This window comes from Dysidea avara, chromosome 5 (assembly GCF_963678975.1).
Source record: "Dysidea avara chromosome 5, odDysAvar1.4, whole genome shotgun sequence".
NCBI classification, from domain to species: Eukaryota; Metazoa; Porifera; class Demospongiae; order Dictyoceratida; family Dysideidae; genus Dysidea; species Dysidea avara.
In genome coordinates this window covers 40,649,741-40,791,992 of record NC_089276.1, presented here as the reverse complement: position 1 = coordinate 40,791,992, position 142,252 = coordinate 40,649,741, and the positions used below count along the sequence as shown (strand labels likewise).

Sequence of the window (142,252 nt, the reverse complement as noted above, 5' to 3'; positions counted from 1 at the left end):
AACACGAATGCGTGCTTGGATTGGGCTGAAATTTGGCACACTTAAAGGGCTCATTAAGGCGAATCTCAGTACCAAGTTTGGTAGGAATCCGATGAACCTTCACGGAGTTATGATCGATTATTTGTGGAAAATAAGGTCGAAGGTCTGTCACGCCTACAGGGTAAACCGCTTGAAGGAATGAGCTCAAAATTGCTATATAGATGGAGTAACTATCGTAGGAGTGCCTTTTTGTGGTTTGAAAGGAATCCAGTTAAAGGCCATCGAGATATGACACAAAACCCAACCTATGTCACAATTATGCAATCAATTTTTTATGAATAAAAAACTATTAGTTTTCACACCTACCAGGCAAACCGCTTAGAACAGTGAGCTGAAAATCGGTGTGTAGCTGGAATAATTATCATAGAAAGTCCTTGCAGTAGTACAGAAGAATCGGATTACAAACCACTGAGTTATGATTCCAAAGCCAACTACGTGTAGCATATGCGAGATCGAGATACTCTAATAGAACAGTCACCCTAATAAAGCATTCAGCTACGTTTATAACTTACTCCATTATAGAATTATATGGCATTGCAAGTTATTCTGTAGGGAGTTCAGCTACAAACAGTTAATCTTATAGACAATTCAGCTACAAGCAAGTCATCCTGTAGAGAGTACAGCTACAAATATGTTGCTGTAGAAATTCAGAACATTCAGGGGTGGATCCAGGAGTTGTCAAAGGGAGGGGCACAAACAGGCCAAGTTGTATATGGTTGGGGAGAGCCAGATTTCTTGTTAGTTGCTGCATTTTTGAAGCAGTAAATAATCACCTCTTAGTAGTGTCTCACTGTTGATTTTTTTCCATTTTGATCTTTTCAGGTGGTTGTGAAGTCTTAAAAGCTGTTTAAAGGCTCTGAATGTCTTAAACAACAGCAACACGATAATTATTTTTAGTGGCACTTAGTACGCACGAAGGTGCTGGGTGACAATTTCAGAGCTATTTTGAGTTTGGTTCGCTTTGGTTTCAAGTGGATTTGTAATAAATGCTATTAAAATGTGCATATTTTCATGAGTTTATAAACTGATCTTGGACTGACATAAAGTTTAGTAGCTAGCTATTTTAATCAGAAGTATGGCTGGCTCCACCACAAGGTGAGGGGAGGGGGAGGGGGGGGGAATTTTCCCCAAATGCCCCATCCTGGATCCGCCATTGACATTATAAGTCACACTGAAGAGAATTCAACTATAAACAAGTCACCTTGTAGAGAGTTCAGCTACAACAAGTCACTCTGTAGAGAATTCAGCTACAAACAAGTCACTGTGTAAAGGATTCAGCTACAAAAAAGCTACCTAGTAGAGAGTTCATCTAAATCAGCTACAAGCAAGTTACTTTATGCAATGTTCAGCTACAAGTAAGTCACTCTGTAGAGTTCAGCTACAAACAAGTTACTCTGTAGTACAAACAAGTCACCATGGAGAGAGAGTTCAGCAACCAATCAAAAAACCACTATGTAAAAGAGTTCAGCTATACAAACAAGATATAATTTTATAGAGAGATCAGGTAGAAACTTAACAGATCACACTGTAGAGAGTTCAGCTAGAAACAAGTCATCCAGACTGAGTAGAGAGATCAACTAGAAAACATCACCTTGTAGAGAGTTCAAATCACCCTGCAGATAGTTCAGCTACCAACAAATCACCCTATAGAGAGATCAGCTAGAAGAAGTCACCTTGTAAAGAGTTTAGCTACAAAGAAACTACCATGTAGAGAATTCAGCTATGAACAGATCATCTTGTCAAGAGTTCAGGTAGAAACAAGTCATCCTGTAGTGAGATCAACTAGAAGAAGTTACCTTGTAGAGAGTTCAGCTACAAAGAAACAACCATGTAGAAAGTTCAGCTGCTAACAAATCAAACTGTACAGAGTTCAGCTACAAACAAATCACCCTGTAGAGAGATCAGCTAGAAACAAGTTACCCTGTAGAGAAATCAACTAGAAGAAGTTACCTTGTAGAGAGTTCAACTACAAACAAACCATCACGTAGAGAGTTTGGCTGCAAACAAATCACCCTGTAGTGAGTTCAGCTACGAAAGGATCACCCTGTAGAGAGTTCAGCTAGAAACAAGTCATCCTGTAGAGAGATCAGCTAGAAGAAGCTACCTTGTAGGGAGTTCAGCTACAAAGAAACCACCGTGTAGAAAGTTCAGCTGAAAACAAATCACCTGTAGCGAGTTCAGCTACAAACAAATCACCCTCTAGAAAGATTGATTAGCTAGAAGAAGTCACCTTGTACAGAGTTCAGCTACAAAGAACTATCATGTAGAGAGTTCAGCTGCAAACAAATTACCTGTAGAGAGTTCAGCTACAAACAAATCTCCCTGTAGAGAGATCAGCTCGAAGAAGTTACCTTGTGGAGAGTTCAGCTACAAAGAAGCCATCATGTAGAGAGTTCAGCTGCAAACAAATTACCTGTAGTGAGTTCAGCTACAAACAAATCTCCCTGTAGAGAGATCAGCTAGAAGAAGTCACCTTGTAGAGAGTTCAGTTACAAATAAACCACCATGTAGAGAGTTCAGCTACAAACTAGTGACCTTGTAGAGACATCAGTTACCTTGTAGAGAGTTCAGCTACAAAGAAACCATCATGTAGAGAGTTCAGCTACAAACAAATCTCCCTGTAGAGAGATCAGCTAGAAAAGTTTCTTTGTAGAGAGTTCAGCTACAAACAAATCATCCTGTAGAAAGATCAGCTAGAAGAAGTTACCTTGTGGAGAGTTCAGCTACAAAGAAACCATCATGTAGAGAGTTCAGCTGCAAACAAATTACCTGTAGAGTGTTTAGCTACCAACAAATCACCTGTATAGAGTTCAGCTACAAACAAATCTCCCTGTAGAGAGATCAGCTAGAAGAAATTTCTTTGTAGAGAGTTCAGCTACAAACAAATCACCCTGTAGAAAGATCAGCTAGAAGAAATTACCTTGTGGAGAGTTCAGCTACAAAGAAACCATCATGTAGAGAGTTCAGCTACAAGCAAATCTCCCTGTAGAGAGATCAGTTAGAAGAAGTTACCTTGTAGAGAGTTCAGCTACAAAGAAACAACCATGTAGAAAGTTCAGCTGCTAACAAATCAAACTGTACAGAGTTCAGCTACAAACAAATCACCCTGTAGAGAGATCAGCTAGAAACAAGTTACCCTGTAGAGAAATCAACTAGAAGAAGTTACCTTGTAGAGAGTTCAACTACAAACAAACCATCACGTAGAGAGTTTGGCTGCAAACAAATCACCCTGTAGTGAGTTCAGCTACGAAAGGATCACCCTGTAGAGAGTTCAGCTAGAAACAAGTCATCCTGTAGAGAGATCAGCTAGAAGAAGCTACCTTGTAGGGAGTTCAGCTACAAAGAAACCACCGTGTAGAAAGTTCAGCTGCAAACAAATCACCTGTAGCGAGTTCAGCTACAAACAAATCACCCTCTAGAAAGATTGATTAGCTAGAAGAAGTCACCTTGTACAGAGTTCAGCTACAAAGAACTATCATGTAGAGAGTTCAGCTGCAAACAAATTACCTGTAGAGAGTTCAGCTACAAACAAATCTCCCTGTAGAGAGATCAGCTCGAAGAAGTTACCTTGTGGAGAGTTCAGCTACAAAGAAGCCATCATGTAGAGAGTTCAGCTGCAAACAAATTACCTGTAGTGAGTTCAGCTACAAACAAATCTCCCTGTAGAGAGATCAGCTAGAAGAAGTCACCTTGTAGAGAGTTCAGTTACAAATAAACCACCATGTAGAGAGTTCAGCTACAAACTAGTGACCTTGTAGAGACATCAGTTACCTTGTAGAGAGTTCAGCTACAAAGAAACCATCATGTAGAGAGTTCAGCTACAAACAAATCTCCCTGTAGAGAGATCAGCTAGAAAAGTTTCTTTGTAGAGAGTTCAGCTACAAACAAATCATCCTGTAGAAAGATCAGCTAGAAGAAGTTACCTTGTGGAGAGTTCAGCTACAAAGAAACCATCATGTAGAGAGTTCAGCTGCAAACAAATTACCTGTAGAGTGTTTAGCTACCAACAAATCACCTGTATAGAGTTCAGCTACAAACAAATCTCCCTGTAGAGAGATCAGCTAGAAGAAATTTCTTTGTAGAGAGTTCAGCTACAAACAAATCACCCTGTAGAAAGATCAGCTAGAAGAAATTACCTTGTGGAGAGTTCAGCTACAAAGAAACCATCATGTAGAGAGTTCAGCTACAAGCAAATCTCCCTGTAGAGAGATCAGTTAGAAGAAGTTACCTTGTAGAGAGTTCAGCTACAAAGAAACCATCATCTAGATAATTCAGCTGCAAACAAATTACCTGTAGAGAGTTTAGCTACAAACAAATCTCCCTGTAGAGAGATCAGCTAGAAGAAATTACCTTGTAGAGAGTTCAGTTACAAAGAAACCATCATGTAGAGAGTTCAGCTGTAAACAAATCACCCTGTAGAAAATTCAGCCACAAACAAATTGCCCTGTAGAAAGATCAGTTAGAAGAAGTTACCTTGTAGATTGTTCAGCTACAAACAATTCACCCTGTAGAGAGAGCAGCAAGAAGAAGTCACTTTGTAGAGTGTTCAGTTACAAAGAAACCACCATGGAGAGTTCTGTAATAAACATATGTATTATATATATAATTTGTACATTTACTGATAAAATCAGAAATATTTAAAATACATCTGCTTCATCTTTTCTTCTTCCTGTGGTAAAGAAAAAAAGATAGGTTAGAAAAGCCGGCCATAGGCCGGCTTTGGGGTATACAAATACAAAAAGAAGTGAAATCTAATCCAAAACAGCCAAGCTGTAAAAAAAGTGTGCGGCCCTCAAAAAGGCTATGGTGAAAAAAGATGTGAAATCCAAGGTGGCGGCCAAGAAATGGCTGTGATGGTAGGTTAATGGTAAAAATTTTAATAACGGCAATTTAGGCGAATTTTTTGCCAAGACCAAGCGGCACAAAAATTCACCTGAATTGTCATTATTAAAATTTTTACCATTAACCTACCATCACAGCCATTTCTTGGCCGCCACCTTGGATTTCACATCTTTTTTCACCATAGCCTTTTTGAGGGCCGCACACTTTTTTACAGCTTGGCTGTTTTGGATTAGATTGTAATCAACTATCAAAATTAATTTCATAATCAAAATTAGGTAAAATTGTGTGTTCTACTTTAGCTGGCTGCTTTTCCCAAGCACAGTGGTAATCCATAAGAGCAGTCTGGTTCCCTAATGGAACTCTGGCCAGCCTGCATGGGGATGGTTGTATAGCTCTTTGGTGTTGAATAAAGCCCTGTGCTGTAATTTCTTTCCAGTTTTGAGACCTGAATGGCCCATAACTGGCCTAATTCATCCCTACACCTTCCTCTTTATTTTTTAAATTGCCTCTTGCCCTTCTCTGGTTCCAGCATCCACTTTTTGAAGCTTTCCTTGTGCAGTTAACATCACATTAAAAACTCTTTATAATGGCAAAAAACTTCGTTATTGGCTACTTGTACAGTGGATGCTGTTGAAGGTAAGAAATTGTTGTAAAATGTGCAAAACTTTTGTGTATGTAACTTCAACCATTGGCAAAGCTACCATAAACTAAATACTTAAAACTCGGTACTTTAAATAGGTGAGAAGACCAGTTTTCCCAGACTAGGTCACGATTTTGTTTGCATAATTTGAGTGTAATAAAATTATGTGCCTGAAATACCAAGCATAACACTACCATAGTTAATAGAATAAACTCTTGTCTGTAAAAATGCTAGTCAGAGAAAAGGGATTGATATTATTTAATAAAACAGTCAGTAATTTTATTAGTGGGGTCAGATTAAAGTTTTGAAGTGACTGTTTAGTAGAGCATGATAAGGGTCATTCCATACCTAATCAACAAAAATAATAATAATCCAGACCCTTTTCAATTTTTATGAAATTTGGCACAAATGTGGACCCTATCAAGAGACTTTCTTGCACCAAAATTTGACTCATTTCATTAGTGTCCCTTTAAGTTATGACCACTCAAAGTTTCTGTTGAAAATTTTATTTTGCTTACATGTCTTCAATAAAATGGACATAACTTTGCATGTGATTAACATGGACACTCCTAGTTTAGAGTTTGAAATCCTTATTAAATTCTATTTCAGGTGATATATAATGTTTTATAATTGCTCAAAGGAAAAAGTCAACCACAAAAATGTAATTTTTCTTTTGTTCTTAACTTTCAAAAATATTCTAAATATATTTTTGGTTTACATGTTGCTCTAATTCCCATCATTGACCACTGTGAGTTTAAAGTTGGGACCAATAGTAGATCATGAGTTATAAGTGTTAATGTGTAGCCTTGTAATCACTGCTGTTTGTATGGTATATTCATTGGGGTGAGCCTGAGCGAGCCGCACACCATCTGGAAAGACAGTACATACGAGCGTCACATATACGGGCATCATGAACAATTAAATGTGGTGATGATGGTATGTACGAGTGTCACGTTTACGATAATGAACAAGAATGTAGCGTTGCAAGGTAAACATAAGTGTCACATATACCGATGGCGAATGAGAATGTAGCAATCCAAGGTACATACAAGTGTCATGTACCACAGTAATCAATGCATCATGGCGTTGGATATGCAATGGGTCTTGTGAGCAACCAAGGAGGTGGTCACCATATTGATCAATCACAGACGAGCATGTACAAAGCAGTGGCAAGAGAAAAAACAGAACACCCAACCATAAGCAAAGAGCATTAACAAAGTCATGTGAAGACAAAACCAAACCCAAAGAAGGCTGTGGGATTGCCTTCAGCAAGCCACTACTGGTCCAGAAGGATGAGAGCATGCAGGCATGCTTGATCACGTATGTTTGAGGTATTCAAAATCTGTGAAAAGATTGATCATCAAGAGAAGCCTGCAGTTCACTTTGGGAGGATACACTGGATGTAGATATTGATAAATTTCAAAATAAGAGAGAGCACTATCTTCTCCAGGAATGGAAAAAGTAGCATCAAAATTTTCTATTAAGTGAGACACCAAAACTCGGGCTGAATTCAATGAACCGGATGAGAAAAACGCTGTGAGTCACGTAACCCCAAACCTCCCATTTGAAAGGGTAAAGTAGCTTGAAACCAAGCACTATCAGAAATGCTGCAGCACATAATCCTACTAAGGCAATTACTAAGGTTAGAGTCAAACAAAGACGGAAAACAACCTAAGGATAAAGAAGGCACACAACGTAAAATGTGGGTGATATTGTTAGGGCAGAACATTGCCTTGTAACGGTTGTCGGTGATTCTGCGGTTAAAGGCACATCTGTAGCAATTGTGCTCGTATTTACATTGGGAATGGGGCAATCTGGATTAGGGTCGTCATTCCAGTCCAGACATATGCGCTGTTGTGTGGGGAGAATGCGTCTGGGTTGATTGCTCAAACTCCTTTGTGTGCTGTGCCAGTGTCTTTGCTGTGATTGTGATGGAGGTAGACCCTGGGGTCAAGGCTTTCTCAGGAAGGCATCGTGCCATATGTTGAGATCAATTGTCAACCAATCAGTTGAACCAGTGAGAGAAGCCTTCAGGCAGCACTGGTAATCATAGACTGCCCAGCGGCCTGGCTGGCGATTGTATGAAGCTTGGATAATCTGCCATTGTTAGCCCAGAAGATCTGGAATGTGCTGTGGTGCTGTGTGGGACAGAACTGCCATGTACACTGCGAAGGACTGAACCCATTTCATTATGCTTAGCTCTCCGCTGTGCTTTGGTTTTCGGTTGTCGCTGCGGTCTTCACTAACATTGTAATCAGCCAATGTCAACATATCTGGCAAGAGCTCTGGAATTTTCACGAAAAGTCCACTTTGAATCCTGTTTACCAACTTGGTAGGAATGGGTGGGAACCCACAGCTAACCATGTAATGCAGAAAAATGCAACTGGATGCATTTGTGAACATTATTTGGTGCACATGACCTTGTATTTCTAAATACATACATATATCTGTATCTGCTGCTATTTTCATTGCGGTCCTGATCCAATACCAATATACAAAAACATGGCCAATATATGGTTTATTAGATAACTGATCCAATTATTGGTGCAATACTACCCTACCCCCACCTAATTTCTACCACCTATGGCTCAACGTATAGACTGGGTTCAAAGTCAAATGTGAGAAAACAAAAATTACAGTACAGTACATCACAAACAAACATCTGCGTTTGTACTTGGTAATAGTATGCATGACTCTAATTCAGATGAAATGAATCACCAGACAAAACTGACCATCACTGGCTACTGCATCTTCAATGCTATCCTCACGGTGACTGTAAGGACACTTCACTTCCAGTACATGCTTGACACAACAGCCACACTGCACAATACTGTCATGCGAAGCTCCAACGTGTGGCCATCTCGGATTAATAAAGTCCATTTTCTGAACCTGCAGGCTCTGATGATCTTTCTTGGCAGCCTTTACATACTCCTCTAGTGTAAGCTTCTCATAATTCCTCACCCAATCTGTTTGCTTGCTGTTGAATACAAACAACTCGGGGTAACAAACTCTTTTAGTAAGGCTCTTTGATGGATTTGTACTATCTGTGTGGCACACTGCTTTCATATTGGAAACAGTAACTCTTCCAGCTCGGTACTTAAATCAAAGCTTGTAGCCTTTTTTGGGCCTCAACCTGCTCAGCCATTTCAAGAGTACAGTAACAGTAAGTGAAACATTTTTACATACATCATGCAAACAGTGGTATTCAAATGTAACATACTCTAGCTTATGAAGTGAAGCAATAGGCTGTGGGAAAGTTGACAATGATGTATTTGGCACATGTATATCAGAATGTTCTGCTGCATGGATATTGCCATCCTCATTGAAATTGGCACAGTATCTACCAATTAAGGACATTGATTTTACTTCTGCACGAGGTAAAAAAAAAGTGAAAACTAGATGACATAATCGTCACACTCACAGGGTAAAACCCTTGGAGGAATGAGTTGAAAATTGCTATGTAGATGAAGTAACCATTATAGGAGTGCCTTTTTGTGGTTTGAAAGGAATCAATATAAAGACCATAGAGATCGTAGACCGTGTAGACATGATAGACAGTGTACACATGGTAGACAGGTTAGTCACCATAGACTATAGCTATAGACAGGTTAGTCACTAGCTATAGACTATAATATAGATAGGTTAGTCACTATAGACTGTATAGATAGGTTAGTCACTATAGACTGTATAGACGGGTTAGTCAACCTAGACGATATAGACAGGTTTGTCATGATTGACTGGTTAGCTCCCCCGTGTGTTGGTTACTATAGCAAATTAATAAGAATTCCCATTTCTAATAGTATATTAGTTCTGTGTTATGGATAACATCCTGTCTGTAATGCCATTTGTTTTATACTCATAAAAATTGATCGCATAATTGTGACACAGGTTGGGTTTTGTGTCATATCTCAATGGCCTTTTTCTGGATTCATTTGAAACCACAAAAAGCACTCCTACAATAGTTACTCCATCTACATAGCAGTTTTCAGCTCATTCCTTCAAGGGGTTTACCCTGTGGGCGTCACAGACCTTCAACCTTATTTTACATGAATAATCGGCCGTTACTCCATGAATGTTCATCTGATTCCTACCAAACGTGGTACTGAGATCCACTGTAATGAACCCTTTAAGTGTGCCAAATGTCAGCTCGATTGGAGTGTGCATTCGTGTTTTATTGCGGATTTTGCAGAGTTTGCAAAATGAAGAAGAAAGAATAAGAAAAAAGAAGAGATTAAAACAAAATTTTGGTCGCTCGTATCTCGGAAATGTCTGGAGCAATTTTCTTCAAATTTGGTATGTATACTCTCCTACCTGGCCAGCACTTCTGTAGCAAATTTAGTTGTAATCGGAGAAGGGATCACAGAGTTAGAAAGATGTGAAATCACGTTTTCTTCCTGTTAATATACTCACGGTGTGGCGCGCTGGCTTCTTGGGACGCATGACACACCACTGTGTGTCTTTATAGAGCATTCTGCTGCCTAATAAAACTGTCATCATGCTACTACAAATAAATCGCTCTAGCGATTCAGACCATTACAAGTCACCATGTAGGGATTTGAGCTTGAAACCAATTCACCCTGTACAGAGTTCAGCCACAAACAAACCACCTTGTATAGAGTTCAGGTATACAAGCAATTAAGTCACCCTGTTAAGAGCTCAGCTAGAAACCAGTCACCCTGTAGAGAGATAAGCTAAAAGCAAATCACCCTGTAGAAAGTTCAGCTAGAGAAAACTCACCCTGTAAAGAGACCAGCTACAAACAAGTCACCCTGTAAAGAGTTCAGCTACAAACAAATCACCCTAGTGATATCAGATAGAAACAACTCACCCTGTAGAAAGATCAGCTACAAACTAATCACCCCGTAGAGAGTTCAACTACAAACAAATTACCCTGTAGAAAATTCAGCTAAAACAAATCACCCTGTAGATAGATCAGCTAGACACAAATCACCCTGTAGAGAAATTAACTAAAAATGATTTACTCTGCATGCAATGAGATCAGAAAGAATCAAGTCACCATGTGGACAGTTCAGCTACAAACAAATCACCCTTTTAGATCAGCTAGAAACAGGTCACCCTGTAGAGAGATCAGCTAGAAATAATTTACTCTTTCTATAGATCAGATAGAAACAAGTCAGTGAAGTCACCCTGTAGAGAGATCAGCTAGATATAATTTACCCTTTCTAGAGATCAGATAGAAACAAGTCAGTGAAGTCACCCTGTAGAGAGGTCAGCTAGAAACAAATTACCCTGTAGAATTCAGCTACCACCCTATAGTACAAACAAGTCACACTGTAGAGAGATCAACTAGAAAAAGTCATTCTGTAGAGACATTAGCTAGAAATAAGTCACCCTGTTGAAAGATCAAGTCACCATGTAGAAATTTCAGCTGCAAACAAATCACTCTGTAAAGAGATCAGTTAGAATAAAGTCACCCTGTAGAGAGATCAGCTAGAAGAAGTCACCTTGTAGAGAGTTCAGCTATAAAGAAACCACCCTGTAGAGAGTTCAGCTGCAAACAAATTACCCTGTAGAGAGTTCAACTATGAACATATCACCCTGTAGAGATCAGCTACAAACAAGTAACCCTGTAGACTACACCCTGTAGATATCTACAAACAAATCACCCTGCAGAGAGTTCAGCTACAAACAAATCACCCCGTAGTGAGTTTAACTAGAAACAAGTTACTCTATAGAGAAATCAGTTAGAAACAAATCACCTTGTAGAGAGTCCAGCTACAAAAATATCACTGTGTAACAGACCACCCTGTAGAGAGTTCAGGTACAAAGAAACCAGAGTTCAGCTACAAACAAGTTACCCTATAGAGAGATCAACTAGAAACAAATCATCTTGTAGAGAGTTCAGTTACAAACAAATCACCCTGCAGAGAGTTCAGCTACAAAAAAAATCACCCTGTAGTGAGTTTAACTAGAAACAAGTTACTCTATAGAGAAGTCAGCTAGAAACAAGTCACCTTGTAGAGAGTCCAGCTACAAACAAAATCACTCTGTAACAGTCCACCCTGTAGAGTTCAGCTACAAAGAAACCATCCTGTAGAGAGTTCAGCTACAAACAAGTTACCCTATAGAGAAATTAGCTAGAAAACAAGTCATCCTGTGGAGAGCTAAGTTACAAACAGATCACCCTGTAGAGAGTTCAGCTAGAAACGAGTGAGACAGCCTTATAATGTTGGCCAGACGTTTTCTCTGTTGAGTTTGCTACACATCAGCCACTAAGGAGCCAGCACTGCCCTGTAATCTCGTGTCTGGACTCCAATCGTGGCCTGCCTCCATTTTGAGGTCTATCTCTTGTCCTCCCCGCCACCCCCCACCCCTTAGTGAGCACTTGTGATACTACTTCGCTCGTCCAACTGCTCAGATTTTCTATCTTATTTGGTGGGAAACTCTACAAGCAGCTACAAGTACTGGAAGTCGCCTGAAAGGTAACAGATTGATGCATCTTTTGTGTAAATTTCATACACGTGCTTGCTATCCTTGGAGACTTATACTGGCTTCAATTCTTTAAAACCGTATATCTCAAAACTTCTAATGTGTGATTTGGATCGTTTTCCAAAATCCAGTCACAAATGATATCAATAATAACATCCAGAGCCAGATCCGTCTCTTTGCTGATGATTTCCTAGTTTATAGAGTGATACACACACCACAGGACCATGATATTCTTCAGCAAGATCTCAGTAATCTAACAGTTTGGGCTAGAGACTGGCATATGGAATTCAACATCTCCAAGTGTAGCATTGTTTGAGTAACTACAACACAACACATAAGTACTTATGAATACACCATGAATGGAACCAAACTAAATGTTGTTTCTCAACATCCATATTTAGGTATAACACTAGATTACAGACTATCCTAGCATTCTCATATTTAAACACTCTTCCACAAAGTAATCGCACACTGCATGGGATTCCTTAAACATTATATGTACGATCTTCCTAGACATCTTCGTGAGCGTAGCTATAAACAACTGGTTTTACCAATGCTTGATTACTGTCCCTCCATCTGGGACACTTACCATCACAATGCAATCAACCAACTTGAAATGATCCAACACAGAGCTGCATGGTTTGTCACAAACAACCCATGGTGAAGATACATCACAACAGTATTATCGCAATCCTATATCAGTTAAATTGGCAAACTCTACAAGATCGACGCAAAAATAATAGACTAATCCTTTTATTCAAATTGGTAAATAGTCTACTCATTGTTCTGCACCACTACTTGCTGTCTCCATCCTTTCTAAACACTAGAGCTAACCATCAATTAAAAGTTTCTCACGACCAATCAAGAACAGAAATCTATTGAAACTTCTTTTTCCCAAAGACAACCATTGAATGGAATTCTTTACCCTGTCCTGATCTTCATGTGATTGACACAGACATATTTAGGGCATACTTATTTACTTAATAATGTAATTGTACATTAGCGTGTTACCCCTAAGGGTTTTGCTAATCAATAAATAAATAAATAAACAAGTCACCCTGTGGAGAGTTCAGCTACAAACAATTCACCCTGTAGAGAGTTCAGTTACAAACAAATCACCATGTAGAGAGAATTCAGCTATGAACAGATCACCCTGTAGATGGTTCAGCGAGAAACAAGTCACGTGGTAGAGAGATCAGAGAGAAATAAGTCACCCTGTAGAGAGATCAGCTAGAAGAAATCACTTTGTAGAGAGTTCAGCTACAAACAAGTTACCCTATAGAGAGATCAGCTAGAAAACTAATTGCCCAGTAGAGAGCTCAGCTACAAACAGATCATCCTGTAGAAAGTTCAGCTAGAAACAAGTTATTCTTTAGAGAGATCAGTTAGGAGAAGCTGCTTTGTAGAGAATTCAGCTACAAAAAAAACCACCCCATATAGAGATATCAGCTAGAAGAAGTCACCTTGTAGATAGTTCAGCCCACCCTGTAGAGAGTTCAGCTACAGACAAATCACCCTGCAGAGAGTTTCAGCTACAAACAAATCATCCTTTTGAGAGTTCAGTTACAAACAAATCACCCTGTAGAGAGTTCAGCTAGAAACAGGTCACGCTGTGGAGAGATCAGAGAGAAACAAGTCACCCTGTAGAGAGATCAGCTAGAAGAAGTTACTTTGTAGAGAGTTCAGCTACAAAGAATCCACCCTGTAGAGTATTCAGCCACAAACAAGTTACCCTATAGAGAGATCAGTTAGAAACAAGTCACCCTGTAGAGAGATCAGCTAGAAGAAGTCACCTTGTAGAGAGTTCAGCTACAAAGAATCCACTCTGTAGAGCCACAAACAAGTTACTCTATATAGAGATCAGCTGGAAACAAGTCACCCTGTAGAGAATTCAGCTACAAACAAATCACCCTGTAGATATTTCAGCTACAAACAGATCACCCTGTAGAGAGATCAGCTAGAAACCAGTGACCTGTAGAGTGTTCAACTACCAAAACAAATCACCCTTTAAAGCAATCAGTATGACAACGTAACTCTGCACAGAGATCAGCAAGAAAGAAATCGCCTTGTAGAGTGTTCAACTACAAAGAAACCACCCTGTATCTAGTTTCTAGATCATCTCTTTATAAGGTCACTTGTTTATAGCCGATTTCTTCTCTTTACAGGGTAACTTGTTTATACAGTAGCTGAACTCTCTATACAATGTAGAGAGTGCAGCTATAAGCAAATCACCCTATAGAGAGCTCAGCTACAAACAAGTTACCCTGTAGAGAGATCAGCTAGAAACAATTCACCCTGTAGAGAGATCAGCTACAAACAAAATCACCCTCAATTGCAAATAAATCATCCACCCTGTAGAGACCTGATCTAAAAACAAATTTCCCTGTAGAGAATTCACTTACAAACAGATAACCCTGTAGAGAGTTCTGCTACATTTCAAGTCACCCATGCAGTAGAGAGATCAGCTGCAAACAAGTGAATAATTGGCACATAATAAATATAATTATGTATTATAAAATTTATATATTTAATAAAATCAGGAATAGTTAAAATATTAAAAGTCTGCTTTATTATTTTCTTCTTCCTGTGGTAAAGGAAAAAAGTAGGTTAAAAAAGATCCCAAAAGCCAGCCATATAAGCCGGCTTTGAGGATGATATCTAATCCAAAACAACCAAGTTGTAAAAAAGAGTGCAGCCCTCAAAAAGGCTATGGTGAAAAAAGATGTGAAGTCCAAGGTGGCGACCAAGAAATGGCTGTGATGGTAAGTTAATGGTAAAAAAATCAATTCAGGTGAATTTGGTGCCGAATCCTAATGAAACTTGGAGGAGGCAACACAAAATCACCTGAATTGTTGTTATTAAAATTTTAATCATTAACCTACCATCACAGCCATTTCTTGGCCTCCCCCATTGGAGCTTGACTGTTTTTTGATTAGATATCACTTCTTTTTGTATTTGTATACCCCAAAGCCGGCCATAGGCTGCCTTTGTGGATTTTTTAACCTATCTTTTTTCTTTACCACAGGAAGAAGAAACAGACTTAAAACAAATTTTTAATACTTCAACTATTTTTGATTTTATCAGTAATAATACAAATGTAACCGGATCTGCGAAAACTCAACATAATGGTGCAAACCTAAACTTTCAATATAGGCTATTGATTGCAATGTGTAAACTATTTGCGTAAATGAAATAAAATTGTAAAATTTTAAACGCTTTGTTCTTTATGAAGAAAGGATGCAATGATAAAAATATTGGTACCATCTTGTTCGCCTACTAAAGAGGGGTTAGAAATTCTTTGTTTGATAGCAGTAGCCTAACGTATACATGAGTTATGGGCGTTTGTTTATGTCATGTCGAAGCAGTCGTACACAATCGATTTTCTTCACTGATTTGTTTCATAGCAGTAGCCTAAAGGATACGTGAGTTATGGGCATTCGTTTACATCATGTCGAAGCAGTCATACGCAATCGATTTTTCTTCACTGATTTTGTCTCTGTATGTAGTGGTAGGAGAGAAAAACTCACCATGTAATGGGCTACCCTATTCATGGCGAACACGATGGTGCAAGTTGTAACTCTGTACTGCATTGCATTTGTAAGTTACAGTCATTTTTGTAAACACCTGTAATTTATTTTCCCAATACCTGCTGTACAAATCAATCTTTCTGTTGCTGCTACTTTGTATGGCTGTAACTCCAAAAGTTGTTGGCATACAAGGCTGACACTTGGCCAGATCATGCACTCAGCTAAGTAGATTATAAATACTCAATAATAAAGAATTTGAAAAATGTGCCACTATGTTGGGTTTTCACAGATCCGGTCACAAATTATATAATGCATATATTTATTACATGTCTACTGGATAACTTGTTCACAGCTGATCTCTCTACTAAGTGACTTAAAATGTAGCAGAGCTTTCTACATGGTGATTTGCTTGTAGCTGAACTCTATACAGGATTCTCTTTAGATGGTGACTTGTTTATAGCTGAACTCTCTACAGGGTTATTTCTTTGTAGTTGAAGTCTCTACCAGGTGATTTCTTTGTAGGTGAAGTCTCTACAGGATGGGTGATTTGTTTGTAACTGAACTCTCTACAAGGTGATTTGTTTGTATCTAAACTCTCTACAAGGTGTTTGTTTGTTGCTGATCTCTCCACAGGGTGATTTGTTTGTAGCTGAACTATCTACTGGGTGATTTGTTTGTAGCTGAATTCTCTACAGGATAATTTGTTTGCAGCTGAACTCTCTGCAGGGTGATTTGTTTGTAGCTGAACTCTTAACAAGATGGTTTCTTTGTAGTTGAACTCTTTACAAGTTGACTTGCTTCTAGCTGATCTCTCTACAGGGTGACTTGTATCTAGCTGAACTCTCTATAGGTTGATCTGTTCATTGCTGAACTCTCTACATGGTGATTTGTTTGTAGCTGAAATCTCTTGTTTCAAACTGATATCTCTGTAGGATAACTTGTTTATAGCTGAACTCTCTACAGGATGGTTTCTTTGTAACTGAACTCTCTACAGGATTATATTTGTTTTGTGGCTGAACTGTCTACAGGGTGATTTGTTTGTAGCTGAACTTTCTATAGGGTAATTTGTTCGTAGCTGGACGCTCTGCATGGTGATTTGTTTGTAGTTGATCTCTCTACAGGGTTTCTTTGTAGCTGAATCTCTATAGTGTGACTTCTTCTAGTAAGCTCTCTCTTGTTTCTAACTGATCTCTCTACAGAATAATTTGTTTGTATAGCTGAACTCTTTACAGGGTGGTTTTTTGGTTGCTGAACTCTCTACACAGTGACTTGTTTGTAGCAGAATTCTCTACAGAGTGGCTGAACGCTCTACAGAGTGACTTACTTGTAGCTGAGCATTGTATACAGTGACTTGTCTGTAGCTGAACTCTATAAAGGGTTGCTTGTTTGCAGTGATCTCTATGTATAGGTTAGGAACCTAGACTGAGGCTGTTCGTGGTTTAAAAACTGAGCAAAGCAAGGTTTCAAAACTCGAAGAGCCGAGGGCGTGGTTCCTAACCGACTTAGAAAATGCGGACGTTATATATATCGCTATGTAGGTGGTACCATTGTGGGATTGAATTATATGTCGTTTTGAAATCATCACAGTGTTAAAACAAGTCATGTGATCAGTAGAGAAGATTGAATGTGTTTTCGAATTAAAGCTTGTAGCTAGCTACATTATTGCTGCTTCTGTTAGCTGGTAGATCAAACAAAGAGTGATAACTACTGTGACAATAAAGTTAAAGCCTTCACTACCAAGAGTTTAAATTAAGTGGTATCAGTAGCAGGTTTCTTCATGGTTTTTAAAGACCTCATTATTAGCCAAAGATCAAAGCATACTATGCATAGCATTTTCTAAAACTTGTTTGTATAGATGAATTCTCTACCAGGTAGATTCTTAGCAGCTGAACTCTCTCTTCAGTGACTTGTTTGTAGCTGAATTCTCTAGAGAGTGACTTGTTTGTAGTTGAACTCTCTACAGGGTGCATGATTTGTTTATAGCTGGACTCTCTTCAGTATAACTTGTAATGTTCTGAATCTCTACAGCGATATATTTGTAGCTGAACTCTCTACAGGGTTACTTGCTTCTAGCTGAACACTCTATAAGACCAACTGTTTGCAGCTGAACTCCCTACAGAATAACTTGCAGAATTCTATAATGATAAACTAGCTGAATGCTGTATTAGGGTGACTGTTCTATTAGAGTTTCTCGATCTTGCATTTGCTACACGGAGTTGGCTTTCGAATAATAACTCAGTGGTTTGTAACCCGATTCATCTGCAAGGACGTTCTATGATGAGTATTCCAGCAACATACCGATTTTCAGCTCACTGCTCTAAGTGGTTTGCCTGGTAGATATGAAAATTATTGGTATTTTTATTGATGAATCTCGATCGTGTAATTGTTACACACCTTCGATTTCATGTCATATCTCCATGATCTTTATTTCGATTGCTTTCATACCACCAAAAGGCACTCCTATAATGGTTGATCTATCCACAAACTGATTTTCAACTCATTCCATGAAGCGGTTTACCCTTTAGGCGTGACAACAAATCGATCTTGTTTTACATGAATAATCGGTCATAAATCCTGAACCATTCATCAGAGTTGTACCACATTTGATACTAGGATTTGCCTTTGGACTCCTTTATGTGTGCCAAATTTCAAGGCGATTGGATTACGAGTTTGGTTTTATAGCAATTTTTGCAAAAAGATGAAGAAGAAAAAAACTTAAAAAATCAAAACATTGGCAGCTTGTATCTTGCAAATGGCTGGAGTGATTTCCTTCAAACTGGGAATGTGGACTCCCCTAGCTGGCAGACAACTATTCAGCAAATTTGGTTCCAATCGGATAAGGGATCACCAAGATACAAAGGTGACATTTTCTTTCATCTTGTTTTAATGCCAAGATGATTCTCCAGCAGTACTCCCTCTCTTCTGAGGATGACTTGGATTTTGGTTAAGTAATGTAGTGTAGCTGTACCATAGTTAGTTAGTTACTATAGTTTAGTTAGTGTAGCTAGTTGTATCTTTTTATTGCTAATATTTGAAGAAATAATTTATTATTATCCCTGTCAATGTACCCACGGTGTGGTGCGCTGGCTTCTTGGGCCGCATGACACACTATCGTGTGTTTTGATTTGGATTATCATCTTAATTATTTGTATCCTAGTATTTTGTGTATGCAACATTTTTACATGCACATAAGTGATAAGTGATAATTATTGTATTATGTATGTTTCAGTCTCCAATGTGCATTCCTTTGAAGCTATCTCTAAATTGCTAATGTTACATGTGTTAGATGCTCCATCAATTATTCAACAAGTAATGGATCATATAGGAAATGAGCAAGACATAGCTTTCTTCTCTTGTCAAGCTACTGGTGAACCAGTTCCTACCATCAGTTGGTACTTTAATGATGTTCCAGTGGATGTGACTAATACAATGAAGTATACTGTCTTTTCATTATCACCTGGTCGAAGTGATATAAGAATCAGTAATGTACAGTCATCTGATGTGGGTACCTACACATGTAATGCTACTAATGTAGTATCTAGTGACACTAGTTCTGGAGTACTGACTGTTAATGGTGAGATTGCACTTATTTGTATCCAATTTGCCTATACTTCTTATGTTTACAGTTATACAGTACAGTGGAACCTCGGTTATCTGAACCCCAATGTGTCTCGACCATTGGTAAAAGTGTTCAGATAAGTGAATTGTTTGGATAACTGAAGCCTATACATTTATATGCAGAGCTCTGTTAAAATACTCTAATAGAACATACACTCGTATTAAAATACTATAATATGACAGCACTACATAATAGTTCAGGGGCATACGCAGGAATTTTGAAAAGGGGTTTCCACTACTGCTAAGTGACTGTTATATTAGAGTAGTTTACATGTGACCCTATTTTGGAAAACCATACATCTGGGCACATGCAAAATTTGTAGGAATTCTCAATTGAAAATTTCAGTGATTTTTAAAAAAAAATTTTTTTCATATTCTAATAAAGCAACTATTAAGCCTTCTTGCTGTGAAATTTCACACCCTGTTGAGAAGATAGACAGAGATTTATATTATTATTTATTATTTAACGAAGCTGGACTTCAATTATTATTTCAACGATTATTAATTATCAATTATTGTATAAATACTGTGTGCTCTTTAATATGAATAGTCTCGACAATATCACAGTACGAGTGGCAGCTAAAACCTCGCTCTATCTTCATGACAAATGGTGCTGTGACCAGGATCTAGAGTTTGGCTTGGCTTTATCCGCGAGGTTTTGCAATGTCGGGACCCATAAGAAGATTGCTTGGACCAACAAAAGCGCGACTGCAGAGTTACATTAAGAAAGCAAAGACGATACTGGAACGTCCAGTGGATGAGACTGACTTGGACCAGGAGGAGACTGAGGTGGACGATCTTATTCACCGATTTTCAACGAATATAGCGCTCCTTGAACGATGCAACCAGGAATGGACGACCTTGGTAAACGTAATGGAGGCTGGTGACGAAAAGGAAACGGAAGAAAAGGAGTATCTGTGGGCTACGGATGGAGATGGAGGTCTAATCGAACTATTATTAGACTCCAAAGAGACTACAGCGCGTCTGGAAGCGTGCCTAGCAATGGTGTTGAGGAAAGCTGAAAGGGGAGCTATGCGACCTTTGACATTACCTTCGACCTCACCCTTGTTGACAACGTCTGGAAACCTTACAGAATCACAAACAGACAACAATGTGAAAATGAAGCTACCCAAATTAAGTCTTCCAACCTTTGATAGTGATATTCTCAAATGGCAAGAGTTTTGGGATGTGTACAGCACAGCTGTGCATGAACAGGATATACCAGATGTCACCAAGTTCAACTACCTAAAAGGTTAAATTCGCAGTGCAGCTGCTACTGCGATAAGTGGAATTTCTGTCACTAACGATAACTATTCATCAGCCGTGAAGATATTACAAGATAAGTTTGGTAAGAAAGAGAACATAATAGAGGCCTTGTATTCCAAATTACAGCATCTCTCAATGGCTACAAATCGATTTAGCGATATTAAACATAATTACGAAACCTTGGAGAAGATGTTGCGACAGTTGTAATCTCAGGGAGAGAAGGTTAATGAGCAACGTATGCTTATACAACAGATACTATCAAAATTTCCAGTTGAGGTAATCATAAGGTTAGAAGAGTCAAAGGACATTGAGCAAACATGGACAGTAAAGTTATTAAGAGAGTCACTTAACCAATATGTTTCAATTCATGAAAATGCACAAAGGCATGACTCTAATTCTAGGGGGAGTCAAATTAGAAGTCAGAGAAGAAGTGAAAGCTCTTACAAGCCACTTGCTGAAAAACAAGGTTATCATTCAGTTGAGAGTTTTCTAGTTGACAGTAAAAGGAACTTTGAAAAACAACAGAGTCAATCACGTAAGCCATCATACCCATGTATTTTCTGCAAAGGTAGTCACTTTAACGACAATTGTGATAAGGTTAAAACTGTTGCAGATTGTAAACGTCTACTTACTTCTCAAGGTCGTTGTTTTATATGTCTCAAGATTGGTCATCTTTTTAGGGAATGTGTTAACGGTCACTCGAGATCTTGCTGCTACTGTGGAGCAAGTGGTCACCACAACCGGTGTATATGTCCCAAGAAGTTTGCTTCATCACCTGACACAACGGCTGTTAATCAACTACCTGCTGGTTCTTCCAGGATACGTCCAAGAATTACTTCTTTGTCAGAAACACCAGGACTTGCTTCCTCATCGGAAACAACATCTGTTACAGTCATCTACTGATAACCAGTTGGTTGTTAGCACTGAAACCACTTCCAGCACAAACACTGTTACACCTGCAGTAAGTACAGATCATATGTTATTAACGCATGGGGAAAGAGTAATTCTCCAAACAGCACTAGTTCCAATTTTTTGCTCCAATGGATCTATTATATCAGCTCGCCTACTGTTAGATAGTGCTAGCCAGAGAACTTTCATGACAGAAAGACTTGCTAAAAAATTGAGTTTGCCTTCTCAAAGAAAAGAAACATTATCTATTTCTACATTTAGTTCACAGTGTCCTCAGACCATTGATACATATGTTGTCCATTTTACCATCATTACAAAAGAGAATTCAAATATGGACCTCAATGCTAATGTTTTGACTCAGATCACTAGTCCCATTCGAAGAGGACCACTTCAACCATCAGATTTAAAGTTTCTTCAATCGATTTCACCTGAGAAACTGGCTGATATTATTCCGGACCCATCAGATACAGCTCCCATTGATATCTTAGTTGGATCTGATTATTTTTGGAGCATTGTTGATAATGGGAGGATTGTGCTGCCGTCAGGTTTATTATTGTTGTCATCTAAGTTGGGATATTTACTTACAGGGAAGTTTGTGGACCCTAACAGTAATGTTAATGTTAATCAGCAGTTAGCCGCCTGTTTTGTTATGACACAGATGAACCAAAGTGTTTCCGAACTGAATTTGTTTTCAGCTGCAGATAGTGTTGTGGTAAGGAACCCTAACTTGACTGATATGTGGAGTTTAGACATAATCGGTATTAGTGACCCTGTACAGATGGATGGTGATGACAAGGCCCTAGAACAGTTCAATCAGGGAATTTATCATGATGGAGAACGATATCAGATTAAATGGCCATGGAAGAGGCCTGAACCTCACTTACCTGATAATTCTGATGTGGCTTACGGGAGAATGAAATCATTGTCACGACGATTTCAAGCTGATAGAACTCTTTTACAACAGTATGATGATATTTTACAGAGTCAACTAAAGCAAGGAATTATTGAAAAGGTTATAGAAAAAGAAATTGATCACAAGACGCATTATTTACCACACCATCCAGTACTGACACCTTCTAAAAACACCACTAAGGTCCGAATTGTTTATGACGCCTCAGCTAAGGCAAGTAAGAGTGCTAATTGTTTAAATGATTGTTTATATCGAGGACCTATAACCCTACCTGATATGTGTGGAGTGTTATTAAGACAACGAACATACCCAATTGTTATTTTGGCTGATGTAGAAAAGGCCTTTCTGCAAATTGGGATCCAGCAGGAAGAAAGGGATGTGACGCGTTTTTTATGGTTTCGTGATCCTGAACATCCAGATAAACTAGAAGGTAATATAGACATTTATCGATTTTGTCGTGTCCCATTCGGAATAGTATGTAGCCCATTTCTGCTGTAGGGAACTTTGAAATTTCACCTGAAAAATGAGAACAGTTTAGTGGCAAAGAAAATTCTTGAGAATTTGTATGTGGATAATGTTACTATGGGATCTGAATCAGTTAATGAAGCCTACCAAATATTTGTTGAATCTAGAAATATCTTCAGAAAGGCATCAATGAATTTACATGAATGGGTTTCAAATTCTCAGGAATTTCTTGATTGCTTACCTGATGATCAGAAGGTAATGGGATGTGTCGTTGGATTGTTTGGAATGTTGTGGAATCGAATTGAGGATTATATCCAGATTGCTGATGTTAATATCCCTTCATCAAACGTGACCATTACTAAAAGAGAAGTACTAAGTTTTGTTGCCAAGATATATGACCCATTGGGTCTGATCACACCAGTTTCATTTCATGGAAGAGTGTTCTTGCAGAGTCTATGGAAACATAAATTATCATGGGATGAACATTTGCCACAATCACTTTGTCAGGAATTCCGAAAATTAACAAGAACACTTCAACATCTATCATTGATAAAAATCCCACGTTTCATTGCAACATGTGAACATGACGTGGTCTTTGAGGTACTTGTATTCTGTGATGCCTCAATTAGGTCATATGCTACTACAGTTTACTTACGAGTCATTACAGGTTGTGGGACTTTTGTAAACCTAGTTTTTTCTAAGATGCGTTTGGCACCAAGCAGCACTGGAAAGAAGAAGAATGCCAACAATTCTGGTGAGATCACATTGCCACGGCTTGAATTATTAGGTGTCTGAATTGGAGTACGTGCTGCAAATTTTATTGTTCAGGAGCTTAAACTACCAATATATAAGAGATATCTCTGGACTGACTCTGAATGCGTTTTACATTGGATGAAGAGTTCAAAATTGTTACCTTTGTTTGTTGAAAATCGAATTAAGGAGATACAAATGGAAAAGGACATTACATTTTGTTATATTCCATCAAAACAAAACCCTGCAGACTATGCAACATGGGGGCTCACTGTTCAAGAAATTATCGATTGTAAATTATGGTGGCATGGACCGGAATGGTTGAAATCTGAAGAAACAACATGGCCTAGTTGGAACATGCCAGACATTACACCAGATAAGCTGGATAACTTGTTGGAAATTGGTAAGAAAGGTTCACATGTCATATACGAAGTTACTAATGTTGTTAACGATGGTTCTCAAGTCAACAATGATTATCCATCTCCACTAACAATAGATGAATTCAAATATTCCTCTTTACGAAAGTTACTTCGCATAACTGTTTACTGTATCAAGTTCATTTACATTATGGTGTTAAACAAATGTTCTAAGGAATTGAAAGAAAGAGTTCTGAGGAAACACAAGATTTTGGAGAAAGTGTTTAATAATATGAGGGAAGGTTCCATTTATTCAGATGAAATTAGAAATGCTACACTACTTTGGCTTTATGTGATACAACATAGAAAATATCATGAGGTGCTCAACGATATTGAGAAACATCGAAAGAATTGTATTCAACAACAACTTGGTGTTAAAATTGATGATATTGGGCTGCTTAGATGTTATGGAAGGTTGGGTAATGCTGATTTGAATGAGGATACTAAGAATCCCAAGCTACTTCCAAGGTATGAACATTTTACTGCTCTTTTAATCAGCGAAGTACATTGATTCATGCTGGAGTTTCACATACTTTATCTCAAATACGAGAGGAGTTTTGGATTCCCCAAGGCAGGACACAAGTAAGGCATGTAATCTCTAAATGTTTGATTTGTAATAGACATGAAGGACCTTCATTCCAGTTACCCAACATGCCACCCTGGCCCAGGGAGAGAGTTTCAAGGAGTGACCCATTTCAGTTTATTGGGCTTGACTACTTGGGACCATTATATGTGAAACAAGGAACTGGACTTAAGAAGGTCTGGATATGCTTGTTCACTTGTCTGTCGATTAGAGCTATCCATATGGAGTGGGTTCTAGACCTGACTGCAACTCAGTTTCTAAATTGTATCAGACGATTTGTATCACGTCGGGGTAGACCAGACCTAATTATCTCCGATAATGCCCCACAGTTTCGATTAACAAATACAGTTTTGGATAAACAGTGGAGGCAAGTGTTCAAAAATAAGGATGTACTTAATTATATTTCTATGGAGGGAATTAAATGGAACTTCACAACTGCTCTTGCCCCATGGCAAGGGGTTTTTTATGAAAGACTTGTCGGTATGGTTAAACGATCATTAAGGAAGGCTACTGGAAGGAAACATTTCACTTTAGAACAGTTAATAACCCTGATAGCTGAGATAGAAGCAGTACTTAATTCTAGACCATTAACGTATGTTTATGGAGATTTAAAGTCAGGATTTGTACTAACGCCTTCACATTTTTTGGCATCCAACAGAAAACTGGGTATCAGTCCCTTTGGTGATGGCAATGATCATAGTGATCCTGAATTCCAAGTTGTTAAGAATTCAGCAACTAAATTGATTGAACACTGGAAGAAAGGACAAAAACATCTAGACATATTCTGGAAATCCTGGAGAGATGAATATCTCTTGAGTTTAAGGGAAAGAAATCCACTTGTACATAGACAACCTAGGTCACATAGTGAGAAGGAACCCACTGAGGGCAGTATCGTAATCGTAAAGGATGATAATTTGCCAAGAAGCAATTGGAGAATTGGCAAAATATTAAGACTAATAGTTAGTAGAGACTCCAAAATTCGATCAGCCGAAATACAATTATCAGGAAACATTATTATGACAAGACCAGTGAACCACTTGTATCCACTAGAAGTACCAGAAAACCCTGATAACTCTATTACTGAATCAGATGTAAACAAAAACGATAAACCAAAGGATCTTGATAATTAAAGAGCTCAGCTGCTAACAAATCACCTGTACAGAATTCAGCTACAAACAAATCACCCTGTGGAGAGATCAGCTAGAAGAAGTTACCTTGTAGATAGTTCAGCTACAAACAAATCCCCCTGTAGAGAGATCAGCTACAAGAAGTTACCTTGTAGATTGTTCAGCTACTAACAATTCACCCTGTAGAGAGGGCAGCAAGAAGAAGTCACCTTGTAGAGTGTTCAGTTACAAAGAAACCACCATGGAGAGTTCTGTAATAAATATATGTATTATATATATAATTTGTACATTTACTGATAAAATCAGATATTTAAAGTACATCTGCTTCATCTTTTCTTCTTCCTGTGGTAAAGAAAAAAAGACAGGTCAAAAAAGTCCCAAAGCCGGCCAATACAAAAAGAAATGAAATCTAATCCAAAACAACCAAGCTGTAAAAAAACAGTGCGGCCCTCAAAAAGGCTATGGTGAAAAAGATGTGAAATCCAAGGTGGCGGCCAAGAAATGGCTGTGATGGTAGGTTAATGGTAAAAATTTTAATAACGGCAATTTAGGTGATTTTTTTGCCAAGACCAAGCGGCACAAAAATTCACCTGAATTGTCGTTATTAAAATTTTTACCGTTAACCTACCATCACAGCCATTTCTTGGCCGCCACCTTGGATTTCACATCTTTTTTCACCATAGCCTTTTTGAGAGCCGCACTGTTTTTTTACAGCTTGGCTGTTTTGGATTAGATATATATATACAGATACACACATAAACATATACCCCCTACAAACATATACCCATATATATATATATATATATATACTCGTACATTCTATCCCTTTAAGGGAGGGGGTGTGGGGGCAATACCTTTTGTGCACAAATGAAAACTCTGTTACCAGTCAACACTGATTGCCACTTAAATTCAATTATCACTGTTGCAAGTTACCCTCTGCCAATTATTGCAGTTTGTATGCTAATAAGGAGGCACTACAAAGGCGCACACATTCACCCAGCGGTCTGCGCTGGGGCACTGCAGACCCTGAGACCTTTTCTGCACAAATGAAAACTTTGTCACCAGTCAACACCGATTGCCATTTAAATTCAATTATCACTGTTGCAAGTTACCCTCTGCCAATTATTTCAGATTGCATGCTAGGAGGCGCACACATCCACCCAGCGGTCCATGCTAGGGCACTGCGGACCATGAGACCAAGGAGTGTTCATTATATTAAGGTCCCAACGGCATCTATGGAGGAGAGGAGGTGGTCGCATATTGTCTGTACTATTACTTTAGACACACTTATTAGTTGTAAATATACTACTTGTACCAGAATTGCTACTAATGAAAATACTAACATCTAACAAACACTATATATATATACACATACACACACACCCATATTATTATGTATCAGTGTTCTATTCTTTTGGGGGTGGGGGGGGGGGGGTGTGGGGGCAGTACCTTAATTTGCCCAGGTAAACGCTCTTTGTTACCAGTCAACACCGATTGCTTGTTGCAAATTACCCTTTGCCAAATTACTGTATTGCAGTTTGTTTGCTAAGGAGGCATGTGGTAAGGAAGTACGGAGACGCACACATTCACCCGGTGGTCCTCACTGGGGCACTGCGAACTCTGAGACCAAGGAGTGTCCCTAATAGTAAGGTCCCAATGGCATCTATGGAAGGGGAGTCGCCTATGAACAACGAAGACAGTTATATTGTAGCTAATTAGAACTTGCTTGGTATCATTGATACATAGGTTTAGTTGTTAAGTACGGAGCAATCTCGTAATCTCCTGGACGATTGTGGGGAAGTTATTCCGCATTAGGGGAGCTGTTTAATAGCCTCCATCGGTTCCTGTATTAGCAGTAGCTCTGTTAAGTTCCCTGACTTTTCCATTATCTTCGGCTGTAACGCCTTACTGCATCTCTTCTCAGCAGCTTTTAGGTGGAATATTGACAAATGTACTGGTAGTAACGTCCGGTCTAGTTCCATGACTCTTCTGTGACGCCCCTCCTGTGTGTCCTTCTGGAGGCATATCGATGAAACGATGAATGTCTCACTGAGTTGGCCGCATTGAACTTCCAGTATAGTTCCAAGACTGTTTCATTTTTTTTCCCATAAAGGCGGTATGTTAACAAAATGACAAGATTCACTATGCCACATAGCACCATGTGTTCTAACACCTCTCCATGTGCCTTTTTCTTGCAACGCATGTGCAATGTTATTCTCCAATTATTGCCAACCCTTCTCATGTGTGTGCCTTCCCAATCTTCCCTCCAGTCATCGTGGAGCTTCGGGTTAGTCACTATCATAATACACTCATGCATGCTCGACTGCAACATTAACCTAGTTTAACTACATCTAATCATTAAAATGCCTGACACATTATTTATAGCCAAAGTTCTCACCATACATTATAGGAAGCCATAAAAGTATATAGTCTATTAACCCTTCCTGAACTGTTGGTGGAAGCACTTGTTTGCTCTTGACATCTTTGTTGTCATCACCAACCATCTTGGTTGGTTGAAACGTTGAGAAAATATCCTTTTTCATTTTTAGCTGTTTTCTCAGGGTTCAGCTCAACTTGTTTGCGGTTTGACCCACACAGCTAGAACAAGCCATCACACTATTCTCCCAGCAAACTGCCAGGTAAGTCCGTGTATAGCTAAGTCATTGTAAATGGCTATATAACTACCGTCGTAATTTTAGACAGGAATCTCCCATGCCATAGTAGCTTCCTGGGATCATATAATATGCTTGTGTGGCCAAAGCCTTGTAGCTTCCTATGTAATATAATACCTAACTGAATGTTCTCTATTCAGCAAACAGTAGTGATATCCTGTGCCAAAAACAGCCTAGTTGTAAAAAAAGGCGAGGCCAAGAATGCACAAGTACATGTTCATGGAGTAACCAAAAGACATGATATCAAAATCTGGCCAAGAAAGCATTTACAGTATAGGAACTTTTGTGCATTCATTTTCTATATACTTCACATTATCACATCCAGCTAGCTGTACATGTGTGCTTGCAATATAAACAATACTACTGAGATGATAAAAGATATAACACTGCATTATTGCCAAAATTAATTTAACTAAAAATTTACAATTAGTTTCTACTTGGCCATCTTTTTGCACTGTATATTAAAATAAAAAGATGGCCAAGTATAAACTAATTGTAATTTTTTAGTTAAATCAACTTTGGTAACAATGCGGTGCAATATCTTTTATCATCTCAGTATTATTGTTTATATTGTAAGCACACATGTACAGCTAGTTGGATGTGATAATGTAAAGCATATAGAAAATGAATGTACAAAAGTGCCTATACTGTAAATGCTTTCTTGGCCAGATTTTGATATCATGTCTTTTGGTTACTTCATGAACATGTACTTGTGCATTCTTGGCCTCGCCTTTTTTTACAGCTGGCCTGTTTTTGGCACAGTTGAAATATACTGGGTAAAATATGCATGCTACATGAAAATTTACGCACGCTTTAATCGCATTGGTATGCAGAGACATTAAGCTCCAATCAATAAAACCTATATACCAATGGATTCGCCTGTTCATGGAGAATAAGAAACTCTTTGTTTTGTGTTTGCACAGCAAAGGATTCATAAGATATGGGTGCTTATTTATGATGCAGTAAAAGCAGCATCATCATTTCTTAGTTGGAATGGCCTTCTTCTTTGTCAACACGGAGGGGTACAGGGAAAGCAATATACCTTGATTGATTTGCCAGTTCATAGTGCACAGATTGAGCCAAGTCCCTTCTTTGTAGCTTGCTTCAATCATAAGTTATGAATGATTATTTAAGTGCCTGTAATTAAATACCCGTATTGTTGCTGTACAAATTGAGTTTATCACTGTTCCAACTGTCAAGCACTGTAACTCCAAGACCGTTCATCACAAAAAGCTGAAACTTTGGCTGTCCACTCTTTTGTTGCCATAGATTACAGATATGCAATAAAATGGAATTCAAGGAATGTGCAAAAATGGCCGATTTTTGCTCAGCCAGTCACATATTGTCATTCTGGGTGGTGCATAGACTACTTCTACTAAGTGTAGCTGATACTATATGCATGATGTTTGCTTTATATAAATAGATTAATCTATTAATCAATATTAATTTTGTAGAAATCGATAATTAATTGATTAATAAATTATTTGACACTGATAGCCCTACTGCTTGTGCTTGTATACACAAAGCATATGTATGAAAGTAGAAAATTGTTGTAAGTTAGTTTGGCATAGATGAATTAGTCTGCCAACTATGCCGGACGTTGGTGTCATTGTTGTGTATATCAGTAGTATAAGCTCGGCTGGAATGTAAGTGGACAGCCCTTGTGATTTTATGAAATGTAATTCTTTGATTCAGGATTGCTGCAGAGATCATGATCTCACTCATGAATACGAGAATTGTAGCTATTTATGTATGTGATGGTAGCTACATAGCTTTTCAGTTGTGGTCACGGATTGAAAACAAGTTCACAAACAAGTATAAGCTAGAGTAGTGAAAATGTAGTACCACTGCGATAAAAGTGCTGAGCAAGCTGGATCAGAGTAGTACAAAATGTCCAGATACTGTAAAACAATTAGAAGTAAATATCCCTACAGTGCATTTTGATTCTAGAATCTCCATAGCACAGTAGGGATATTCACTTTTTTTATTGTTTTACAATATCTGGACAACACCTAATACTCCAATTCAGATTGTTTCAGTACTTTTTATTGCTTCAGCACTATTACCCCTAGTTTAAAGTTCCTTATACTTGTATTTATGTACATTGGTGGTTTTACAGTATCACCAAACATTACTATACCAGTGGAAGGACAAGAGTTTACTATCACTGAAGGAAGTGATGGATCAATCACATGTACAGCTACAGGTTATCCTCCACCAACAGTTGTATGGCAGAACAGTGATGGGAGTAGTCTAAGTAATATGAGACTAGTATCTGGTAGTGAAGTGATGTCATCTACTGGTGTTGGTAATGTGACTAGTGTAATTGTAGAACTGATGGTGACAGAAGCTATGAGAGTAGACACTGGAATGTACACATGTTCAGCTAGTAATGTAGTCAGTAATGTTACAGATGTCACAGTGACTATCACCATACAATGTGAGTATCAATTTACATACATTGTAGTGGTGCTCAATTTAAGATAATGATTCTTGTATGTACACAGTACTAAGAACTAGCATGAATGATCTGTTATGATGATGATGATGATGATGATGATGTTATACTATCGGTGAAGCTAGGTGGTGCATGTATTTTAGGCATGATCACTACTCAAACAGTGCAGTAGTACTGATTAAGTAGGGATTTTTTGAAGGAATATCAGTGGATTTATGTCTAAAATGCCACAACTAAAATTGTCCTAGAGACATCTTTTAATGACAAAAATCACCTTTACAGAATATTGATCCATCTTAACAAGTAAAAGGAAACGTCAGTTGGGTTAGGGATCAAAGAAAAAAGCTAAACGTGATGTCCACTAGTATATTTTTGCAGGTTTAAGTAAGCAACCTTCCTTTTTCACTGTTTTTTAGCTACTTCCCTGTTCCACTACGTTTTTTGCTAGGTGTGTACTCATGCACAGCCACCCAAAAAGGACTGCTGTAGGTGCATGCATAGTTTACTGAAGTTGTTTTCCAAATAATGTGTGTGCATATGTTTGTATTTATATTTGTTTGCTTTCCACCCACATGAACAAACTTTGCAAGCTAAAAGCAAACTGTACATGAAAATTTAAAGCCATTTAACATCTGTATTATGCTTCCAGGCAGGTAAGTTTTAAATTTCAGTTGATTCATGTCAGTTTGAAATACGGGTAAAGCAAATTGCTGAAGGTGTTATGGATGGCTTTCACAATGGGTTATATGAGAGTAAAACAACTGAAAATGGCATATCTGTCATATGTACATGTTGAGCTGGATCCTCAATAACATTTAATAACTCATGGATGCAGTTACACACAATCTTTAAATTTTGCTCATTTGTAGTACTGCTTGACCCGCTAAAGACATTTCAAAATCCTTTCATTCAAATATCTGACATAATATTTATGGCCAATCAAACTTTTCGCCGTACACTTTCTATGTGGAAGCCATAAAAGTGCACTGTGTGGTGTTCATTTTTACCCTTTCCTAGCTGAACTTAAGATGGAGCCACACTGTATTTGTCTGTTGTTGACAACTTTGCTGTCACCACCAATCATCTGGTTGAGTGAAATGTTAACTCACTTGCTATTTTTAGCTGTATGCTCAACTTGTACTTAGAAAATGCTATGCATAGTATGCTTTGATCTTTGGCAGATAATAAGGTCTTTAAAAACCATGAAGAAACCTACTAGTAGGTTTCTAAAATGGTTAGAAACCTGCTAGCAGATCTCTAACTAACTTAGTTAGAAACCTGCTAGCAGATAGACCTGCATTGTAAATCTCACTTTTGATCATTGATTTGCTATGCATGCTCTGCAAAGCATATACAGGCTAAGAGCCCATAGACCAACAGAGCTTGACCTACTCCATTCCTTTTATAAGCACACCTACACCAATTCGATTATGGGAGCTAGACTATAACGTTGTAGGTACGTTTGCTATCATAAGCGGAGAATTCCAGAAATATAATGGAGTTCTATTTAATGCCCGTCAATGTTTCAAGCCTATTAAATATGCTTTTACTGTACTTTAAGCGGACTTCCTATTAAAAGAACTAAATAGGTAAGCTTTCTTGTAGAATGTTTATTTGTTTCTTGTAAAAAAAAGTTATGTAGGTGTGAAATCGTGTATATACTGGCTTAGTCACAGAAGGCCTAGCGCCAGACCAAGTATTATTAACTATTGACAACAATGTTACCACTTACTTTAAACCCTTGGTAGTGCTGGCTTTAACTTTATTGTCACAGTAGCTATCACTCTTTGTTTGATCCATCAGCTAACAGAAGCAGCAATAATGTAGCTAGTTACAAGCTTTAATTCGAAAACACGTTCAATCTTCTCTACTAATGGCCATGGTCGCATGACTTGTTTTAACACTGTGACGATTTTGAAATGACGTATAACTCAATCCCACAATGGTTCCACCTACATAGCGATATATATAACGCCCGCATTTTCTAAGTCGGTAGGAATAATGCCCTCAGCTCTTCGTGTTTTAGAAACCTCGCTTTGCTCGGTTTCTAAAACCACGAAGACCCTCGGTCTAGGTTCCTAACCTGTACATACTGTAGCCATGTAGGCTACTGAGAATAATAATTTTTTTTAGGTGAAAGGAGTTGTATCCCATACTTACATGAACAGAAATAAAAGGCGCCCCATGGCTTTTTCTTAACAATAATTGTCTGATAAATGTAATAGACAGACTATAAAACAGTAGAGAAGATGAATCTGTAAGTAATTTGTTAATTGTTTGAAGTACACTTCTATAGCAGTGGCATATCAACCAGCATAATTATATAATTGTACCAAATTACACAATATTTATGAATTATGAAATACATTATATAAATTATCCAGCAAAATTAACAATAGCATATAAACTTAATTTTATGCATGGATGATTAATACCAGTGTTTTAAACAGAGAACAATATGAAAAGTGTCTCTACAATCAATCCAGTTGCTATAGAGAATGCGAGCAATAAGCATAGTAGCCAGCACAGATACAAGAAAGCCACGTTGTGCTATCACGAATTGACACTTTGAGAAAAGAAGTGGAGCACAAGGGAGGATAAAGGTAAGTCCATGATGCATGTATTGCACATACAGCGGTTGAGAAAAATGTACATCTCGGGATGAAGTGATGTCGAACAGTGAAGAAATTATTTTTTAAAAGATTTTAAATTAAATGCAAGAGTTACAATTATTATCATTAATTTTATGTAATGGTATCTGCCTGGATCAAATCGACAGCATCCACTGGATTCTCATGAATGAACCTGAAGAGCTAGAAACATGTAAACATCTAATTGCAGGCCATAGTCAAGAAAATAACATTCAAGAACTAATCAGTCCCATTGCAGTAGTATACTAATCATTCCTCTTCTCTGAAATGAGGCAAGCTAGACATTTGTAGAACACAAGGCTTAATCAGCCATCCCACCCATTGCAGAGAAGACAAGAGGAGTAAAGGTGCCATGCTTTACCTCACATATTCAAGCTTCGTAAGCACACTTCTTGATATTCTCATGATGACGATAAATGGGACTTGGAGCAAAGGAGTGGTTAGTAAGCACATGAAGACTGAACCCTTTGGCATCAATGTAAGACTATTCACATCTACCACCCCAAAATCCATACATTTATAGCACCATCTAAACGTGTCCCATCTCCAGTATTTAGGGTGACATGATCAAACTTTTTGCCAAAAATAGGCTGTAAGATGGTTTCAACCACATTTGGCACACTTCTGTCAACAAAAAAACTGTTAGATCACATATTTCATTGTGTCTATTAGTCAGAAATTCACCTTTGGAGCAAGAAAAAGCATGCTCTGCAGAGGAACACTTAAAGAAATCAACCCGGTAGCCTTGTCCATTGTTGAGTTATGCTGGCTGGAGGCATCAGTTAATCAGTCAGTCAGCATAAAATTCTGTACTTTTAGAATTTCATATAATGATTTAGAAGGGATTGGGGTTGATCTAAAGGCATCTTTCTACCTAAAGATGTTTCCAAGCTGCCATGAAGGGAAATTGAAGTTAGTTTTTAGGTTGACAAGTTTGGCTGGAAAAACCCAGCTCTTTATGATCCCTAATATACAGCAACAAAAGTACTACCATACTCTATGATGCAGCAATAAAAACAGTACTAAAACAGCATTTGAAAGCAATGAAACATTTACACTTACAGGTGGCCAAATAATTATAATAAATCACTGAAACTAAAATTTAGGTCTGCCTGACCACAGTCGCAAGGCTGGAGGTCAATAGAAGCAGTGGATGGCCACCATTATCAAGACACACGGTAGTGTGTCGTGTGGCCCAAGAAGCCAGCATGCCACACCGTGAGTATATTAACAGGAAGAAAGAAAATGCAATTTTCACACCTATGTAGCTCTGTGATCCCTAATCCAATTGGAACCAAATTTGTTAGAGAAGTGCTGGCCAGTTAGGGGAGTCTACATACCACATTTGAAGATAATCGCTCCAGCCATTTCCGAGATACAAGCAACAAAATTTTATTTTAATTTCTTCATTTTTCTTCTTCATTTCGCACACTTTGCAAAATCCACCATAAAACACGAATGCGTGCTTCACTCAGGCTGAAATTTTGCACACTTAAAGGGCGGATCTCAATACCAACTTTGGTAGAAATCCAATAAACAATCACGGAGTTATGACCAATTATTTGCTAAAATAAGGTCGAAGGTCTGTCACGCCCACAGGGTAAACCCCTTGGAGGAATGAGTTGAAAATTGCTATGTAGATGAAGTAACCATTATAGGAGTGCCTTTTTGAGGTTTGAAAGGAATCAAGATAAAGACAATGGAAATATGACCCAAAATCCAACCTGTGTCGCAATTACGCGATTGATTTTTATGAATAAAAAAACCATTAGTTTTCACGCTTACCAGGCAAACTGCTTAGAGCAATGAGCTGAAATTTGGTATGTAGCTGGAATAATCATCATAGAAAGTCCTTGCGGTACTACAGAAAAATCGGATTACAAACCACTGAGTTATGATTCGAAAGGCAACTACGTGTAGCAAATGTTAGATCAAGATACTCAAATAGAACAGTCACCCTAATAGAGCATTCAGCTACATTTATAACTTACTCAATTATAGAATTATATTACATTGCAAGTAATTCTGTAGGGAATTCAGCTACAAACAGTTAATCTGATAAACAAATTAGCTACAGACAAGTCACCCTGTAGAGAGTTCACCAAGAAACAAGTAACCCTGTAGAGAGATCAGCTAGAAAAAGTTATCTTATCGAGAGTTCAGCTACAAAGAAACCGTCATGTAGAGAGTTCAGCTGCAAACAAATCACCCTGTGGAGAGTTCAGCTACAAACAAATCATCCTGTAGAGAGTTCAGCTACAAACAAATCACCCTGTAGAGAGATCAGCTAGAAGAAGTCACCTTGTAGAGAGTTCAGCTACAAAGAAGCCATCATATAGAGAGTTCAGCTACAAAGAAGCCATCATGTAGAGAATTCAGCTACGAACAGATCACCCTATAGAGAGATCAGCTAGAAGAAGTTACCTTGTAGAGAGTTCAGCTACAAAGAAACCATCATGTAGAGAGTTCAGCCACAAACAAATCACCCTGTAGAAAGATCAGCTATAGAACAAATCACCTTGTAGACAGTTCAACTACAAAGAAACCATCATGTAGAGAGTTCAGCTACAAACAAATCGTCTTGTAGAGAGATCAGCTAGAAGAAATTACCTTGTAGAGAGTTCAGCTACAAAGAAACAATCATGTAGAGAGTTCAGCTGCAAACAAATCACCCTGTAGAAAGTTCAGCTATGAACAGATCACCCTGTAGAGAGATCAGCTTGAAACAAGTCACCCTGTAGAGAGTTCAGTTACAAAGAAACCACCATGTAGAGAGTTCAGCTGCAAAAAAATCACCCTGTAGAGAATTCAGCTACATACAAATCACCCTGTAAAAAGATCAGCTAGAAAAAGTTACCTTGTAGAGAGTTCAGCTACAAAGAAACCACCATGTAGAGAGTTCAGCTGCAAACAAATCACCTGTAGAGAGTTCAGCTAGAAACAAGTCACCCTGTAGAGAGATCAGCTACAAAGAAACCACCATGTAGAGAGTTCAGCTGTAAACAGATCACCCTGTAGAGAGATCAGCTTGAAACAAGTCACCCTGTAGAGAGTTCAGCTACAAGAAGTCACATTGTAGAGAGTTCAGCTACAATGAAACTCCCATGTAGAGAGTTCAGCTGCAAACAGATCACCCTGTAGAAAGATCAGCTAGAAGAAGTTACCTTGTAGAGAGTTCAGCTACAAAGAAACCACCATGTAGAGAGTTCAGCTGCAAACAAATCACCTGTAGAGAGTTCAGCTAGAAACAAGTCACCCTGTAGAGAGATCAGCTACAAAGAAACCACCATGTAGAGAGTTCAGCTGTAAACAGATCACCCTGTAGAGAGATCAGCTTGAAACAAGTCACCCTGTAGAGAGTTCAGCTAGAAGAAGTCACATTGTAGAGAGTTCAGCTACAATGAAACTCCCATGTAGAGTGTTCAGCTGCAAACAAATCACCCTGTAGAGAACTCAGCTACAAACAAATCTGCAGTGTAAAAAGATCAACTAGAAGAAGTTACCTTGTAGAGAGTTCAGCTACAACGAAACCACCATGTAGAGAGTTCAGCTACAAACAAGTCACCTGTAAAGAATTCAGCTAGAAACAAGTCACCCTGTAGGGAGATCAGCTAGGAACAAGTCACCTTGTAGAGAGTTCAGCTAGAATAAGTCACATTGTAGAGAGTTCAGCTACAAAGAAACTACCATGTAGAGAGTTCAGCTGCAAACAAATCACTCTGTAGAAAGTTCAGCTATAAACAGATCACCCTGTAGATAGATCTGCTAGAAACAAGTCACCCTGTAGAGAGTTCAGCTAGAAGAAATCACCTTGTAGAGAGTTCAGCTACAAAGAATCCACCATTTAGAGAGTTCAGCTGCAAACAAATCACCCAATAGAAAGTTCAGCTATGAACAGACCACCCTGTTGAGAGTTCAGTTAGAAACAAGGAATCCTGTTGAGAGATCACCTAGAAGTATCACCTTGTAGAGAGTTCAGCTACAAACAAATCACCTGTAGAGAGATCAGCTACAAACAAATCACCCTGTACAGAGATCAGCTAGAAGAAGTCACCTTGTAGAGAGTTCAGCTATAAAGAAACCACTATGTAGAGAACTCAGCTGCAAGCAAACACCATGTAGAGAACTCAGCTACAAACAAATCGCCTTGTAGAAAGATCAGCTAGAAGAAGTTACCTTGTAGGGATTTCAGCTACAAACAAATCACCCTGTAGAGTGTTCAGCTACAAAGAAACCATTCTGTAAAGAGCTCAGCTGCAAATAAATCACCTGTACAGAATTCAGCCACAAACAAATCACCCTGTAGAGAGATCAGCTAGAAGAAATTACCTTGTAGATAGTTCAGCTACAAACAAATCACCCTGTAGAAAGATCAGTTAGAAGAAGTTACCTTGGAGAGAGTTCAGCTACAAAGAAACCATTTTGTAAAGAGCTCAGCTGCAAACAAATCACCTGTACAGAATTCTGCTACGAACAAATCACCCTGTAGAGAGATCAGCTATAAGAAGTTACCTTGTAGATAGTTTAGCTACAAACAAATCTCCCTGTAGAGAGATCAGCTAGAAGAAATTACCTTGTAGAGAGTTCAGCTACAAAGAAACCATCATGTAGAGAGTTCAGCTGCAAACAAATCACCTGTAGAGAGTTAAGCTACAAACAAATCTCCCTGTAGAGAGATCAGCTAGAAGAAGTCACCTTGCAGGGAGTTCAGTTACAAAGAAACCACCATGTAGAGAGTTCAGCTGCAAACAAATCACCCTGTAGAAAGTTCAGCTATGAACAGATCACCCTGTAGAGAGATCAGCTAGAAACAAGTCACCCTGTAGAGAGTTCGGTTACAAAGAAACCACCATGTAGAGAGTTCAGCTGCAAAAAAATCAATCACTCTGTAGAGAGTTCAGCTAGAAGATTTCACCTTGTAGAGAGTTCAGCTGCAAATAAATCACCCTGTAGAGAACTCAACTACAAGCAAATTACCCTGTAGAAAGATCAGCTAGAAGAAGTTACCTTGTAAAGAGTTCAGCTACAAAGAAATCACCATGTAGAGAGTTCAGCTGCAAACAAATCACCTGTAGAGAGTTCAGCTAGAAACAAGTCACTCTGTAGAGAGTTCAGCTAGAAGAAGTCACATTGTAGAGAGTTCAGCTACAATGAAACTCCCATGTAGAGAGTTCAGCTGCAAACAAATCACCCTGTAGAAAGATCAGCTAGAAGAAGTTACCTTGTAGAGAGTTCAGCTACAAAGAAACCACCATGTAGAGAGTTCAGCTGCAAACAAATCACCTGTAGAGAGTTCAGCTAGAAACAAGTCACCCTGTAGGGAGATCAGTTAGAAACAAGTCACCTTGTAGAGAGTTCAGCTAGAAGAAGTCACATTGTAGAGAGTTCAGCTACAAAGAAACTACCATGTAGAGAGTTCAGCTGCAAACAAATCACCCTGTAGAAAGTTCAGCTATGAACAGATCACCCTGTAGAAAGATCAGCTAGAAGAAGTTACCTTGTAGAGAGTTCAGCTACAAAGAAACCACCATGTAGAGAGTTCAGCTGCAAACAAATCACCTGTAGAGAGTTCAGCTAGAAACAAGTCACCCTGTAGAGAGATCAGCTAGAAACAAGTCACCTTGTAGAAAGATCAGCTAGAAGAAGTTACCTTGTAGAGAGTTCAGCTACAAAGAAACCACCATGTAGAGAGTTCAGCTACAAAGAAACCACCATGTAGAGAGTTCAGCTGCAAACAAGTCACCCTGTAGAGAGATCAGCTAGAAACAAGTCACCTTGTAGAAAGATCAGATAGAAGAAGTTACCTTGTAGAGAGTTCAGCTACAAAGAAACCACCATGTAGAGAGTTCAGCTGCAAATAAATCACCTGTAGAGAGTTCAGCTAGAAACAAGTCACCCTGTAGAGAGATCAGCTAGAAACAAGTCACCTTGTAGAGAGTTCAGCTAGAAGAAGTCACATTGTAGAGAGTTCAGCTACAAAGGAACTACCATGTAGAGAGTTCAGCTGCAAACAAATCACCCAGTAGAAAGTTCAGCTATGAACAGATCACCCTGTAGAGAGATCAGCTTGAAACAAGTCACCCTGTAGAGAGTTCAGTTACAAAGAAACCACCATGTAGAGAGTTCAGCTGCAAAAAAATCAATCACTCTGTAGAGAGTTCAGCTAGAAGAATTCACCTTGTAGAGAGTTCAGCTGCAAATAAATCACCCTATAGAAAGTTCAGCTACAAACAAATCACCCTATAGAAAGATCAGCTAGAAGAAGTTACTTTGTAGAGAGTTCAGTTACAAAGAAACCACCATGTAGAGAGTTCAGCTGCAAACAAATCACCTGTAGAGAGTTCAGCTAGAAACAAGTCACCCTGTAGAGAGTTCAGCTAGAAGAAGTCACATTGTAGAGAGTTCAGCTACAAAGAATCTACCATGTAGAGAGTTCAGCTGCAAACAAATCACCCTGTAGAAAGTTCAGCTATGAATAGATCACCCTGTAGAAAGATCAGCTAGAAGAAGTTACCTTGTAGAGAGTTCAGCTACAAAGAAACCACCATATAGAGAGTTCAGCTGCCAACAAATCAACTGTAGAGAGTTCAGCTAGTAACAAGTCACCCTGTAGAGAGATCAGCTAGAAACAAGTCACCTTGTAGAAAGATCAACTAGAAGAAGTTACCTTGTAGAGAGTTCAACTACAAAGAAACCACCATGTAGAGAGTTCAGCTGCAAACAAATCACCTGTAGAGAATTCAGCTAGAAACAAGTCACCCTGTAGAGAGATCAGCTAGAAACAAGTCACCTTGTAGAAAGATCAACTAGAAGAAGTTACCTTGTAGAGAGTTCAGCTACAACGAAACCACCGTGTAGAGAGTTCAGCTACAAACAAGTCACCTGTAGAGAATTCAGCTAGAAACAAGTCACCCTGTAGAGAGATCAGCTAGGAACAAGTCACCTTGTAGAGAGTTCAGCTAGAATAAGTCACATTGTAGAGAGTTCAGCTACAAAGAAACTACCATGTAGAGAGTTCAGCTGCAAACAAATCACTCTGTAGAAAGTTCAGCTATAAACAGATCACCCTGTAGATAGATCTGCTAGAAACAAGTCACCCTGTAGAGAGTTCAGCTAGAAGAAATTACCTTGTAGAGAGTTCAGCTACAAAGAAACCACCATTTAGAGAGTTTAGCTGCAAACAAATCACCCAGTAGAAAGTTCAGCTATGAACAGATCACCCTGTAGAAAGATCAGCTAGAAGAAGTTACCTTGTAGAGAGTTCAGCTACAAAGAAACCACCATATAGAGAGTTCAGCTGCCAACAAATCACCTGTAGAGAGTTCAGCTAGAAACAAGTCACCCTGTAGAGAGATCAGCTAGAAACAAGTCACCTTGTAGAGAATTCAGCTAGAAGAAGTCACATTGTAGAGAGTTCAGGTACAAAGAAACCACCATGTAGAGAGTTCAGCTGCAAACAAATCACCCAGTAGAAAGTTCAGCTATGAACAGACCACCCTGTTGAGAGTTCAGTTAGAAACAAGGAATCCTGTTGAGAGATCACCTAGAAGTATCACCTTGTAGAGAGTTCAGCTACAAACAAATCACCCTGTAGAGAGATCAGCTACCTTGTAGATAGTTCAGCTACAAACAAATCACCCTGTAGAAAGATCAGTTAGAAGAAGTTACCTTGGAGAGAGTTCAGCTACAAAGAAACCATTTTGTAAAGAGCTCAGCTGCAAACAAATCACCTGTACAGAATTCTGCTACGAACAAATCACCCTGTAGAGAGGTCAGCTATAAGAAGTTACCTTGTAGATAGTTTAGCTACAAACAAATCTCCCTGTAGAGAGATCAGCTAGAAGAAATTACCTTGTTTGTAGCTGAACTCTCTACATGGTGGTTTCCTTGTAGCTGAACTCTCTACAAGGTGACTTCTTCTAGCTGATTTTTTTACAGGGTGATTTGTTTGCAGCTAAATTCTGTATAGGTGATTTGTTTGCAGCTTAGCTCTTTACAGCATGGTTTCTTTGTAGCTGAACTCTCAACAAGGTAACTTCTTCTAGCTGATGTCTCTACAGGGTCACTAGTTTGTAGCTGAATTCTCTACATGGTGGTTTCTTTGTAACTGAACTCTTTACAAGGTAACTTATTCTAGCTGATCTTTCTACAAGGGTGATTTGTTTGTAGCTGAATTCTGTACAGGTGATTAGTTTGCAGCTGAGCTCTTTACAGAATGGTTTCTTTGTAGCTGAACTCTCTACAAGGTAACTTCTTCTAGCTGATGTCTCTACAAGGTCACTAGTTTGTAGCCGATCTCTTTACATGGTGGTTTCTTTGTAACTGAACTCTCTACAAGGTGACTTCTTCTAGCTGATCTTTCTACAGGGTGACTTGTTTGTGGCTAAACTCTTTACAAGGAAACTTCTTCTAGCTGATCTCTCTACAGGGAGATTTGTTTGTAGCTGAACTCTCTACTGGTGATTTGTTTGCAGATGAACACTCTACATGATGGTTTCTTTGTAGCTGAACTCTCTACAAGGTAGCGTCTTCTAACTGATCTTTCTACAGGGCGATTTGTTTGTAGCTGAACTGTCTACATGGTGGTTTCCTTGTAGCTGAACTCTCTACAAGGTGACTTCTTCTAGCTGATTTTTTTACAGGGTGATTTGTTTGCAGCTGAACTCTCTACATGGTTGTTTCTTTGTAGCTGAACTCTTTACAAGGTGACTTCTTCTAGCTGATCTTTCCACAGGGTGATTTGTTTGTAGCTGAACTATCTGCAAGGTAACGCTGAACTATCTACAAGATAACTTCTTCTAGCTGATCTCTCTACAGGGTGATTTGTTTGCAGTGTAGCTCTTTACAGAATAGTTTCTTTGTAGCTGAACTCTCTACAAGGTAACTTCTTCTAGCTGATGTCTCTACAAGGTCACTAGTTTGTAGCTGATCTCTTTACATGGTGGTTTCTTTGTAACTGAACTCTCTACAAGGTGACTTCTTCTAGCTGATCTTTCTACAGGGTGATTTGTTTGTGGCTGAACTCTTTACAAGGAAACTTCTTCTAGCTGATCTCTCTACAGGGAGATTTGTTTGTAGCTGAACTCTCTACTGGTGATTTGTTTGCAGATGAACACTCTACATGATGGTTTCTTTGTAGCTGAACTCTCTACAAGGTAACGTCTTCTAACTGATCTTTCTACAGGGCGATTTGTTTGTAGCTGAACTGTCTACATGGTGGTTTCCTTGTAGCTGAACTCTCTACAAGGTGACTTCTTCTAGCTGATTTTTTTACAGGGTGATTTGTTTGCAGTCGAACTCTCTACATGGTTGTTTCTTTGTAGCTGAACTCTTTACAAGGTGACTTCTTCTAGCTGATCTTTCCACAGGGTGATTTGTTTGTAGCTGAACTATCTGCAAGGTAACGCTGAACTATCTACAAGATAACTTCTTCTAGCTGATCTCTCTACAGGGTGATTTGTTTGCAGCGTAGCTCTTTACAGAATAGTTTCTTTGTAGCTGAACTCGCTACAAGGTAACTTCTTCTAACCGATGTCTCTACAGGGTCACTAGTTTGTAGCTGAATTCTCTACATGGTGGTTTCTTTGTAACTGAACTCTTTACAAGGTAACTTATTCCAGCTTATCTTTCTACAAGGGTGATTTGTTTGTAGCTGAATTCTGTACAGGTGATTTGTTTGCAGCTGAGCTCTTTTCAGAATGGTTTCTTTGTAGCTGAACTCTCTACAAGGTAACTTCTTCTAGCTGATGTCTCTACAAGGCCACTAGTTTGTAGCTGATCTCTTTACATGGTGGTTTCTTTGTAACTGAACTCTCTACCTGGTGACTTCTTCTAGCTAATCTTTCTACAGGGTGATTTGTTTGTGGCTGAACTCTTTACAAGGAAACTTCTTCTAGCTAATCTCTCTACAGGGAGATTTGTTTGTAGCTGAACTCTCTACTGGTGATTTGTTTGCAAATGAACTCTCTACATGATGGTTTCTTTGTAGCTGAACTCTCTACGAGGTAACTTCTTCTAGCTGATCTTTCTACAGGGCGATTTGTTTGTAGCTGAACTCTGTGTTGTTTCTTTGTAGCTGAACTCTACAAGGTGATTTTTTCTAGCTGAACTATCTTTTTCCATAGTTGCATGAACTCCATGCAAGGTAACTTCTTCTAGCTGATCTCTCTACAGGGTGAATTGTGTGTAGTTGATCTCTCTACAGGGTGACTTGTTTGTAGCTGATCTCTATACAGGGTACTTGTTTCTAGGTGATCTCTTGAATTCTCTTCAAGGTGACTGCTCTATTAGGATGACTGTTCTATTAGAGTATCTCGATCTCGCATTTGCTACAACAAGTTGGATTTCGTGTTATAACTCCGTGGCTTTAAGTGTGATTCTTCTACACCATTGAAGAGCCTTTCTAAGATGATTACTCCATCTGTACAGCGATTTTCAAATCATTACCCCAAGCGGTTTATCTGGTAGGCATGGCAAGCAGTCGTTTTTATTAGCTAATCTCAATTGCATAATTGTTACGCACTGTTGGTTTTTTCATTGTATCTTCCTGGTTTTTAGCTCAATTTCTTTAAAACCACAAACGGTTGAGGTTCAATAGTTAACCTATTCACCCACCGATTTTCAGCTTCTTCCCATACGTGGTTTACCCTGTAGGCGGGACAACATTTTGGTGTTATTTTTCGTGGATAATTGCTCATAACTCTTTACCTGTTTATCATATTCCAGCCAAAGTTGGTACCGAGATGCGCCTTTATACCCCCTTCTGTGTGCCAAATTTCAAGGCAATCGGATATGGCGTTCGCGTTTTATAGCAGTTTTTATAAGTGTGCGGCAAGAGGAAGAAAATAAGAAGAAAAAAATTAAGAAACCAAGCCAATTTTTGAAGTCGCATATCTCAGGAATGCTGGAAGAGATTTCGCTCAAATTTGGAATGTGGAGTGCTGAAATTGACGGGCATGTCCACAGTAAAAATCGTCTTGTTTCATCAAGGCAATACAGAGCTACGGAGGTGCGAAAATTGCATTTTCATTCTTCCTGTTAACATACTTATGGGTGTTGCACACCGGCTTCTTGGGCCGCACGACACACTACCTTGTGTCTTTATACTATAAGTGAATGAAATGATGTGCACGTATAAGTATAATGGACTGACTTTTAAGGTATACGCATGCAAATGAACATGGCAGTGGCACCACTGGCATATAACAAAGTAATTATGGACATCATTCCTAAAGCATGAAATAAGTCCTAAGTACATGATGAATCATGATCATGTAACATAGATATAAGATGTTCTTATAGAGTGATTATTGTTATTATTATAACACTTAACAGTGACCAGCACTGAAGGTGTAACAGTAACGTGTGCTGCAGCCTTGATAGATGTATCTCCCACACACACCAGACATGCATGGAACAAGTGCATGCATATTCACATCAACAACGCATCTTGTTGGTACAATTATGAAAAAAAAAGAAGGAGGTTAACACATACCCCAGGATAGCATGTATCTCTAAGGTGCACTATATTGGGTTCACAAATAAACACATTGGCGGAGAGTAAAAATAAAGATAATAGTCTGCAGAGAATACAGAGTACAAGTTAACACTGTAAATTTCACAAACTAACTTACAGAGTTAATTCACACACTTTTGTTTTATTGTGCTGAGGGTCATTGGGTATTAACATATCAAAATGCCATTATGTTTGAACAGTGTTTCTCATTGCAACACTTTTTGTGTATTAAGCCCTCTGTATGTATGTATGCAACTCTGCATTTAAAATGAGTAGTGTATTAGAGTTATTTAGCCACCTTGAATACAAACTGATCTTCTCCCTGTAGTTCCTCCAGCAGTCAGTCCTGAAGTGATAGACCAGACACAAAATGAGACAGACTCAGCTTCATTCACGTGTGAAGCTACTGGTGAACCAGTTCCTACCATCAGTTGGTACTTTAATGATGTTCCAGTGGATGTGACTAATACTACAAAATATACTGTATTAGTGACATCATTAAATGTCACTACTAACAGTAGTAGACTAACAATAATGAGTGTACAGTCATCTGATGTGGGTACCTACACATGTAATGCTACTAATGTAGTATCTAGTGACACTAGTTCTGGAGTACTGACTGTTAATGGTGAGGATTATTTTATTACCTAAAATCTGATGTGTACATCATTTGGTGTTTTATAGTATCACCAAACATTGTTGTACCAGTGGAAGGACAAGAGTTTACTATCACTGAAGGAAGTAATGGATCAATCACATGTGCAGCTACAGGTTATCCTCCACCAACAGTTGTATGGCTGAGTATTGATAGCAATGACAGACTGATGTTTGGTGATCCAATTATGGTACCAACTGGTGTTGGTAATGTGACTAGTGTAAGTGTAGAACTGATGGTGACAGGAGCTATGAGAATAGACACTGGAATGTATACATGTTCAGTTAGTAATATTGTCAGTAGTACTACTAGGAATATTATCATCACTGTACAGTGTAAGTTAAAGAGCTACCTGTTCTATGTATATACACCTATACAATATATTATTACATACATAGATTTACAAAAGTATTGTATGCAAATGTACATGTCCAGCAAACAATTGAAAACCAGGGAATGAAAAATTCAAAACCAAAATGGATCTTAGTAACAACACAGGAGCCATGTACTGCAAGCTTCCAAATTGCAAAGGGAGGAGCATAGTACTTACAAATGTGCATGATACAGTGGTCAGAGCTTCTATATGCTGTAAGTCTCATTCTGTAAATCAAGGGATGTATTGAAAGAAATTGGAAATGACTGTTCTATTAGAGGACTTTAAGTATAGGTGTACGTTCTATTAGAGTATTTCAACAGAGCTTTGTATATAAATGTATGGGCTTCAGTTATCCAAGCGATTCACTTATCTGAACACTTTTATCATTGCCTGAGAACAAAGGGGTTCAGATAACCAAGGGTCCAATGTACAACCCACAAGCTTATGATAACTACGTATGTACCTCTGTGAGGCAAACAACACTAATATAATCTATACATTTGTACCTTATGTCACCACGTTTTTTGCACATGACATAGTGAATAATAGGGCATGGTCTCTAACTGACTTAGACAATAGGAGTATTATTTTAATGGCATGTAGGTGAAGTCATTGTGGCATTGGGCTATGTGTCCTTTTAAAATCATCACACATGTTGAAATAAGCACAAATAAGTACAAATTTTGCACATTATTACTGCTTTCTCGCTCAAGACAGACTTGGATTGCAGTGATAGTGCAGTTAATGTCAATAGTCAACAAGTGAGTTGTTGTTAGTACCTATGGCATCACAGCACTTGAAAAACAGATAAAATAGTTTGCAGCTTAAGTTGAATTATGTTGTTGCTTATGGCCCCACAACAGTAAGAAAGCCAGACATTATGTTGAGCACAGACCACACTCACATTACAGATATAATACATTCTATGTACAAGGAAGTTTACCCACTAGGTCCTTGTAAAGTCCTCCAATAGCTTAGTAGAAGACAAAAGAGGTTTAAACACTCTAGTAAACAAATGCACAGAATTTTTATGTGGTATTTCAGTACTTGTTCATTCATCGTAGCGTATGTAGCTACAACATTAAGTTATACGTACCTCCCATAGTCAAATTCTGTTAGGCATGCTTGTAAAACGAATGGAGTGGCTATGCACTATGACTGGTCGGCCATGCACTGTGGACTATTAGCCTGCAGTATACGTGGAAAATATAACAAATCAATAATCAATAGTGAGATTTGCAACACCTGAGATTTTATTTAAAAGACCTCATTGTCTTCTAAAGATCTCAGCATATTATGCATACCACTGTCTAAGTCAGGAAAAAATTACCCATTTGGATCTCTGTGTTCTAAAACGCAGCTTCACCTTTGGTTTTAAATCCACAAAGATCCTCATGGTTGTTCTATATTCTCTAACTATAACTTGATGTGCATGTAGTAATAGTTAATACTAACACATCATGTACACTGTAGATAAACAGTTAAGTGAAAGTTGCTCTCCCATTGATTGATAAAATTCTGCTGCACAACAAGAGTTATACAATTATTATTGTACATTATGTCATAGCTCATTACACATCAGAAGTGTCTATAAAAGCAGATACAAGTACACAAAAATTTTTTGAATTTTCAACTAGAGTAGGGACCATAGCACATCGATAAAAAGTACTGAAGATATAACACTTCTTATTGTTTTACAGTGATTTAATATCATGGACTACTCCAACTTGTTTCAGTACTTTTTATCGATGTGCTACGGTCCCTACTCTAGTTAATAATTCCAAATTTTTTCGTGATTGTTTGTTAACTGTTTTTGTAAACAATTTTATTATGACTGGTAAACCCATGTATACCACATCTGAAAAGGCACCATGCACCCCAGCTATATCAATTATCGTCTGAAAAGTGAAGTATCCATTACGCTTCATTGTCAGCTATGTTCAATCCATTACACGGCATTTCGAATCAAGAACTGTTCAAAAAGCATTTGCATTCTACAATACATTTGCTTATATGTGATTTAGCTAGCCTCATACATTGCTCATGCTCCAGCTATCACTGACATGTTTTTGCTACCGAATGTAACTGTAGCTTTAGGCTCTATGGGCTTTTCTGGAGCATAGTAATACTGTATAATTATTTAATTTATTATGGCCCGTGGAAGTGTTTTTAGCATTTTTCTTCCCAGTGACAGAAGACAAGATTTCAAATAGCATGCTTCACTCGAAGAAACTACAAAAGTGAAATTCATATCTTCCTTCACGACCAGTAACTTAAAAAATCACTTCCATAGGACCTAGATACTTTAGTGGTTTAGTTACATGTATTGGATTCACTGATCTGTTAGTGTGGATTTTGGAAACACGTTTTTCTACTATCGTGGACCACACACCCATTAACAATTGTTATTCTGTAGTGAAAAACAAACAAATACAAATAGTTGTATTGCTGCCACAGCAGATTGTTGAAATTATTTATCCCTGCTTTAGTAAAACCATGTTTTGTGATTTGTGACCGGATTTGCAATAAGGTACGTTTTTCACACACAAAATTTGATCCATTTTTTAAACTTTGAAGCATCATAACTTTTTAATCATAGCATACCATTGCGTGAAATTTTCCTTGAGTATAGCTATGGTATCTGGCTGCATTTTGATACTAGGTGCAAGTTAATCAGTGTACGGATTCATATGTTACATCATTTTGTTTGCTGGTATATAAAATGTGTAGAAAAGGTACCTTTTCGCAAATCCGGTCACATTTGTCACCCTACAAATTTTTAAAATACACCATAACCTTAACAGTTTTAAGTGCAGCTAAAATTAATGCCTAGGTAATGGTTTTCAATTTCGTAATTTGCTTTTTTTTCATTATAAAATATTTTTCATATGCAAAACTTATACAAAAATTTTTTTACAGATGATCGAATTACTCTAATAGAGCAGCCATCACAAAAATCATGCAAAAATATTTTTTACACAAAAATTACCACGAAAATTGTTTGCACGAAACTAAAGCAAATTATGGTACATTTAAACATAGCAAATTTCTTTTATTATTATTTTTTTAGAAAATTGGTGTAATCTTGATAATGAAAAGTGAAAATGATTGCTTTGCTCTAGTATTTTTTTGAAATTCTCTGACGTTAAAATAATCAATTTTACCAAAACAATTTACCAATTTTATTAAACATTGTTCGGTGCATCTCTTGATACAGCAGCAGTGTGATTGTTACACACTGTTGCTGTATCTAGAGATGCACGGATAATCGGCTTGCTGATTGGATCAGTTGCCGATATGGCAATTTCTACCATATCAGTAATCAGCACAAATGCTCAATGGATCAATATTATTACCGCTAGTTTTTATGAAAAATACTACTATTTTTATTTGCATTGCAGTATTTAAATAGCCTTCTTGCCCAGTATACAAATAATTGTATATGTATATAGCACTAAGCTACAAGAAACCATACAAAATGTACATGCAAGCATGGTTGTTATTGTTACTATTCTTACCAAAATCTTCTGAATACAGTATAGCTGTTATACTAAGAATTAAAGGACTGCACCACAGGACGAACTAAACAATCTGTCAACAAGCCATTTTAATAACTAATCAAAATACAGAATAATCCATGCGTGAGTCTTTGTAAGAGCATTAATTAAAACTTTTGTGGTGCCTAATTGTCTGGGTAGTGTAATAAAGGCCACACCACCATAGGTACCCAGGTGCTTTATAGTTAAAAGTTATGTTTTTTCAATCCTAAAGATGTAGTAGTTACACCTGTAGTACTATTTCATTTACATTTTACAAAACATGCAAATTTGTGGTCTTCCACACACATCCAATTTACAAACTTTGACAATTCATAACTTGAGATTGGAAATGTTATTGACTTGAGATTTGGTCACAAATGTGCACCAACATAGGATAATAGATGGAGAAAAATTCAGGTTTGTGTTGTTCCTGAACGCTAAGTTATGGTCTTTCAAAAAATTCATAGAATTGGATGTGTGTGGAAGAACCCTTTTTGCAAATCTGGTCACATATTGGATCAGTATAATCAGTATCGGCTCTCTAAGGTGCAGATTAATCAAATGTATGTACAATTAAAAAATCCTTATCAGTACATCTCTAGCTGTATCATCATGGTATTTTTTCCAAGCCACAAAAGGTATTTTTTAATTTCAATAGTTAATCAATCCAAGTACCGATTTTCAGCTTCTTCCCATTAGCAGTTTACCCTGTCAGCTTGACAACATACTGGTGTTATTTTTTTGTGAATAATTATACTAATAGCCCTGTAACTGTTCAAATTGATATCAAGATTTTCGTTTTAATTCTTCTTAGGTGTGCCAAATTTCACTATGCATTTCCTATATGAACTCTATAAAGCTACACTGTCTTTCCCAAACTTGTAATAGAGTCTTTTGTCTTTGATACCTTTACTGTCACGACCAATTATCTGGTTGGCCAAAATATTATTATTGTCTTGCAAAGAAATCTATTTTTGTAGCTGTTTTCTCAGAGTTCAGCTCAACGTGTACATACTAAATTCCTGCCCATGAAATATACCTATAGTCAGGGAATTTTAATATAATCTGGGAATAAATTCCTTACCAAGAAATTTTTTTACCAATGTGTTTGTAAAGGTGTCTACTAACCCTCCTCAAAAGATTTAAACACAACTCCCCTAGGGGAACTCATGACAGCTGCTGGAAGTTGGACTACCCATGAGCCTTATTTGGAAATATTTGAAATTGTCTGATTGCTGTAAGCATAGTGTGAAATGTCAAACTACATAACTCAAACTATATTGTACCCTTCCAAGGGTAGATTTATGGGGGAGGCTAAGAGCCCCCCTTTCTCTTTGCAGAACAGTTTCAGTGAGTACTATTCCTAAAGCAATAGCCATTATAATTAAATATTTTAAAGTATCTTTATAACATGAAGGACATAATGCATTCCTGACAATATTTATATTACTGTACCTCAGTAAACTGCTCCCAATAATGAGTAAAGGCAAAAGACTAGCTTCCTTTTCTTGAAACATTTGGTTTGTTTTATTCCCATGGTTACAAAGGTTTTAATTGTGGGTTTTTGGCAGTGAATTCTACAAGGGCTCTTTTGCATCTATTAACCCTTAAACGCGCATGAAACTTTTAAGGAATTAGTCCTGAATACGCACAGAACATTAATTTATGGAATGTGTGTTCACACAAAACAAACTTATATGGTGAGGTAAGACAGCCTTTCCTAAATCTATTAGCCTAAAACCATATATCAGTAGAAAGCTTATTCATTGGTATACTTGGGGAAGGCTAAATAACCACTGTAACAACAATGGCTTACTTGTTATAAAGCGAAGAAGATCGATGTCTTGCTTTATCGCAACGCCACATTCTTCGCTTCAATCGTAGTTTCGATTGTGGGTTTAGTCACGTGAGCTATATATGGCCTGATTCGCCATTGAATGGCCATTCGAGTAGTACTTGTTTGAAGCAAATCGGACGAACTGTCAAGGAGTTATAGATCATTTTCTAAAGGTATGTAATATATTTTTTGCAGTTGGTTGTTGAAAATTATTTTCACGGCAATTTTTGGTCTTATGCTTTCGTCGTAGGGTAAACCCCTAGGTATCATTTTAACGCTTATTACATCACGAGTAGAATGGCACAAGTTACAAAGCCATATGATAAACGCTTCAAAAGTTACAGCGCTTTGTTTACAACCATGCATAAAAGCCTATATATAGGCTTATGCATTTTCAAGACCATGCGTAATCTGCCTATATATAGGCTTATGCGCGTTTAAGGGTTAACAGGTTATCCAAGTGATAGTGTAGTAAGTTGATAATAGATATCAAACAATAACATCCTACAATAAGTTGTAAGTTATGCAGCAGGAATGATACTGAAAAAAAAGAAATGGCTGAAAACACTGCCTTTAGAGAGCGACATCCCCCCTCCCCTAGGTTGGCATCCCCCCTCCCCTACAACACTACATACACATGTGCTGTATGGTTTGTACTTCATGATAAGATGAATGGTAGTCGTACAATAGAGATTATGTCAAGAAAGAGAATTGCACACAATCCTAAGATAAGAGATAGTGCCAAGTAGACAGGTCCACCTGCATATTTTGCATTCCATGTAGCAATAGCTACAATCAATTGCCCAAATATGTGCTAAAATGAAAAACAAACAAAGAAAAACTGAGTCCACCAGTCCAGTCCACTAGTCCAGTCCACTAGTCCAGTCCACTAGTCCAGTCCACTAGTCCAGTCCACTAGTCCAGTACAGTGATTGTATATAACCCTCTCCGTGCCTATCTACAAACCCAAGACTGGATGCTATTGCAGAGCATGTCTTTGGACCCCAGTGGCTATGGATGGACATTAAGGAGTAAAGGCTATGAGCCAGTTCCAACATCAGTGCGCGAAATAACAGTCCGCACAGGGACATTGGAAACAGTGGAAATTGAAAACTGAAACTGAAAACTGAAACTGAGAAACTGAAACGGAAAAACTGAAACTGAAAAACTAAAATTGGTCAAAACTTCATATTAACAGGTACCTCTTAACAAAGACCACCTCTATAATAAGACCACCTCTATAATAAGACCACCTCTATAATAAGACCGCCTCTAAAATAAGACCACCTCATTATAGTAGTTATGTCAAGTAGGTCCAAAAATATAGCTAAGGTGTACTCATAATGTAATAAAGTATCAATCAATCAGACAGTACTTAAAAGTTGAAATGACAGCTGCAGGGTTGTACAAAAGGATATACTATCTTTTATAATGCCAAGACCTAAAGTCCATGGTCATGTCACAAATGAAAATGGAGCAATTGCATGCATAATTGAATTTGATAATGGATTTCTCATGAATATTATTGTGCATGATTTAGGAGCTGCATAGTTACAAAATCAACATTAATGATTCTTGACTTTGTCTTAATAATTGTTAGGCACACGTAATAAGCATCCTCGAAGATTTAAAAACCTGAGGTGACATCAGTAATTACCGAGACGCAGGTAATTATTGACAGGTTTTTAAATCCTCGAAGACATCTATCACGAGTGTGTAACTATTACCAAGACACAAAGTCCAAGATCATTAATTTAACTATGCAACTCTTAAATCATGCACAATTCATGAGAAATCCAGTATCAGCAGAGTAATTGTGTCTGCAATTACCCTATTTTCATTGTGACATGACCATAGACTTTAGGTCTTGGTATGGTAAGATAGTATATCCTTATGTACAACCCTGCAGCTGTAGTTTTAAGTACCGTCTGATTGATTGATACTTTATTACATTATGAGTACACCTAATGGCCTTTTTGTTGGACCTACTTGACATGACTACTATAATGAAGTGGTCTTATTAGAGGCGGTCTTATTATACAGGTGGTCTTATTACAGAGATGGTCTTTGTTAAGAGGTACCTGTTAATATGAAGTTTTGACCAATTTTAGTTTTTCAGTTTCAGTTTTTCCGTTTCAGTTTTTCAGTTTCAGTTTTCAATTTCCACTGTTTCCAATGTCCCGTCAGGACACTGACAATTTCTGGTCAATTACACTAGTTGTCAGGCCATAATTGAATTTGTCCGGAAACAATGTCCTTTCAAGGTAAAGCATTGAGTTTAGAATGTGATAGTAGGAGGCCAGAAATAGTGACATTGGCATGTAATTGAGTTATGTGTTTATGGTTTGTGGTGTGGCCACAAAGCCATGTCCAAGAGACCAACAGGTTACGTACATTGCACAGCCTGTTGACTCAGTTACTTGGCAATTGTACTTATGACTTGTTAGCCATTACTAGCTTGTACTTGTGGTATTCATCTGTACACTCAACTTGCATTTTAAGCTATATAGAATGGAGTTCATTTTTTACAATTCATAATAGAGGCACTATTTCATAGCAGCAATAGTATAGTTTGACTACATAGCTATTATCAAGAGTTAATAATAAGAGAGGAGAGTGTCTAACGCCATATAGTCCTGCAATAGATGATTGCGCAGAAGTTAAACGGCTTCTTTTCTGCGTAACGTACAGACTGGCTAGTATATTTTCGCATATAACCACAAAGGCTATCCCAGACACAAGAGCGTGCATTCAACTCGATATTCAAGTTCACCACGAAGAGCATCGCTCTGTTGCTTAAGAAATGTGGCTGTTAATCTCGAAGATAACTCTGGGGGAGAGCGTCTGAGAAATCAATAAACATTGAACCAAAGGCGGAGTATCGCTTCGAATATTTACTGCTTCGCCATGTTACCCTACCTTTGAGCATTCTTCAATTGAAGGAGCACTGTTCCCTGTACATACCTGCTCAGTGTTTAGTTCAGTCTTCGAATATTCTCGAGGATTCATCACGGTGTGGCTAAACTAATTGCGGTTAGGAAACGAACAGATACTAGAAGCCTATACGTTACACGGAAAGGAAGCCATTTAACTTCTGCGCAATCATCTATTACAGACCTATACAGCGTTAGACACTCTCCTCTCTTATTATTAACTCTTGCTATTATAATACTGAGTTAATTCTCCTTTGAGTCCTTTCCTACAAATGCTCCTGTAATAGCACTGAATTTATAGGACCTTATATGTGACCAGAACCCTAAAATGTTGTGCTTTTCTGATCTGTCACTGTTATTGAGTGAAAAGTAATAATCAGTTGAGTGAAAAGTAATAATAATCAGTTGTACAGTGACCCCAATGCTTGAAACAAATGATTTGGCAAGAAAGGAAAAATGCTAAAAATGTCCGGACAAATTGATTTATGTCCACTCAACTTTCATGTTGTCCTGACAGTGTGTCAGCACATGTCTAAAAAGTTATTTCGTACACTGCAACATTAGACCCTATGGCACCTGATGAATTTTTAAAGTTCATAAGCTGTAATTGTAAAGGAGATTGTAGTAACCGACAGTGCAGCTGTAAGAAGAATAATGTCAAGTGCATCTCAGCATGTGGAAATTGCAAAGGAATTACATGCAAGAATTGCATTGATGATGGAGAGTCTGGAGAAGACCCAGACGTTGACTTATGAGGCAATAGACATTATCAAACTAGTCCTTAAGAAATACATGAGTTCCAACTAATAATAATAATAATAATGAGTGAATGTGGTCTTTTCATCAATTTCAGGAGTGGTTAAAAGCTTGCAATGTATACATATTAAACCACATGATTTGCTGTACTAACAGCAAATCAACCATTTTCAAATAAGGTCATGGATAGTCCAACTTCCCGAAGCTGTCACTTGTTCTCCTAGGGGAGTTGTGTTTAAATCTTTTGAGGAGGGTTAGTAGACACCTTTACAAACACATTGGTAAAAAAATTTCTTGGTAAGGAATTTATTCCTAGATATGCCAAATATCTGCTAATATCCCCTGACTAAACCTATTTATTCAATAAAATGGCAAGTGAATTTTCCATTTCAGTGGACCTTTTTTTAACAGGAAGAAAGAAAATGCAATTTTCACACCTATGTAGCTCTGTGATCTCTACTCCGATTGGAACCACATTTGCTAGAGACATGCTGGCCAGTTAGGGGAGTCTACATACCAAATTTGAAGAAAATCACCCCAACCATTTCCGAGATACAAGCAAACAAAATTTTATTTTAATTTCTTCATTTTTCTTCTTCATTTCACACACTTTACAAAATCCACCATAAAACACATATTCGTGCTCCACTTGGGCTGAAATTTGGCATACTTAAAGGGCGGATCTCAATACCAACTTTGGTAGGAATCCGATGAACATTCACGGAGTTATGACCGATTATTTGCTAAAAATAAGGTTGAAGGTCTGTCATGCCCACAGGGTAAACCCCTTGGAGGAATGAGTTGAAAATTAATGAGTTGAAAATTGCTATGTAATTGAAGTGACCATCGTAGGAGTGCCTTTTTGTGGTTTGAAAGGAATCAAGATAAAGACAATGAAAATATGACCCAAAATCCGACCTGTGTCACAATTACGCGATTGATTTTTATGAATAAAAAAAAACTATTAGTTTTCACGCCTACCAGGCAAACCGCTTAGAGCAATGAGCTGAAAATCAGTATGTAGCTGGAATAATCATCATAGAAAGTCCTTGCAGTACTACAGAAGAATCAGATTACAAACCACTACTACATGTAGCAAATGTGAGATCAAGATACTCTAATAGAACAGTCACCCTAATAGAGCATTCAGCTACATTTATAACTTATTCCACTATAGAATTATATTATGTTGCAAGTTATTCTGTAGGGAATTCAGCTACAAACAGTTAATCTGATAGACAAATCAGCTACAGGCAAGTCACTCTGTAGAGAGTTCACCAAGAAACAAGTCACCCTGTAGAGAGATCAGCTAGAAGAAGTTATCTTGTAGAGAGTTCAGCTACAAAGAATCCGTCATGTAGAGAGTTCAGCTGCAAACAAATCACCCTGTGGAGAGTTCAGCTACAAACAGATCATCCTGTAGAGAGTTCAGCTACAAACAAATCACCCTGTAGAGAGATCAGTTAGAAGAAGTCACCTTGTAGAGAGATCAGCTAGAAGAAGTTACCTTGTAGAGAGAGAGTTCAGCTACAAAGAAACCACTCTGTAGAGAGTTCAGTTACATTTCAAGTCACCCAGCAAAGAGATCAGCTGCAAACAAGTTATCCTGTAGGAAATAATTGGCATATAATGAGTATATGTAATTTGTATAATAGTACTGATAAAATTAAAAATAGGTAAAGTATTAAAAATCTGCTTTAAATCTTGATTATGATTATTGTCATTGTCATTAACAGTTTATAGTGACCAGCACTGAAGGTCTGACATGATTAAATCTTTTTCTTCTTCCTGTGGTAAAGAAAAAATATAGGTTAAAAAGCTCCAAAGCCGGCCCTTTGGGGTATACAAATACAAAAAGAAGTGATATCTAATCCAAAACAGCCAAGCTGTAAAAAAAGAGTGCGACCCTAAAAAGGCTATGGTGGAAAAAGATGTGAAATCCAATGTGGCAGCCAAGAAATGGCTGTGATGGTAGGTTTCTGGTAAAAAATTTAATAACGACAATTTAGGTAAAATTTGTGCCAAGATCAAGTGGCACAAAATTCACCTGAATTTTCGTTATTAAATTTTTTACCATTAACCTACCATCACAACCATTTCTTGGCCACCACCTTGGTATTTCACATCTTTTTTCACCATAGCCTTTTTGGGGGCTGCACCCCTTTTTATAGCTTGGCTGATTTGGATTAGATTATTTTTACAACACAATAAATCTCACCAGTGGCGTATGGATGTGCCTTGTCTTTCCTTTTATCTTCAATCAGGATGGTTGTAATATTCTTCATGCAACAAAACCATATTGAGGCAGTAATTGTGTATATCAGCACTTTCCTTGAGCAGCACATTAAAGTGCCACAAAGTGCTTACACTACTGTAAAAGGTATTGGACTACTTATAACTTCACAATAGGTTTAAGACCATGCCCATAAATGATCTTGGTTGACTAATAGTGATAGAGCACAGAAACCACACCTCTTACCATTGTTTTACTCAGACATGATTACCTCACCTTTTGTTGGTAGGGCATATTGTAGATAAAGACCTGTCAGGTATACAAATTTACTTGGGAGCAACCGACACCTTTGTATGCCCCATACTTTGGATGCTTCCATGTCTGACACAAGGAGGAATGCAAACTGACCCTCTTCCTCACAGAGCATGGCCGAAAATTCACTAGACAAAATTTTTGCACCACCATAAACTCAATACTCATAGAGCTGCAACTAGTATAATTCTCACAGCTTCTGCATAGGGGCAGTGACCACTGCAACTCAGCCAAATATAACTGAGGCATACATGAAGATGTTGGACAGATGGCAGAGTGCTGCTTACCAGAAATAAATCAATACCCCTCCACACGAAGTAGCCAAATTCTCCTCAACTACTGGCTTCAGCATTGGATAGGGTTCTGCACATCACCTAGATAATAGGAAGTTACTTGAAGCATACACTGTAACACTTTTGACTCTATACACTACTCCTACACATATATTCATTGCAATAGAAAGAAAGTAACTGTTGGCAACACTTTCCTCTGCTTTAGTGATATCATCTACACCACACCCAGATCACAGAAAGTAACTTTGTACTATTCATTTGTACACATTGTATGCATTCACATGTGACAATAAGTAATAGTGCATCATTGAGTCAAGCGCCAAAATACTCGGAGTGAAAGATTCCCATGTATACATGTATCCTTTATATGGCTTCAGCAGCAAGAATTTGGGCGGCCATTTGCTGGCCCTGCTCCAACATTCTTGCCTGCCCAAATATTTGTTGCTTAATTTGTAATGTTACTCTTGGCCTGCAATCAAAATCAAAATTTTAAAAAAAATTATATTCTTGACCCAAATCAATCAAGGCCTTGCACACCTACCAACTCACCACAATCAACTACAGATTGTGGTTGAGCTAGATGATCTCAGAAGTCAAATAAGGCTATGATAGTGAAAGTGTCAGATGACCACAGAAGACAGTTTCCCCAGGTATGGCTAGTGACAACATTAATATATTTTTAAAATATTAATTGTAATAGGTCAAATTTTTAACCCCAGTGCACCCTCAACTCAGCCTTCCCACTCTGCATATCCTCATCACAATATGGAAAAGAGACATGAATACCAACAATGGATTCATGAAGTAGAGAATGCCTCATTTACTCCTTTAATTTTCACCACCACTGGTGGAATAGGTGATGCCACAGCTTTATAAGAGATTGGCCAACCTCTCAAGTATTGAACATTGTCTTTCTTATGGAGTAGTGATGGGATGGGTGAGATGTTAAATTTCCCATGCATACAGTATAGCATAAATATTTGGCACAGTACAACCAAGACTTGATGTGTAAAATTTGGTATAATGTATCAATAATATTTTGTGATACAAAATACCAATAATGTAAAATTTTGAATGAGGATAATTTTGATGAACTGCAAGTAAATCATCAATTTTTAAATAATTTTGTTAAACTATTGTACTATGTAGTACTTTTGAATTGGATTTGTGTCAACATAGAACTGTAATAGGTTGATACATTCTATTTGTAATGGTAAATGCTTACGAGTTTGAAAACATTAATAAATTATGCTACAAGACTGGCATTTAAAAATATAAAGAAATGACTGGCTTGCAGACTATGTTATATTTCTAGTGCAGAATATACGCAACAATTGTTGTAAATCAGTGATATTAATTGTCCACATTGTCTTTCTGCTGGCTGTTAGCTATAGATATTTCATAAATGATTTATGTGTAGTAGTGAAGGAAATTCCTGTAAGGCATAGTATGGCATGTAAGTTGTATTGTTCTTTGTTATTATAGTGAAACATTCTTTGAAGCAAATAAACTTAGCATAATATTGTCTTCGTGATACCACTTAGCCTTAAAATCAATATTTTTTACCATTTTCTATAAGATTGCTTTGTATTGAAGCTTAAGTAGATTCATACCAAACTTTGAAACGAGGAACCATAGTGTGTGAAATCCAAACCATTGGCAAACAAGATAATGACAGAATCGCCATGACATTATAATTAATTTTTGCAGCCATTTCTTGACTACCAATCACATTGATTTTATAACTGCAACTGACATTTGAAAATGTTTGCTACATTATTGTACTTAATGCTGTTCACTCAACTTGCTTCGAACATCCTAACTTGAGACATGAAATGGTTGATGGTCACCCTAATCATTTATTGTGGTGATAGTGGTACGTAAGTGCACAGGGCCCGCCACCAGGCTTACAAAATAGAATAGGGCCACTAAACTACACACACTACTAAAACTGTAAGCTTTTTGGAAGGAAATTAAGCATAAACTTGCCACAGAAAGGTTCCGATATGGAACTTTTCCACCCAAGAAAGGAGTAAGAACAACGATAAAGAAGATAATAGAATAAATGTATCCCATAAACTGCAGATTATCCAAACTGTGGAAGAAACACTGCCAAGCTAAATTAACACAGAAAGCATACACTTAATCACACATAAGTTCAACATATACACAGTAACACATGTATATGCCATACGGACCATAGCTATCAATACATAATACAAGTACATCATTATTATTATTTTTATTATTATTATTAACATTTTGCAGTGACCAGCACTGAAGGTCTGACAGCAACTTGTGCTGCAGCCTTAGGATTACCTAACCTAGTTACAAGGACACAGACTTCAGTGATCTATAACATGCTGAAGCTGCTTAACAATATGTGTTGTAGACTGTCAGCCTTGGCTGCAAACATGGCTTAGCTGCATGTGACCACAAAAGTAACCACTTTGGTACTAACAAACTTTTGGTTAAAAGAAATACTGAGACAAGTAGGGATTACCTCAAACTAAGAGCTTAAAGGAGAAAGGATGTGCTTTGGAAAAAAAATAATAACAACGATTGTTTCATCTTCAGACTGATGTAACATGTGAGATTGTTTTAGGGTTAATCAAACAGCAAAGCACATATGTTTGGTAAAACTGCATAACATACTGCACATGGGGTAGAGAGCCATATGCAATACTAAGGAACACATGAGACTATTGATACCAATCCAGTGTATTGGTACTAGGCCAGAAATTGATGAACAATGCTTATAATCAGTTACACCCACCCCTCTAATTAACCATCTATGTATGATGTACAAATAAGGTAAACAGCATAACAGCCCAAAATTCCAAGAATAACAAAGACATTCTGGGGTAAAGGTTACCACTTTGATGCCTTAAATGGGTTTGCACACATACACAAAAGCTAACATGGTACCTGAAAGAATGCGGCTAGTAGGCCTGAGTATAAGAGCTCAAGATACATCGAGTACATGCATATAATTAAGGGGCCAAGGAGCACGTTTCAGTTCCAGGTATATATCACAAAGTTGGTGATGTGGTATACAATTGTTTCATTGCAGTGGCAGATCTAGGAATTTATAAAGGGGGTTTCCAGTTTAGAAGGTGGAGATAAACACTGACATGAGATACGCAAAATTCTGCACTACATTGTCTGGTTTGGTAAGGTAAGACCCAAAAAAAGAAGAAAAAAAAAAAGAAAAAAGGTCACAACCTATTGATAGTACATAAAATACCTTAAAGAACTTGCTACACACTGCTTTAATAGCTACTGTGACTGCTCTATGGACCATATCCACAATGATGTCATAATTGACCAAATGGCTGTGTTTAGTGTGGGCACTTCGTGTGTAATCACTAAAATGAGCTTTGTTTGCAGATTTCACAACATGGAACCATTGGATAATAAGGGTAAAGGCTAGTTAGCGTGATGTGGCAATGCAAAATGGTTCTACCGGATGAAACCAGACTTAAATTTGCTATCGATGCAAAACCACACGCATTTGTCTTGTAATTAAGTATGTATGCCTCACCTTGCCCCTTGCTGCAGTATGTAAATGTTAACATAGCGAATCGCCATCTCTCCCAATAGCCTCTGTACAAAAGTGTCCAAACTATCAGCCGCCATTTTGTGCTTTAACGTCATTGCGAATAAGGTCCATTAGAGTATCTCGAACGAGGCACACGTCACAATAATTAAAACATTTATTTGTTACGTAATCATTTTTCAAAGGGGGTTTCCGTGGAAACCTTGAAACCCCCATAAATCTGCCACTGCATTGGCAACAAAGAATACAAAAGGAACTGATGGGAAAACATACAATATAAGAGAGTACTATAAGTAAATGAAATGATGTACACATATAAGTATAATGGACTACCTTTTAAGGTATATGCATGCAAATGAACATGGCAGTGGCACCACTGGCGTAAAACAAAGTAATTATGGACATCATTCCTAAAGCATGAAATAAGTCCTAAGTACATGATGAATCATGATCATGTAACATAGTTATAAGATGTTCTTATAGAGTGATTATTGTTATTATTATAACACTTAACAGTGACCAGCACTGAAGGTGTAACAGTAACGTGTGCTGCAGCCTTGATAGATGTATCTCCCACACACACCATACATGCATGGAACAAGTGCATGCATATTCACATCAACAACACATCTTGTTGGTACAATTATGAAAAAAAAAGAAGGAGGTTAGCACATGCCCCAGGATAGCAATGTATCACTAAGGTACACTATACTGGGTTCACAAATAAACACATTGGTGGAGAGTAAAAATAACACTGTATAGTTCACAACCTAACCTACAGAGTTAAGTCACACGCTTTTGTTTTATTGTGCTGAGGGTTATTGGGTGTAAACATATCAAAATGCCATTATGTTTGAACTGTGTTTCTCATTGCAGCACTTTTTGTGTATTAAGCCCTCTGTATGTGTGTATGCAACTATGCATTTAAAATGATTAGGTATACATGTAGTAGTGTATTACAGTTATTTAGCCACCTTGAATACAAACTGATTTTCTCCCTGTAGTTCCTCCAGCTGTCAGTCCTGAAGTGATAGACCAAACACAAAATGAGACAGACACAGCTTCCTTCACTTGTCAAGCTACTGGTGAACCAGTTCCTACCATCAGTTGGTACTTTAATGATGTTCCAGTGGATGTGACTGATACTACGAAATATACTGTAACAGTGACATCATTAAATGTCACTACTAACAGTAGTAGACTAACAATAATGAGTGTACAGTCATCTGATGTGGGTACCTACACATGTAATGCTACTAATGTAGTATCTAGTGACACTAGTTCTGGAGTACTGACTGTTAATGGTGAGGATTATTTTATTACCTAAAATCTGATGTGTACATCATTTGGTGTTTTATAGTATCACCAAACATTGTTGTACCAGTGGAAGGACAAGAGTTTATTATCACTGAAGGAAGTAATGGATCAATCACATGTACAGTTACAGGTTATCCTCCACCAACAGTTGTATGGCAGAACAGTGATGGGAGTAGTCTAAGTAATATGAGACTAGTATCTGGTAGTGAAGTGATGTCATCTACTGGTGTTGGTAATGTGACTAGTGTAAGTGTAGAACTGATGGTGACAGGAGCTATGACAGTAGACACTGGAATGTACACATGTTCAGCTAGTAATATTGGTAATGATACAGATGTTACAGTGAATATCACCATACAATGTAAGTATCAAGTTACTTGTGTTAGGGCTGAGCGATACTGCCATTTTAGTATCACAATCGATACTAAAGCCACTATTCATAATACTGTATAGTTCACTATACTTACAAATAAGTCAACCATAGCTGGTGCCACATAGTGTATTGCTGCAGGAAGTCTTTAAAGGTAGCATTAAACTAGCCACTGTCTTCCTTGTTTACAGTAACTGTTATTGTAACACATGCTTTGAGGTTATGTTATGATGTTCACACCTCTCTGCAGGGGAAACCAGTACTGCATAACAAATGGTTTTTAGTGACAATAATGTACAGGCATGGTATCACGATAGGTAATAACAAAATATCACGATATTGATACTTTCAAAATATCGTGATATATCGCTAAAATGATAATATCACTCAACCCTAACTTGTGTGTGTGTGTGGATGTTGTGGTTAGTATATAATGCTTCTCGAAATATTATGATCATTGGACATTATAGTGTTGATGGTGAATGTTATGAAGGTTTACAAATACAATATTAGTTGTGACCGGAGCTGAGAAAAGGGGTCTTATAGCCTTTACAAGTTTGACAAGCCATAACTCATTATATGTTTGACCTATTGCCTTAAACTTACATCCACGAATAATGCTATATTAGGAGTGTAGAGTATTCAAATTTCAAGCTGGTAGTTATCATACTCACAAGTCAAATTATGGATTGCCAAGTACATGCAATTGGAAGACTATAAGACCCCTTTTCGCAGATTTGGTTACAATTATTCTTTAGCCAAACTCTTTTGTCACTGTCAATTTACAAAACTGTACCACCCACCGTATTGTGTCACATAACTAATCAATGTCTTACAAATATGTATTAATATTAGTTAGACTTCAAAACATAGGGTTTAATGGATTAACAGAAAGTCTTGTTTCCATGCAATGACTGTGGGTTACTAAATTATGTAGAACTGTGTAGAAATTATGCATTTTGTTTGATCTCAGCAAATAGGCCAGTTTCATGTAAGTGAAAGTATTTTAATTGATCTTTTAATTGTGGTTGTGCAACCACTGGATGCTGTGGTTAGCCATAAAAATGTACAGAAACCATTGGGAAACAGACACAAAATCTGTTGTCACATAGAATCTAATGCTAGTTTTTAAAGCAGCACTGTAGACTACATTGATTTCTACGCCCTGTGGTGTTTGTCTGCTATAAATACGCTAAGCCACTAGCGAGTTATGAGCCAATAAAGGTTAGAATGCATGATAAAAATGTTTTCTGGAGATGAAACACGCAAGCAGCTGCTTGTTATCCTTGTTTACCAGACGTACAGTACAAGAGCAAGCCTTACTATCATCTGGATGATGTATTTGGGCTCCCTGAACATGCTGTTAACTTATTAGCTCTCATGCCAATTCAGCGCTTTTCTGCGAAGCGATTCACAACAAAGACTATTGTTAAGACTTGTTGAAGTTCCTGTGTTATTTTCTGACTTCGAACTTACAAATATCAGCTGTGGAAAGCCTTGTCTGGTGATATTTCTAACTTCACCACCCTATTAACTCAAGGAATCTTTTGTCCTATTCACAGCAGACAACCACGAAACAAAAGAGAAATCAATGTAGTTTCTTTCCATGTACAGAAAATTAGAACATACCCAGACATGCCAACTCTCACGCATTAGGTGTGAGTCTCAATCTTTGGCTAGTAATCTCACGCTCTCACGCCTAACCCTCTGTTTCTCACTCTTTCACCTTAGTTCTCACGCATTTCTCACGCCCGATCTACTTCATAAGTAGCCCTGTGCTTAAAATTGGACAGACCTGCGCTTATTTTTGTACTTTGAGCATGTAGCGACCTTTTTTTTTTGGTGTTTACTACCAAAAATCCTGGAGCTGCATTTGAGTATGGTCCACATTGCTGGTAGTGTTTGAGGTCTCACTCCTAAAATTGTTCAGAGGTTGGCATCTCTACATACCATATACTTTGTAAGTTACCAAAGTTTTACTGGCGGTTATCATTGTTTTCCCAATGGCTTCAATACATTTTTATGGGTATCCACAGCATCTAGTGGTTACACAATAGACAGTTAACACTGATTGCATTCTTAAGGCCTTATGTGAAACTGGCCTATTGTTGTACCTTTACAAATGCTAGGAACATAGAAATATTTCAAAATCAATATTTATATAGTCAGTATACTTTCACCTGAGCCCCGCCAAATATAGCAATATCAAAGTGGTGAACATGTGTCCGCTTCCAATGTTTCTGTACTGGAACAAGCATGTTTTCATGTTGTAAACATGTTTGCGTGCCTGAATCATCCATACTAAATATATGGGATATTTAAAGCCTCATAACTCACTTGTTCTTGCCCGTATCAAAGCGCTTTTTGATTACCAGTTCTGGCATTTAAAGGGCTTCACAGCACTACTAAATGTTTGCTGATTGCATTCTTAAGGCCTTATGTGAAACTGGCCTATTGTTGTACCTTTACAAATGCTAGGAACATAGAAATATTTCAAAATCAATATTTATATAGTCAGTATACTTTCACCTGAGCCCCGCCAAATATAGCAATATCAAAGTGGTGAACATGTGTCCGCTTCCAATGTTTCTGTACTGGAACAAGCATGGAACAAGCAAAAAGAAAAAAGGTCACAACCTATTGATAGTACATAACTTGCTACACACTGCTTTAATAGCTACTGTGACTGCTCTATGGACCATATCCACAATGATGTCATAATTAACCAAATGGCTGTGTTTAGTGTGGGCACTTCGTGTGTAATCACTAAAATGAGCTTTGTTTGCAGATTTCACAACATGGAACCATTGGATAATAAGGGTAAAGGCTAGTTAGCGTGATGTGGCAATGCAAAATGGTTCTACCGGATGAAACCAGACTTAAATTTGCTATCGATGCAAAACCACACGCATTTGTCTTGTAATTAAGTATGTATGCCTCACCTTGCCCCTTGCTGCAGTATGTAAATGTTAACATAGCGAATCGCCATCTCTCCCAATAGCCTCTGTACAAAAGTGTCCAAACTATCAGCCGCCATTTTGTGCTTTAACGTCATTGCGAATAAGGTCCATTAGAGTATCTCGAACGAGGCACACGTCACAATAATTAAAACATTTATTTGTTACGTAATCATTTTTCAAAAGGGGTTTCCGTGGAAACCTTGAAACCCCCATAAATCTGCCACTGCATTGGCAACAAAGAATACAAAAGGAACTGATGGGAAAACATACAATATAAGAGAGTACTATAAGTAAATGAAATGATGTACACATATAAGTATAATGGACTACCTTTTAAGGTATATGCATGCAAATGAACATGGCAGTGGCACCACTGGCGTAAAACAAAGTAATTATGGACATCATTCCTAAAGCATGAAATAAGTCCTAAGTACATGATGAATCATGATCATGTAACATAGTTATAAGATGTTCTTATAGAGTGATTATTGTTATTATTATAACACTTAACAGTGACCAGCACTGAAGGTGTAACAGTAACGTGTGCTGCAGCCTTGATAGATGTATCTCCCACACACACCATACATGCATGGAACAAGTGCATGCATATTCACATCAACAACACATCTTGTTGGTACAATTATGAAAAAAAAAGAAGGAGGTTAGCACATGCCCCAGGATAGCAATGTATCACTAAGGTACACTATACTGGGTTCACAAATAAACACATTGGTGGAGAGTAAAAATAACACTGTATAGTTCACAACCTAACCTACAGAGTTAAGTCACACGCTTTTGTTTTATTGTGCTGAGGGTTATTGGGTGTAAACATATCAAAATGCCATTATGTTTGAACTGTGTTTCTCATTGCAGCACTTTTTGTGTATTAAGCCCTCTGTATGTGTGTATGCAACTATGCATTTAAAATGATTAGGTATACATGTAGTAGTGTATTACAGTTATTTAGCCACCTTGAATACAAACTGATTTTCTCCCTGTAGTTCCTCCAGCTGTCAGTCCTGAAGTGATAGACCAAACACAAAATGAGACAGACACAGCTTCCTTCACTTGTCAAGCTACTGGTGAACCAGTTCCTACCATCAGTTGGTACTTTAATGATGTTCCAGTGGATGTGACTGATACTACGAAATATACTGTAACAGTGACATCATTAAATGTCACTACTAACAGTAGTAGACTAACAATAATGAGTGTACAGTCATCTGATGTGGGTACCTACACATGTAATGCTACTAATGTAGTATCTAGTGACACTAGTTCTGGAGTACTGACTGTTAATGGTGAGGATTATTTTATTACCTAAAATCTGATGTGTACATCATTTGGTGTTTTATAGTATCACCAAACATTGTTGTACCAGTGGAAGGACAAGAGTTTATTATCACTGAAGGAAGTAATGGATCAATCACATGTACAGTTACAGGTTATCCTCCACCAACAGTTGAATGGCAGAACAGTGTTGGGAGTAGTCTAAGTGATAACAGCAGACTAGTATCTGGTAGTGAAGTGATGTCATCTATTGGTGTTGGTAATGAGACTAGTGTAAGTGTAGAACTGATGGTGACAGGAGCTATGAGAGTAGACACTGGAATGTACACATGTTCAGCTAGTAATATTGGTAATGATACAGATGTTACAGTGAATATCACCATACAATGTAAGTATCAAGTTACTTGTGTTAGGGCTGAGCGATACTGCCATTTTAGTATCACAATCGATACTAAAGCCACTATTCATAATACTGTATAGTTCACTATACTTACAAATAAGTCAACCATAGCTGGTGCCACATAGTGTATTGCTGCAGGAAGTCTTTAAAGGTAGCATTAAACTAGCCACTGTCTTCCTTGTTTACAGTAACTGTTATTGTAACACATGCTTTGAGGTTATGTTATGATGTTCACACCTCTCTGCAGGGGAAACCAGTACTGCATAACAAATGGTTTTTAGTGACAATAATGTACAGGCATGGTATCACGATAGGTAATAACAAAATATCACGATATTGATACTTTCAAAATATCGTGATATATCGCTAAAATGATAATATCACTCAACCCTAACTTGTGTGTGTGTGTGGATGTTGTGGTTAGTATATAATGCTTCTCGAAATATTATGATCATTGGACATTATAGTGTTGATGGTGAATGTTATGAAGGTTTACAAATACAATATTAGTTGTGACCGGAGCTGAGAAAAGGGGTCTTATAGCCTTTACAAGTTTGACAAGCCATAACTCATTATATGTTTGACCTATTGCCTTAAACTTACATCCACGAATAATGCTATATTAGGAGTGTAGAGTATTCAAATTTCAAGCTGGTAGTTATCATACTCACAAGTCAAATTATGGATTGCCAAGTACATGCAATTGGAAGACTATAAGACCCCTTTTCGCAGATTTGGTTACAATTATTCTTTAGCCAAACTCTTTTGTCACTGTCAATTTACAAAACTGTACCACCCACCGTATTGTGTCACATAACTAATCAATGTCTTACAAATATGTATTAATATTAGTTAGACTTCAAAACATAGGGTTTAATGGATTAACAGAAAGTCTTGTTTCCATGCAATGACTGTGGGTTACTAAATTATGTAGAACTGTGTAGAAATTATGCATTTTGTTTGATCTCAGCAAATAGGCCAGTTTCATGTAAGTGAAAGTATTTTAATTGATCTTTTAATTGTGGTTGTGCAACCACTGGATGCTGTGGTTAGCCATAAAAATGTACAGAAACCATTGGGAAACAGACACAAAATCTGTTGTCACATAGAATCTAATGCTAGTTTTTAAAGCAGCACTGTAGACTACATTGATTTCTACGCCCTGTGGTGTTTGTCTGCTATAAATACGCTAAGCCACTAGCGAGTTATGAGCCAATAAAGGTTAGAATGCATGATAAAAATGTTTTCTGGAGATGAAACACGCAAGCAGCTGCTTGTTATCCTTGTTTACCAGACGTACAGTACAAGAGCAAGCCTTACTATCATCTGGATGATGTATTTGGGCTCCCTGAACATGCTGTTAACTTATTAGCTCTCATGCCAATTCAGCGCTTTTCTGCGAAGCGATTCACAACAAAGACTATTGTTAAGACTTGTTGAAGTTCCTGTGTTATTTTCTGACTTCGAACTTACAAATATCAGCTGTGGAAAGCCTTGTCTGGTGATATTTCTAACTTCACCACCCTATTAACTCAAGGAATCTTTTGTCCTATTCACAGCAGACAACCACGAAACAAAAGAGAAATCAATGTAGTTTCTTTCCATGTACAGAAAATTAGAACATACCCAGACATGCCAACTCTCACGCATTAGGTGTGAGTCTCAATCTTTGGCTAGTAATCTCACGCTCTCACGCCTAACCCTCTGTTTCTCACTCTTTCACCTTAGTTCTCACGCATTTCTCACGCCCGATCTACTTCATAAGTAGCCCTGTGCTTAAAATTGGACAGACCTGCGTTTATTTTTGTACTTTGAGCATGTAGCGACCTTTTTTTTTTTCGTGTTTACTACCAAAAATCCTGGAGCTGCATTTGAGTATGGTCCACATTGCTGGTAGTGTTTGAGGTCTCACTCCTAAAATTGTTCAGAGATTGGCATCTCTACATACCATATACTTTGTAAGTTACCAAAGTTTTACTGGCGGTTATCATTGTTTTCCCAATGGCTTCAATACATTTTTATGGGTATCCACAGCATCTAGTGGTTACACAATAGACAGTTAACACTGATTGCATTCTTAAGGCCTTATGTGAAACTGGCCTATTGTTGTACCTTTACAAATGCTAGGAACATAGAAATATTTCAAAATCAATATTTATATAGTCAGTATACTTTCACCTGAGCCCCGCCAAATATAGCAATATCAAAGTGGTGAACATGTGTCCGCTTCCAATGTTTCTGTACTGGAACAAGCATGTTTTCATGTTGTAAACATGTTTGCGTGCCTGAATCGTCCATACTAAATATATGGGATATTTAAAGCCTCATAACTCACTTGTTCTTGCCCGTATCAAAGCGCTTTTTGATTACCAGTTCTGGCATTTAAAGGGCTTCACAGCACTACTAAATGTTTGGGCAGCTGGCCCATGTAACAAGAGTTATTAACAAGAAATGAGGGCTTAGGTGAATGCGAACCGACTATAGTATGCCCACTCTAATAATTGTTAGAGTAACAAGCTGATGTTGTGCTAATTCTAAAAACCAGGCACAATGCAGTAAACAAACCTAACTGGAATTAATTACAATGTACTAAACTAATATTATTTTTGGGTTTAGCTTTGTTGCTACATACAGAATTATCAATTGAATTGTAATAATTTGTATTTCATAATTGATTTTGTATATTTTTAATTACATTGCTATGCGCTGCTAATTAGTGTACCTCAGCAACTAATAAAGCACAGAAGTACCTTCTAGACTGTTTTATAGTATATTCCTATACAAATTCTCCAGACAAAGCCTTAAAATGGTTTGCATTTGCATATGTACGGGCATGCCCTTCAAAGGATTCATTTCACCTGGTAGCCTAAGAGGCCAGTTGTGTTGTTTTTCAACTGTTTGACTCTTGTAGAACCCATTGGGAAAGGCCTCCACCACATCTTTATAAGTTGCTTCACCTGTATTTCAAACTAGCACATACTATCCGCCTTAAATCAAACTTACATGTACCTGCCTTAAAATTTAATACAGGTTTTATAATTATTTCTCACATAAAAGTTGTTTGTAGCGAACACAGTTTTGCTCACATAGGTGCGGAAAGAAAAACAAGTATACTTACATGCATACACACTGAAGCTTCCTTATTTGTCAAAATGCATGTCACATCGACATACACTAATGGTTCAGTCAGCTACCTGATTGTTCTATTAGAGTTACTGCATGTCAAAACATACTATTGGGATTTGTCAAATGAAGCCATAAAATCAAAATATTACACAGCATTCAATTTCACCCTTATGTAATTCTTGGGAATAAAACAACCTAAACATTATCTATATTCTTTTAACAGCCTTAGCTTGGCTGAACTGGTCATTGACAGCCATTTTCCCTTTCCCTATACAAAATACTGCATTTTACACAATAATACAAAATGCAAAAGTACAAGCATTCACACTCATAATTTCTATAGCACAGTATACAACAAAAGAAAGCCCTTGAATTGCTCTTTAAAATGCCACCTGAATTTTTGTTGTAATGTTACCATAGTAAAATTTATTCACTGTTGATTACAACGTAATATGCACTCCATACAAAACTCCATTGAAGAATTAAATTACTCGGGTGGACAAACGCCAAAAGTGCAACTCTTTACCCTCAACCAAATTATCAAACTTGGTATCATTCGATGTGGTGGAGCTTACTGATTAATAATCTTCCCGAACTGAATGGTTAAATAATTATTTTACAGAGATGCATTACAAAAAGAGTGGGAAAAAAACAGGGATTTTTAGTACATACCTCAAAATGTAATTTCGCCATACAAAGCTTCCTCCTGCCTTTTCCCTTTGTCCCAGCACACTGTATTATACACTACGTGAATCGCGTGTAATCAAGGAATACAATGAACCATATCCCATCTCCGTAAACCATAGTATGCAGACGTTATGACACCGTGTTTATAAGAAGGTGTTATAACAAAACGTAATTGCAAAGCCATACAAATGCAATATACTGGAAATTTGGCAAATGTTTTGATATGGGCTGTTCTATTAGAGTATATTGATCTTTTTCTATTATTTGTATTTTGACAAGCAAGAATTTATGGTATTGCACAAGTATTCTTCCTATTATGCTAGCATTATGCTCAATGCTTTCAAACACCTATTATGCTCATAATTATGCCAGCATAATAGGCTGGTCCCTAGACTTGAATAAAACCACACTCTGCAAAATTATAATTCTACAATACATTTGCTCATATGTGATTTAGCTAGCCTCATACATTGCTCATGCTCCTGCTATCACTAACATGTTTTCGCTATAACATGTTTTCGCTACCAAATGTAGCAATAGCTGTAGGCTCTATGGGCTTTTCTGGAGCAAGTAATACTGTATAATTATTTATTTTATTATGGCCCGTGGAAGTGTTTTTAGCATTTTTCTTCTCAGTGACAGAAATACAAGACTTCAAATAGCATGTTTCAATCAAAGAAACTACAAAAAGTGAAATTAATATCTTCACAACCAGTAACTTAAAAAATCACTTCCATAGGACCTAGATACTTTAGTTGTTTAGTTACATGTATTGGATTCAGCGATCTGTTAGTGTGGATTTTGGAAACACATTTTTTTACTATCGTGGACCACACACCCAAGAACAATTGTTATTCTGTAGTGAAAAACAAGCAAGTACAAATAGTTGTATTGCTATCACAGCAGATTGTTGAAATTATTTATCCCTGCTTTAGTAAAAACAGGTTTTGTGATTTGTCACCCCTACACATTTTAAAGATATACCATAACCTTAACAGTTTTAAGCGCAGCTAAAATTAATGTCTAAGTAATGTTTTTCAATTTTGTAATTTGCTTTTTTCGTTGTAAAATAATTTTCATATGCAAAACTTATACAAAAGTTTTTTACACGAAAATTTTTTACAGAAGATCGAATTACTCTAATAGAGCAGTCATCACGAAAATCATCCAAAAATATTTTTACACAAAAATTACCACGACAATTTTTTTGCACGGAACTAAAGTAAATTATGGTAGATTTAAACATAGCAAATTTCTTTTATTATTATTTTTTTGGAAAATTGGTATAATCTTGATAATGAAAAGTGAAAATGATTGCCTTTCTCTAGTACTTTTTTGAAATTCTCTGACGATAAAATAATCAATTTTACCAAAACAATTTACCAATTTTATTAAACATTGTTCGGTGCATCTCTAGATACAGCAGCAGTGTGATTGTTACACACTGTTGTTGTATCTAGAGATGCACAGATAATCGGCTTGCTGATTGGATCAGTTGCCGATATGGCAATTTCTACCATATCGGTAATCAGCACAAATGCTCAATGTAACGATATTATTACCGATAGTTTTTATGGCAAAAATACTATAATTTTTATTTGCATTGCAGTATTTAAATAGCCTTCTTGCCCAGTATACAAATAATTGTATATGTATATAGCACTAGGCTACAAGAAACCATACAAATGTACATGCAAGCATGATTGTTATTGTTACTATTCTTACCCAAATCTTCTGAATACAGTATAGCTGTCATACTAAGAATTAAAGAACTGCACCACAGGACGAACTAAACAATCTGTCAACAAGCCATTTTGATAACTAATCAAAATACAGAACGATCCATGCGCGAGTCTTTGTAAGAGCATTAATTAAAACTTTTGTGGTGCCTAATTGTCTGGGTAGTGTAATAAAGGCCACACCACCATAGGTACCCAGGTGCTTTATAGTTAAAAGTTATGTTTTTTCAATCCTAAAGATGTAGTAGTTACTCCTGTAGTACTATTTCATTTACATTTTACAAAACATGCAAATTTGTGGTCTTCCACACACATCCAATTTACAAACTTTGACAATTCATAACTTGAGATTGGAAATGTTATTGACTTGAGATTTGGTCACAAATGTGCACCAACATAGGATAATGGATGGAGAAAAATTCAGGTTTGTGTTGTTCCTGAACGCTAAGTTATGGTCTTTCAAAAAATTCATAGAATTGGATGTGTGTGGAAGAACCCTTTTTGCAAATCTGGTCACATATTGGATCAGTATAATCAGTATCGGCTCTCTAAGGTACAGATTAATCAAATATATGTACAATTAAAAAATCCTTATCAGTACATCTCTAGCTGTATCATCACAGTATTTTTTCCAAGCCACAAAAGGTATTTTTTAATTTCAATAGTTAATCAATCCAAGTACCAATTTTCAGTTTCTTCCCATTAGCAGTTTACCCTGTCAGCTTGACAACATACTGGTGTTATTTTTTTGTGAATAATTATATTAATAGCCCTGTAACTGTTCAAATTGATATCAAGATTTTCGTTTTAATTCTTCTTAGGTGTGCCTAATTTCACTATGCATTTCCTATATGAACTCTATAAAGCTACACTGTCTTTCCCAAACTTGTAATAGAGTCTTTTGTCTTTGACACCTTTACTGTCACGACCAATTATCTGGTTGGCCAAAATATTATTATTGTCTTGCAAAGAAATCTATTTTTGTAGCTGTTTTCTCAGAGTTCAGCTCAACGTGTACATACTAAATTCCTGCCCATGAAATATACCTACTATGCTTGGATACTATGAAAGAGCTATCCAAAACAAACAATATTTGGCAGTAAAACCTTGTGCACAATTGGGTTCTAATAAAGTGAATGGCTATGCAGGAACAATTTTATTACATTGACTTAAATATTTAACCTTTAAAACTATCATTCCACTAATGACCTTCATGCATTTTGTAAAGTACTGTCACATTATTCAATAGTAATAGTTTATCCTTTATTTAGTCAGTTGAACTTTTACAGGACAGTGTTTTTAATATGTAAACTACAACTACAGCAAAACATTATACTATCAGTAACATAATTATATAACAATGTTTAATAAGGTCACATTATTGTTTGAAAAAGGAATGTTAGCAATGCTTTGAAGTATAGAAGTTTCTTGTTCACGAAGAGACTCCAACACAAGTCTCTTAGTACTAATTACTAAGGGACTCAGTGGTTGACCACACTAGTTATTTTGTTATCACTATAATATGCACGCAAGAATTTATTGTTAACCACTGATCAGTGGCGTAGCCAGGAAAAAAATTTTACCGAGGCAAAGTTGAAAGGGTCTGCTTCTGACTCAACTGATTCACAAAAACTATCAAGCATGGGTGGTACAGCATTTGCAGGTTGACTCTCTGGTTGGATGGAAGAAACTGTTTCAGAGTATTATTCTACATGTCATAAGTAATGCTCCAGTTTACAGTTACTGCTACAATATACCATGCCTTCAATTATTACTCAACACAAAATACTGACTTACTCCACCGGAGATATTATTTTTGAGTGGTCGGGCCATCAATGGACTGCAGTGGAGGTCATAGTCATGCACACTAGCTATACTTTTTATTGAACTGATGTGATATTTAAGTCAGAAATTACGTAGCTATCTCTTTCATGTGATATTCAACTACATCTGCTAAACATGTCAAGCTAGAGAGTATGGGGGCATGCTTCCTCAAGGAAAAGTTTGAAAATATATGTTTTGAAATGGCACATGGAGGCTATTTTTTTATTGTAACTGCTAATGTATGATATGCATGATCAATTAGCTCAATGCAATGCCATGCAGTTGTCTCACTGGAACTCAGTTTGAAAAGTCAATTAACATATAAAATGTAAATGATTTAGAACAAGCAGTGGCTATAATCTGTACTGAATGCTCTATTAGAGTATATCATGATGACTGCTCTATTAGAGTGTCTCGATCTTTCATACAAATTCAAGTAGCTGAAAAGTGGTCCAGCCAATGGGCTCCGGCCCTGCTTACTACAGGCATAGATTCTATTATGTGTGGTGCAGTAATGCTGTCTAGTAGTAATGTTTGAGTAAAAAAATCAGGGTGCCAAAACTCAGGCCTGCTCAGCCTGAATTGTTGAGCATTTTTTACCAAGGCAGCTGCCTCGGTTGCCTCAATGGTAGCTACGCCACTGCTGATAATATTGTCAACAAAACAATAGTACAAATGTGACCCGGTCTGCAAAAAGGGGCCTTATAGCCTTTCCAAATTGTCAAGTTTGACTAATCATAACTCCACCTATCGCCTCCATATCAAGACACACGGTAGTGTGTCGTGCGGCCCAAGAAGCCAGCGCGTAACACCCGTGAGTATATTGACAGGAAGAAAGAAAACGCAATTTTCGCACCTCCGTACCTCTGTGCTTCCTTGATGAAACAGGACGATTTTTGCTGTGGACATGCCCTCCAACTGCAGCACTCCACATTCCAAATTTGAGCGAAATCGCTTCGCGCGTTCCTGAGATATGCGACTTCAAAAATTGGCTCAGTTTCTTCGTTTTTTTTCTTCTTATTTTTCTTTTTCTTGTCGCACACTTACAAAAACTGCTATAAAACTCGAATGCCATATCTGATTGCCTTGAAATTTGGCACACAGAAGGGGGATATAAAGGCGCATCTCGGTACCAACTTTGGCTGGAATACGATAAACAGGCAAAGAGTTATGAGCGATTATTCACGAAAAAATAACACCAATATGTTGTCACGCCTACAGGGTAAACCGCGTATGGGAAGAAGCTGAAAATCGGTGGGTGAATAGGTTAACTATTGAACCTCAAACCTTTTGTAGTTTGAAAGAAATCGAGCTAAAAACCAGGAAGATACAACGAAAAAACCAACAGTGTGTAACAATTATGCAATCGAGATCAGCTAATACAAAGACGACTGCTTGCCACGCCTACCAGATAAACTGCTTGGGGTAACGCTTTGAAATTCGTTGTACAGCTGGAGTAATCATCTTAGAAAGGCTCATCAATGGTGTAGAAGAATCAGACTTAAAGCCACGGAGTTATAACACGAAATCCAACTTGGTGTGGCAAGTGCGAGATCGAGATACTCTAATAGAGCAGTCATCCTAATAGAGCAGTCACCCTGAAGAGAATTCAAAAGATCAGCTAGAAATAAGAAACCTGTATAGAGATCAGCTACACACAAGTCACCCTGTAGAGAGATCAGCTAGAAGAAGTTACCTTGTAGGGAATTCATGCAACTATATGGAAAGAGATAGTTCAGAAAAAATCACCTTGTAGAGTTCAGCTACAAAGAAACCACCATGTAGAGAGTTCAGCTACAAACAAATCGCCCTGTGGAGAGATCAATAGAAGAAGTTACCTTGCAGAGAGTTCAGCTACAAAGAAACCATCATGTAGAGAGTTCAGCTACAAACAAATCTCCCTGTAGAGAGATTAGCTAGAAGAAGTTACCTTGTAGAGAGTTCAGCTACAAAGAAACCATCATGTAGAGAGTTCAGCTACAAACAAATCTCCCTGTAGAGAGATCAGCTAGAAGAAGTTACCTTGTAGAGAGTTCAGCTTCAAACAAATCACCCTGTAGAAAGATCAGCTAGAAGAGGTCACCTTGTAGAGAGGTCAGTTACAAAAAAACCACCATGTAGAGAGCTCAGCTACAAACTAGTGACCTTGTAGAGACATCAGCTAGAAGAAGTTACCTTGTAGAGAGTTCAGCTACAAAGAAACCATTCTTTAAAGAGCTCTGCTGCAAACAAATCACCTGTAAAGAATTCAGCTACAAATAAATCACCCTGTAGAAAGATGAGCTAGAAAAAGTTACCTTGTAGAGAGTTCAGTTACAAAGAAACCACCATGTAGAGAATTCAGCTACAAACTAGTGACCCTGTAAAGACATCAGCTAGAAGAAGTTACCTTGAGAGAGTTCAGCTACAAAGAAACCATTATTTAAAGAGCTCAGCTGCAAACAAATCACCTATACAGAATTCAGCTACAAACAAATCACCATGTAGAGAGATCAGCTAGAAGAAGTTAACTTGTAGAGAATTCAGCTACAAAGAAACCATCATTTAGAGAGTTCAGCTTCAAACAAATCGCCTGTAGAGAGTTCTGCTACAAACAAATCTCCCTGTAGAGAGATCAGCTAGAAGAAGTTACCTTGTAGATCGTTCAGCTACAAACAAATCACCCTGTAGAGAGATCAGCTAGAAGAAGTTACCTTGTAGAGAGTTCAGCTACAAAGAAACCACCATGTAGAGAGTTCAGTTGCAAAGAAATCACCGTGTATAAAATTCTGCCACAAATAAATTGCCCTGTAGAAAGATCAGTTAGATGAAGTTACCTTTTAGAGAGTTCAGCTACAAAGAAACCATTCTGTAAAGAGCTCAGTTGCAAACAAATCACCTGTACAGAATTCAGCTACGAACAAATCACCCTGTAGAGAGATAAGCTAGAAGAAGTTACCTTGTAGATAGTTCAGCTACAAACAAATCTCCCTGTAGAGAGATCAGCTAGAAGAAATTACCTTGTAGAGAGTTCAGCTACAAAGAAACCACCATGTAGAGATTTCAGCTGCAAAGAAATCACCCTGTAGAAAATTCTGCCAGAAACAAATTGCCCTGTAGAAAGATGAGTTAGAAGAAGTTACCTTTTAGAGAGTTCAGCCACAAAGAAACCATTTTGTAAAGAGCTCAGCTGCAAACAAATCACCTGTACAGAATTCAGCTACAAACAAATCAACTTGTAGAGAGATCAGCTAGAAGAAGTTAACTTGTAGAGAGTTCAGCTACAAAGAAACCATCATTTAGAAAGTTCAGCTTCACAGAAATCACTTGTAGAGAGTTCAGCTACAAACAAATCTCCCTGTAGAGAGATCAGCTAGAAGAAGTTACCTTGTAGAGAGTGAAGCTACAAACAAATCACCCTATTGAAAGATCAGCTAGAAGAAGTCACCTTGTAGAAAGTTCAGTTACAAAGAAACCACCATGTAGAGAGTTCAGCTACAAACTAGCCACCTTGTAGAGACATCAGCTAGAAAAGTTACCTTGTAGAGAGTTCAGCTACAAAGAAACCATTCTGTAAAGAGCTCAGCTGCAAACAAATCACCTGTACAGAATTCAGCTAAAAACAAATCACCCTGTAGAGAGATCAGCTAGAAGAAATTACTTTGTAGAGAGTTCAGCTACAAAGAAACCACCATGTAGAGAGTTCAGCTGCAAAGAAATCACCCTGTATAAAATTCTGCCACAAACAAATTGCCCTGTAGAAAGATCAGCTAGAAGAAATTACCTTGTAGATAGTTCAGCTACAAACAAATCACCCTGTAGAAAGATCAGTTAGAAGAAGTTACTTTGTAGAGAGTTCAGCTACAAAGAAACCATTTTGTAAAGAGCTCAGCTGCAAACAAATCACCTGTACAGAATTCAGCTACAAAGAAACCACCCTGTAGAGAGATCAGCTAGAAGAAATTACCTTGTAGATAGTTCAGCTACAAACAAATCACCCTGTAGAAAGATCAGTTAGAAGAAGTTACCTTTTAGAGAGTTCAGCTACAAAGAAACCATTCTGTAGAGAGCTCAGCTGCAAACATATCACCTGTACAGAATTGAGCTACAAACAAATCTCCCTGTAGAGAGATCAGCTAGAAGAAATTACCTTGTAGAGAGTTCTGTTACAAAGAAACCATCATGTGGAAAGTTCAGCTGCAAAGAAATCACCACTGCCCAAATTTCAAGGCAATATCTCTTTCCAATCTGAAGTTATCAATTGTCAAAGTTGGCAAATTGGATGTGTGTGGAAGGCCCCTTTTCGCAAATCCGGTCACATATATATTATATATATAATTTGTACATTTACTGATAAAATATTTAAAGTACATCTACTTCATCTTTTCTTCTTCCTGTAGTAAAGAAAAAAAACATAGGTTAAAAAAGTCTTAAAGCTGGCCATAGGCTGGCTTTGGGGTATACAAATACAAAAAGAAATGAAATCTAATCCAAAACAGCCAAGCTGTAAAAAAGTGTGCGGCCCTCAGAAAGGCTATGGTGAAAAAAGATGTGAAATCCAAGGTGGCGGCCAAGAAATGGCTGTGATGGTAGGTTAATGGTAAAAATTTTAATAACGACAATTCAGGTGAATTTTTGTGCCGCTTCACAAAATTTACCTGAATTGTCATTATTAAAATTTTTACCATTAACCTACCATCACAGCCATTTCTTGGCCGCCACCTTGGATTTCACATCTTTTTTCACCATAGCCTTTCTGAGGGCCGCACACTTTTTTTACAGCTTGGCTGTTTTGGATTAGATAATTATTACACCAAGCCATAGTGCTATGTTAGGGGTATAAGGGAACCAAATTTCAGGGTGATACCACATTCACAAATCAAGTTACAGGTTGCCAAGTACAAGGAATTGAAATGGCTATAAGACCCCTTTTCGCAGACTGGATCACAAATACCCTATTAGCTAGCTACTTCATGTTCTTCACCACCTACGTATACCAGTGAATTAACTGGAGTGCCAAGGCAATTGGTGTCTCGTGTACTGTCTTGGAAAATGGATTTCGATGATGACACAGCAAGCACTATTACAGTAGTGTTGCTAGATATTACTCCACTTTCACTTCTGTTACACAAAGCATGTTGAAGCCAAATAATTGAGTTTCAATTGTGGCAGCTATAGTCTTGTTTGACTTGCCTTGGGTAGTAGTAGGGATGCTTGTCTAGTCGATGCATCTGGTACACCGATACAACTTACAGTACTGTCCAAGGTACTGTCACTAATTTTTGACACATTTCTATTACTCAAACTGATGTAATACTTGTTGATAGCAGTGTGTGTTACCAGTGAAAGTGTCATCTCAGTAACCTGAAAGGCAAGTAAATTTTCAAGCGGAGTATCCCATGCATGCAGCCTTTTGTACATCCTTCACTAGCAATGGCACAACATATAGCTACAATTTCCTTTTCATTGCTGGCTGACCATTTTCTAAAGCGGTTAGACACCACATACCATCATCTTCACGGCATAAATGCTACACCTTGGTTTCTATGTTGCCTCTTCTAACACCTCCTATATACTCAGTATTAATGCCTTGAAGACGCTGATATGTGGTGTCTAACTACAGCAAGGGTAAGATTTCCCACCTTAGTACAGTGAATTCTCAGTTATCTAAACACTATTGTTCATAAAATACATGTATTAATGAAAGTATTCATACATAGCATCTGTTGTACACCTCTTTATTGGGAACACACATTAGCATACCCAGTTATCATAACATTTAGTCAGGATATTGACAGTAGTGGTCTGGATTAGCAACGTTTTATTGTTTTTTCTGTCTGTAAGCATTAATGTATCATGTGATTTTGTATAATATCATTCATGTAGTTGCTCCAGAGATGCCAGTTCCACCAGTCAACACTATTGTGGTCGATGGAGATGAAGCAGTGTTTAACTGTGCAGTAGTTGGTGATCCATTACCAACTATTAGTTGGTATATTAGTGGTGTTGATTTATCATTATCTAATATGGCTCCATTTGATCAAGAGGGAAGGATTGATGTTGATCTTAGTACTACCACAACACTCAACACAACAACAGTGATGAGTACTTTAACACTAAATGAAACTGCTCCATTTTTAGCTGAAGAATATGTGTGTGTAGCTTCTAATAGTTTGGGGAGTGTTAACAGAACTGCTACACTAACAGTACATGGTGAGTACCATACTGTACATATGCCCACAGTCAGCTACAAGCCTGCTGTGGATGCACACCTACTTTCTTGACATCCATATAAAGAAATGATCTATATTTATACATATCTCTACACATCTACCTAATACATTACAGTGTAGTGCTGTATTAATGTCTGAGTGTGTACTTTTGCTTTACAGGGACATATAGGGTATCATACAGTATGATAGTTACTGTATAGTGGGGGCCATAAAGGAGTAGGCATGGCCCATGAAATAGCATCACCCAAAAACCAGCCTCAATTTTCCCAGACGACAATGAGGCAGCATTTGTTAGGCAAAACTAAGCCCAAACAAGCTTTCAGATCGACCTGAAACGTTTTCAACAAGTTGCTACGGAATTTTAAAAATAATTTATTAATTTTAATGGAATTTTCTACTGACTGACTGCCTGACTGACTGATGCATTCAAACAAACATAGCTCGATAACGGCTAAGGCTATGGGCTTGATATTTTCACTATTCATCATCGCTTCATCCCAAGAGGTGCCTTTTGGCTTACCACAGTATGTACAATGCATTCTTCATGAACTTACCAGTGTCCTCCTTTGTGTCCCATTCATCTTTGCTGACAGTGAAAGGTGTCAATTTGGCAGTAAGCACGTGATGGCTTCCCTTCAAAACAGAAATTGTCCGTATTTTTCATACTGGCTATTTTGATTGCAGACGTGCTTTTCGAACAGTTCTTGATTCGTACTGCAGTGTAACGGGTTGAACATAGCTGACAGCGAAGTGTAATGGATACTTCACTTTTCAGACAATAATTAATATGATTAGGGTGCGCTGCACGATTTCTTTTTTTTGGTATGCGTGAACTGCAGAGGTGCCTTACGAACAGCTGTTGATTCGAAATGGGTCAGGGCCGCAGCCCACGGTCCAGCCAATCACTTTCAGCTACTTGATTTTAGTGAAAAGATTGAGATACTCTAATAGAGCAGTCATCAAAATATACTCTAATAGAACAGTCATCATGCTACTCTAATAAAGCATTCAGTATAGAATAGCTTATAGTCTAAGCCATTACATTTGTGTTAACTGTCTTAAACTTACCCAGTGAATCATCTCCATGGCACACTGCATTGAGCTAATTGATCATGCCATGTCATGTATTAGCATGCAGTTACAGTCTAAAACTAAACTTTCATGTTGAGAAATTTTTGTATACATCATGAAAATAAAATTAGCTACTAGCTATAATAGTCAGATATGAAACTCAATTAATTGGTAATATAGCACAAAATTACCATTAATGTTAACAAAAAGAAGAGACTTTGCATGTAAAATAACCTCCAGATGCCACTTCAGAGCATCTATTTTTCAAAAGTTTCCCTGGGGGAGCATGCCCCCTGACCCTTCTAGCTTAGCATGCTGTGTGTGCTTATAGCACATGCAGTTAAGACACACCAAAGCAGATAATCTCTGATTTACAGATCATATTAGATCAATAAAAACTGAGTAGTGTGCATGACTATGACCTTCATTGCAGTCCATGTCTAGCCGGATCACTTAAAATTTCTCGGCCCCAGCCCTGCAATGAGTTGAACATAGCTGGCAATAAAGCATAATGGATAGTTCACTTTTCAAACGATAAGGGGCTGGGGCACACTGCGCCATTTCAGATGCGGTATGCATGGGTTCACCAGTCATAATAAAATCATTTACAAAAAAAGTTAACAAACAGATACACGAAAAAATTTGGAATTTTCAACTAGAGTAGGGACCATAGCGCATCAATAAAAGTACTGAAACAAGTTGGAGCAGTCCATGATATTAAATCACAGTAAAACAATAAAAAGTGTTATGCCCCTACTGTGCATTTCCGTTATGGTATCTTGAGCACAGTAGGGATGTAACACTTCTTATTGTTTTACTGTGATTTAATATCATGGACTACTCCAACTTGTTTCAGTACTTTTTATCAATGTGCTATGTTCCCTACTCTAGTTGAAAATTCCAAATTTTTTCGTGTACTTGTCAAGGGTGATCATCTTGTGCACCCAGGTGATATAAATACAGGATGTATATCTACACTATTATGGCCAAGACTGGTACTATAACCTCATACCAGATTTTATTTACAACTGTATTACAATGACTGGTGTGTAAGTATTCCTCCCCCTTTTAAAATGAAAAACCCTTAAAGTTAAACGTTTAGTTTTTGTTTCTGTACGTATGATCATACGTGCCGCCAAGTAAATGGTGTGTTTGGCTGACTTCTAAAATACATCCCAAACTATTCTTCCTCCTAAGTAGAGCAACCCCAAACTCTTTCAATGTGACTTTTAAAAGTATTAATTTAACTACACTGTTTGTTGACTGCCTGACTTTGTGATGCCTCTAGCCAAACATTATGTAAATTTACTATGATTAAAACTATAAGCTTGATTTTTCTTCACCTCATGTTTTTTTTAGTATTGAAGTACTCTCTATAGTTAACGATTGAGTGCTCACGAATACTAGCTATTTGTAGTCATGCCCATTTTGACATGTTTTGTATCAACCTTAAACAGTTTACAGCTTTTCAAGTAACAACAATGATACACACACTGTATTAAAGTACTGATGTTAGTGTTCCTGACAAAAAATTACGACAATCTAACTCTGCTTCCTTAATTGTGTCACTCCCTGATGACAAACACATCATGTGACCTGGATCACATGGTCTTAACAAGTACTCGAGTATCAATTTTACTATCCGAGTACCAAAATCCTTAACGGGTGCTCACCAAGTATTAGTATTTGTTTCATCCCTAATTTTCACACCTTTGTAGCTCTGTGATCCCTCATCCAATTGGAACCAAGTTTGCTACAGAAGTCTCCACCAGGGGCTCATAAAGGGCTTATTAAAGTGGATCTCAGTACCAAGTTTGGTAGGAATCCGATGAAGATTCACAGAGTTATGACTGATTATTTACGTAAAATAAGGTCGAACTTCTGTCATGCCCACAGGGTAACCCCTTTGGAAGAATGAGATGAAAATTGCTACATAGATTGAGTAACCATTGTAGGAGTGCCTTTTTGTGGTTTGAAAGGAATCGACCATGAAGATATGACACAAAACCCAACCTGTGTCACAATTATGCGATTGAGTTTTATGAATAAAAAACTATTAGTTTTCATGCCTACCAGCAAATCGCTTAGAGCAATGAGCTGAAAATTGGTATGTAGCTGGAATAATCATCATAGAAGTCCTTGTGATTCGAATGCAAACTACATGTAAGTAGCAAATGCAAAATCTAGATACTCTAATAGAACAGTCACCCTAATAGAGCATACAGCTCTAATAGAACAGTTACCATGCATCTACAAATAAATTGCTTCAGCAATTCAGACCATTACAAGTCATCTTGTAGGGAAATCAATTCACCCAGTAGAGAGTTCAGCCACAAACAAATCACCTTGTACAGAGTTCAGCACTACAAGCAATTAAGTCACCCTGTACAGAACTCAGCTAGAGACAAGTCACCCTGTAGAGAGATCAGCTAAAAAACAAGTCACCCTGTAGAGAGATTAGTTAGAAACAAATCACCCTGTAGAGAGATTAGTTAGAAACAAATTACCCTGTAGAGAGATCAGCTAATTTACCTTGTAGAGTTTAGCTGCATACAAATTACCTTGTAGAGAGTTCAACTACAAACAAATCATCCCATAGAGAGTTCAGGTACATTTTATGTGACCATGTAGAGAGATAAGCTACATTTATAGTCACCCAGTGTAGATCAGTCACCGGGGCTGTATCCTGTAGAAAAGAAATGGCATGTAATAAGTCAAATTTAGTATAATTACTGATAAAATCAAAAATAGTTAATCTAAAAAAGTCTGCTTTGAATGTCTTTCTTCTTTGTCTGTAGTGAAGAAAAAATGCAGGTTAAAATAACCCCAAAGCCTGCCACAAGACGGCTTTGCTATATACAATACAAAAAGAAGAGCTGAGTAGCCCTAATCAAGGGAGGATATATTGATTGTGATGTTAAAAGATCGTTCTAATCTCAACACCACCTTTTAGCTAACCACTACACCAGCTTTTATCCCACAGATTTAAATAGAAAAGGAGCTGATTCATTAGTGCTGATCCACCTACTGGCTAGCTACAGTATGCAAATGAAATTTATCATGGTGCTCAGCCTTGAAATTAAAGTACTGAAAAACTCCTAAAAATGTTCTCAGATTCAATATAAGAGAGCCTAATTTTCAAAAATTTCCTGGGGGAGCATGCCCCCAGACCCTCCTAGTTTTCCAGCATGCGAACACACTAATACCTTTCTTCTATTACAGACATAACATGAATCTTATCACTAAATCTCTGCATTATAATACCCATTAGAATCTAAAATATTATCTTGCTAACTACCTATGTTCTTCTCCAACTTAGCCCCCCCCCCCCCCCTTTCAAAAAATCCTAGATCCGCCCCTAATACATCAGATACATTGGTCTATAAGGTCATAGAGGAATACAGAGACCAGGAAAAGAGAAAGTTTAAGTTTTCATTATGTTCCAGAGTCTCAGTCTAGTGACCACGCTTCAAGTGTGGCTAAGGACAAGGATGCCATGATGAACATGGCTAAAGAAATTGGAATAGATGATTTTGAAATTGTTGGTGTTGTTCGTCTGCGATCTAATTCTATTCCAAAAGGCCACTTGATGCGTGTCCAACTAGGTAGTAATAATGTTAAGAGAGCTATTTTAACCAATGCAAAAAAGCAACAAGCTACCCATTCTGACGATTTGGAGAATGTTTATATTACTCCTGATCTTTCTGTCCAAGAAAGAAGGGTTCAAAAGGAGTTACGTGCTGAATTAAAAAGACGGAGAGAAAGTGGAGAATTGAATTTGAGTATTAACAGAGGTAAGGTAAACACAGAACCTGTTGTTGAAATGGCTGTTGATCTGTCCACCACAACCTCAGAAGTAAGCAACAATTGTAATGGGTAGCCCAATCACTTACCGCATAGTCAAGCCTCAGCTAAGTCTACTATTACATGTTTTTATACCAATGCTGATTGTTGGTTGAATAAAGTTAATAAATTAAAAGCAAGATTATCAATTATTCAACCTGACATACTGGCTATTACAGAAGTCTGTCCAAAGCATTCCACTTACACAACTACCTTGGAAAGTTTACAACTTGATGGTTATGATTTATTTTGTTCTGATCTATCAGTTGGTAGAGGTGTTTGCATCTATTGTAAATCTAGCCTTAAGGCAACTAAACTTGATACTTTATAATTATTACGTTAAGGAGATTAAAGAGTCCTTGTGGTGCTCTGTTCCTGTAGCTTCTAACAGTTTTTTTTTAGTTGAAGCAATTTATTGGTCACCATCAAGCAGCAGTCAAAATGATGTTTGCTTAACAAACCTGATCATTCTAGCTACTCAGAGTTGCAAGTCACACTTGTTGATAATGGGATGTTTTAATTACCCCAACATTGATTGGAGTACTAGGTCTACAAGCAACAGTGATGTTAGCAATAACGTCTTCCTAACAACACTACAAGATAATTTCCTCTTTCAACATGTGGGTTCTCCAACTAGGTACGGAGAACATACTACCCCTTCTAAATTAGATTTAGTTATCACAAACGAGGAGAGTATGATTTCATTTATTGTAGTTTCTGAGCCCTTGGGTAAGAGTGACCATGTCGTTTTGAATTTTAAGTACACTTGCTACTCAAGTATACCAGTTGTTAATTACAATCGTTACCTTTTTCACAAAGGTGACTATGAATCAATGGCAGAGAACCTTTCAAACAAAGTCTGGTATATGTTGTTCAAGGATTTGAATACTATTGAAATGTGGGGGGATATTCCATTCTGAGCTACTTTGTTTAATTGATAAGTATGTTCCTACAGTAAATTTTTCCTCAGCCAAAGGTCATTCTCATCCTGCGTGGCTTAATAGAGAGGTTTCAAAGGCCATAAAGGCAAAGCGCAAAGCTTGGAACAGATACCACTTTACCCACCAAAATGCTGACTATCAAACCTACTCTAAAGCAAGGAACCACTGTACATCTTTGGTAAGGAAAGCCAGACTTTCATTTGAAGAAAATTTAGCCTACAGTATTTCAACTAACCCCAAGAAATTTTGGAGCTATGTTAATCAAACTTTAAGAGTTAAACCAGAAATTCCTATGCTGCAACAGCTTTACTGACAATGGTAATGATATTGCTAATTTGTTAAATGATTATTTTTATAGTGTTTTTACTAGAGAGGATCTTAACATTATACCCACCTTACCTATAAGAAACTTTAATTCAACCCTTCCTTACATACAGTAACACCTGATGATGTTTTACTACAACTACAAAGATTGCAACCTCATGAATCTGCTGGTCCAGACCAGTGTCATCCTTGCATTTTGTACAATGTTCGTCACAGTATCATCACCCCTCTAACCCTTATATTTGATTAATCTTTGAAAGAAGGAAGTTTACCAAACTCATGGATAGAAGCCACAGTAGTTGCTATTCATAAAAAAAGGACCTAAGACTGACGCTTGCAATTATAGACCAGTAAGGTTGACATCAGTAGTTTGCAAGATGCCAGAATCTATTATCAAGACCATATTATGCAGCACCTTGCTTCTAATTCATTACTTAATAACCACCAGTATGGTTTTTGTCCTGGCAGGTCATGTAAATTGCAGCTACTCAGAATTTTGAATGATTGGACTCGTTCCCTGGACAATAAAATACCAGTTGACATTTTACATCTTGAATATCAAAAAACATTTGATAAAGTACCACATAAAAGATTAATATCCAAGCTATAAGCATATAGTATTGTTGGTAATGGACTTTTATGGATTTATAACTTCCTCAGAAACAGGACACAAAGAGTCTGAGTTAGAGGGATGTATTCTAATGAATCTCCCGTTATCAGTGGCGTACTGCAAGGAAGTGTTCTGGGCCCAAATTTGTTTATTGTTATTGTCAATGATTTATCTGATCATATACAGAGTTCTTTGTGGACTTTTGCTGATGATACAAAAATTTATCATCCAATTTTAAGTGATGTTGACCATACTATGCTACAAAACAATTTAGATTATTTTATGCAGTGGAATAAGACTTGGTGGGGATCTTTAAACATTCCCAAAAGCAAGTATCTGTCACTAGGTTCTTCAGATGGTTCTCCAAGTGGTAGTAGCTACACACTTACAGTTAAGTCTGATGATATGGAGATTCAGGAATATAGTGAAGAACGAGACTTAAGCATCACCTTTTTAAGTAATCTCAAATTTTCAAAGCATATCAACCTTTCCATCATGAAGGCAAACAGAATGGTTGAAATAATCAAGCGTACTTTTCTTCACCTCACCCCAACAGTATTTCATAAATTGTACATCAGCCTTGTTAGACCTCACTTGGATTATGCATCTATAATCTGGAATCCTTACCTATTGAAGGACATTGGAGCATTAGAAGCAGTGCAAATACGTGCTACCAAGATGGTTCGAGATTTGAATAGGTTGACTTATGATGAAAGATTTCAAGTTTTAAACTTACCTTCCCTTTACTACAGGAAAAAACGAATGGACATGATAACTACCCATAAAATTATCAGGGGCTTAGTTGAGGTACCACGTCAAGATATTTTTACCATTAAGTTGTAACACCACAAGATCTAATGGTGTGAAGTTATACAAGGAAAGGGCCAACACCTACACTAGATTAAATTTTTCACTAACTGAATAATCAATGACTGGAACATTCTTCTAGCTGATATAGTAAATGCTTTGGACACAACTTCTTTTAAGACACTACTAGACATGTATTGGAGAAACAGTAGATTTATAATTATGCAATTTAATTTGTATAGTTATATAAGACTTTGGTCTAATTCAGAACCATTAATAATAAATAAATAATATACATACTTTATTAACAGCTAGTGGTGAGCTGCTAGCATCATCTGCATTGGAAGAACTAGACACACGTGGTTATTAGTAAGAATGATTGAGGTGATCATTATATAGTCATTGTGATAACTAAGAAGAGTAACATGTTCAAAACTTGAATAAAACATGATATTGTGTACAACAAGGGGGTGAAATAATAAGCAACAGCTTACTTGGCAACAACTTGTATCCTTAGGGAGGGGTGGGTAAGTTGTTTGCTTTGATACCGCATAGCATCTGGTCAAATATGTTTTTGCACATGCGTTATCCTTATTAAAGTGCATGCCTTATTCTTATTAATGTGCTAGCCAATTAATTTATATACATGGTGAATAGCATGGTTGCTTGAGTTTAACATTAATTGTGTTAACTTTGTTAAATGTTTAACACTCACCTCTATCACTTTGATGATCCCTGTACTTTCCAGTATCATAAGTAGGAAACTTCAGTCCCCTTACAATCTGGTGATTAAAAGGGATTTGGTTGGTGTACAGAGCCTCGACAGCTGCATGGGAAGCCTAGTAATATTTAAAATATCATGCCCAAAGTACAAACTTTGTTGCTATGCTTGGGTACAAGAAAGAAATTGGAGGTAAAGGAAGTTTTTAGGCACAATTTTGTTTTTATTAAATGCCATAAAAAGGTTACATCTTGAGGTAACCTTTCCACTCTAGCAGTTCTGAATGCAAGTTTTCATTGTAAGAGGCCTGTACACCTACCACATGCTGCTGTAGTCATACTACAGTAGCAGTAGCCTGTTTATGTACCCATGTGTACAAGGTATAGACGCAAAGCAGTTACATTCTATGTGATGGAGGTGTCAAACTGTGGATGGGGAAGGTCAAATAGGAAGTAATAATTATAATGTTGTTTATTAAAAAAGAACTAGCAACCTGGTACATATGTAAGTGTGAGCATTTCAAAAATGTGTCTAAATTAAAGTCATGTGTATTGCAGTATTGGCTGTCTAAGTGTGTGATCTTTGAATTGTGTACAATTGAAGCCATGTCTTGACAATGTGTCTTGTGTGCATCAGGTAAGACTACAGCTGTCTGTAGTGATAGTTGAGTAGTCAAGCCGTTTATCGGGGATGTAGTTAAATTGAATTAGTTGCTGTCTCAACGGTAAACACCATCTAAATACTTGTGTTTTGGTAAGTTATAAACCATAATAATATGATTGTGAGCTACTATTATAGTTAAACCAGTGTAGCTACTTGCTGTGAAATAGATTTTTTAATGTGCTAAATAGTTATTCACAGCTACAAACAACACAAGCTAGCAACGTTCCATTCAGGATAATGCATTCTCTTATGGTTGAGTATCGTATTAATCTATCACTGTTATGTGAAGCATTGTTGGGTGCTCTATCAGGGTGTCCCAATTTGCCAATTAATTAACATGACATGCAGTTGATCCATTTACCATTGTAGATGCCACATGGTGTGTTTGCTTTGTAGACACTCCCTGCAGTAACTTTGGCACTATGTTGCTTTCATTATGTGCTGTGAAAGCTAATGAATTTTGTTCAGAATGGTGTGACCTAATCAGGAACAAGATAAGGCAGTTGTCACTGCTCTTTAGTAAGTTAGTTGTTTTGCTCTAAATGCACTCAGTGAGTTGCTACCATTATCCATGGACTAACAATTTTCTTTAAATTGTACAATAGGCACTATAGGACTGGTTATATTGTTAATTGGCTGGCTAATGCGAGAGTTTTTTTCCTAAATTTTTGTGATTGTCATGCTGGATTGCTATATAAGTCACAATACCACAGATGGGTGTTGATTACTATATAGGTTAGGAAAAAAAAACAATGCACAGATTGGTATTGCCTCAAAAATTTTGTTGTGAGGCTTTTTTTTCAGTTTGTAACACGATGTACATAGTTAATAATCTTTTAGAGTGTGTAATGGGAGTATAGAATGGGTTCTGGAAATCCCCTTTGACAGCAAAACAATTTATAAAATAACCTGCCTCACCAGGTGTGCAATGGCAAAGCAATTTACTAGGAGTAGTAACCAAAGGAGTAGGGCCTTCAATAGTACATAGATGTACCCAAACTACAACTGATCCGGGAATCTTCTTGATTGGTTTGTGAACCAAAATGCTTTATGCATGGTGTATACTGCGTACCTATGTTGTTCTGTGGCTCCTTTCGTCTGTGGTTGGTATTGCCCATCTTCTTGTCCATGGTAGATGGTTTCCTCCCGTGGCAAGCAGTCCCTATCACTTCTTGTCTGTAGTAATAGGCACTCCCCATCTTCTCTTGTCCGTGATGGGCATTCCCCACACCAGTTCCATCACTGGTAGAGATTGTTTGTAGTGGGAGTCCCATCTTCTCTACCATGAGATATCGCCCAGGATGTCTCCTCATAGCTTCAGTGGAGAGAGTTTGCTGTGCTGCTCTGCAATGAGTATATGATCCTATCAATGTCTCCATCCCTTGACACGGTGGTGGTTTCTTTCCATCTGAAGATACTCTAAATTGTTTGCTTTGGCACCATGTGGCATCTGGTCGAGCATTTTGTTGCGCATACGTTATCCTTATTAAAGTGCATGCCTTATTTTTTAATGTTCTAGCCAATAAATTTATATCTGTGGTGTATAGCATGGTTGCTTGAGTGTAACATTAACTATGTTAACTTCGTTAAATACCATAATTTTATGAATTTTTTTATTCAGCAATGAAAGTACAACTTACGTTTTGTGTCATCTGCAAGACTACTGTAGACACAGGAGTCCCATCTTCTACTCTAACTGCAATGGGTAGTTCATCTTTCAACCAGGTCAATATTTCCAGGAGTGACAGCATTCATACTATGCCTGGGAAAATAGTACATCAGGAGTGTTGCTGCAAATACTGTAACCCAGCAAAACAAGAGGAGCCAATGTACATATGCATGACCTGCATGCAGCAGATGCAGTCTACCGCCAGACTTGCAGTGTTAATTTCTGCACACAAAAAGATGTCAATTGCTCTGTTTGCCACAGAAGACTTCAAGAGGCCCTCTCACTTGAAGTTTTGTCTTCATGTGGGGTGTAGACATAAGCTTCATAATCAGTATCTGCCAGTTTTTGGTTCATGAGATCAACGAGTTCAATGGATGTGATTTGTTCATCATCTTTTTCTTCAAGGTAGCTCGCAACCTCTAAGAATTCTTCTGCCCTTTTGTCATCCTGAGGACATCAAAACGTTGATAATTCCAATCAAAATTAATGATAAGCCAAACATAATCACTTTCAGAGCAACAACAAGAGTGGTGTACCAGGACTTCTACAGTAAGCAGCAGCATGAGAAACAAAACACTGTAGAGGAGAAGTTAAACGTGTACAGAGCTGCTGCAAGGAATACATCAAAGCCACTGAAACATCCCATGAAGTTTACCTTCTCTACGATGATGTGAAGTCACAAGAAGCAGGCATCAAGTACATGGCTGTATATCTACCAAACACTCAGAGGGTACTGTTAGAAGACTTGTTTGATGGGAAGAAAGCTGGAATAAAAGTGGCTTAAATTGGACAAGCAATGATGCATCCCACTCGACCCCCTGGGTCCTGCTAGCACCACTACAGTTTGGATTGGGTATGTATTTAGATCATCAATATATCACTTTGCATCATGATTCCTTGTCGACTTCCTTCATCAAATGGATTTGGCTGTTCCACCAAGAAGTGAAGCAGTTTGAGCATGATACTACTCAGTCCACATAGAGCTGACATTCCCAACCTAACAACAGAATTTATTCAGTATGCAGCTAACAATGTTGACCGCAATATCCACACATTGGATGGGGCATAGCACCTTCCATGATATGAGTATGATTGCTGCTGTCACTCCTGAAACCAGTTCAGAATGGCCAATCCCCAGAGAAAAGGTAGCCTCTCTTGACATTGCTATTTTTGGAAGAGTGCAGATACGCTTCCACAAGGAAAGTCACAGAATATCAGCTGTGACCTATACCAAAAGCTATTAGATCTCACGACTGCTTTGAAAATCTTGAAAAAATAATAGTCATGTGGAAAATAGAAAGGGACATGAATCCCGGTGACAGCACATGCATTTACTACACTCCCATGTTTGTCAAAGAGCATGCATGAAGGAATGGTGCTACTTCAAACATTGCTACCTCCTGCTCCTGTACATGGTGATCACATGAAACTGCCAGACTGATTGGAATACATTAAGATGCTCGTGCAATGTTACAGGTAACTAAGGAGATATAAAGCAAAAATCAAACATGTTAATTCATTAAGCAATTGCAATCAAGAAACTCTAATAGAACAGTCACCAAGAAGTGGAACAAAGGTGCACGAAATCATCAAAAAAAATCTTCTGATTTAACCCTACACCTATACAACCAACCCCTTTACCATTCTGCCACTGTGTCAGTTGCTGACCTCACTTAATTTCTACCTTATAAATGAAAGTTCTAGTTTATTACACCAGATTATAGCTATATCCATGCATGGAAACTCTTGATTGTTCCAGAACATTCTAAGTACGTTATATTAGAAGTGCTCAAAAAACATGTGCAATCTATTATTAGAGTACTACTATGTTTTTAATGAGTAGTCATGTTTACCAATAGTTACACGATTAAGATAATTTAATGGAGCAGTTAGCCTCGTTATGATTTGTTGTCACATCTGCTGGTCAAGCCACTTATGCAAACTAGTTGAATTTCTTGCACGTATCAGGTAACTATCAAGGTATAAACCTTCAGTAATGTAATGAGAAACCTGTTTAATCATCAATGAGTTGTAATGTGAAACCAACCATACATCCATGTACTAAGTACATTTCAAGATTGCTATAATCAGTCATACGATAGTCAGTAAAGTATAATAATCAAAAATATTTTAAAATCTAAATCTTCTGTCTACCTGTAGGATAAGAGACAAAAGCCAGCAAACACAAAAGTAGTAAATGATATCAAATCCTGAGCTGTGAAAAAAGGGTGTGGTCTGCCAAAAATGAGCTAATATGAAAAAGATGTGATATCCAAGGTGGCAGCCAAGAAATGGCTACCATGATTATATCAGTTACAGTGTACGTTGTGATGCTAACAATAAAACAACAGTATAAACATCATTGCAGCCATTTCTTGACTACAAGACTTTCCGCCACCTTTGATATCACATCTTTTTCATACTTGCCTATTATTGGAAGGCCACACCCTTTTTCAAAGCTGTGCCATTTTATAAATACATGTCTTAAGTAGGAGTTAAATATTCACTAGTATAGCTGCAGGTTATTGAGTTCTTTCATTGTTATAATTCAAAAAATTTCTAATGTTCCCTTACACTTGTTAAATAATATTACTGAAAAAAATGGATTAGCTACAGAAGTAGAATATATAAACACAGTAACTATGCTCAGTTTACTGTTTCAGTTATGTACATTTGTTTCTATGTATTTTCACTATAGAGATGCATTCTTCTTTGTATGCTCCAACAGATGTATTGTACGGAAGACAATAAGCTTTGATAGATTTACTGGTTTATGGCTGAAAACACTAAACCCAATCTCGCCATTCTAGACTGAATTATTTACATAACTTATCACTGATTTATTATAGTTGATTACAAGATGCCATACTATGTGCACTGGTCACTGGCCTTATTATGCCAATCAAGTTACTGTATTTCCAAAAACTCAACTACCTGTAATGTACACTCTGCATACATTACTCCTAAAGTAAAAACCTACGAGCACAGCAATGTGTAGCCCATGCAACAAATAACACATGAACGTTTTCCCTTGAACCCTTTTTAATGGTAGGCACTAATTCCAACAACTTGGCAGTAAGCAAACTTAACTTTCATTGTCAATCTCCTTGTTCAACAATTCCATTGTTTCATTGTATCACTGTGCACCAGCACACTTGAGCTAACAAACCCATGAGGAAAATCTCTAACAATAAAACTATTTGTAAAGCTTTCTTTTGCATTTAATTTTTGCAGTCATAGTACATAAAACTGTGTGGTTGGCCAAGAAATGTGTATGGTGTATATTCTTACTTACCATCTAATAGCATTCCCTCTCCATAATGCTAAATATAATTTTGTATGTACTTTAATTGAAATTTAGTGCATATTGTCTGCCTTCTAGTTCCACCATCAGTTATTACACCTAATGGTAATATGGTGGTCACTGATGAAGGAACTGATCAGTTCCTCATTAACTGTACTGCTACTGGAATACCAGCTCCTACTATCACCTGGAGGGATCCTAATGGAATGGAACTACCTAATATGGACAATAATAGGATATTAGTACAAGATCACATGATCCCTCAATTAGTAACTTTTGATGGGTTCAATGTTGTGTATCAAGTGACTCGTCTTCTAGAAATCACTAACACAAATGATAATGACACTGGTGTGTACACCTGTGTGGCTGATAATGGTGTAGTGGAAGTGGATAATGATACAGTGACAGTGTTTGTAAGAGGTGGGGACATTGTTTGTGTTATAAACTGTGCATCTATTACTTGTTATATTGTCTTGTCCACAGTTTTCCCAGTAGTCACTATTACTCCTATGAACCAAACAGTAGTATCACCTAATATTACCACATTCACCTGTTCTGCTATTGCTAAACCTCAAGCTGAGATCCAGTGGATGAGGAATGGAATGTTATTGGGCAACACAGTGGACAATATAACAAGAATCACAATAGTTAATATTGCACAAGGAGACTGTAATATCACTAGACCACCTAGTGAATGTGTGTTAACTAGTACACTAGATTTACAGATGACTATGCCAATCAATGTTGGAGAGTATGTGTGTAGTGCTAGTAATTCTGCTGGAAGTGATATAGAAACTGCTTCACTGACTGTTCATGGTATGTGAATGTCCTATCTATGCTCGTACGTCCATCACTTGCATTTAGTTACTGATCAAGCACCAATCTCACTAAACTGTTCTTAATTTTTGTTCACAAATATACAAGAGAATACACTCCCTTTCAACTGGAGAAGATTTGCCATTCCTGGTAGCTTATGAGGCATACTACATTGTTTTTCAGTTGTTACAGAATGTAGGCTAGCTCCTAGTGAAATGTTTAAACTGGTTTCAGTTACCAGCCAAACATGGTTTTTGCCAAATCAATTTCAAGAAACTAGCCACCACCTCCGCCTGTCTGTTAGATTGTCTACTCTATAGTTATATCTGCACAAATTGTCTTCAATATGTTGTTTAATATAGCTACTAAATTTTGTGCCCACATGCCCTTTTTTCACAGGCCCGGTCACATATTGCCTTCAACAACTAGCACAAAAACTCATGATTATTACACATTAGTGTCTTTATTCATCACCAATTATAATTCTGTTTAGTTTTTGTTCATCTTGTATAGTTGTTACAAACATTAATTCACTTTATTATGCCTGTCAATATCAAGACAAGTATAAAAAAAAAATGGAATTTTAAATTAGATTAGGGACAGTGTATAATGCTGCAATAAAAGGTACTAAAACAAGCTGGATCAGAATAGTACATAATGTCCAAATACTGTAAAACAATAAGAAGTGAATATCCCTACTGTGCATTGAGTGTAGCACAGTAGGGATCTTATTGTTTTACAGTACTTCGACATTACATACTATTCCGATCCAGCTTAGCACAGTAGGGATATTCACTTCTTATTGTTTTACAGTATTTGGACATTACGTGCTATTCCGATCCAGCATGTTTCAGTACTTTTTATTGCAGCATTATACACTGTCCCTACTCTAATGTAAAATTCCAAATTTTTTTAAACTTGTTTGTGAAGTTTTTTGCAAGCTCATGACCACTAAATATCTGCTGAGTTACTCACAGCACTATTATACTACATTATGACACATACAATAACAACTGGTCAGTAGGCGTGGCTCTACATAAGCCTGCAGACAACAATGGATGTGGATTCGTGCATACTTACAGACTGATGAATGGGCATGGCTACCATATGTCTACAGATAGTAATTTATGTAAGTGGGTGTGGATTTGTGCATGCCTATACACTGATGAATGGACGTGGCTACCATGTCTACAGACTGTAAGTTATGTAAGGGGGTGTGGCTCACAAAAGAAGCAGGGCTATGCTATGACATGTAGTAACTACACATCCACTTTTAATTTAGCACGTGGGGTCAGACCCGAATAATGTGTAAAGCAGGACCTGGACGACCCGACTCGGTTTAACATTGTTACTAAATAAAGACTTACACATATAGTTTGCCGTGAGTTGCTCTCTCTGATCGTTATCAACAGCGAGTCACATACACGTGTGTTTTTGGTGCAACCGACTACCATGTGTATTCGAATAGTTTGATGCAATATACAATGGTATAGAAACCGTACTGTAGTCTATTAACACTCAGCGGTAGAACCTTGACTGATGGCCATGGTAAAGACGGATAAAAGGTAAGACAATAGCACAAGCATTGTATGTTTATCAATATACCAAAGGTGTTTTCTTAAGCGAACTATAAACGTTTTTGCAAAAAAATTAGGGTTGTAGCTGTAACCACTTTTCCGCTACGCTTGACTGAAGGTGTCAGACAAGCAGGCAGTAGAAAATTCTTTTGAATATTTTTTCAAAATTTTGTAGCAACTTGACGCAAATGTTTCAGGTTGATCTGAAGACACTTTTGGGCTTGGTTTTACCCAACCAATACTGTCACGTCATCGTGAGGAAAAATCGTAGCAGGTTTATGGGGTATATTATATCACAGATCGCCCCCATACCTTCGATGTCCCTAATATTAGAGATTTCCAACCAAATTAAAAACTTTACATTCCTTAAATTCTTTAGTATGGCAAATATTGTGCTATCTATTAGAATCATTTTAGTGCAAACCGCACCTCAATTGCTGGCTCCTGCCAAAAGATACACGCAAAAGAAGACAACAGAGCGGTGATTTTTTTGTACGACATTTTTAGGACTTTTCTGTACATTAGCATGGCACCAAGCACAATATCCAAAGTGCCATAAATTTGAATATGAATCTGCTAATGACATGAAATTTTCACCACATAAACCACTTAATGTAGTAAAATGCATGAGCTAGGTAAGACCTCTCAAGAGTGACCGCTCTTTGTAGAATGACCACTTGTAATATTTAATGTTTGAGTCAGTAATTTGCTAAGAATAGCATGAGTTCTGTAAATCAAATTACATACAGGTGCACCCTACACATATTTACAGATGATTAACTAGTTACATTGTATTACAGAGTGACCTTTGACATTACAGGGCACAATTAACTATTACTTTGCAAAATATAACAATTGGATTCTGACATATATGACCACTACTCTTCAATATTATTGTAAGGCAGCAATTTTTTGATACTACTTCACTTTATTTGCCACACCAAAAGTACAGAAGATAGTAATAATTATATAATATGATGACATCATTGTACAACAAAGAGAAACAATAAACTGTCTCTGACTAGAATTACAGTCATGCAGCTGCAACAAAATGGACAATAGCAGCTGTGTGCATATCAGAACATCACAACAGGTAGTTGTGAAGCCTTACAAGGTTGGTATCAATTGCCAAATACTGCTTTTTCAAAAGTTATGCATCACCTTGCATGCTATAAAGCAATTCCGCGCAACACAACAAACTGCTCACTTTCAAACTATACTTGAATTGATGTGGATGGATGTCTTGAACGCAAGGATGGTTGTAACGCAGAATTCTGAAGTGTCCTAGTTGGTGCTGTACCCTTTCACAAGACAAATTTTCGTCGTTGACCACCACAAAACATTTTTTCATCAGAAAACCGATGCCAAAATCAGAATCAGCATATCTACTTTGCCTAGGATCACTTCTTTCAGCGTTACAGATCACAGAAACTCGCGGAAAACTCGATAACATTTGACTACAAGTGGTGCCGTAAAATCCCGTGTTTTCCCTTACATTACATCGTACAGAATTTTTTTATGGGCTCCCATTCGGGAATTTTATTTCTCAAACTTTGATTTCACGTATTTCAATAAATACTGGATGGAATTCAATTCGGTAAAGTGCATTACGAAGTACGAAGCATTGGCTACTATATACTAGAACAGCAGCTCGTGAAACACTTGTTGAAGGGGTGTAATTTGATTAGCAAACATATATGTGAAAAATCGGTAGGTTGGAAATTTCTACACAGTAGTACGTCATGCAGCCCAAGAAGCCAACGTGCCACACCGTGAGTGTATTGACAGGAAGACTTAACAGATACTATGAATGATATCTCTAATCTTTTGGCTACCAGAAAAAAACCTTTCTAGGGGCTTAATCATAAAACCAGATCTTTCAGCACAAGAGAGCTATAGGTACAGCATTGATGAAGGAGAGTTACTCTGAAGAAAGTTAAGCTAACTGAATTGTTGTTATTAAAAAAATTTTCCATTAACCTACCTTCACAGCCATTTCTATTCCACCACCTTGGATTTCAAAATTTTCACCCTGCCATGGTATTTTTGGAAGGGACACACCTTTTTCACAGCTTGGCTGTTTTTACTTAAATATCTTTTGTATTTGTACACTCCAAAGCAAACCTATGGCTGGCTTTGGATATTCTAATACTTCTCTATTTCTTTACTGCAGAAGGTAGGAAGAAATAAAGAGCTGAACTTTTGTGTCCATATCTCCATATTATGCATTTTTAGAAATGTATAAAATTGTCACATGAACTCTCTCCCATAGGTTGGCGTGCTTGTAGCTGAACTCTCTACAGGGTGACTTGTTGTAGCTGAACTATCTATACAACGTGACTTGTTTGTAGCTAAATAGTTAGACAGTCCAGTATACTACTATTTAAGGGTTACAAAGCTGTTCATGGAGATATGTATATAATCTGAGCAAAAACAGCCAAGCTGTGAGAAAGTGTTCAGTCCTTCCAAAAACATCATGGCAGGGGTGAAATCCAAGGTGGCGGCTAAGAAATGGATGTGATGGTAGGCTAATTGAAAAAAAAATGGTGATTTTAGCAGCAGGAAGCATCAAAATTTGCATTGTTTTATTGAACAAGTATTTCAAAAAAAATTTGGAATTTTCAACTAGAGTAGGGGCTACAGCACATCGATAAAAAGTACTGAAACAAGTTGGAGTAGTGCACAATATTAAATCATAGTAAAACAATAAGAAGTGTTATATCCCTACTGTGCCCCAAGATACTGTAATGGAAATGCACAGTAGGGATATAACACTTCTTATTGTTTTGCTATGATTTCATATCGTGCACTACTCCAGCTTGTTTCAGTACTTTTTATCAATATGCTATGGTCCCTACTCTAGTTAAAAATTCCAAATTTCTGAAATACTTGTTTGTTAACTTTTTTGCTAATAATATTATTATGATTGGTGAACCCACGCATACCGCATTTGAAATGGCGGTGTGCGCCACAGCTATATCGTCTGAAAAGTGAAGTATCCATTATGCTTCATCATTGGCTATGTTCAATCCACTACACAGTAGTACGAATCAAAAACTGTTAAAAGCACCTCTGAGATCGATTTCCATTACAAAGGGAAGCTATCACATGCTACCACCAAATCAACACTTTTCACTGTCAGCAAAGTTGAATAGGACACAAAGAAGGACACTGGTAAGTCCATGAAGAATGCATTGTATGTGCTGCGATATGTCAAAAGGCACCTCTTGAGCCAAAGCGACATCAAACAGTGAAAAATTCAAACCTGTAGCCTTAGGCGAGTTACACTTGTCTGAAGGAATCAGTCAGGCAGTCAGTAGATAATTCTGTTGAAAATTTTTTTTTTAATTCCATAGCAATTTGTTGAAAGCATTTCAGATCAATCCGAAAGCTTGTTTGGGCTTAGTTTTACCTAACCAATACTGCCTCATCATTGTCTGGGAAAATTGAGGCTGTTTTTGTGTGATGTTATTTCATTGGCCATGCCTACTCCTTTGTGATCCCTACTAAAGAAGGTCTCAGCTTATATTGCTGTTTTGATTGATAAAGGGTATAGAGATTAATGGATTTAACCATTAGCGAAATGAGGATTGTCATGACTTTAATGTATTCATGACTAGTAAAATAAGTATTTAATTTTGGTGCACTTTAAGCATTTTCTTGCATTTCAACTTTCTGTGCTTAACTGCACACTAATAATCAAAGCTTTCTGCATGCTTCTGTCAGTACACTTATGTACGTTTGGCCCCAGTAACACCTTGTACATACTCATACATAGGTTATCTATGATCGAATTTCGCATGGCCTTGTATATGTTAATACACTTAAAAATCACAGTATTCAATGCCTATGATCAGAATTCTATCAAAACATTACTGTAACAGTATTTGGAATCATAACAGGCTATTACAATTGCAAAAGCAAAGTTTCTGCAAATCAGTCATAATATCTTACAAGACTATTTGTTTAAAGCCTTGTTTATTACTGTTAAGCTGTAACAGTCATTCAGGTCACAAATGCTTATAACCTAATAGCACTTGCATAATACAACACTGCTGTATCTGCTATAGTGTTATAAGTCAATTTATAGCCAGCTTATTTCAACTGTCCGTCAACTGTATCACCATCTCAGAAAGTAGCTGAGTTTGCTATAAAAGAGCAAAAATATCTTTCTTTAAGCTATTTTTCAAACTGCAAAACTAATATGTGACGTGCTAAGCAAAAACCCGACTTGTTTACATTTCCTCAAACTTCATTGTATGACCTTTATAGTTGTCTAGAAGGAAAAATCACTGGGCTGTTGATGTTTCCGCCTTATCTGGAAAATGATTTAAGAATTATAACAATAGACAACAATGTATGCTACATTAACAAGTTTGCGTACATTTTACTTACTTCAGTAAACAGTGAAGGAAGTCATGAATTGAAATATCTGATGGATTCAACTATTCATGGAGAGTATGAACATCTTTGTTTCATTTTAGCACCATGAAGCAACATGTGATAGGTGTAATTATTTAGTTTGTGGCATAATACTGCCATTTCTAAGCTTGAACAGCCTTCTTGTTTGATAGCATGGGCCAAAACTGTACCTTGATGAATGCCCCAGTTCATTGTGAACAGAATGACACAAGTACAAACTCCATAGTCTGTTGCACTCAAGACTTATGATTGATTAAACAAACGCCTGTAATTTTTTGTGTGCGCACTGTACAAATCAATTGTTTTGCTCTTTTCTTTGTATTTTAATCTTCATATGACATTTGTATTAGACAGCTAAATCTTGACATGATTCTGTTTTTGAGATAAATGTCATTAGGCATCTCCTATACTGTTAGCCTGCTAACTATGTATCTCCATCTGTAGATTTTTTGATATTTTAATGCCACCAGTCTTATTCCCTCTTTGCAGGTAATAAATAAACTCAGTTTCAATTATTCAAAGTGTTGTACATAGCTTACTAATGGTAGTATCAATTTTTTACACATTTATACCAGTTTCTTAGTATCTAATCCAAAACAGTCAAGCTGTAAAAAAGAGTGTGGCCCTCAGAAAGGCTATGGTGAAAAAAGATGTAAAATCCTAGGTGGCGGCCAAGAAATGGCTGTGATGGTAGGTTAATGGTAAAAATTTTAATAACGACAATTCAGGTGAATTTTGTGCTAAGACCAAGCGGCACCAAATTCACCTTAATTGTTATTATTAAAATTTTTACCATTAACCTACCATCACAGCCATTTCTTGACCGCCACCTTGAATTTCACATCTTTTTTCACCATAGCCTTTCTGAGGGCCGCACTCTTTTTACAGCTTGGCTGTTTTGGATTAGATTTCACTTCTTTTTGTATTTGTATACCCCAAAGCCGGCCTATGGCCGGATTTAGGGCTTTTTAACCTATCATTTTTTGTTTACCACAGGAAGAAGAAAAGATGAAGCAGGGTGATTTTTTTGTAGTTGAACTCTCTACAAGGTGATCCTTCTAGCTGATCTCTCTACCGGATTACTTGTTTGTAGCTGAACTCTCTACAAGGTAACTTCTTCTAGCTGATTTTTCTACAGGGTGATTTGTTTGTAGCTGAATTCTCTACAGGGTGATTTGTTTGCAGCTGAACTCTCTACATGGTAGTTTCTTTGTAGCTGAACTCTCTACAATATAATTCTTCTAGCTGAACTCTCTACAGGGTGACTTGTTTCTGGCTGATCTCTCTACAGGGTGACTTCTTTCTAGCTGAACTCTTTACAGGTGATTTGTTTGCAGCTGAACTCTCTTACATGGTGGTTTCTTTGTAGCTGAACTCTCTACAAGGTGACTTCTTCTAGCTGATCTCTCTACAGGATGACTTGTTTCTAACTGAACTCTCTACAGGGTGATCTGTTCATAGTGTAACGTTCTACTGGGGGATTTGTTTGTAGCTGAATTATCTACAGGGTGATTTGTTTGCAGCTAAACTCTCTACATGATGGTTTCCTTGTAGCTGAACTCTCTGTCAGGTACCTTCTTCTAGCTGATCGGACTACAGAGTGACTTGTTTATAGCTGATCTCCCTACAGAATAACTTGCAATGTAATATAATTCTATACTGGAGTAAATTATAAACGTCGCTGAATGCTCTATTAGGGTGACTGTTCTATTAGAGTATCTCGATCTCACATCTGCTACACGTAGTTGGCTTTGGAATCATAACTCAGTGGTTTGTAATCCGATTCTTCTGTACTCCTGCAAGGACTTTCTATGATCAAGACACACGGTAGTGTGTCGTGCGGCCCAAGAAGCCAGCCTGCAACACCCGTGAGTATAGTGACAGGAAAAACAAAAACGCAATTTTCGCACCTCCGTAGCTCTGTGCTGCCTTGATGAAACAAGACGATTTTTGCTGTGGACACGCCCTCCAACATCTGTACTCCACATTCCAAATTTGAGTGAAATCGCTTCAAGCGTTCCCAAGATATGCGGCTTCAAAATTGGCTTAGTTTCTTCAGGGTTTTTTTTTGTTTTTTTTTATTATTTTTCTTCCTCTTTTCGCACACTTACAAAAACTGCTATAAAATGTGAACGCTATATCCGATTGCTGTGAAATTTGGCACACAGAAGGGGGATATAAAGGCGCATCGCGGTACCAACTTTGGCTGGAATACGATAAACAGGCAAAGAGTTATGAACAATTATTCACGAAAAATAACACCAATATGTTGTCATGCCTACAAAGTAGACCGCGTATGCGAAGAAGCTGAAAATCGGTGGGTGAATAGATTAACTATTGAAACTCAAACCTTTTGTGGTTTGAAAGAATCGAGCTAAAAACCAGGAAGATACAACGAAAAAACCAACAGTGTGTAACAATTATGCAATCGAGATTAGCTAATAAAAAACCGACTGTTTGCCACGCCTACCAGATAAAACGCTTGGGGTAATGCTTTGAAAATTGCTGTACAGATGGTGTAATCATCTTAGAAAGGCTCTTCAATGATGTTGAAGAATCAGACTTAAAGCCACGGAGTTATAACACGAAATCCAACTTGGTGTAGCAAGTGCGAGATCGAGATGCTCTAATAGAGCAGTCACCCTGAAGAGAATTCAAGAGATCAGCCAGAAACAAGTAACCTGTATAGAGATCAGCTGCAAACAGTTCACCCTATAGAGAGATCAGCTAGAAGAAGTTACCATGTAGGGAGTCATGCAACTATGGAAAGAGATAGAAAAAAAAATTACATTTTTTTTTAAATTTAAAAGAAAGAAAGAAATAGTTCGGCTAGAAGAAATCACCTTGTAGAGTTCAGCTACAAAGAAACCACCATGTAGAGAGTTCAACTACAAACAAATCGCCCTGTAGAGAGATCAGCTAGAAGAAGCTACCTTGTAGATAGTTCAGCTACAAAGAAACCATCATGTAGAGAGTTCAGCTGTAAACAAATCACCTGTAGAGAGTTCAGCTACAAAAAAATTACCCTGTAGAAAGATCAGCTAGAGTAATTTCACTTTGTAGAGAGTTCAGTTGCAAAGAAACCACCATGTAGAGAGTTCAGCTACAAACTAGTGACCTTGTAGAGACATCAGCTAGAAGAAGTTACCTTGTAGAGAGTTCAGCTACAAACAAATCACCCTGTAGAGAGAGCAGCTAGAAGAAGTCACCTTGTAGAGTGTTCAGCTACAAAGAAACCACCATGGAGAGCTCTGTAATAAATATATGTATTATATATATATATAAATATATATATATATAATTTGTACATTTACTGATAAAATCAGAAATATTTAAAGTACATCTGCTTCATCTTTTCTTCTTCCTGTGGTAAAGAAAAAAAGATAGGTTAAAAAAGTCCCAAAGCTGGCCATAAGCTGGTTTTGGCGTATACAAATACAAAAAGAAGTGAAATCTTATCCAAAACAGCCAAGCTGTAAAAAAAGAGTGCGGCCCTCAAAAAGGCTATGGTGAAAAAAGATGTGAAATCCAAGGTGGCGGCCAAGAAATGGCTGTGATGGTAGGTTAATGGTAAAAATTTTAATAATGACAGTTCAGGCGAATTTTGTGCCAAGACCAAGCGGCACCAAAATTAACCTGAATTGTTGTTATTAAAATTTTTACCATTGACCTACCATCACAGCCATTTCTTGGCCGCCACCTTGGATTTCACATCTTTTTCACCATAGCCTTTTTGAGGGCCGCACACTTTTTTTACAGCTTGGCTGTTTTGGATTAGATAATTATTCCAGCTACACACCGATTTTCAGCTCACTGCTCTAAGCGGTTTGCCTGGTAGGCGTGAAAACTAATAGTTTTTTATTCATAAAAATTGATCGCGTGATTTTGACACAGGTTGGATTTTGTGTCATATCTCAATGGCCTTTAGCTGGATTCCTTTCAAACCACAAAAAGGCACTCCTGAGATGGTTTCTCCATCTACATAGCAATTTTCAGCTATGTAGATGGAGAAACATAGCAAATGTTACGAAAATAATCGGTCATACCTCCGTGAATGTTCATCGAATTTCTACCAAACTTGGTACTGAGATTCACCTTAATGAGCCCTTTACTTGTGCCACATTTCAGCCTGATTGGAGCACACATTCATGTTTTATGGCGGATTTTGCAAAGTGTGCGAAAAGAAGTAGAAGAAGAAAAAAACAAAGAAAAAAAACCAAACTTTGGTCACTCGTATCTCGGAAATGGCTGGAACGATTTTCTTCAAATTTGGAATGTGGACTCCCCTACCTAGCCGGCACTTCTGTAACAACTTTGGTTTCAATCGGATAAGGAATCACGGAGCTACAAAGGTGTGAAAATCACATTTACTTTCTTCCTGTAAATATACTCACGGTGCGGCGCACCGGCTTCTTGGGCCGCACGACACACTACCATGTGTCTTGATCTACTGTAGACATAGCCATCAGCCAGTTTCCCATCATTTTCAATGTTTTCATAACTACATTGGCAAACTCCAATAGTGGTGGCTGGCTGGTGGTTTGGAGGGAAAATAGGTTTTATAAATGAAAGAATAGGGCTCAAGGATAAATTAGATCCACTTAAGGGCTATTCAGAGCTCAAAATAGATAAAATAAAACAAAGTTTTAGCACAAATTTTTATCCACACCATCAAGCTGCAACAGTCACATCCAGCCATCCCCAGGTTTGCCAAAATTTCATCAATATTTCAGACCATTTGTAAGGCTCACCACTGAGCTTGGACAATACAGCCAGCAAAATCATACCACTTAACTTTGGCTGCAGCTTTTTGTCTGTAGTGAAATTCAAACCTGCTGTCATGGACAATAAGGCAGCTAGTTACGTACATTTGTATAGGCAAAACAAGGGCTCCATTGTGTTATACTTACTGTATAATGCCTTCACTCTGTTACAGTGGAGCCTATGATATTATCACCAGCTGATGGTTCAGTGTTCATCATTAATGAGACTAACATGTTCAATGTAACTTGTAATGTTACTGGTATACCAGCACCAATGAATTTTGTATGGTTGAAGGATGGAGTAGTACAGAACTATACAACAGTACCTGATGTTAGTATTACTGTTAGTGACCCATCAACTCCAGTAACATATTCTACTGATGGAGGTGACATCTTGTCAGTATCACAAACACTAACATTCTCCTCAACTGTGGATGAAGACTCTGGAGTGTATACTTGTTTGGCTTCTAATGGAGTAGGGGATGTTGACATTGTTAGTGTTCAACTGATTGTTCAAGGTAATAATTTAAATCTACAATGGGTGATGCGTACGTAATTAATGACCACCTTACAGTTCACCCTGAGATCACAGAACAACCTACCAACAATGAAGTGACCACACCAACGATGGCACGGTTCAGATGTAATGCCACTGGAGTACCCAGACCATACATAGAGTGGTATTATGAGTATACATCAGTTAGGACTATACTAACAAATGGTGTTAATAATGTGATGATAGAAGAGGTGGATAGTGGAGATAGAGTATTACACAGTACACTAACACTGACTACTACAACTCATCCTGATGATGGTGGAAACTATACTTGTAGAGCAGTAAATATTGTGGATGATTACTTCAGTAGTGGCAACCTCAATGTGTTGTGTATGTTATTAGTGTATGGAGTAATGCACTGATATGATATTTCACCAATTATTTAAGTGGTCCTTGTATTCACGTAATGCCCAGTACCATTAACTGGTCCAATGTTTATGCTACATGTTTCATTTAGGGTTTACCTTTTGTATCTGTGTTACATTAGTACTGTGAACCTGCAATTAAAATCATGATCTTTGGTTACCAGACTTAGTGCTAAGATATATACCAAGGTCAATGCAGTATTTTGGGTCCTGTATAATGTGAATGTTACAAGGCTTGCCCAAACTGGGTTACCTTGGCCTAGCTGTATGACAGGGATTATTAAGTTGAAGTTGTATTATTTTTATTCTTATAGTAATCATAATCCCCACTTGTCAGTTGCATGTACATGACAGCTTACCTTTGCTGCAGTCACACCACTATACCTTGTGTCATTATTGTAACTATGAGTCTTGGTTGTAAATACAGTAAATTGTATACATCATACAGTATGATAGTGCTGTATAGTAGGGACCACAAAGCTTTGGGCATGGCCCATGTTGAAAAACATCATCCTAAAAACAGCTTCACTTTTCCCTGACAATGATGAGGCAGTATTGGTTAAATAAAACTAAGCTCAACAAACCTTCAGGTTGACCTGAAGTGCTTTCAACAAGTTGCTATGGATTTTTTTACAAAAATAATCATTGAACTGAAGTTTCTAGTGACTGAGTGGCTGACTGATGCCTTTAGACAAGCATAATTTGATAATGGCTAAGGCTACGGGCTTGTTTCTTTCACTGTTTGACCAAGACATGTGCCTTTTGGCATACCACAGTATGTACAATGCATTCTTCATTGACTTACCAGTGTCTTCCTTTGTGTCCCATTCATCTTTGCTGACAGTGATTTGGTAGTAGCGTGTGATGGCTTCCCTTTGGAACAGAAATCTTCTGTATTTTTCATAGTGACTACTTTGATTTCAGAGGTGCTTTTTGAATAGTTCTTGATTCATAATGGTGTATAATGGGTTGAACATAGCTGACAACAAAGCATAATGGATACTTTACTTTTCATACGATAATTAATGGTTGGGGTGTGCAGTATCACTTCTGTCTGTTGATGCAGTATGCATGGGTTTACTTGTCACAATAATTTTATTTTGCAAAAAAGTTAACAAACAAGTACAAAAAAATGGGACTTTCAACTATAGTAGGAACCATAACACAAAGTTCTGAACAAGTTGGAGTAGTGCACGATACTAAATCACAATATAACAATAAGTGTAGGTTAGAGACCTAACACAAGAATCTTTTTGGATTTAAAAACCAGATTAAGCAAGGTTTTTAAAATCCACGATGTTCCGAGAGCATGGCTTCTAACCAACTTAGAAAATATATGTGTTTTTATGGGCATATAGGTGGAGTCATTGTGGGATTGGATTATATGTTGTACTACTCAAATCATAACACAATGTTAAGTAATCACAGGTTGTGCCTTCAGTGGCGCCACAGTAGTATGAAGAACAGGCACAGTTTTGAATATGGACTACACCCACATTGCACTTAGCCAAAAATAACATATCTACAAGAAAGCTTATCCATTTAGATCTTAGTGAGTCCATCCATAGTTTAATAAAAGACAAAAATAGGCTTAAAACACTCTAGAAACAGATGGACACTAAACAGACTTTTCCGTGATATTTCTGGACTTCTCCATTCATCATAACAAACGTACGAACAGCTTATACCAATGGCGGATCCAGGATGGGGCATTTGGGGCAAATCCCCCCCCCCCCTCTTGTGAAGCCAGCTATGTTTCTGATTAAAATAGCCTCTAATCTTTGTCAGGAGGCCAAGATCAGTTTATCAACTCATGCCTGAAAATATGCACATTTTACTGGCATTTATTACAAATTCACCTGAAACCAAAGTGAATCAAAGTCAAACTAACTGTAAAATAGTCACCCAGTACCTTTGTGCATACTAAGCGCCTCTAAAAATACTTATTGTGTTGCTGTTGTGCAAGACATCCAGAGCCTTTTAAACAGCTTTTTAAAGACTTCACAACCATCTGGAAAGGTCAAAATGGCAAAAATCAGTGAGGCACTACTATGAGGTGATTATTTGCTGCTTCAAAAATGCAGAGAATCTGACTCCCCAACCACCTACAACTTACCCTGTTTGTGCCCCTCCCCTTGCCAGCTCCTGGATCCGCCCCTGTATACCTCCTACAATCAAATTATTTTTGGCATGCCTATAAAATGAATAGAGTGGTTAACCACATGTTGGCCTGGGTGACTGGTCAAAGTGGTCACCCACTGCAGGCTATCAGCCTGAATGTGCTTGGAGGGATCTTTGCAGATAATGATCAACAGTGAGATTTGTGATGCCCGAGGCCCTTTTTGCTGGCAGGTTTTTAACCATTTTAAGAACCTGCTAGCAGGTCTCTTTGTGTATTTTAAAGACCTCATTATCCTCCAAAGATCAAAGCATATTATGCATACCATTTTCTAAGAAGTGTTATATCCCTACTGTGCATTTTCATTATAGTATCATAAGTACAGTAGTGATATATGTTTTACTGTAATTTGATATCACCGTAGATTATATATTCGTTACCCAGGATATGAAACGTAGCGGCACACTCCAATAGCAACCGTGCGTTCCAAATTCCATTCCGCGTTGTTAATTATTTCTATGCGCTCCACGTTCTAGTTCAATGATAAGGCGAAACTGTTAACTCTACTTTGTTGTTTGTTCGTTTAAAAGTGAGTTTAAGTAAGAAAAAGACCGTGTTACTGAAAAGAAGTGGTCAATTCGGCCTAGTTTTGATGTTTCTATGCAATTTGTAAGAAACTGACGGGCAGCAGCTACAGCCTATTTTTGTGTACCAATTTCATTGTGTCAATGTCTCTGTTTATACTGTTTGATGCTATTCTACAGTAAAGGACTCATGTAACATTTGTATTACCTAGTTAGTTTATCAATTTCAGACTGGGATGTCAGGTTTTGCGTAGTTGTTTGCAAGAGTTGCTATTAGCAACAAAAAAAAATTTGTGTACCTGCCCAGCTGAACTACTGGTACTATTTCAGTACTTTTGTTTTGCAAAGTAGTCTACTGTTATTAAATTTTTACATAAGTGATATTATAATGAAGTGCCACATAATAATATTTGTGATGGTTTCCATAACTCACAGAATTCACTTTTTATAGAGCTCAGTCAGTGGTACCACACTTTACATACTAGTACTGTATGCTGGTTAAACAGATAAAATTTTATTGGAAAGCAACCGCCTTACTGCATTCCAACACAGGAAGGAAAAGTATCCAATGACAGATTATTATGAGAACAGAGCTGATCTACGAAACAGTGAGATCAACCGCATATTTGGAGCACCTACCAGTCTATTTTGCTTTTTTCCCACCTATTTTTCTTTCCAGCAATTCTTCTATTTTTCACCTATTATGCTCCTTATTTTGCTCAAGAATTATACATTTTGCTCAGCACTGATCTTTGTTAATTGAATATTTCCAAGTGCAAAGCTACAGTTTCACCTTAAAGTGACTGTTCTATTAGAGTATCTCGATCAGCAATTACTTCTAACATGTAAAGCAAGAAGCTAGCTAATATTGCTTAACATGTGTGACTGTTTTATTAGGGTATTTTGATTGTCACTTGTTGTTTCTGTAACAATTAGCTATGCATTGTCAATATTTTAGCGCATCTGACTGTTCTATTAGAGTATCTTGATCTTTTGTGCAGTTTTTATGTCCATTTCACAAAAATTGCACCTATTATGCCAGCATTTTGCTTATTGCTTTTACCCACCCATTACGGCAAAAATTTTGCCAGCAAAATTGTCGCTTCTCTAGGAACACCTTGGAAGCACAAGGGGCAGATGGTTTAACAAAAAAAAAAACAGTCAAAACACGATGCCGAGGAATTTGTAGCAGAACCTGAATGAATGAATGAAGTGACCTAAAATATACTGAAGTGGAAAAAATATTTCTGTGCTCGTGCAAATGATACCATGGATAAGTTTCCTAGTTATTAAGGGTGTTTGCAGTATCCTAGTACACTTGTATACCATAACCTTGTCAAACAATAATGGTGACAATACTGTACAGGTCATTTACAAATGGTGGTCTCCACTGACCACCTGATGATAGTTTAAAAATCTATGTCATACCAAGCCACTATACCGGCTTACATTGTTTCATTAACTGTATACCATGCAGCAGTAAAAAATATTGAATTTGTAGCACATCAATGCATCATGAATTCTTGTAACGTTAATAACTTATTTACTTATTTATTGTACTGGACAGCCAGTAATTACTGATGCGTCCAGGGGGACCAGCCCCAACTTATGCTGTTGTATAATAGGTACATATTACAAATTTATGGCATTGCCTGGGCTGTGCTCTGAAGTTACATTCGTGATTGGTCAGACTCAGCTACAAGACATGCCAAACCATCTGTGTAGTGCATACATACAATTATTCTGTAATTCACATCTGTGATGCAAGATGCTATATATCCACTGGTGAGAAATACGGATATGCTATGGTCCAGATGTGCTATAATACTACTGTATTAATACTGGTTGTCACATGAGATTCAGGATATGATGCAGCTCCACCGATTCGTACACTCATGCCTGTCATATATCTTCTCAGGAAGGTAGTATCATGGAAGTCCAGTACGTAGCAGCGTCATCAATTAATGGCAGGTCCGTCAGATTGCCTTGTTCAGAGAACTTGTCGGTGACTACCCAGTGAGCTACTCAGGCACCCCACCCTTCTGAATCACGAGATAAAACGCTTATCTCCAATTAAGCTGCAAATACACAATTTACCTTAATGATTTATACACTAATTCACCTTCAGATGCTTCTTTTAGCCAGTCTTTTACATTCTTCCCATTGCATGCACGTTACTATAGTACATTCTAATTAAGCATGTTAACAACGCAGAGTGTCAAAAGCAAAGTACTCCATTTCATATCCCAGGTAATGAATATATAATCTATGATATCATGCATTACTCCAGATTGTTTCAGTACTTTTTATCAATATGCTATGGTCCCCACTCTAGTTGAAAATTTTGGTTTTTTTTTGTGTAGTACATATTAATATTCCCTTACTGTCAAATTTGTAGGGGCTTTGTTTATAGTGCATCCTTATAAAACAATATACAGTAGTACATTGCTATGATGTAAGGAACTCGATTGTCTAGTTGGCATTGTAGTTGTTGTTGTTGTTGCTGTTGTTTACAGTACAGTGACTACATTGTATTAATTAAAAGTGCAAAATATTGTCACAGATGATATTCTTATGCCATTTGTAATAACCCAGTAAATATCACTGACCTACTGATAGTAAAGGCAGCTTGTTATTTTGCTTACTCTTCTACAGATCCAGCTAACATCACACAACCACCACTAGATGTTACAGTCAACCAAACATTCTCAGTTCAATTTAATTGTACATCATTTGGTAATCCTATTCCTCAGATAGTGTGGAGTAGAGTAGGAGATGATGACCTCAGTGACAACACTGATATAATAACTGTTACTACAATGGTTGATAGTAACATGTACACTGTTACATCATCTCTGGTCATCAACTCTACTGAGAGATTCCGTGATCAAGGAGTATACAATTGTACTGCTAGTAATGGTGTGGCTAATAATGTTGGAGCTGTTAATGTTCAGAGTGCAGAATTGGTAGTACAAGGTAAACACATAATCTGCATGTGTTATAATGGTATTCATTGTTTGTTGTCTTGTAGTTCCTCCACTAGTGATACCAGTTAATCATGTGGTAGTTGGAGTAGAAGGAATGAGTGCTGTGTTGAGTTTTATTGTTAACAATTCATTTCCACTGATCACTGATGATAATGTGAGATGGTTACTGACTAGACAAGGAGTTACTACTGACATCACCAACAACACTATGGTTGATAATAACACATTGACCTTTCAATACAACATGACAACACAAATGTACACATTAACTATTAGTAGTATACAAGAAGGTTATACATCACAGTTTATTCTTACTGTGAGTAATCCTGCTGGAGTTAGTACAGACTTTATTGATTTTATTATTGAAGGCAAGTGGTGTTCATTATATAGATTTTTACAACTGAAGTGATTATTTTGGTACCTAGATGGAAATATCCCATTGGTAAATTAATTAGTCACTTAACAATTAAATTTTGTTTTGGAGTTTGTCCATGCAAGCTAGCAAAATTGACAGATGGATAAAAATGCTAAAACAAAATACAGTAGATGCCACAAGACCTTGTCTTCGTAAACACTTCTAAATTACTAATCACTTTCTGTAAGGCGACAATTCTTTTGTTACAACTTAAACATCAACATTCAAGACCATATTTTTCCTTTGTTAGTGAGAACCATACTCAAGAACAATCTAATTATCTTATCAAACAGCTAACTGCTTTGCATGCCATCTTATACATCAAGCATAATACTCCATGATGACAATAAATGGATTCTTTGTGAGTGGTTGGTTTACTACATAATGAACTTTCTTGTGCCAATAACATTTGCTAGTATCCAAAGGGATTGATTCAGTTGCCAAAATAACAAATTTTATTATTACAAGCTCCTTTACCAACCAGACATATTTAATTATTGAAATTGAACTTCCTTGAAACTTTGCAGTTGCACTAGAAGGTAATAAGTTACACCACAATTCACTGTAGTATGTTAGTAGTGTGCATTTCACTATAGTAATAGCCTTAAAGACCACACTGCATGCTAAATAACCTAACCTTGTAAAACAACTGGTTTTTGTCTGCAAATAGTGTGTGCTGCACCTGTGTGTATGTAACAAGAAGTCCTTCAAAGGAGCAGCTTTTACTGTGGTTATACTATACAGTATGAACTGCAGGGATCTAGCATTTAAGTAAGTAAACATCAACTAGACACCATAATATTATTTGTAACCTAATTTTAGAAAACCGTCAATCTACGCACAATAGTAATTTTGCAATAAAATGCATTTAAAAGCAATGGGTAAAAATGCAAGCTTCAGAAAAAATTTACACAAGTTTTTATCACCTTACTGGTAGGTGAATTGACGCTCCAGTTGATAAATCCTGGGCATCATTGTGTTCCCCTATTCATAGGGAGTTTAAACATCTTTGTTTCATCTTCATACACAGGTGGGTTTCTGAGCTATGGAACATTTGTTTACATTGCAGTGACGAAAGAAATTACTATGATTTTTCTTCAATGAATTTGCCTTCCTTCCGGATCACAGAAGAATACTTTTGGCAAAAACTATACCTTGGTGGATTCACAAATTCATGGTGAATGCAATGAGCAAAGATTCAACTCCGTACGCCATTGTATCAGTAAGTTATGATGGTTTATGCAAGCGCCTGTAGATCATTTTCTCGATGTCTTCTGTGCATATTAATTTATTTGCTTGTTCAGGTGTCCACTTCTGCATTTCCCACACTACTTATCTTATGAAACTGAAACTTAGCTGTCTTTCCTTGTAGACAACAAAGAACTAATAAAATGAATTTTGATAAATGTGCGTATATCGACGGTCTTCTAAAATTAGGTCACATTTAAATGCTGGGTCAGTCAAATCACATCCAATAGCACTAGTTCTCTAAGGGCTTCCAATATGCTTTGCCAACTAGTTGTGTTTTCTTGTTTTAACAATTTTTTCTAATGACCATCTACCACATTATCCACTAGGACTGTGCAGTAATAGTAGTAGGACTTATATTTTCATAAGTGACAACCATATTTATTTTTATCTTGATAATCAAGATTATCTCAAAGCATCACAAAACTCTTTTGTAAACACAGTTTTACATGTTTGTTGACATAAAGTCACATAGTGTTTGTTATGTCAAAAATTTTATTACTTCCCCAACTAGTTTGACACCTTTCCACAAGTTTTTCATCTGACTGTGGTTGATTTACAATATGCTATGAAGATTTACTATTATCTCAATAAGCAAATTCATTATCAAGACACACGGTAGTGTGTCGTGCGGCCCAAGAAGCCGGCACGCCACATCGTGAGTATATTTACAGGAAGAAAGAAAACGTGGTTTTCACACCTTTGTAGCTCCATGATCCCAGTTTCACTATAGAGGTGCCCGCCAGGTAGGCCACACCTACCAAATTTGAAGGAAGTCTTCCTAGCTGTTTCTGAGATATGAGTGGCCAAAGTTTCATATTAATTTCTTCGGGTTTTTTTCTTCGCCGTAGGGGGCTATGGGAGCTTCGATTTCTTTTTGCATACTTTGCAAAAATTACTATAAAACAAATTTGTAACTCCATTGTAACGATATTTGGCACAAGTAAAGAGCATATAAAGGTACATTCGCATACCAAGTTTGCTATGCATCTGATAAATATCCAAGGAATTATGAGCATTTATTCACGTAAAAAAAGATGAAACTTTTGTCATGGCTACAAGGTAAACCGAGTAAAGGAATAACTTGAAAATTTGTGTGTACATAGGCTGATCATCATAGGAGTGCCTTTTGGTGATTAGAAGAGCAACAGACTTACAGCTACAAAATTATAAAGCAAAAACGGAGCAAGTGTATAATCGTGGGATTGAGATACTGTAATAGAGCAGTCACTGGGGGGCAAAAAAAAGTGCATAAAAAATGTCGAAAAAAAATTGAACTGATCATGACCAGAGTTTGAACCAAGGACCTCCATACCTAACACCTGCATCCTTAACCATTGAACCACTGCTATCTCGGTTGATCACTTCACTTAATTTCTACCTTATAAATGAAAATTCTAGCTTAATAAGTAAAACTGACCTACCAATAGAAAATCTAGATTATTCTACTACATTCTATGTGTTCTATTAGATGATTTCAGTGAAAGCAAAAATGTGTGCTCTAGTAGAGCATTAACACCATGCTATTGTTGCAACACTTTGAGGCTCAATCTAGTAACTGTCAGAGCCATTTTCGTATCGATCAGTGGTATATATGTAGTATTAACTTAGTTTCACCCCCAGGCGGTCTGCGAGCAGACTAGTATGACCAACTCGTGCCAATCATCATAATCATCATAATCATCATAATAAGTGTTATGCTAGCAAAACTTATGATACAACAACCTGGAAATCATATCCCAGTAAAAAAGTGCAGGATTTGGTTTTTGAAAACACAGAAAGAAGTGAAATCCACTCAAAAACAGCCAAGCTGTGAAAAAAGTGCAGCCTTCAAAAGCCTGGGTGAAACAAGTTGTGAAATCAAAGGTGGCAGCCAAGAAATGGCTGCAATGATGTTAATGCTAAAAACTTTTTAATAATGGCTGTGTGCATTGTTAAAATTTATTAGCATTAACATCATTGCAGCCATTTCTTGGCCTCCACCTTTGATTTTACAGCTTTTTTCACCCAGGCTTTTGAGGGCCACACTCTTTTTTTACAGCTTGGCTGTTTTTGAGTGGATCTTATTTACGATAGGTGATTTAGATAATCTTTTCATCTAGATTATCTCCCAACCCTAACAACCACTTGTCTAAGTGATTACAATGCTTTGGACTAGAATCAGCACCACAGTAATTATTGTCCATTTAGACTACATGGCACTGAATTGCTCCATTGCTTAAAATTTACCAGAATTTTAAAGCCATTATCTACCGAGAGCTGCTTATTCAGACATTTGCACATGCTTCTGTATATACTGATAAGGATGAAATAATACTTCTCAGTACTCACCACTAAATTACCAAAAAGTGGCACTAAGCATCATTGCATCTAGCAAAAATGTGAGCCATGTAGAGAAGCAAGGTGTTAAAACATTTTTAATCTGTCCCATGAAAAGCTTAATTTTCATCTTGAAGTGTTGCTGAATACAGCAGCATGTTTAATAGATCATGAGATGCCTCAAACTTAACATTGAAAAATTAATGCTTCTGAATTTAGAGAAGAAGTTGTGGTTCATTGCTTCATATTAAAAGTACTGTTTTGCATATTAAAGTACTCTTTTGTGTTGTGCACTTCCAACAAATTTCTATGAAATCAGGACACACAATAATGTGTAATGTAGCCAATAAAAGCCGATACGTCTGGGCATAATGTAAATGGGAATCATCTGTATTTTCTATAGTGACTGGATTGATTGCAGAAGTGCTTCTCCTACGGTTCTTCATTTATAACACTGTGAATGGTGCATATTATACTGGAACAAATAAACATGATTTTTACACATTCAAACTTAGGTACTAAACAGTTTTTTTTAATAAACCAGGTGCACCTGGTTTCTTGAATTTGGTTTGGCAAAATCCATAAAATCCTTGTGTCACCCACGTGAACAAACAGGCTTTGAGCTACAGGAAATGAACCTTCATTCAATGAATAAATACTGTTTACATACTGTATTAAAGCCCAACTTTCAGTTTTTGTCGAGTTTACTTGAAGGGAGTGTGGCTGCTAACTGAAACCAGTTAAAACAGATCAGCTTACATTCTGTGAATAGGTGGTCTGAGAATATTTCCGTAATCTTGAGATTTTAGAAACTTTTAGGTTGGAGGTTGGATTTTCAGGCTAATTGTAGTTCTTGTCAACAAAGTTTAATGGCATTATAACGTCCCTAAGCCTAGATCGTTCATCATCCTCTCCAGACATGATAGAAACTTCACAATATCAAGCGAGTAACATTGAAAAATTGGATTCTCAGGTAGATACTCCAGCAGCACAATGAAGAAACAGGGGGCTAATTGTAGTTTTTGTTTTTTCTCGTCAGCAACCAGTTGGTTGAAAAACCTTCTCAGATCAGCCTACGTCCTATTTCAACTGAAAAACAATGCAGTGGGCCTCATAAGCTACCAGGAATGGAATATCTTCAAGTTAAATAGAGGTACAGTATATGCGAACAAAAATTAACAACAGCCATGAGGCTTTGTGTAGAGAATGTACATATGAAAACATGATAGACAAACTATAAAACAGACAAAAGGTTACTTTTGCTTGTAATTTTTAATGTATTGCATGTATTGTTACAAAACAAGGTGAGAAACAAAGCTATAACATGTGATTTGGTTATATAATTCAAGAGATAGTATGAACTGGGTGCCTGGTTTTTAGAAGTAGCACAGCATCAACCTGTTTTCTGTAGAACTCTCTTTGCAGTGGGACATCTTCCATACCTAATATTAGGTAAATCAGTCCAACCATCTTCAAGCTGTATGCTTTTGAAGTTTTTATTCTCTTTGTATTTTTCATTTTCTTCCTCAAATTTTTAAAACAGGCGCGCACCCACAGCTGGCCGAAGGTTGGCTGTGGGCGCGCACCTGGTTTACTGGAATTGTTTTTGTAAAACTGTGTGTGTGTACCTATCTACCTATCTATGTTTGTCCGTACGCACCCACGTGAGCAAAATCGTTTAATAACGGTAAAAGCAGCTTTTACGTAAGAAGTAAAAGTGAAATGAAGTCTGTATTAAACTTCTGCACAGGTGAATTTCGCTCTGAGGTGGTTTCTTTTTGGCGGACTGAAATACGGGTGTGGTGACTTTCCTCGACTACCTTCCCCTTGAGGTTTTCAAGCATTTAGCAACTGAAAAACAACAGTGCAGGCCTCGTACACTACCAGGAATAGCCTATCGCTTCAAGTTGAAAGGGGGCATATCCCTTACGTATGCGAACAAAAATGAAGAGCAGCTTTGAGGCTTTGTCAAGAGCATTTGTGGGAAAAAACACGTTAGTCACACTATAAAACAGTTTAGAAGATACTTCTGTGCGTAATACGTTGGTAAAAGCGGTTTGTGTAACAAACGCTTCCTAAGCAGTGCATAGCAACATAATTGAACGAATTACGAATATTTCATGAATTACAAAATATGAGAATTAGCTAATAATATTATTGCACAACTACCCTATTGTAAAATAGTAATACATAGTTGGTTAATTCATAGTAGCATATACTGTCTATAGTTAATTCCAGATGAGTTAGCCAGCTGCATGGCGCCTGGTTTTTAGAAGTAGCACAACATCAACTTGTTATTGTTACAACACTTACAATAATTGCCTTAACACATGCAAACTTCATTAGATTCTCTTCAAATTTGATGGGTATAGGAGATTTTATAATTATTATTTCTAGTTAGAAATCCTAAACAAATGTACACTCTAATAGTATAACGATAGTATTAAATGAACGAATTACTGACTGACTTACTGATTGCTATCTAACTGACGCCTTCATATAACTATACTATGGTTAAGACTACAGGCTTTATTTCTTCACTGTTTAATGTCATTTAGGTCAAAGACATGCCTTTTCATCAACCACACCAGTATACATCATGGACATTCTTGCCTGAAGTGTTACCATGAATCAGCACCTATGTAGTAGTTGAGAAAGAAATGGGACACAGAGGATAACAATGTAAATCAGAGTAGGTGTGACCAGTGAGGCCAGAGCCCCACCACTTTTTGACTGAAAAAATAAGTTTTCAAACTTTATTAAGCCAAAACTAAAACATACATTTGTTCAATGGCAACAATAGACAGAAACAACACTTGTCCTTCACTCAGAACAACTTCATGTCGACTTCATTTATATAAGAGGTCCCCTATTGGGATAGCATTTAATAAAACCCCCTTGATGGTGAGAAGTCAATGATTAAGTAGAGATTGAATGCAGAGAAGATCTCAGATCCCAGCTGCTGTGGCTCCTCCGGCACGTGCCTAGACTGCATGTTCCGGGGGATCAAGTCACCACTGGGTCTGGGATTTTTTTCTGCATTCTTCAACATTTTAGTTACATGTTTCAGACTTCCTGTATTCACAGGCTTTAGCCTTCTCATGGGTCCATAGTGGGATAGCATTTAATAAATAAATAAAATAAAGAGCCTCTCAAAACAATTACCGTTATATTTAGCTTTCTCTTTGTGGCTACTTTGCAACCTTCCTTTTACAATTTCTATTTTAACATAGACTCAAATGATAGGTATACCAGTGCTATGGAGTGTTTTTTGGCAGTGTCCAGTTTTTCACTGAAAACCTTTAAGGTAGCTGGTTACTTAACTAGCACATTGTACACACTGAGTGCTACACCACAAAATTGCCTCTAAATATCATAATGTGCATTTCATAGGCTAGACTAAGCCTTACCACCTTCACATTTACTCTAATACCCCTGACTTCAGGGTTCCAGTGCAGAGTATTATGAGAACTGTCTGTAATTTCCATAGTAACTGCAGAGGCATTTTTTGTATTGTTTTGTAATACAGTGTATGTACTAGATAACTGGTGGAGTATGGCTTAAAACTAAACCAAACAAAACAGCAACTTTGCTTTTTTAGTGATTGAATGAGATAGTCAAGGTGTATGCGTACTCAGTGGCATAATTTTTTATGTACCATTTTCTCCCTTTAAGATATTGTGCAAGTCTTCAGCATTCATAAGTTTGAAACAAATATAAGGGAAGATAAGAAATTTAAAGCTGAGTAGGAATCATATAGAAACAAAAAGCTATTTTATGAATGTTACAAAGTAATTTACATTGTAACATCATTGTTTTCCTTATACACATACAACTATGCTTTTAATAATAACTCATTGTAGAACAACAGAAGTGTATCACTTTGCTTATCTCATGTATCATGGAACTCTTGGTTCTTAATACCCAATGATTAATTCAAAAGGTTAACATTCTTTTTCTTTGGCACACTGGAGAAATACTGTCATAAAATTTGTGCACTAATTGTATACTTCACAGTGGTGGATCTAGGATTTCTAAAAGGGGATTTCTGAAAGTTGGTATAGCTGAATAAGTTATCTGATGACATTTCTCCGGAAAATTTTGAGACTTTAGAAGTTCTGAGATCGGATCTTAGGCTATTTTTAGTTACTAATTGCAATAAATCCAATGCTTTAAAGAAACACTATTGCTAACTATAGGGCGAAGATGGTGACTGCAATCTGTAGCTTTGATTGCTCTATTAGAGTAGTTACATGACTGCTCTATTAGAGTATCTCGATCGTTTTTAATGCAGTGAGAGATGAAAAGTGAAGTGTTGCTGAGGGTTTAATACCTATAAATGGTGTCAGTTTAGTGCAACTGCATGCATGCTACTGAAATAAAGTGGTATATAGTTGTTTGCTATGACAAATTGTCAGTGCAACAATGTCACTGAGCTAAATTTAAAAGGGGGTTTCTGTCGAAACCCTAGAAACCCCTCTAGATCCGCTACTGCTTCAAATGTATCAAGACACACGATAGTGTGTCATGCGGCCCAAGAAGCCGGCGCGTACACCGTCAGTATATTGACAGGAAGAAAGAAAACGTAATTTTCACACTTTTGTATCTCGGTGATCCCTTAACCGATTGGAACCAGATTTGCTACAGAGTTGCCCGCCAGCTAGGGGAGTCTACATACCAACTGTGAAGGAAATCACGCAAGCCATTTCCTAGATACAAGCTGCCAAAGTTTCTAGTTTTTTTCTTCGTTTTTTTCTTCTTCGTGTTTTCGCACACTTGCAAAAATTGCTATAAAACACAAACGCGTGCTCCGACCGCCTTGAAATTTGGCACACAGAAAGGGAGTCCAAAGGCGAATCATAGCATCACATTTGGTGCAAATCCGATAAATAATACGGGAGTTATGACCGATTATTCGCGTAAAACAAGATCGATTTGTTGTCATGCCTACAGGGTAAACCGCTTCATGGAATGAGTTGAAAATTGCTATGTAGATGGAGTAACCATCGTAGGAGTGCCTTTTGGTGGTTTGAAAGGAATCGAGATAAAGACCATGGAGATATGACACAAAACCCAACCTGTGTCACAATTATGCGATCGATTTTTATGAATAAAAAAGTATTAGTTTTTACGCCTACTAGGCAAACTTCTTAGAGCAATGAGCTGAAAATTGGTGTATAGTTGGAATAATCTTCATAGAAAGTCCTTGCAGTAGTACAGAAGAATCGGATTACAAACCACTGAGTTATGATTCGAAAGCCAACTCCATGTAGCAAATGCGAGATCGAGATACTCTAATAGAACAGTCACCCTAATAGAGCATTCAGCTAATTTATTTACTCCATTATAGAATTCTATTACATTACAAGTTATTCTGTAGGGATTTCAGCTGTAAACAGTTAATCTTATAGACAGTTCAAAAAGAAGCAAGTCACCCTATAGAGAGTTCAGCTATAAATATATTGCTGTAGTGATTCAGAACATTACAAGTCATACTGAAAAGAGTTCAGCTATAAACAAGTCATGCACCCTGTAGAGAGTTCAGCTACAAACAATTTACTCTGTAGAAGTTCTGCTACAAATAAGTCTTCATTCAGAGAGTTTAACAACCAAAATCCACCATGTACAGACTTCAGCTAGACTAGCAAGTTACTCTGTAGAGAGATCAGCTAGAAATAAGAGAGAGCTCAGCTAGAAAACATCACCTTGTAGAGAGTTCAGCTACAAACAAATCACACTGTAGAGAGATCAGACAGAAGAAGCCACCTTTTAGAGGGTTCAGCTGTGAAGTAATCACTCCAGAGAGAGTTCAGCTAGAAAAAAATCACCCTGTAGAGAGTTCAGCTACAAAGTAACCATCCTGTAGAGAGATCAACTAGAAAGAAGTCACCTGTAGCAACATCAGCTACAAAGAAACCATCCTGTAGAGAGTTCAGCTACAAACAAATCATCCTGAAGAGAGATCAGCTAGAAGAAGTTACCTTGTAGATAGTTCAGCTACAAACAATTCACCCTGTAGAGAGATCAGCTAGAAGGGCTCACCTTGTAGAGTGTTCAGTTACAAAGAAACCACCATGTAGAGTTCTGTAATAAATATCTAATCAAAAACAGCTAAGCTGTAAAAAAGGTGCGGCCCCAAAAAGCCATAGTGAAAAAAGATTTGAAATCCAAGGTGGCGGCCAAGAAATGGCTGTGATGGTAGGTTAATGGTAAAAATTTTAATAACGACAATTCAGGTGAATTTGGTGCCGCTTGGTCTTGGCACAAACTTCATGTGAATTGTTGTTATTAAAATTTTTACCATTAACCTACCATCACAGCCATTTCTTGGCCGCCACCTTGGATTTCACATCTTTTTTCACCATGGCCTTTTTGGGGCTGCACCTATTTTTACAGCTTAGCTGTTTTTGATTAGATTTCACTTCTTTTTGTATTTGTATACCCCAAAGCCAGCCTATGGCCGGCTTTGGGACTTTTTTAAACTATCTTTTTTTTCTTTACCACAGGAAGAAGAAAAGACGAAGCAGATGTACTTTAAATATTTTATCAGTAAATGTACAAATTATATATATATATATATATAAAATACATAATTATTACAGAACTCTCCATGGTGGTTTCTTTATAACTGAACACTCTACAAAGTGACTTCTTCTACCTGATATTTCTACAGGGTGATTTGTTTGTAGCTGAACTCTCTACATGATGGTTTCTTCGCAGCTGAACTCTCTACAAGGTAACTTCTTCTAGCTGATGTCTCTACAGGGTCACTTGTTTGTAGTTGAACTCTCTACATGATGGTTTCTTTGTAGCTGAACTCTCTACAAAGTAACTTCTTCTAGCTGATGTCTCTACAGGGTCACTAGTTTGTAGCTGAACTCTCTACATGGTGGTTTCTTTGTAATTGAACTCTCTACAAGGTGACTTCTTCTAGCTGATCTTTCTACAAGGTGATTTGTTATAGTTGAACTCTCTACATGATGGTTTCTTTGCAGCTGAACTCTCTACAATGTGGCTTCTTCTAGCTGATCTCTCTACAGGGTGATTTGTTTCTAGGTGAACTCTCTACAGGGTGACTTGCCTGTAGTTGAATTGTCTATCAGATTAACTGGTTGTAGCTGAATTCCCTACAGAATAACTTGCAATGTAATATAATTCTTTAATGGAGTAAGTTATAAACGTAGCCGAATGCTCTATTAGGGTGACTGTTCTATTAGAGTATCTCGATTTCGCATTTGCAACACGTAGTTGGCTTTCGAATCCTGACTCAGTGGTTTGTAATCCCATTCTTCTGTACTACTGCAAGGACTTTCTATGATGATTATTCCAGCTACACACCAATTTTCAGCTCATTGCTCTAAGCGGTTTGCCTGGTAGGCGTGAAAACTAGGTGATACTACTGTTACAAATGACTGTGCTAGAGCAGATGTGTTCAACAAGTACTTCTATTCTGTTTTTACTGATGAAGATTGTTCTGATTTAAGTTCTTTGAGAACCGCTAGTAAATTATCATCTATTGTCGAATCAATTACCTTTACTACTCAAGATGTCTATCAAGAATTATTACAATTAAATCTTAATAAAGCTTGTGGTCCTGATTTATTAACTCCGCAGATATTAAAAAGAAGTGTTGATTTTATATGTGAGTCCCTATGTAATTTGTTTAATCAAAGTATGTCAATGGGTTTACTTCCCAAAGATTGGACTACAGCAAACGTTGTACCTATTCACATAAAAGGAGATCTTCGAGTTGCAGCAGATTACAGACCCATCAGCTTAACATCTATTGTGGTGAAGATTATGGAGAGAATTATTTGTAGGAAACTAACAGAAGTTCTGGAAAAATCAAATCGCTTAAGTGATGCACAGTTTGGTTTTCGTTCCCGTCGTTCAACAATATCATTACTTTTGTCTGCTGTACATGATTGGAGTCTATGTTTGGAACTACGTAGTAGTATATATTGTGTCTTGCTAGATTTTGCTAAGGCCTTTGACTCTGTGGCCCATGAGCATCTTCTTCTTAAACTACAGTTATTGGGTATTGATGGTAAGCTACTGCAATGGATATGCTCCTTTTTAACACACAGATGGCAACGTGTTGTTGTGAATGGTGCTTATTCGGATTGGTTAAGTGTTAAATCAGGAGTTCCTCAAGGGTCTGTTTTAGGCCCCTTGTTGTTTTTACTATATATTGACGATTTGCACAGTGTTGTCAAGCACTCTAAATTGAAACTCAACGCAGATGATGTCACCTTGTACGAGGAAATTAAGTGTGAATCTGACTGTAAATTGTTACAAGAGGACCTTGATTGCATTTGTGATTGGGCAGACAAGTGGCAACTTCGATTGAATGCATCCAAGTGTGACGCTTTTCTTATTTCAAATAAACTTAAGAAAATATCTTATGATTATTTCATAAACCGCTCTCTTCTATCCTGGAAATCCTCTGTGAAATATTTGGGAGTTTTCTTTCAATCAAATTTGTCATGGTCACACCACTGCAAGTATGTTGCAGCCAAAGCCAGCAAGTCCTTGAATTTTCTACGTCACACTTTATGGGGTGCTACAACTGAGGCCAAATCCATGGTCTATAAGTCTTTAGTGCAACCTTCACTAGAGTACACTTGCACTGTGTGGAATCCTCACACTGTTTCTGATAAGTCCACAGTGGAATCTGTCCAACGACGTGCTGCACGTTGGGCCTGTGGAAGTTGCTGGTCACCATTACATAAGTGTTGGAATAAATCTTCTAATGCTTGTTTACAAGAGTTACACTGGCCAAGACTGTCATCTCGAAAGAATTATTTGAGCGTGGCTATGTTTTATGACATCCTAAAAGGTAGGTACGATTCTTTGAAGCTATCAAATTACTGTAATTTCAATACATCTTGTACCCGAGCGCATCCTCTCACCCTTGTTCCGTTACAGTCTTCTATCAATTCTTATAGACATTCTTTCTTTGTGAACACTGTTTGCTTATGGAACACTCTATCGTGTGATGTATTTGATCTCAGCTCATCTAAGTTTCGCCAAGCTGTGTATAAACTGTTTTGTTGTATTTAATTTATATATGTATGTGTTCTTTCTTGGTTTTTGTAGCTGTGTTTTCTCTGTATTTGTCCCCTCCGTTTTTTGGTTTTGTATCTTCTAGGGAAACACCCTTGTACAGGCTCTACCTTTTGGTGTCACCCTGTCTTTTTTGACAAATCAGATGAATAATAATAATAATAATAACTAATAGTTTTTTTTCATAAAAATTGATTGCGTAATTGTGACACAGGTGGGTTTTGTGTGGTCTTTATCTCGATTCTTTTCAAACCACAAAAAGGCACTCCTACGATGGTTACTCCATCTACATAGCAATTTTCAACTCATTCCTTCAAGGTGTTTACCCTGTGGGCGTGACAGACCTTCGACCTTTTTTTATGTGCATAATCGATCATAACTCCGTGAATGTCCATAGGATTCCTACCAAAGTTGGTACTGAGATCCGCCTTAATGAGCCCTTCAAGTGTGCCAAATTGCAGCCCGATTGGAACATGCATTCGTGTTTTACGGCGGATTTTGCAAAGTGTGCAAAATGAAGTAGAAGAAGAAAAAAACGAAGAAATTAAAACGAACTTTTGTTCGCTCGTATCTCGGAAATGACTGGACCGATTTTCTTCAAATTTGATATGGAGACTCCCATAGCTGGCCGGCACATCCGTAGCAAATTTGGTTCCAATCAGATAAGGGATCACAGAGCTACATAAGTGTGAAAATTGCATTTTCTTTCTTCCTGTTAATATACTCATGGTGTGGCGCGCCAGCTTCTTGGGCTGCACGACACACTATCGTGTGTCTTGATATGTATTATATATATAATTTGTACATTTATTGATAAAATCAGAAATAGTAAAGTATTCGTCTACTTCATCTTTTCTTCTTCCTGTGGAAACGAAAAAAAAAGAAAGGTTAAAAAAGCTGGCCATAGGCCAGCTTTGGGGTATACAAATACAAAAAGAAGTGAAATCTAATCCAAAACAGCCAAGCTGTAAAAAAAAGAGTCCGGCCCTCAAAATGGCTATAGTGAAAAAAGTTGTAAAATCCAAGGTGATGGCCAAGAAATGGCTGTGATGGTAGGTTAATGGCAAAAATTTTAATTGCGACAATTCAGATGAATTTGATGCCAAATCCTAGTGGAGGAGGCAACACAAATTCGTCGTAATTAAAATTTTTACCATTAACCTACCATCACAGCCATTTCTTGGCCGCCACCTTAGATTCACATCTTTTTTCACTATAGCCTTTTTGAGGGCCGCACTTTTTTTACAGCTTGGCTGTTTTGGATTGGATAACAATTACAGCAAATTTGGCTACCTCAAGGAGCTGACCTGACCAGAAACAATGCTTAAAGTGTGAATAGATATATAACATTGGCAAACTATTTCTGTGATGGTTTTTCTATTGCTAAGGTTTGTTTATTATGGTGTCAGCACAACCCAATACTTTTATCACTGACTTATTGCTTATGCAAGCCAGTATGCATTGATTTTACCAGTTGGGTAATTAAAATGAGTAATTATTACAATCCAATAATTACAGGTACAATTCTTGTAAAGGGGACATTGTAGATCACAAATTTTCCTTTCTTGTTTGAAAGAAAATTGAAATAGTATTAGGTCTGCGTCGATTATGCGAGCATAATTTGGGGCATACTAGGTAACCAAAAGCATCAGCATAATGCCAGCATAATAATAGTCAAAAAATTTTTGCGTTGGTTATCAGAGAAGCTGAAACTCTGCCTATTTTGCATGCTGCAGAATGGGATAGTGTGCAAACATGGTAAAAATTAGATTTACAGCTACGTTGTGAAAAAAAGATTAGTTAAAGATCGATATACTCTAATAGAACAGTCACTAATAGAACGTTCACAGATGCATTTGGTACTCTAATAGAGCAGTCAAGACACAATTTTATATGAGGATATTTGGAGCATAATGGAACACAACTGGGCATAATTGGAGTATAATAGAGGAAATTCTGGAGCAATGTTCAAAAGCATAATAGGCAATTTCAAAAGCATAATAGGCTCAGGCCTAGTATGGCAGAATAATATATAATCAATAACTTCTTGCTGCTATGAGACAAGTTGAGATGCTATATTAGAACAGTGGCTACATGGTGATATTATAGCTACCCACATGTAAATAATAACAGTTTATTGATACTAAGCAAAATAGTTCTTGTTTTTTTTAAATACTGTAGATTCCCTAAAAATTCGGCAGAAATAAATTAATTCAGATCGTGTCTGGCTGAACAAGTAGGAAAAAAATATACCGGCCCAGTGCTATTGTCAAATTTTTAGGGATCTATCCTTAATACAGTCTGCACACTTCATGGCTATACTATTTTCGATCCATTTACTGCTTACTTTCCAGATTTCTTTCTACAGGGACTAACAGGAATGCCTTGAGGCGGAGCTGACGATACTACAACACTCACTTGGCCGCAGCGCTATATACTATGATTGCCTACATTATCCAGGAGGGATGGTCAATGTCATTACTACATCACTTTTGAATATAATCACCCGGACGTAATATTAAGGATTTCAACAAGTAATAAAAAATAGAAACCACAATCAATAGTATTATTGAACTATCTCATGATAAATCTCGCTACCAGATGCTGCATGAAGTGTTCCATGGCGAACAAAACGTTATCTGAGGGTGTATCATGTTATAAGGAGATGTGGGGTCAGGAGTGATTTTATCCTGTGAACAGAAATGAAGATCGTTTTGCGGTAGTCGTGATGTCACACGATGATATCGTTGGGTACGTTCCCTGAACAATTTCACACTTGGTGTTTCATCCAGCATCAATTGTGTGAGGTCACTGGGAATCCTCAATACTCAAGAGACCTTCGTCAACTAGTACTTCAAGTTCCGAAGAATTAGCGCGCTTATAATTAGAAACTTTCCTGCACTTGCCGAAATTTAGAGCACATTGCGTTCAAAGCACGGGGAGTGCCGAATATTTAGAGATGCCGAAATGTTAGGGAATCTACGGTATCATGACTAGCTATAATATAAAATAATTGGTGGAAATAAGGGTATTGTAGCCACTTTCCATACCAGTACGAGGACTCAACTACTAAAATTGCTAATCTCAAATAGCAAAAACATTAGTAGCCAGATACTAGTGCAAGTAACATTAATATGCCCTTGGTGAGTTATAATGACTTGAAATCTTTGTACATAAATGTCTAATCCGATACTACTCATGTACAGTGCAATACATACTATGTTTATAAATCCAGTTACATGCATGTGAAATTATATTTTACTGTATGTGATCATCTATACACAGGTCCACCAGATATTATTGATCCTCCAGTGAACACAATAGAAATAGATGATAATGATGTCACATTGATATGTACTGCTCTTGCTCTCCCACAACACAACATCACCTGGATGTACCAGAGGATGAGGAGTAATGTTGGTAGAGATATTATCAGTACTTCATCATCAGATACTAACATGAAATATCTGATCAATAATACTGTTAACACTACTAGTTTTGGTACACTAACTATTACTAACCTGCAATATGATGACAGGGGTATATACACATGTGTAGCAGCTAATGTACATGATGCTGTTAGTGCTGATGCTATGGTGAATGTACATGGTAAGGATTAGTTATGGTGTTAACTTACTTCATGCACAACACTTTATTATAGTCAAGCCAACAAATCTCACAATATCAGGAGGTGACAGATTCAACATCAATTCACATATTAACTTAACATGTACTGCTATCGGAATACCATTACCAACTATCATGTGGCAACTTAATGGTGATAATGTTCCTATTGATCCAGACTGTGTTCTTGATTCTTATAATGTTACCTCAATGGTGGGGTTGGATCTAGATAATTGTACAGTAGTTCAAATGCTAGATCTTGCAAATGGTAATACTGTCACTGATCCTCAAGACATTTTAGAGTTAGGAATGTCTAACTTCACTAAACTTGTTGTGGTTAGTAATTTGTTGATAAGATCAATTCAACGTAGTGACAATGGAAGTTACACTTGTAATGTTACTAATACACTACCAGAAACTGACACTATATCAGTTGTGAGTAGTCGTACTCCTGTTACTGTACTAGGTAAGATAACTGGATGTTGTGTTTAATATACCTGTATATTTCAGAGCGACCTGATCCAACAAATTCCACTATTGTGGATTATGATAGTCGATGGGTATACCTACAATGGAATATCCCATATGATGGAAATAGTGATATTATGGGATACAATGTATACATCAGATCTGTGGACACTAATTCAGACTTCACACTAGTATTGACATTATCCGGAATGGGAAAGAGACAAACTAACATGTTTACCACTATTACTAACAGTTATAATGTGACTGAGCAGATTCTACCTTTTATGAGGTACCAGTTTGCTGTAGTAGCTTGTAATGAGTTAGGATGTGGAGATTTGGATTCAGCAGGAGCATCACAGGTTGTACATTTCCTACAAGATGGTTAGTTTAGCTAACTTTTTTCTGTCTATAATGTCAATGTTAAACGTTTAGCTCCAGACACTCCACCTGTTAACTGTTCAGCCACTGCAGTTAGCTCCACTTCTATTAGGATCACTTGGTCACCTCCTGTTATGCCTAATGGTATTATTACTGACTATAATGTGTCTTATGTTCCTGGTCAGTCACTGTCCACTGCTGACTATTCTACTGATGGAAATGTCAGTATTAATATTGGTAACAATGACACTAACACTATTGTGACTGATCTGAGAATAGCTACCAGTTATACTATTGCTCTAGCAGCACATACTGTAGTAGGAATTGGACCATATTCTAACCCAATGGAGTGTGTAGTGCAGACACTGGAGGATGGTGAGTGTGTATCAAGTCATTGTAATAATTGATAATATCCTATACACAGTTCCTGATGGTCCACCATTAAGTGTTACACTATCATCTCCCAATTCTACTTCTATTGCTGTAAGGTGGCAACTTCCTGATTCACTAGTAAGGAATGGCATTATCACTAAACATCAACTGAACTATACTGAAGTGTCTCAGCCACTCAACTGGACTACTGTATCACTTGATAGTGATACTTCTTATGTGATAGAAGACTTGGAAATATTCACCAGATATTATGTATCAGTTAGTGCTGGTACTCAAATTGATGAGTATGGACCATTCTCCGATCCAGTGATGATACGAACAAGTAAAGGTTCATGTCTTATGCATTGCCCTACCCATTCTCATTTAAGGAGTGGCATTCAAGTACATGTAAAGTCTGTAAATCCATAATGTAAAGAACATTTTACACATAACGCCAGATACAGCAAAGACATGTCTTGACTCCAGCAATAACTTTTGTACACAAATTAAAGCTATGCAACTTGTTGTTAGTCAGTCAGTCAGTCAGTTGAAAGGAACTTGTCAATATATAATACATTTGAGCAGCTTTGTTCTTTGTTCAAGCTTTAGGATTGTTTGACTATTGACTTAATTATACACTTACAGAAAATTACACTAAGTCTGCATTCAACTGTATTTTAATTTTTTTGCCTATTATGATATTACAGGTGTACTTTGATTAAAATAAAACAAATTTTATTCCCAACTGCTCAGTTGTAGTTTATTACTTCCTAGCAGGCTCTAAGCTGTCATGTGATTTTTGGATGTTTTATTAAAATATTTGACTGTTTAAATGACTATTCAAGCTTTAATGTTGAACTTTGGGGCTCACAAGTATAATTTAAAACATCTCTCCGGAATTGTTTAAGGAAATTATCTCTTTTCTTGTTCTTTCCATCTGCACCTGTCCATCCGCACCTGCTAGTAGTTTCTGTTAACTGCGGTAGTGTATACATGGTAATTAAATTGAGTGATTACTTACCACTCTCCACACTCATCCATTCCTATAAAAGTATAAGATTCGGCTGTCAAATAATGCTGCCGAGTGGCTTTACCATAGTCCAATTTAGTGACCAGTTAACACTTTTACTAAATAAACTTTTTTACTGGTCATTCCCTAAGCTTTATGATTTGGCAACCTTTGCTCTTATTCTAGCACCTTTTCTGGCCTACATTTTTGGGCCCACAACAAGCTACTGTGTGTTGTGAGTTACTATTCTACTTTTCATTTCACTGCAGTTTCAGATAGACAACTGAATGTTACAGTTCAGTCTGTTGGTGAAACAACAATAATGTTACGTTGGATTGACCTTGTGCTTATGGATGATACAATTAATTATTACCAGGTGATGTTTAAATGAACATAATTGTTGTGGTGGGGTTTATAAATAAGGGGTTGTTCTACACACATCCAATTTGCCAACTTTGACAATTCTAAATAGAGAGTGGAAAAAGCCATTGACCCAAAAGTTAGTCAGTAGCAAGAATTTCAATGGATAGAGAAAATTTCAGGTTTGTATGTTTCTTGAAAGCAAAGTTATGATCCAAAATTCATAGAATTAGATGTAGGTGGAAAACCCCTGTTTACAAATCCCGTCACTATTTGGTGTACAGTGTAGGTATGGCATACTGTTTGTGTTATTTGTGCCCCTGACAGATGGATGTGGTTATTGTATATATATTTTTTTTTATTTTTTTTTTTTGCTTAGCTAGTAGTTGCATATATCATAAAATGACTGGAGAATCCAACTCCTATGGAACATAATTAATATAGAAAGGACTAAATGTAAAAACCAATTAAAGGCACGTGGCAATATCACATTTGTTTACATCACTATTAAGTGTATCATGCATTCAAGAGCAAGATGTCCTGGTACTCAAATAGATATGGCCACAGGGTTCTCATTTCTGGGATAACCAGGTCCTTGCCTCACCCAAAGTCTTCTGTGTTGAAACATGAGTTAACGTGTTCTTTAAGTTCAATACTTCAAGCATTTTTTCAGCACACAGAGTGAGAGAGGTATAGATGGTAGTCAACTAGAGTGGATGTGAATATGTATCTACAATGTCAATTGTATAATAAATCCAGCCATAAATTTTTTTTGCATCTTTGTGGATGATTCCATTTTTGTGCTTTTTAGGCTTTTTTGAATATGGTCATCTTTCCTATTTCTGTGTGTTATTATTACAGGTTTATTATACTCCAGCTGGTCAAGGTTCAACATTGTCTACCAACAGTTCAACTACAAGTATCACACTCAGTGACCTGGTCCCTGGTGTAGAGTACTCCATCAATGTTACAGCAGTCACTACCACAGGAGGAATGATTACTAGTACAACTGTTACTGCTACCACTTGTGAGTTTGCCCTATTTACGTATCAATCAGATCTAACTTTATCATTTTTACAGTAAACACTGCTTTATTTCAAATAAGACTCCGTCCCATTGAGAACTGTTTAAGATATATAGTAAGTACCATAATTATATGTGTAAAGGATACTCATGGTACATTGTATCTTACTCCTACAAACATTCTTTTAACTGCTCTAGCAAGTACTGCAATATCATAGTTGAAAGAGATCATTGTGTATAATAGTAATACAACAATTATGCTATAATACCATACTGTACTGGATCTATTATTACCAGTATTATGCAACTAGTTTTAGCAGGACTTGTATTAATTATACATAAGAAGCATAAACTTCATATTGGAATGATGTATTGCAGTATGTTAATATATTTCCCTTTCAAATTTCTGTGAACAATGCAGTTTGCAAAACTAAAGTCTCATGATTTTATAAAATGTGAAGTTTAAGTAGGCACATAGATATACAAACAAAATTAACATCTTTGTCTTGTTTGAAGTGAAAAAAGAAATACAAGTTAGAAAGAGCCTCAAAGCCTGACTTTGGGGCCCTCAATTACAAATATGCCCTGTAGAAGTGATATCTATGCTGGAAAAGAGTGCATGTGGCCTTCAAAAAGACTAGGGTGAAAAAACTTGTGAAACGAAAAGTAATGGCTGCGGTGGCAGGTTAATGACAAATTGTAATTCTGGTGAATTTGATCCTACTAAAACTTCGAGAAGGCAACTAAGAATTGTCATTATTGCATTAATCTACTGTAACCTTTTCTTGGCTGCATTCTTGATTTTACATTCATCCTAGCTTTTTGGAGGCCACAACCTACTTAGTTAACAGCCCATTGTCTACAGTCAGGTGCATGTGAAGCCAAAAATGCTACATACGACAGCTAGCAAGCCAGGTATGAGGTTGATTGCAGTGATAAACTACTACTTTGCTGCTGTTTACACTCACTGTACTGTCTATATCAAAGAGTATTTCAACAAGTAAGTGCATAGAATCTTCACAACAGTAGTTCTTACTCCTTAGATTCAATAAATGAAAATTTTTGATTATGGGTTTTAAATATTAGAAACGTTCGAACAATCTGCAGTTTTTCATTCACATACGAATGATCAATTTTAGCGTTCGTTTATGCACTACTTACAGTGCCATTTACTAATCTATTTGACAAGTCTGCAAATATTGAATGTAAAATACAATTCAATTAAAATAGGAAAACTATGAAAGTGCATTTCACTCCATATTCACATGTATGATCAGTGTTGGGAGTAACGCGTTACGTAATATTATTACTTTTGCGGTATCTAAGTAATATAACAAAATACGCTATGAAAACAGGTAATATAACTCAAGTTACTTTACTTACAAATGTAACGCGTAACCTAAGTAATATAGTTACTGTAACGAGTCTAATATTACGTAATATTATTACTACAAGTAATGAAGTTACTAATCTCGTTAGTTATCCTCTGAGTAACACCTAGCCACAACGAAGTAACGAAGCCTACTGAATGAAGCTTATTCACCGGCTCTTACTTATAACCAAGATTTGTACATTGTCCAACAACGCAATCATGTCACGTGATAAATTGGTAGTTTCACACGTAACAGCTTAAGGCTGTGGACACAAAGTAATATAATATGTAATATTATTATAGTTACTTTATTTTATGAGTAATATGTAACTGTAACTAAATAGTTCTGTTGCAAGTAATATGTAATATGTAACTAGTTACTTTTACAAAGTAACTTGCCCAACACTGTGTATGATATACTATAAATGTACTATACTCGGGCCACTTGATGGCCATTTTGTTTTCTGCCCACACATAATCAGGTTTAGTGGATATTTATAAGTACACCATAAAGATTTGTGTACCAAAAATGGCCACCCTGTAACAATGATTTTGTTGAACTACCTCACTATAAGGGAAACAGGGATGAAAGTCATAGTTCTACATGGATGATAATAAGTGCTTTGCATTAGGGATCAGCTTTTTTCACCTACTGTATTTTTCTTTTAAGCATTTCTTTTATTTTGCACCTATTATACTGCATATTTTGCTCAACAATTTCTATTTTTCTCTACATTAATCTTTGTTAATTAACCTGTATCACTGCAATTTCACCTTAAAAGTGACTTCCTTGATCACAGTATAATGTTAACATATGTGACTGTTCTATTAGGGTATCTTGATTACCACTTTCTCTTCCCATAACAATCAGTTGCATATTGTATCACATGTGATAGTTCTATTAGTGTATCTATTAGTGTGTCTTGATATTTTGTGCAAACTTAATGTCACCTTGTGTCCACTTCACAAAAATGCACCCATTATGCACTCATTGTTTTTACCTACCTATAATGCCAACAATTTTGTCAGCAATATTGACACATTCCTACTTTGTATATCTGCAGGAATGCAACAATTATGCAGGCATGATTTAAAGAATAATAAATATGTGTGGGAAGTAGCATTATACTGGGATTTTGATGCAATTATTAAGCTTTAACAGAAATTATAAAACTTTACGTGGGCGAGATCAAAGGAAAAAGTGTACTTTAAATTTCATAAAGTACACTCTCAGCCAGCCAACTGCTTCATCGACCACAAAGAGTGCTTTATTCGTTCAATACAGCACTCTTTGCGGTGCAATAAAGCACTCTTTGTGGGCAATAAAGCACAGTTGCCCACGTGCCTTAGTGTAGGCTAATAGCCTACGGGGCTCACGCCAGTACGACTAATCACCCAAGCCAGTGAAGGCTGATAGCCTCACCACGCTGAGTGATCAATCACCCCAGCCAATACAAGGTCCACCACTGGATTGCTTTTATAGACTTACCTAAATGCTTCAATGATGGGTGGGAGAAGGTAACGTTGCTGTTACGTTTGTTAATGTAAACGGACAAGTCCTGGAGATATCACGGAAATACTTCACCATGTGACTCACAATAGAATCAATTGTGGGTTGTGAGCAAAACCTGCCAAAAGACGCAATGAACGTCTACTATGCCAAACTATGGTGAAATACACGTGAGTTACTTTGTTAAACTAGTTTGTGTGTGTTCAGGCTGCTAATGGTTCGTACAACGCTTGTTAATTACGAGTCCTAGTGTATGGTGAAGTTAGACGACTAGAAAGTTCCATAAATCATTTAAAGACTAGACTTGCTCGTGCTATATGAAAAATAAAGTACTCGGCCGCACGCCTTGTACTTTATTTTTCATATAGCACTCGCGGCTATGCTTTAACATATACGAAAATCTATAATTTGCACAATTCTTAGATACTCTAATAGAATAGTCAGATATCAGTCACACCTATATACTGCTCTATTAAAGCAGTTACTTAAAGTGATTATGAAATACTCTAATAGTAGCAGTCAACATATAGAATAAAATAATATTTGAAGTTGATACATCAATGTACGTAAATGATCTAACACACTGTTGAGCTGAAGTTGTTGACCAAAGATGGTGGCATAATCAATCAACCACTAAGTCCTGCGTCAGCATGTTTGTTGTAAAGCCTTAGTAACTAACTAAATATAAAAGAAAATAATGAGCTTTTCTTTAAAGCACAACAAATTGATGTTTAAGCACAGCTCAGTAGCATAATGCTCAATGCTATGAGCATAATACAGAGATGTATATAGGTGAGTTTCTAGGCAGCATGTAACATTGTACCTATGTTGTTATAATGAGCGGATGAGTCCTAAGGATATCATGGAAAAGGTTGAGTTGAGTGAATCTCGGGGAATTTGCTAGTATCACATTATTTAAAGAAGGCCTTGATGGGTAAGCTTCATGGTGGAGTGGTTATCTGTAATTTTGGTGTGGTCCATATTCAATAACGTGCTGAAATACTTGTGAATTCACTACAAAACATGGACACCCAAAAGTGAGTTCAACCTGGGTTGAGTAACCCACTTTCAACCCATATTCTATTCATAAGCAATCATCAGATGATGGTATTCATTGAGTGATAATTGTCTTCTAAGCACTTTATGTATTCACCACTAACTCGCTTTAAATTTGCAGACCCAAGGTCAACCTGGGTTGAACCTACTGCTTTAGCTATAGGGTTGAACTTGCCTATGACATTTTATGACTTCGAGGCTCAACCCAGGTTAAGAATCCCATATGAATGTGTTGAATGTGGGTTCAACCTGGTTTAAAGTGACTATTATAAGACTAGTTCACACATTATATTGCATTTCCCAATTAACTTATAGAATGGTAAGGATACTGAAACAACTTCATTTGAGTGCTTCTTGTGGCAAGACTCCAATTCGTGATAATAGTCACAGGAGCTAGCATTAATAATCAATTTCAGTTTGAGCCTTTATAAAAAAAACAGTGCAGTCTATACCTCATCCATATCAAGGCACTTTCCTGGGATACATTTCATTATACACCGGTGTACATTTAGTTGTCTCCCTGTGAAGAGGTATGCATGAAAAATGTATCCTTCGGAATTTTTGATCTGAGGTATGAAAGTGTTACATTTTGTAATTACATACTGGACAATATAAATTATTATTGGTGGGTTGTAGTACAAAGCCCCAAGACGTGTACACCATATTCATTTAGTTAAATGCTGCAACATTTGTTGCAGTACGTTAGTTTTAAGAAATTGATGTGGTGACTATTCAAACTCAACTACCATATGCTCATGTATATGCCCTTATTTTCAAAATCAACTGTGGCATTACCACAAATGTGGCTACTATTGAAAGTCCAGCATTTAACTAAGGAAATACGGTATTAACACATTTTTGAATAATAATTCTGTCACACACCAACTTTGTATCTCTTTGTTACCACATGTTATACATGTAGTATAATTTGATACTAATTGATATTTACAGGAAACTGAGCAAAGGCAAAAGTTGGATGAAATTAAATTGCAAGTGATGCAAGCAATAGCACCAAGATGTTCTTGTATGTTTAATATTGTCGATGAAAGCTTTAGTTGTCGAGGATCACAAGGAAACTTTGAGAACACTGTTGTGTTCAGAGCAAGAGTTACTGTGCAAGATTCTGCTGCACTTCTTCCGGCTGATAATGTTGTTACTCATATAGATAACTGGGTTAAGTCTTCACCATCAATAATTGTTCGGCTTGCCACCCTAGAGATAGACCCTAGTTGTACAGCAATGCTTGATTCAATTGATTCAGGTGATTGTGAAGTCACAGAGTCATCATCACCATCTTCCAGTGACTCCTCATCTATTGGTTTAATAGTTGGAGCAATACTAGCAGTGGTAGTTGTCGTCCTGATAATAGTCATTATAGTAGTGGCTGTGTTGCTGTATCTCAGGAGAAAAGGAAGCTACAGGTGATTTCTAGCAGAATAATTTTGACCAGGCCAACAAAAACAGGGCATGTGGGCACACAAAATTTTCCTATTTTTCAAACTTTCATAACTCATAACTTTTTATACCATCATGCTATGGAAACAAAATTTCCCTTATTAATTGGCTATATATTAAAAGTTACTAATTGCAAAAATTTTACTCTACTACTGAATTATCACCTATTGTGTGACGGGATGTAGTTTGTGCCCGCATGCACTGTTTTTGCAGGCCCAGTCACAATTATGGTATGGCACTATACACACACTATGCCATCATCTCATCACTATGTTTCTTCCCTTGTAGTGTTAAAAAACAACCAGAAAATGAATACGAGTGCATTACGCCTAAACCTCGAGCATATGAGACAGTAGCATCCGATCACAAGCCAGTCACAATGGATAAAAACCCAGCTTACCAATCAACAGTGTTGGGTAATAAGACAACTGATAATCATCCACCTGAATATGAGGTCATCAACCTTCAACCAACTACACCAAACACAGATGATGTCAAGATGGAGAAGAATCCAGCTTATGCTGAAACACATTTTAAGTAACATGTTCCTTAGCTATGCTCTACAGCTTTATTGCATTTATGCACTGATATTTCGTTAGTTGCTGTAGTTTTTCCTATGCATATTTATACAAATGTAGACACTTGTAATGATAATTGCCCCATACACATTCATGTGTTATTATAATACTTTGCTTGTACTTTTGAATTATTAGAGTATTACTGTAAACTTTTGTAGAAGACGACAATCTGACCTTTGTTTTATTCAGTTCTGTAGCAACTGTAGGTCTTTCCTGAACATCTAAATCAAAACATAATTGTGACTGGGCCTGCAAATGGGTACATAAAATCCAACTTTTTCAAATTTTCACCACTCATAACTTTTTATTCTATTATAAGCTATGGCCATACAATTTTCAGTCCCACTTGAAAATTAAAATTAATTGGTTTAATAACACAAGTTACCGAATGCAAATATTTTATTCCAATGCTGAGATATGACTTGTTATGTGAAGGAGTACAGTTTGTGCCAAAAATACCCTGTTTTTGCACAATTATTATAATTATTATAATCACTTCAGAAATTTTTAAGAATGCATTGTATGTGAGACATCAGTTACAACTACATTTCTTCTATTTTAATTACTCATAATTATTTCAAAATCAAACGTATTTCACAAAGATCAGATGTTCCCAAAATTACACTTACATAAATTACAATAAGTATACTACCTTACTATGTTAGTGGCTCCACTATCAGTTTACTTATAATAATACATCAATTTATCTAATATGAACATTTGAAGACTGTTGTTTGGATGGAAGTGAATACTGTATAATTTAAAAAAAAAACAAAAACAATAAGGTATGGAAAATATAGATTTCTGAAAAAACAAGTCAGCATGTTAGGACTACAATGGAGCGTATCAGTTGCTTTAAAGCCTAATGCTTGAAATTATCACAGACAGATCTCAATTTGGACTCAAAACACGTACAAAAATAATTGTAGAGTGTTCAAAATTGCTGCCTGCCATACAACCCTTGCTAAGCATAATACATGTAGCTAGCTTTCTTTGTCATGTCTAAAAAGTAACTCTCAATCTCCCAAGTATTGCACAATCCCCAACTCCAAAATTACACACCTTATTTCAATGCTTTATATCTTTGACACCCTTGTAGCTATCACCATGCGATTTTCAGCACCTGTTCTCTACACCATAGCATGTATCTAGCCATAATTACATGGACAGAAGACAAATGGAATTATAATTACAAGGTAGTTAAAATTACAAAAATCTTTGATCATGTTTGTTAATTTTTAAAGCAGACTCCTACATCAATAAACAGTGCTATGAACTTCAGAAAATAGTCACAACATCGAAACAGGCAGAAATATATAAATTTGAAGATGTTACATTACTGTATAGTAATTTTACAAGAGAATAAAGACATGCACGCATTTATAATATGCAAGATCAACATACTCTAATAGAGCAGTCAGTCAAATCAATACTCTAATAAATCACTCAGCACATTATTATTACACTTTTGACTATTGAGAATCCTCCACAGTTGTTGAGTATGAAAACTAGCATCTACAGCACTAACCCATACATGGGCACACATAGCCTGGTAGGAATGTTTTGCAAATGAAATGCACGTTGTCCTTTGTAAGCCATTTGTTTGGCTCATATGTGACCAGATCTGGTCTTATAGCCTTTCCAGAATCCTAGGTTTGACTACTCCTAACTCTACATGTGTTTAACCTATCACCTTCATATTAAACCAAGTTGTCATGGTATGTTAGGGGTATTGTGTGACCGAATTGCAGAGTGGCACCATATTCACAAGTCACGTTATGAGTTGCCAAGTACATGCAATCGGAAAGGCTGTAAGAACCCTTTTCACAGATCCGGTCACATATGCAACTACTTTCACTTATACAACTCTTGATCAAAGTAGCTAGTCCACTTAGAAAGCAGTATGATTTAGATGTTTGTACATAAAACTTCTCTGCATTAAAAATTTCAGTCCTTGGAAATAACTTTAGCTTCTGACCCCCTGCTGCATATACACAACCCAGGTGCTCCCTTGGCAAATCCTGAATTCACCCCTGATACTTTCATATATATAAGCCTACTCTCCATTCAGAAAGGGCTAACATGGGAAACAAGGTATAAATTTTGAGCATAAATATGAGCATAATGGGTTGAGCTCTGATCAGTGCACTGCAGCGTAATAAAACATAATAAGCTGGTGCTTACCGTATGCAGTTGCTGATAGCTCCAGCAAATACTTAGCTACCTGTAGTCAGACCTCTCCACTCTCATGATTTCACTCAACCTTTTGGACCTCTTCTCAAGGGCTCATGGTCAGGTACTACTTTCTCAAGGTTATGCCCTATGGATCTCAACAAAGTATTCAACTGGAAACAAAGCCCAAACCCACAATTAAAAATATTTTTGTCAACAATATAAGAAACTGTTCTTATGTGGTGAACATTTCAATTTCATTGGTGTTCAAATCAATAGAGGGTGAAGTCAACTCATAGCTAAACTCCATATAACTGTTACAGAATGGTAAGCCTGGCCTGCCAACCCTCACAGATATGTCATGGTGAGACTCATGTTTTAAAAGGCATTTGATAGTGTATCTCATAATCAGCTTGTTAAAAAAAATTA

General features: G+C 37.2%; 5 protein-coding genes across 6 annotated transcripts; all 5 read left to right on the top strand.

Moving 5' to 3' along the window:
- The first annotated feature begins 19,779 nt into the window (after positions 1-19,779).
- Positions 19,780-20,373, top strand: LOC136255296 (uncharacterized). Its single transcript, XM_066048024.1, has one exon. The coding sequence runs from the start codon at positions 19,780-19,782 to the stop codon at positions 20,371-20,373; it is 594 nt and encodes a 197-aa protein (XP_065904096.1).
- Positions 20,374-20,619: 246 nt separating this feature from the next.
- On the top strand, positions 20,620-23,461 carry LOC136255295 (uncharacterized). Its single transcript, XM_066048023.1, has 3 exons — positions 20,620-20,998; positions 21,063-22,579; positions 22,700-23,461. Exons 1-3 carry the CDS (start codon positions 20,620-20,622, stop codon positions 23,459-23,461), a joined length of 2,658 nt encoding a protein of 885 aa, XP_065904095.1.
- A 153-nt stretch (positions 23,462-23,614) lies between these two features.
- On the top strand, positions 23,615-25,545 carry LOC136255294 (uncharacterized). Its single transcript, XM_066048022.1, has 2 exons — positions 23,615-24,300; positions 24,453-25,545. The coding sequence occupies exons 1-2, from the start codon at positions 23,615-23,617 to the stop codon at positions 25,543-25,545; spliced, it is 1,779 nt and encodes a 592-aa protein (XP_065904094.1).
- A 4,259-nt stretch (positions 25,546-29,804) lies between these two features.
- On the top strand, positions 29,805-67,557 carry LOC136255293 (hemicentin-1-like). The gene is made up of 10 exons (XM_066048021.1): positions 29,805-29,860; positions 29,910-29,974; positions 30,334-30,654; positions 45,167-45,466; positions 45,523-45,828; positions 62,336-62,635; positions 62,692-63,009; positions 66,980-67,279; positions 67,336-67,505; positions 67,552-67,557. Exons 1-10 carry the CDS (start codon positions 29,805-29,807, stop codon positions 67,555-67,557), a joined length of 2,142 nt encoding a protein of 713 aa, XP_065904093.1.
- LOC136255518 (cell adhesion molecule Dscam1-like) lies at positions 67,546-139,800 on the top strand. 2 transcript variants are annotated; one of them, XM_066048310.1, is made up of 18 exons: positions 67,546-67,656; positions 80,910-81,236; positions 95,288-95,629; positions 95,693-96,025; positions 106,961-107,305; positions 107,362-107,673; positions 113,067-113,387; positions 113,443-113,766; positions 129,732-130,055; positions 130,108-130,536; positions 130,581-130,919; positions 130,971-131,291; positions 131,341-131,631; positions 132,567-132,673; positions 133,519-133,684; positions 133,738-133,796; positions 138,570-139,039; positions 139,362-139,800. In XM_066048310.1, exons 1-18 carry the CDS (start codon positions 67,557-67,559, stop codon positions 139,612-139,614), a joined length of 5,163 nt encoding a protein of 1,720 aa, XP_065904382.1. In that variant the 5' UTR covers positions 67,546-67,556; the 3' UTR covers positions 139,615-139,800. The 2 variants fall into 2 exon arrangements, with proteins under 2 accessions (XP_065904382.1, XP_065904383.1); XM_066048311.1 differs by lacking the exons at positions 106,961-107,305; positions 107,362-107,673.
- Positions 139,801-142,252: the final 2,452 nt, after the last annotated feature.

What these genes read in the sequence shown, in the direction of transcription:
- LOC136255518 (XM_066048310.1), top strand. Translation starts at nt 67,557, where the DNA reads ATGGTGACAGGAGCTATGAGAGTAGACACTGGAATGTACACATGTTCA. An exon ending in AGTGAATATCACCATACAAT is followed by an intron (nt 67,657 to 80,909) that starts GTAAGTATCAAG and finishes TCATTCATGTAG; the next exon opens with TTGCTCCAGAGATGCCAGTT. An exon ending in TGCAGAATTGGTAGTACAAG is followed by an intron (nt 113,388 to 113,442) that starts GTAAACACATAA and finishes GTTGTCTTGTAG; the next exon opens with TTCCTCCACTAGTGATACCA.
- LOC136255295 (XM_066048023.1), top strand. Translation starts at nt 20,620, where the DNA reads ATGCTTATACAACAGATACTATCAAAATTTCCAGTTGAGGTAATCATA. An exon ending in GGTTAAAACTGTTGCAGATT is followed by an intron (nt 20,999 to 21,062) that starts GTAAACGTCTAC and finishes TCATCTTTTTAG; the next exon opens with GGAATGTGTTAACGGTCACT. An exon ending in TCCAGCAGGAAGAAAGGGAT is followed by an intron (nt 22,580 to 22,699) that starts GTGACGCGTTTT and finishes TTTCTGCTGTAG; the next exon opens with GGAACTTTGAAATTTCACCT.
- LOC136255293 (XM_066048021.1), top strand. Translation starts at nt 29,805, where the DNA reads ATGCCGGACGTTGGTGTCATTGTTGTGTATATCAGTAGTATAAGCTCG. An exon ending in AGTGACTATCACCATACAAT is followed by an intron (nt 30,655 to 45,166) that starts GTGAGTATCAAT and finishes TTCTCCCTGTAG; the next exon opens with TTCCTCCAGCAGTCAGTCCT. An exon ending in TGGAGTACTGACTGTTAATG is followed by an intron (nt 62,636 to 62,691) that starts GTGAGGATTATT and finishes GGTGTTTTATAG; the next exon opens with TATCACCAAACATTGTTGTA.
- LOC136255296 (XM_066048024.1), top strand. Translation starts at nt 19,780, where the DNA reads ATGTCGGGACCCATAAGAAGATTGCTTGGACCAACAAAAGCGCGACTG.
- LOC136255294 (XM_066048022.1), top strand. Translation starts at nt 23,615, where the DNA reads ATGGAAAAGGACATTACATTTTGTTATATTCCATCAAAACAAAACCCT. An exon ending in AATCCCAAGCTACTTCCAAG is followed by an intron (nt 24,301 to 24,452) that starts GTATGAACATTT and finishes GATTTGTAATAG; the next exon opens with ACATGAAGGACCTTCATTCC.